The 144,179-nt window shown below is 42.3% G+C and overlaps 1 protein-coding gene across 12 annotated transcripts; it reads left to right on the top strand.

Annotated features, from left to right (window-relative positions):
• The first annotated feature begins 25,248 nt into the window (after nucleotides 1–25,248).
• Nucleotides 25,249–88,006, top strand: LOC138623023 (ephrin type-B receptor 3-like). Of its 12 annotated transcripts, none has more exons than XM_069702247.1 (16): nucleotides 25,249–25,971; nucleotides 56,185–56,249; nucleotides 61,276–61,948; nucleotides 65,345–65,500; nucleotides 66,599–66,934; nucleotides 69,688–69,824; nucleotides 70,439–70,601; nucleotides 71,147–71,255; nucleotides 72,809–72,861; nucleotides 73,087–73,305; nucleotides 75,702–75,949; nucleotides 76,516–76,731; nucleotides 78,017–78,202; nucleotides 78,544–78,743; nucleotides 81,586–81,741; nucleotides 83,631–88,006. In XM_069702247.1, exons 1-16 carry the CDS (start codon nucleotides 25,908–25,910, stop codon nucleotides 83,737–83,739), a joined length of 3,090 nt encoding a protein of 1,029 aa, XP_069558348.1. In that variant the 5' UTR covers nucleotides 25,249–25,907; the 3' UTR covers nucleotides 83,740–88,006. The 12 variants fall into 12 exon arrangements, with proteins under 12 accessions (XP_069558348.1, XP_069558351.1, XP_069558353.1 ...); XM_069702250.1 differs by having other exon boundaries at nucleotides 78,053–78,202; XM_069702252.1 differs by having other exon boundaries at nucleotides 73,087–73,221.
• The last annotated feature ends 56,173 nt before the right edge of the window (nucleotides 88,007–144,179 follow it).

Genomic DNA, 144,179 nt, shown 5'->3' on the forward strand with positions numbered 1-144,179 from the left:
CCAACCTCTGTGCCCTTTTGTATACGTCGGGTGATCTTGACAAAAAGTTAATATCTGTCAAGGAAACATAGCATTTCACATTTTAAGAAATGAACTGGATCTCCAAACTGTTCTACCTTCTTTAGTCTCTTTCAGCAGAGTAACTGTAGATCCTCTGTCATCAGAGCTTGGTTCAGGGTTTGACCGAACACCATCCAAGATGTTTACATGGCAGCTGACACACAAAGAAATGATAAATGTTGATTAAAGTTGATCGAGTTAGTGATCAGAAGAGACAGGTTTTCATCTCCTGTCAAAATGTTATGCAAGTTAAGGTTTGGATAGATAATTTCACTAATAAGCTCTAGTAAATACACCCTGTCAATGTTTTTCTCCAAAACTTTATTTTTGATTGCTGCTCATTTAGGGGAGACACACTTGCTCATCCATCTGCATGTGTGCTTCAAGTGCAGCATCTGAATGCATAATCTGATTTGTCTTTATTACTGGCCTTCATTATACCGATCTTTATTTGCTGTGCAGAAGCTCAGAAAAATCTACCTCCTGAAAAAATATAACATTGTTTTTTTTCCCGCACAATATTCCTTCTCTGTGTGAAAGTATTCATCACAAAAACAAGAGTTTGAAAAAAATATATTGTCGTGCAAATTAATCGCACGAAAAACCACAACCAATATGTAAAGGCCTTTACAGTGGTCACAAAATTTGGTTATTGTGCATATCTTTGCTGACACGGAAAGATGACAACATTTACAACCTTGTGCAGGTGTCAACAATGATTTGGCCTTCGTCAGGAAGTTGTATTAGGTTTAAAAAAAAAAAAAAGTGTACATTTCTGTGTATTTACAGTACAATTAGACTGCATGGGCATACACTGTAACGTCAGTGCAGTCAGATGAGATGGTTATAGCCACTTGTTTTGCCAGAGGTACGCTGCTGGTACTATCTCACAAATATGACTCATTATTGTTGCATCTCGTACTTTACAGCTTTGCAGGTGATGGATTCACAATAATGAGGTTAGTTTATGAAAAATTCATTGAGGCTAAGCATAACAGAATCAAATAAATGTTGTAACAGGCACCCTTTATTAAAGACCTGCCTGCACATAAATGCTCACACATATTCTTCTCTAACCTCCTGGCTTCCTGCAGTCTCTGATGCTCTACTTCATTCCCACGTTCCACCCACGCGACACCCACTCACTATTCCCTTTGCCTCATCGATGGCAATACGTTTTTTTGTGACTTTCGTTGGGTAGTGAACTCCGATACTTTTATGTCACTGACTGAATCGCTTCAATACTATCTGGTATCTTGTCGTTCAGCACCAAATTTTGATACCTAGGCTTTATGGATGCTAACACGTTTTCATTTTAAAACGCATAACTTCCACTATGTTTATGCAGAAGTCATAGACGCGTCAGTGAGTCAGTCATACGTAAGCTCTACCTCAACAGCGCACCCAAGTAGATAAGATCGCTTGCTTTCAAGTCTGGCAAATCTTTTATTTCGAATGTCGTATTTCAACGTTTTTAAACACATTTTTGGCCACACACCTGTCTAAGTTGCATGTGCTGCAATAACCGGAGGCTTCTCTGTGTGCAGCGGTTCGCTAGCTTCTATCGAAAGCTTGCATGTGAAGCATTTAGGGAACATCTGTACACGGTAGCAGCTTTGAATAGCCTGCATGTGAGACATATGATGAGACTAATGATTTCTAATGTGTAATGTATTTTGGTCATTTTATCATGTTTAAGGTTTTTTTTGTTAAAAAGAACCAAAACATTACAAATTACCCCCTCTCCTCATCCCCCCGTTCCTGCTGATTTCATCACTTCCCCACCGTCTAGCTATTGGACATTTAGGAGTCTACTCACAAAGGAGGGCCGTGTGCTTCATCCGTGTCAGGATTAAACTGGTAACTAGGGTGTGACAAGTTAGGGAGGCCGTGCCTTTGAAATGCAAAGTGAACATAAATGGGAGGTAATAACCATGATGTTTTGTTTTTTTTCCCTCTTCTCGGTGTGAATGTTGGCCTGAATTTTGTCAAGGATTAAATTCATTGCTCGCTGTGTATCAACTCAATTCTGGAGACTGTTTGTTCTTAGTCTCGATAGCCCTGAGGTCTGCATTGACTTTGAAGTGGTTTTGTTCCAAAACAAATTTGCTGCATCTTTTTATGCCCCAAGAAATAATAAAATGGCCGTAGTTGGAGAATGAAATTACTGGTCTGTTGCATTCCCGTTCATCATATTAAAGGAATGTAGTCATCCAGAAAAAAAAAGAATGAATAAAAGAACACAGGGGAATCGAGTGGAATAATCCTTTACCTCATTTAAGTTTGAGCCAATTTCTCTCTTTAATCACATGTGAACCAGGTCATTTTTGACAATGCGGTTGAAGGAAAGATGGCAACAACCACATGAGAAAAGGCTTCACTTCTGGTCACTTGCAAACATTTCGATAGTCAGCAAAATTGTGTCTGGTATGTATGGTCTTGTGGAGACGGATGGGCTCAAATGGTCAGGGGTTAGTTGTATTACAATACCAGACAGCTTGGTGCTTTGAACCAGACTGTCATAATAGAGAGTGGGCCCTAAAACCTGAGGTGACAGATGAGGCAGGAAGTATGAGCCACTTGGCCACCAGGACATCCTGTGTGACTCATTTTCAAAGGGACAGTGGCCAAGCTGCGTTTGGATGGCCGGTCTACCCGCATCAGACAGAGTGCAGGTGTCCCTTGGACTCTCATTACATCTAGAGCAGCTAAATTTCAAGGAGTTAAGCTGTAAGCCATCAAAAGGCCCCTTGCCGAAGCAAGACCTGACTCTGAATAAAGAAATTATGAGGTGCACACATATAAACATGAATAATGAATGACTGCATGCTGAATAAATGCATCGCCGATCCTGGCATGTTGGCTGGAAAAGGTCTGGTTTTATGTGTTGAAAATCAAAATTTATGTTAATTTTTATTCCTCAGTATACAGCACTGCAAGCAAAACGGTTTGCATTTCAATGACAAATCCACACCGAGCCTCCACTCAGACATTTAAATCCAAAGTTGGAATTTCAATTGGAGACTTTTCATTTGAGGTTCCTTCATCTCCTCCACCCTGTTGGCATCTTACTCTCCATCTGATTGACACCCAGTCTTATTGTCTGTGGTCTATTTAATGAGATAGATGTGCATTTTTCTGACAACCACATTAAAGCTGTTTATGTTCAACATGGTATGGCAGTAAAAAGATGCCAGTGCCACTGGGAACCCTTCATAATGTGTTGTGCTGAGATGCAGCCAACACTACAGCTCAGCTGCTGCTGAGACCTGGGCCAAAAGATACTAAACTATAAAACCCCGTTTAGAGAGAGGGATCAAACTCTGATACAGCATCTATATTGTAATGTCTAACTTTAACTAATGCATAAAGTAAATATGGAGAGAGCCCATCTTGTATAACATACAGCATTTTCCACAAAGGCTCCATATACATGTTGTGATAGGAGGCTCAGTAAAACACAGTGTAATGAGCCAGGTCCACTCTTCCAATAAGAGGTCATTGCCAACATCTTTTTCTTGACTCCTCAGAGCACTTCTTTGCATAATGAAATGAAGCCTATTTCTAATTCTTTGCCAGCAAGTTACTTTTTGCATTTACATCAGTGCATTTACAATGTAAATTGTAATTTAATCATGCAATGCATTATTTATTTAAATTTTTCTGGGGCAACATATTGTAGAGTCACTGGAATGAGAGGGAATGGGAGACAGAAAGATGGAGTGAGGCTAATAAGAGCGAGTTCAGTCGAAGGAATGGGATCATGAAGAAACTGCTGATGTCTGCCATAAGGTTTTGGCATGTGACCTTGTGTCCATGTTTGTGTGGTAGCCACTGGCAACTCCACACAGTGGTTTTGTCAAAGATAGATGATACTGTAATCCAGTTAGACATAAACTACTTTTTCATCAGACCTCTGTCTGACCTGAAAAATCATCGAAGAGATGTAGCATTCATTAAATCGTGTGAAAGAGTAAGGAGTTTGTTCGATGGGTTTTTTGCTGGGACTTACTTTCTATTACTTTTGTGACTATGTACGAGTAATGGATGGAGCAACACCTTCAAATGTTAAAATTGTAACTACTCCTCAGACTGTGTGCATAATGATTCTTTGTTCATGTCTTTTTATTAACACAACAATAATAGTTTTCTGCATAAGATGGGAAATATGTATGACACCCCTCCAGACTGTGATGATGTTCTACAGAAGGTTGTCCACTTTTTTGCACTGCATTTGCAATTTCAGTAGAAGAATGGGCTATGACTGACATCTTCTATTAATCCATGAATTATGCCAAAACAAGGTTACACAAATATGCGAACTCTGAACCTGTCAGCACCAAACCACAATGTAAAACACCTTATTGCACCCTGTTCGGCTGTTGGAATTGCTCTCCAGGGGGTTACCATCAGTTGTGTTCTGGCAATAATGTGGCACCATGCACACGTCCATACTTTACTGTTCCAACACTATCTACAGCTGAACAATACCTTGTCATTTGGTACCACGCAGAACTTCTTATGCAGGAGTGAATTTTGTCAGCATCTGTGAGCCACAGCATTCCCAATTTGTAAGAATATCCACTTGGTTTCACTTAATTCCCCGAATTATGTGCACACGATTATGTACACAAGTTGTATGCACTGCAGTAACTGGTGGCTTCTCTGTGTGCACGGAGCTGGCTAAAGTGAACTGATAGCATTTTAGGGAACATCAGTAAATTGTTGCATCTGGAATATCTGTTAATTGTAGCAACACAAAAACAACCTGGGTTACACTTTCCCTGTCTCATAAAAACACATTATGTATACTGTAATCTGTGATGTAATTTTCTTTTTGTTTGAATAGATTTGATAACATTTTATAAAACTGGTATTAAAAAACGTATCATTCAGGAATCTGTATCAAAGTCCAGGTATCGGTACCATAATTAAAAATTTTGAACAATACCCACCTGGAAAGAATGGAAACATCACCTCATCTCGACCCAGCTGTCAAACTGACAAACAAATCCCAGCAATTAAAACTTTTTTTCAAGGTACAAAGGAAAGCCTTCCTCCTAATCTCAAACCCTGCTTCGCAGCAGCTCTTTTATCTCCTTTCTCATCCATTATCTGTCTATTTGACTGGATCCTCATCCATCAGGGAGCCCACAATTAAACCTGTGGATTCAATTTGTCACTCACCCCCTTCATTGTATTGCCACTGAGGCAGAAAATATGTCTAGTTTTGACAACAAGTGGATAATTGTAACTAATTTGACATTGGCCACAGGCAAATTTGAGACAGCCTTTGCTATTTTCACACTGACAGATTTGGCAGAGTGGACACGTCTCTGCGGAAATGTTGATTTTATCAAACAGGTGCTTCATAAAAGAGCTGATCTGGCCTTTAAACAAGATCTGACATGTTGCCTTAATAGGGCAGCCAGATAAGCATTACATAATTTTAAAAGGCAGTTAGGATGCTCAAAGTTACAGATTGGGCTTTTATGTTTTGTTGGAGCACTTCTTGAACGAGCTGCATTTACTGAATCAAAAACCCCAGGAGCGACAAAACGGCTGTTCTAACTTAATTGCTGTAGTTTATGGTTGATGTTTCTATTTTTTGTCATTTCATCATAAAAGATGTTGCTGCACCTGGTTTTTGTCATCACAGTGTTTAAGTAACTGAATTTAAAGGCCAACATTTGTGTATATTAGCTTTAAATCATACCGTTTTGGAGGACAGTGGTGAGCATTCACGCTGTACGAAAACAACATCCTGAATCTGGTCCTCTCTGTGTGAATTTGGGATCCCTGTTTGGATATCTGCTTTGCAGTCCAAAAATCTTTGCCTCACTTGAACTAACTCCATCAATTTCTCTTAACATGAGTTTGTTTGTATCTTTGTTAATTATAAGTAGCATTTCCTACCTTATTAAGTACAATCAATGCAGTTCTACCAGTGACAGTAGTCCAGTACAAATTGTAAGGATGAGTTCCAAGAAGTTAAACCTACTGGGAACCCACCGAGACGTCACCCATTGATTTGTCTACAGCTGTTTGCGAGCCTGGCATTCATGCCTTCAATGTTTTTTTCAGCTGCGTCTGTGTGAGTGAGGCACAGCCCCACTATTCATGAAACACAGACATTCAGCCGAGCAGAGAAACAGACAAATTTGCGCAACTATCATACTGAGTTGAAATGAAACAGTTGCACAGGAAATGAATAAATAAATAGAACACTGGAAAAAAAACTGCAGTTCGACAAGTACATTCGTATTTATTTGTTTCTTCCGGGGGCGGCGGGAGGTCCCATTGGCAGGATGGCCCGCCCTGCCAATACAGTGGTAGGGGAAGCACTGGTCTGTAAGTTAAATCTATATTGGTAGCAACACAAAGTTATCCCATGGTTTTTGAATGTAACAATCCGATTTCATATCTGATCACACAGAAAACAGTCATTTAGACAACACAACTAAGACCGTGGTTCTTATAAAGTTACCTTACAAAGAGTTGGACATAATTTGACCATTACAGCCCTCTCTCCTTCATAAATGTACTCAGAGGCTTGTGCGCGGGGCAGAAATTCAATCAAGAAAACGAGTGTAGGATGGAAGGGGGAGGGTGGGTGCTATTCTGAAGCTACACAAATTTAATTTGTTTTTCTCATTCCAGGGATGGGAGCCCAAGTCCCACTCCCGTACCCACACCCCTCTCTGCGAGCACCTTTCAATTTGCCAGATTAGCACCACTATTGTACCTCTGGCATGTTCCAGAGACACGCAACGGCACAGCAACCCCCCTTCCAAACACCAGCACAACCCCCACTCCTCACCTCCTTTGCTCCGACCACTCCCCATCTCCCCAATCGTATTAAACTAATTAACTCTTTCCCCCTCCACCAATTGCTTTCCATCACATTTAGTTGCGTCTGCCATCCCCGACCCCATCTTTAATCACGTTCAAGGTAAACTAAATGCGCATCAACCACAACCCCTTTCTCTCAGGCGTCATGCGAGCGACAGAGAAGAGCTTGCTATTAAGAATGTGTTCATTCAAACTGACTCCGAAAAGGAAAAAAAAAAAATAATGCTTGTATCAGTCCAAAAATATTCTGTTTCCATGGCAATATGGACTTAGTCAAGCTTCAAGTAGCATACCATATGAGTGTTTTAGGTTAGACTTTTCCTCAAGCAAGGGGAACCAGCAGAACATACTACTGGCTGAACATATTTCAATACAAGTTCTTTTTTCACATTTTTATTTCTCAACCTTTATCTTAAAGTTGACTTGCTGGTGTTGTACATTTATTCCAGAAATGTCCTGCTGTATTTATTCACATGTTTGAAATTATTCACCTTACATTGTATATTTATTTTTGGTCCCAAAAACACCAGCTGCTATTTCAAACTGTGACACAATAATCTAAGAAATGATTCTGGTTAAATGATTCATTTGTGATTCATCCTAATTGTACTAAATTATCTGTCTGTTCTTATCATACCTGTATATCATTTCAGAGGGGAAGCAATCCAATCCTCACAATCAGATGTCATCAACATCTATATCAGAATAATTAGCAGACTGTATGTAGCTGTATGAAAATAATATTTGATCAGGATTTCAGTGTGGTGACAGAATGAAAAGTAGTGAAGTGGCGAAAGAGTCTAAATTATTTTACAGATCCGTTTTGTGATTGAAAATACTTCCATTAAAAAAAAAAACTGACACCTTGAATAAAGCTTACTCTGACATGTCTATGAGTCACACCACATACTATGGATTACTCGTCGAAATTGAATATAAACATATGCATTCCACCTTTAATCTTTCTCCGTCTTCGTTTTTAGACCAACACATAAACACAAAGGGAAAATAAAGCAACAGTCCTATTCCACAAAGCACGCATCTCATTGCAGTGAGAGGATATGACCTATCCCGTTCAGGAAGGAACACTTATGTTTGATGAGAGAACTTTTATGACAGTAATAGCCAGGTGAATCCAGGTTACCCTCTTTAACAATAACCATCAACTAGGATTTTTTTTTTTAGGTATGTCATTTTTGTATGGCCTCCTCAAGCAGATACCACCAGCTTTCAATGAATTCCCTCAACAGAAAACAGATCATATGTGCTGGAAGAAGTCAGGCCTAATGTACATTTACAACACAGTTGTGATCTTTAATTAGCACTTTTTACTGTGACAAAATTAGAAAGCTCTAAATAAACCTCTTCCCCCTGAATTATCAGCTCTTACATTCCCCTGACTATTCATGTTGTCTTTGGAGTGACCTCCACTCACTGGGAATCTATTGGTATTTGTAGCGAGTGGCATTTCCCACAGGCTCCGGAGAACATGCCTATACCACAGCCCTCACCCTATGTGTAGATATATGTGGCTAAAATGCATCTCAAACTGCAAGTCAGTGCATTTTGCAATTTCACCTGAACACAGAGGTGTAAAAAAAAAAAAAAAAAAAAGGACACACAATGCAAATTTAAAAGGCTGAGCTCTACAGGCCAAGTCAAATACATTTGATATTTTGGCATCTGATAAGCCTTCAAACTCATGAATCTATTACTCAAAGGAATTGCATTTTTATTGTCTCATCAGTACCTGAAACAGCACAGCCCCACCAAGGCAGCCCTTGTACTGTTTTAATGTAGGAAGGTGTGCGTGTAGGGAACTCAATCTGGGTTGTACTCGGTCAGAGCTGGTTTGTTGCCAACCTCAAAGAATCTTACAAGCATTTCTGAAGAAGCCTTCCTAATTATCCAGCAGTGCTCAGAGGGGTATCTCTGTTTGACATGTTTGAACTTAAGTGGTTCTGACTGAATGGTTGTCCATTTTGTATTGTGGTTCAAAAGTCTGAACGACAGCAGTATAAAGCATCATTTCCTTCTAAAACAACTATATATTTCTTGAACCTCTGGAAGCCCCCAACAGCCCAGCAAGAAGGAACGCAAACTTGAGCGGTTAACACCTTCGTGAGAATGACTGTTAGTTGTGAATGGGTGGAGGCTGTAATTTACCCAACGTGGATTGGAAGGGTGGTGCTAAGAGCTGTCCAAATGTTTTCCTGGATGGTCACACCATCTTAAACACGAGGTCATGGGACTTAACATTTTGTCAGTTTTCAACACTCCTCCTGCAGCTAAACCAACAGAACACCTCAAAAACAGTGCCACACCGTAGTCACACATCCATTACCAACCATCAACCCTTGATTTTAAAGTCCGGATCCCGACTTTTTTCTCCACAACCTCGAGGGCAGAACCCCCTTGAAGGATTAAAATAAGGCAGGAAGAGACAGAGAGGGAAACAAGGAAGAGATGGAAGGATGAGCCCCTGTTAATGGGTGCTGGAGCGGCAGCTGACAGAAGCCACATTGTCAATAGGGTGTGAAATTCCTGCTTAGATGGGACCTCCGTCTGGGTAAATAGCTGAAGGGACACAGAGGGGGGAGGAAACGCGTCAGCCTGTCTGCCCGCTCTGGTCCCCTGAGCCTTCCCATCATACCCACGGAGAGAGGACGGTTTATCTGTGGTCGCCGATGCCCAACCAATCTCCCCACTGACCTATGTTGGCAAGCAGCAGGGAGGCTGCCATAAAGGCCAACAAAGTACTAGGTGAGGAGGCCCCCGCTGCAGCGGTGTGTGGCCTGAGCCATTACAGAAATAGCTATCATAAAACAACAACGCCAGTTGGGACCAAAGGGCAAGAAATGAAAAAAAATGCCTCATGCACTTCACCGGATTCCAACAGATTTATTGCCTCAGCATATCACTGTAATTTCTAAGTTGATGTAATATGAGGAAACGCATCCTTTGATGAAAAAGGAAGGGTATAATAGACTCAGCTGTCAACCCAAATGCACAGCTGTCACCACAATATGGCTTCAAAGCAGCCTGAATACTTTACATACTGTCACAATAATAAAAAGCAATGACAATGTAAGGCTTTTGACTAGTAAAACTAGCAGGGCTCCAATCCACCCTGTCTGTCTGAATGTGACTAAAGTAGACTGATAGAAAACTTTGAAACTTTCAAGAAATGACCCGGTTCCATCCTATTATCAAGGACCTCGACCTTTATTGGACTGGGGTCACATCACTCCACATTGTCTCACCTCAAACTCTGTGACACATTTCTCCAATAACAATCCTATTAATTAGTTGAGCGCATTACGCTGTTCAGAGGTGGGACAGCTCTTAGCCTGGAGCTGGCCACCTCGTCTCAGGCGGATAGACGCATGCAAATCTGTTTGTTTCATCAAGTGTGAATTCAATTTGCAAAGTTCTTTTTAATCTAGAGCACCTTTGCCCCCAGCGCATAGGAGACCACAGAGCTCCCGTTTGGTGAAGTTTTGATGAGAAAGGGCACAAGGAGAGGAAGACAAAGAGAGGCGATGAAAGGCAAAGGTGGGCCTCTGTTAGGGAGGGAGCAAGACTCAAGGTCCCATAACCTTGGATTGGCTATATGAAATGTTGCCAGGATCTTTTTTCCAATCAGCACCCATGGGAAACCTCTGAACATTCACACAGAACAGCTGATAATGCATAAGACAAAATGATAAACAATGACAGATAGTGCTGGATGGAGACAAGGGAAAAGACACACACAAAAAAAGACTGACGTTATCAGCATTTCTGTACCCGTGCGTGCTGTTTGTAGTCTGTTTTGTCAGGGTGTTTCTCATGCTTGTTCTGGAGAAAGTGTTCTGTTTCCCCAGTGGATGCAGTCAGTTGAGAAAACATGGATTTGCTACAAAGGAAGAACATCACTTTTTTTGCTTGCGTGGGTAAAAGAGGCTATCACAGTCTCTGGTGAAAAGTTTTTCTGAAAGCATGAGAAGAGAAGTGGGCTTGAGTTGTTCTCTGAGACGTAAAAAAAAAAAGCTCACATACATCCAGACACACATACAGGAATGCAACAACACACACACTGAGACTTAAAAACATACTTTGACCTATATTCTGACAAACCAAACACTTGTACACTTGTACCACTAAACAGATGCTTACACACACACACACACACACACACACACACACACACACACACACACACACACACACACACACACACACACACACACACACACACACACACACTCTTTCACACCCAAATTTTGTACTCATTCAGTAAACACAAACCACTGACACCTCATGTGCACACGTGCATAAACAATATGTATAACTCAGATCCTCACTCATCCTCTGAGCCAGTGATTTGGGTAATTAAGTGCCCTGGAATGTGTTTGGGAGGCCAAAAATGAGACACCGTGTGTCCTACCCACTTTGCCTCACTCAGGTCTGTGTGGGTGTAGGCCAGGATGTGTCAGTGTGCACCGATGACAGACAGCCAGTGTTGGCCCGACTACTGTCACTGTTGAGGCATGCAGTGGCATGACATAGTCTGTTATCACATGAATGTGAATCAGCCCCAAAAGCAACACACCACAAATCACATCAGCGAAAGCAACAAGACAACATTTTCCATTTTAGGAAGAGGCCAGGAGGACGGATGAGCAGACAGCCCCGCCGGCCAAATGAAGATGTTGTCTGTGTGCTGTTTTCTTTTTCTTTTTGTGGCTGACCTTAGTTTTGTCACAACAATGATTGTGTTTTGTAAGGCATTGTAAGCGTGTGAAATTATATCATGGCTTTTCATTTGTATTGTTTAAACAGTTTTATGGCTGTTTGTGGCTATTCTCATTTGCGGTCTTTATTCAGTTGATTTTAGCTAAAATAAAAGCAATACAAAAAAAAAAATCTTCAGACATGCTATTTAATTCACATTAAAATCCAATTTGGCAACTCTCACTTCGTATGACTCAATGAGCACTTAACACCTTTACGGTGCAGGGAACTGAGTCCCCCAAAATTATAAAGCAACTGCACCCATTTTATTTTTTCCTCACATCCTCTCCTTTTGCCAATTTGAAGAAGTCGGTGTAAAGAGGAAGCGCGGGGGGATGGAGGGGTGTAAGCTTGTTAGCAGTATTAGAACAGCAGGGGTGTGCATCAAACTGTACAAAAAAGATGCAGTTTAATTAAAAAGCGGCACAGACAGATTTGAAACGGCACAAGCAGCCATGAAAAACAAACTAATACTGATGACTTTCAAGATCATGTTAGGAATTTGATTAATTATAAACTGATTATTTTGATTATTCTGACCACTTCCTCTTGTTTGTGGTGAAAATGATTGTGTTGCAGTCTGCTGTGGATTTTATCATGTCTGACTTGATCATATGAATCTTCTCAAGCGTATAAGCTAATTAGTTGCATTTTTAAATTCCAATTTAGTTCACTGTGGTTTTGGCTTCTATTGTTGCACTCTGATGAAGGTGAAAATATACTCGTTACAGTTTCTTGTAAACAGTTTAGTGTGTTTTTTATTCTGTAAATTAGCCAAGAAAATGAAGGTTTTATTTTGGATACAGTGTGGTTTGTGGACACCTTATCCTCCAGTGAGCAGTTATTTACTTTGAAGCTGAGGCTCCATCATTTCTTTGGGCTTCTCAGTGAGAAGAAACGTAAACTGGTTGTAAATTGTTTTGTCCATTGAACAGGAAACTGAAAAGACAAAATAGTGTGGGGGAAAAAAAAAATCCAGTGAATATTCTGTGTGATGACCCCAATTATTTTTTTCCTCAGATTAACAGTGTGAAGGCTGGAGATCTGGCTTTGCTCTGCATGGCTAACTGTTGCGAAAACAAATCCTCTCAGTCCGCAGGGACGAGGACAGACAGTCTTGACACACACCACACCGCTGTACTGCGCACCTCAGAGGGTCGCAGTAATCCTACTGTATACCATTACATTATAGACTAAACACCAGGCCAGGTGAGAGAATGACAGAGTTGTGTGTGTGTGTGTGTGTGTGTGTGTGTGTGTGTGTGTGTGTGTGTGTGTGTGTGTGTGTGTGTGTGTGTGTGTGTGTGTGTGTGTGTGTGTGTGTGTGTGTGTGTTCACAGTGTGCATGTAGCAAAGCATTTTTCTGCTAGAGCAGTCATGTTTGTAGATGTGCGTGTGTGGGCTGCTGGTGTCTCCACTAACACTATACGCTTGTGGTGAACAACAGCGGGTGTGTGTGCGAGCCTGATCGTGTGTAGGTCTACATAATGCAGAACAGTCTTACCTCCCACCCCAACTTGAAAAAAAAAAAAAGTCACAGCCAGGAGGCCACTTTGAAATACCAGGTGCTCATTTGGCAAATCCAGGCAACTGGGGTGTTTACATTTCAGCGACTGAGAGGGGAAAAAGACCAGATGCCCTCTTGAGCTGCTCAGCAGCGTCCATACAGAGATCACTCACATCGCCATGGGTGACAGACCTGTGTGTGTGTGTGTGTGTGTGTGTGTGTGTGTGGGGGGGGGGGGGTACGCGTGGGTGTCATGCAGGGGTAGAGGGATATAGAGAGCACTGTGCAAAGTCATTAAACACCCTGTAATGACCTGCAGCAGGGAGACATGAAATAATGCAACAATGCTGAAAATTAGCCACAAGTTTTGTTTGTTTGAACAGCAACAATTCTCTGACCCCACAAACCACACACACACACACACACACACACACACACACACACACACACACACACACACACACACACACACACACACACACACACACACACACACACACACACACACACACACACACACACACACACACACACTTGCTCCTCTCTCTGTTTCTCTTCCCTGCTATTGCCCCGTTCTCATTCTCCCTGGCTTTTGAATAGCTCCATTGTGCTCTCCCATTGTTGACACACTGTTTGCAAACAGCTCAAGTACTTCCTTATCACTTAAGAAAACAATGGGGCATGCTATGTGGAGGTTTGGTGATCTGCAAGGCAATTGATCTCTTTTGACATACATGCACACACGTGCACACACACACACACACACACGCCAGGTGCACATGCAAAGACTGTATGTACACATAACGTGCAGCTGCCTTGCCTCGGCCTGCGCTGCAGACACTTTTATTGTTTCATTATGTCTACTATCAATTTAGCGGCAGTAAATTCACTCTGTCTTGATAAAACTTTGCCTGTCAATTTTCTTCACAGCACCTGCTCATAACAAATCACTGAGGCACTCTTCCTGACTGATTGCTTCTTGGCAGAGCGTTTTGTGTTATCTGTTGACATCAACGGTGGGCATGAGGCGGCTGAGTTGGTGTCTGAGTACGTGCTGGAAGTTCAACTGCTCCTTTGTTCATTTATATTTGTGCCATAAAGACAGGTGGGCTGCTTCAGGATAGAAGAAGAGTTTGGATGTCCATAACTTTTCTCTGTGTTTGTACTTGTGCAAGCATGCATACCTTTGCATTTTAACACAGGTTATATATTTGTATGAAGGACTGCACCTATTCAGATACAGCACCAACGCTTTAGTGACATGTTTTCCAGTCTCTGCTGAATAAATTAGTTTGTAAAGTCGGTAACCAGATACCATTATGAAATCAGCTTCAAACACTTTCCAAAACGGCTTTCATGTTTTCTTCGAGAGTCCTACTATCATATTGTGAAAAAATGTGTGCTTGTTTGGGTTAATGTCAAACCGTGTGTCATGTAAATGTCACTGGGGATTGGAAAGTGGTTGAACTTGGCCACCTCCTGTGTGTTGCTGTCTGTCAAAAGCTTGCTGGGTACAGTCATGTGTTTGTGTGTGTGTGTGTGTGTGTGTGTGTGTGTGTGTGTGTGTGTGTGTGTGTGTGTGTGTGTGTGTGTGTGTGTGTGTGTGTGTGTGTGTGTGTGTGTGTGTGTGTGTGTGTGTGTGTGTGTGTGTGTGTGTGTGTGTGTGCGCGCGCGCGTGCGTGTGTGTGTGTGTGTGTGTGTGTGCCAGCACAACTGCATGCATTCATCTCTACTGCTATGTGCATACTCTGCAGGCTTGTCTGTGCATGGGTGCACGTTCTTGAATTACATATCCGCTTTACCAAATTACTTTCTCTGGCAGGGATTTTTGCTTTTTTCTTGGTCTGCTCGTTGGTCGTCACAGCATGCATCTTTCACTCAAAGGTTTACACATTACACAGTCTTTTGAGAAGCGTCCACTTTTTAGAAATAAAATGTAGGATAATTTGAATTATATATAGTTGAAATTAACAATAGAAACTACGCAAGTTTACTGAACGTCATCTGCCACCCATTCATGATTATTGGTTGTAAAGACAGCTTCCTCCGATACCAGACAGATAAGATGATAATTATGCGTGAAATGATACACTCGTCTCCAAACCAGCGTGACTTGTTGTGACTCATAGGGGAGATTTTATGAGTTGCAGCGTAACAGCGCTTGTTTCACTTGTTGCCCCAAATATTGATGATGTAATCGCGTGTAAGTGCATTGACAAGTCAGCGCCCCGAGGCAAACAATAACGTTGCCCTGTTTCGTCCGCTTCAAGTTTAGAGGAGACAACTGTGAAACTGCAGGGTGATTGTAAGTGTTTATTTCATCAGCGGGATTGGAACTGTTAGGGTCCTTATCATTGAAGTCATACTTACTCAAAAGTAACTTCAAAGTTTTGGCATCCGTATGTTTAAATCCAGAACATTAAAATATCCACATACCATACTGACTTTTGAATGGGCTTGGAGGGGGGGGGGGGTTGTTTCTCATCATGTGAACTTTCTAAGACATACAATCCGACATTCACACCCTGTGATTTGCCAGCCTTTAAAAGCTGAAGAGGAGCTACTGCTTCTGTCACTTTTCAGGTGAACAATCAAATGCAACACTACGCATGGGTTGAGCAGAGATTTTCTGAACATGTGCTGCATTGTCTTCATACAAAAACAATACTGCATCTCCCTCTCCTCATGCTGGGCAGTTTTTCCACTCCTTCTTTCTGTAAAATACTTTGCGAGAACAACTCAACCCTAAATGAAAAAAGCTTCTGCAAAGACAAGCTGCTGTTGAAAGTCATTTTTCAGTGCAGTGAAAGCAATGAACAAATCCCATACAACCCCATTGTATTGGGACGGAAATGATCAATTTTGGACAAATAAATGTGTTCTTTTGTGTGGAGACAACTTTGCAGTTTAAGTTTTAGGCTTAGCAAATATTATTTAGCAAAAACTGCCATGAACTGTGTGTTTCTAGATTTAATAAACCCCTTTATACATAAGAAATCTCTTGGTCCTTTGTGAGTATACTGCCAGTTACTGACCTGTATCTGGGTAATTAATGGTAATAATTTTGCTGGTTGTCAATGTTTGTGGCACTCGTGGCAGTGTTCTGCTGTGTTTTCTTACTTAGCATGCTAACTAGCGCTCAGGGAGTATCATCTGGTACAGAGGAAGAAGCTAATAGAGACAAATGCACAATGCCATGCCAGCGTAATAAGGGCTTTGGTTACATTACGCATATGCTAAGGTAATAAGGACTTAGCACGCACACACACACACACACACACACACACACACACACACACACACACACACACACACACACACACACACACACACACACACACACACACACACACACACACACACACACACATCGACCACCTCACACCCACTCACACTGAGGTAATAAGGGCTTGGCTCACACACAAACACGCACACAGACATAGACACCAAATTACTCCAGACCAGAACCATCTTGCCAGGTGCTCTCTCACCACATGCCCAACAGCCAGCCAAGACCAAGCAAGCTGACCAGCTGACTTCCTTTACCACCGCCACCTTTGCAAAATAATTTAGATGTCTTTATTCTTCTTTCAGATCAGTCAGCAGGACCCCATTTACCCATACAGGCAAAGTCATTAGTATTTACCCAGTATTAAGTATTTACCCAGGGATGTGGCTGACATTTCCTATCGGGTGCCCAGATGCCTGGTGGTGGTTAAGGCGCTCTGCTTTCCATTATGCATCTTTTTGGTTATGGTGTGTCATATACAAGTGGTGAGATCGTGCAGAGAGAGAGAGAGAGAGTACAACCGGATGGGAGCCTTGTTGAATGGTAGCGAGGGCTAAACTGAAACCATGTGCTTTCGTGGTTAGAAACTTTGTCATGACTAAATACCTCTCGGAGAGCCGGCGAGGAGCTGGACACCGAGGGGGAACAAAATCCTTTTTCTCCTGACTGACAGTAACTAGACAGGGACGATTTGTTGTCATTTGATGCTCATAAAAATGTGACACCAAAGCTATTGACCTTTGTTTCAGTCAGCGGCCTAAAGTACGTCTTCTGTATGAGATATGAGTGCAGCAGTAACTATACCATCACAGATTTTGATGTACTTTCAAATAGCAGAGAATTCCTTCAGGCCTGTTTGATAAGTTAATTTCCAACCTGGTTTCTGGGGGATGTTGACAGTGACCTTCAGTAACCTACAGTAGGGAGCATCTGCCACCACTTGCCACTGTTGCCAACCCTCCGGGTCACAGACTGCATGGAAGATTGCACTCTGCAGCTGGACATGCTGAAATGTCAAGGGTCAACGGAGGGATTCTGGGTATGGAGGAAGAATGGCGCCCACGAGGGAGACACTGTGTTGACATTGTGTTTTGGACACTTTGAACAATGTTATCTTAGACTGCGTGGGGCAACGGGCCAATCAATCATTCTGTTATTGGACCAGCTCAAGTGATTATTCATCCTGAACCTCTGATATTAGCTGATGTCAAATGGATTCCTCCCTACTTGCTCACAGTCTGAATTTTATCCTTGGGAATTTGTCACGGCTATATTTCTTCAAAACATTTAGTTATTAAAGTAAATTGAGTGTTCTGTCTCAAACATGAAAGTAATCCACAGCTACGATGGAAAGGTTCGGGATATTTATGAATCCAAAGCGATTGTGTTGGCACAAGTTCCGCATAAAATATTTCAAGCTCAGCCATGGATGTAAGAAGACAGCATATAAATCTAAACGTAGCTCGGTGTAGAGAGAGAGTAGATCACACATTGGGAAGAATACGCATTTACAGTGTCAGCGGTAGTGGTGGCGACATTCAGCACACAGGAGTTTTCCATTGCATTAATGGGAAAAGCTTGTGAAGCACAGACTTTCTGCTAGCCATTGTACCTGCCTTGACCTCCCTCCACCTTCAGTGCCACTCGGGCCTGAAAACGACTTTAATACAGAGAGCAGAGGAATGGTGGCAAAATAGCAGGCAGAGAAAGTGTTTGGGAAATGAAGGGGTCAGTGAGGTGTGTGTGTGTGTGTGTGGATGGAGGTATGTTTACATTTATTAATGACTGAAGTTTCTGTTAAGATTACAGTATGCTGATTTTGCCAAGTTAATAGACATATGATTGTATTTTAAGATATATTCCTTTGATTAAATGTCAACTTTCCTGCATTCTACAAGGTGCAATTAAAAAGTTCCTATTCCTGTTGCAAATATCTCCTGATCGTCATCAGCACCTGTGTCACTCATGTTTATGTGACCACTGGTATTTGCGCATTTGTGATTAAACCATGGACCTGAAACTTGAGCAGAGCATGCACATCAAATTTAACATAAAACGGCAATGAAGCAATGAGCCGGGCGAGTGGGATTTGTGTTTCAAGAGGGGTAGAACATCACCGTCCAAGACGGCACAACACCGGGTTCACCTGAGATGTTCTGAAGCGTCTTACGGAAGACATTCAGTGCGGACAATCTCAACTGTGCTGCAATGGCAGTTGGGTTCTCCACCATGGCAACATGCCTGCTCACAGCTTGTTAATAACTTGCAACTTTATCGCCTGCAACAGCACAATCTTCGCTCCCCACTAGCTTCACTCACTGGATTTGGCTCCCCGTTATTTTTTTCTTTTCCCCAAAAATTTGACACCAAATTTATGTGTATGTTTTGGGTCCATAGTGACATTGCCAAGGCACACTCACTAGTGGTCACAAAAACGTGTCCAGCTCATGCGCTGATGTTGATCAAGCAACTAACTGCCAAAAAAAAAAGTTTCTTAAGAGAATAATGTTATGATAAAGTAGTGCAACTTGTTTGGCATCCAACAGCTTCTCAAAACTTTTTGGAATGTAACTACAATATGACTGTGGGCACAAATAGTCGGAAGATATTTTTACTCCATCGTAACAGCAGTATATGATAAATTGGACGTGTTATTAAAACATAAAATAATGTCTCAGCTTAAGCCAGTTGAGCAATTTCAGTTAAAGATAGCGTCTGAACTTTGGTTGAGATTTGGACAGGGATTTTGTTTGGCTGAATATCTTCCTTTACAGTTAAAAGCCTCATGAAAAGGCAGGAAGTGAACTGGAAGCAAATGTAATCACTTATCCACCACTTCAAACTCAGTGCATGAATTTCTCACTCTCTCTCTCTCTCATAGCGTGCCTTGTCAAACTGCTGCATTTTCTCTACGTAATCCTGGTGAAAGGTCCTTTCTCGCCCCCTTTTTGTCTGCACACCGTGTAATTTGCATGCTCGGTCTGCTTGTCAACTCTGCATGTGTGTGGCTGCGTGACACAGTGATCCTCATACGTGTATCAGACTGCGTCTGTGTGTGACTGCCTGTCTGCCTAAATGCCTTCCTGTCGGTCCGTCTGTCGGCACACAGACAGCAGGGTCAGGGTGATGGGAGTTTGAGTCATAAATCTGCAGTCAGCTGAGACAGTGAGGTATATCTTTTCTCGGTTTAGGTAGAGAAAGTGCTGAGAGGTGATAGATACTCACCAGAGAGAGACAGTAGCTGGTTGTGGCAGAAGTTGGGGGTGGGGAGTGGAGGGGGAGGGGTGTTGGTGATGGTAAGGGAAGAGCAGAGTGGGGAGGTGACAAGGAGGTGCTGATTTACAGCGTCAGGACGGGGAGCTGGAGGCGAGACGTCGGAGATGGCGTTTGTGCTGGTGTGTGCAGGGGAGAGTGGATGATGGTGGTCTTGAGGGGATTCGGTCGGGACTGCATTTGTGATCCTGTGTTAAGTGCTCGGTCAGTGGTGAAGACCTGGAGGATTAGACCCCCACCCTCAAAACTCTTCTGAACAGCCCCGTTTGCTCTCTCACACACACACACACACACACACACACACACACACACACACACACACACACACACACACACACACACACACACACACACACACACACACACACACACACACACACACACACACACACACACACACACGCAACTCCTCTCTTCCTGGATTCCAGCTTTGAGCTTTTGTGAGATTCTCCAGAGCCACCCACCACCAACTCCTCCTCCACCAGTACTACCAGCACACTTTGCATGTTCACTCACACACACACACACACACACACACACACACACACACACACACACACACACACACACACACACACACACACACACACACACACACACATCAAAAGACACTCTAACATAACCAACAGCTCACCATTCCCTTAATATTGCTGGGGTAAAGCGATCCTCTCACACTCACATCACATTAGTGCTGCTATTAGACCAGACCCAGACATGAGAGCTACAGGGTGTGTGTGTGTGTGTGTGTGTGTGTGTGTGTGTGTGTGTGTGTGTGTGTGTGTGTGTGTGTGTGTGTGTGTGTGTGTGTGTGTGTGTGTGTGTGTGTGTGTGTGTGTGTGTGTGTGTGAAGTCTGCAAGAGTTTTATAGAAGCTAGAGGCGGTTGACTGTGTGTGTTTGTGTTTGCGTCCGGGCATGTGATTTGTGAGGGAGGAAGAGAGCGAGAAGTTCAGTACGTGTCAGAAAAGGTCTTTTGTGTGTCTTTGTGTGTGTGTGTGTGTGTGTGTGTGTGTGTGTGTGTGTGTGTGTGTGTGTGTGTGTGTGTGTGTGTGTGTGTGTGTGTGTGTGTGTGTGTGTGTGCGTGCTGTGTTTTAAGAGAGAAAGTAGAGACACTGATATCCTGGCACGAGATGACTGGGAGGAAGGATGAATGAGGTTAGCGAGGGTCTGGCGAGGGCGCAGTAGGTGTAAGCTTGAGAAATTTCCATATGGCAGTAAAATGTCTGCCACTTTACTTATTGAGTTTCTAATGTGTGCCAGGTGCTGTTGGGACGCTCTCAGGAGCACTTAGTGGACCATTTCCTTGTGTCTGTGTACAGCATGTGTTTATATGTGTTGGTTTTAGGTCGCATTTGGAACAAATCGTGGCCTTCAAACCAGATCAGACACAGCCTCAGGACAGAATCGATGTCCACAATTTGATTTCAGGGAAACAGCTAAAATGTCTTACCCTCATTGGGGTTAGATTATAGAGTAAGAGCAATGTTTTGGCTATGGGTAGTGGCTATGGTAGGTGCCCTTGCAGGCAAAACAAATATCAATGCAATGTCTCCAAAAATAAGCTATCGGTGTGTATCGCTGGGTGTTTCCAGCACCATTTTGACCCATTCCAATCATTATATAACAACATGGCTGCATGTACAGTTTCACTCCTACCATTCATAGATGGGACAACTCTCAATCATCAAAATGGACCCAAATGACACACACTATAAAACATAGAAAAACAAATTTGCTCCATAAATTTTGTAAAAAACCCAACCATAGCACCGAAGTACAGAACTTGGATTTATTAATGTGGACGTTCCAGTCATTGGAAAATGTCCTCCCTCCACTTCCTCCCAGTGTGTTAGTTTATGCCAAGCCCATATTTATGGTTTGACACATTTATTTTTTACATTGGCAATTGGAGGTTCAGGAATTCTCCAACTTACCCGTGGCAATCTTTTGTTTACCATAGCCCGAGATTTTTGCTCTGTGATCTTCTGTAAGAAACCTTCAAAGGTGAAACACACCCCAAGTAAATATCTGTAAAAAGAAAGTAAATAAAAGCCTGTATTTTAAGGTTGTTATTATGATTTCTTTTCTTCGAAACGTTGCTCTTCTTTTCCTTTTAAAAGCAGTCGTAGGCATATTGCAGTAACAAAGGTGGCAGTCATGAACTTCATGTGCTTCTGGTTGCCCTTTAATAGCGAGCAGGCAGGAGAGCCTGGGCTTCAGTGGTTTTGGCAACAAATGAGAAAGTCTTCTTTGAAGCCGCCACAGATCTTCTTACCCACGTCGCTTCACTCATAAAATGATTTTCCTTTCAAATGGACTATGTCGCTTTGAGGTACACAGAAATTCTTATGGGAAACTGACAAATTTTGTGTCAGTGAGACTGAACCCCCAAACACGAGGGAGCCTTTAATGGCTGCTTTTTTTTCTCTGCTTCTGGTCTCAGTGTTTCACCCAGCTTGGCCAAATCGCTAAGATTAATCATCAGAGAAAATATAATGAGAACGAGTAGGAAATGGTCATTTTTTTAATCGATTTTTTTTCTGACAAGGACAAAAATATATTATATTTTACATTTATCGCGATTCATTGCATTGCGAAATCTATAAACGGAAATGTAGATTATTTTTTTAATATTTTCTCGGTCTACAGAAAGTAAATACGTTTTTTTTCACTTATTCTAGCTATGATATTTTGAGGAAGACATTTTACCAAACAACAACCTCAATAATCAAAAGAGGCAGAACAGATACACAAAAATGTAATCAGATGTTGTAAATGCATCATTTATAGTGCCAGCAGAGTTTGTTAATTCTTTTCATTCTGTAATTTGGGTGATTTTACTCCCTTAACTGATCACCAATCACAATTACAAAAGTGTAGATCAATACTTTGCTTCTCAAAAACATCTTTATCTTCATCTTTATTCATTATCATTCTACAAAATACAACATATCATAAAAACATAAAATTAGTCTTTAGACATAAAGGTGCACAAAATAAAAAACATCCCTTAGCTAAAGTTAGTTTGCAGAGCTGAATAACTTTCAAAGATTTATTTTTACATCTAAACATCCAATCTCTTTTTTGTTTTTCTTCACAGATATCAGCCAGAGGGTCATTTAAAATGTCTAAATAATAACAGAAAAGGTAAGTAAGGAATTTAATGTAGTTTTACAAATGTCTGAATATTTCATGAAACTAAATCCAAACACTGGAAAAAAAAATTACACTGCAGAAACAACAGCAAAAGTAAAAGTCTGTTTGGTCGGCAATTGTGAGCCAATACAATTTGTATATTGGGTGTGTTTTATACTTCCACTTCAAAAAATAAATGATCCGCCAATAGATATTTATTTTTACTAAATCAAATCTAAGCAGTGGCAAAACTTATCATGTCAGTAAACTGCTTTTGCCCCTTGACATATAAAAGAGACACCAAAAATACCCTTCAAATAATTAGAACAAATGTAGTGAAAGTTTTTAATAATTTGGTGATGACAAAATCAGCAAATTAAAGTTACACAAATTGCCCAAATGGCAGAAGAAAAACTTTTAAAACTATTTACTACCAGCCAACCCACTGACAGTGGCAACACTGACACAGAGACGGCGTGGTTACAGCCTGAAATCCTCAGGATATGGCTTTTTAACTTTACACCGGTCATTTGGCTTCACTTCCACACTTCACAGTTTCCTCATAAGACACCTAAAACACTTTGTTATATACAGACAAAAAAAAAAAAAAACTCCTGTTTTAACATGCTATTACTGTAATGCAAAATAAAGTCAATTGTGAATTACATTGTTAATATAAACACTATTTGAAAACTGCTCAGCTCTTAATTTCGTTCTGATCTCCAAACCCAGCGGAGATCACATCAGTATTCAACACAAGCTGTAGTCGACATCTGCTAGTATTAATGCTGAGTGTTCAAAGTTCAGCCTCACATCCTGCAGAACTCCGTCTGTCAGCTCTGCCTCTCTTATATGCTTCTAACTTCATTAAATGCATCACCTGCTTGTTGAATGAAACTAAACAAATGTGACAAATTATTACTCTGTATTAAAGTCAGTGGTGATCCAGCAAAATATTTGTTTTGTCAGGAGTGCCGTAATTATAACCCACAGAGCTGCAGCGTTTTGTGAGTGACCAAGTGGTTATTTCCGGTCATTTAAAGAACTACAATGACAATTAACACTGACAAAATGTGCATCAAGCAGACTATTTGTATTTGTTTCAAGAAAATATAATATTATAGTGACGGTCGGACTTCTGTTATACAGCCTATTTAAACTTTGTTTCCTGCTGGTTCGAGAATAGACTGAAGCACTTAATGATACATAAAACGACTGTAAACGGAGAGAGACTGCTGAGGAGAGGGGATGTAAAAGCCTGGTCGTGACAGATGCCCCCAAACTTATCCAACGAAGAGGAAAAGTAAAGTGTAGGTCAGTTCTAGAAGAAATAAAACACCACCGACAACATTTTGCCCGATCGATTGAGTCAAATGTCTCACCGGAATTAAAGTAAAGGATCCACTAGTGTGTAGTTTTATGTTTGGCTTAATAAGGATGTCGCTTTTAAGAGAGTTTCTCTAGTTTTGTTTGTAAAAAAAAAATTAAAAGTAAAAAAAAAAGTTCGGTGCCATGTCTCCTCAATCAAAATTAGAGGAAAACATCAGCAGCTCTTTCAAATTATATGTTTAAAAATAGCATTTCATTGAACCATATATTTTCGTGAAACGGAATCTAAAATGTAAACGCACTGCATGTGATGATGTCACTATCATACTCACAGGAAATCTCAAAACGGACGAGGTCCTTGTTTTTCGACTGGAGGAAAAGGAATGTCCAGAGGATCCACTGGAGCTTTTTTTTAAGGAGCTCCAGTGGAGGATGTTTAAAAGCTCTGAAGTGATTTAAAACGAGGAGAAATCTGTTTAAAGAAAAGCAAAAACTCAAAAAGAAAATAGCTTTCTCTTTTTTTCCCATGGAAACGGAAGCTACCCGCAGGGGGGCGCTGTGTGTCCATGCCTTTACATGCACTGGAGAGGAGAGGAGAGGAAGAGCGACACAATAAATACATAATAGTGATTTCAAAAGAGCAACTTAACAATTCTGGCATTAATTAAGATTTTCAATGCCTGAATAAAAACACATGTGAAGTTACATTCATAAAAAAAAAAATAATTACTTATTTTACTTTTATCTCTAAAATGTTCTACTCTGGAAGAGAGAAGTCTGCTGCTGCATTCATTGGAGGAGATGGAGACAAAGGCTGCGCTGGGAACAAGAATTTTTTTTTTTTTTCCTAACGCGCCCTACTTTTTAACAAACAGCGGTTTTATTTTGATAATAAATGTGAGACTAAATGATTGTCAAGGTAGACATTTTTTCGGTACAGCTGCTTCAACCGTAACCCCTCCTCCCGTTGCCCCCTTGGTCTCTCCCTCCCTCTCTCTCTCCATTCTCCCCTTATTCCTTCAGCCGTGCGCTTCATTCCAGTGCACAAGCCGAGCGAAGCAGACGGTTTACGCAGCAGCCAAAGCCGAGAAATTCGCTCAGGGAATAAATATCTATAAACCGCGGCTGTTTCTTTAGAGGAATACCACTTGGTCGTGGACTCACGTGAGCCGTGCACATGCCTACATGGGACTATACACTCTGGTTGTGACACCAGTGCGCCTATCTATGCCTCTCCTGCTCTGACCACACAGAGGAACTCTTTGGGAGGCTCGTATTTGCATCTTTTTTTTATTTTTTATACTGAATATCAACGAAATGCTGCTGGAAATATCCTCCGAATGCTGACCACTGTCTGGACTACCTGTTTTCAGTTTATTCGCTCAATGCGAGGGGAAAGGACTGGAAGACTTGCGCCCGTTGCCTTCTCTCTGGTTTAATAAGGCACTTTGGAGATCACTGAAAAGGGGAGAAGGGCTGCTATTTTCCACACATTTTTTATACCAAGGCTGTTATTTCCTCCCACCTGTACGTGTTTTGGTGAATGGGGGTAACTCTGGTCCGGGAAGCTTGACACAGCTGGGACCGGGACGGGACTGGGTGCGTGGAACTGTCGGATCCCCCAGGATTGTATTCCCTCCTCACTCTCTCTCTCGTGGGTCTATTTACATGTCCGACCTGACCGCTTTATGACAATGGATTACTTTCTGCTTTTATGCAGCCTCTTGCTGCCCGTGGTGTCCGCCGTTGAAGGTAAGAAATGTCATCTTCACATGCTTTTTCGTTGCGCACAGCAGTCTGCCCGAAGCGTATTCTTTATACCAGGCGAGCCAGCACCCATGCCTCTCTCAGGGTACCCCCAGCCTGACGCTCCTGCGCTCCCAAATTCTTCATTTTCTGTCAGCACCGAATTAAAACTAACGTTTCATCTTCAAAGTGGCCATCTGGCTTGATTTAAGGATCGCTAATGGTATTATTGGCTTTAGGCGGCGAGGCGTTGTGGCCGGCACAGGATTCAACACACAACTGTTATGCGTCAACTAAAGCTCATCCATTTCAATGATAGTTGTGTATTCTTTTTTTTTTGAAAAGTCAGGCATTGCCTGAAAGCTGCTCGCTTTCTTTGTCACTTAAAGGAAATTAGCTCCTCACTGTATCTCGTTGGGGAGTCGCGGCTCCCCCCGGCTCTCTCCCTCAGGTCGGCTGCGTGTATTTTAGGCTTGTTCGAGTGTGGCCTTTTGACATCTGGACTACGTATCGGTTTAAGTGCACTTTTGAAAATAAAATACGATAATAGTCTATATTTTGATAGTGAATTCATTTTAAAAGACGAATCTACACATTATCTATAATTATTCATAAATGCCTGAAAGCACAAAATGTTATTTTTGGTAAATAAAACCTCTCACTGATGAGCTGTTATTTATTTATCTCTGATCATTTGATTTTTTTTTCTTTTATTTATTTATTTATTTATTTTTTCTTTACATGGTATCGATTGATTATTATATGTTTAACAGTTGCTTCCAGTGACAGGCCATCTGTTTAGATTCAGTATGAATGTTTGCAGTGCGTAAAATCAATGATAGATTCTGTGTGCAGTTTCTCTGGTGTCCCACTCTTCTGTTATTTCTGACCTACAGTCTGGGATTTCTCTCTCTCTCTCTGTCGTGTTTGGGAAATATGAAGAAGGAAGAGTGAAATAAGGTTGAGAGAGGCCTAAAGCTTGAACCGTGAATGCGGGAGCCCATCAGGCGAGGCTCCCGGTTGGCTTGTGATGCCAGTAGGAAACTAGGACAGTGGGCCACTGGCTCAGTGAACGCAATTCTCTCTCAGCTCATTTCTCGACCTGTCCGCACAATGCCTGGATAGGTTTATTCTTTGTTTCTTACTGGGGAAATAAACTTCTCATGGGTTTGAAAAAAAAAAAATCTGCCTCTTTTTACTTTTTGATGATTTTCTACTTTTTTTTGTATATATATATCTGCCAGAATCAAACTGAAACAGCAGCTATGAACAGCTCTCTGTCGCTGAAAAAGACAACTCTGCAGTGAAACGACACGTTTATTTGCTTCGCTGCAAGCGAAAGTTCTCGTAAAACTAATTCATTATAAATGAATATTGAGACTTGCATATCAGGCGCAGCACCGCTCCGCGTGCGTCTGATTCAGCTCTCCGCGTATCTTGACCTTAATTTGGGAAAAACTCCGTGAAGTCGGTGCTGAGAAAAGATCACGCTGCTTCTTGAACTCAACGTGAAATCATCAATGTGACTGTAAATTGCTTTCCACGCTGCTGCTTCACCTGCTTTGGTGGAGTGCTGAGGGGGACAATAGTGTAAAGCTTATCTGATAAGGTTTGTTGTTTTGTTAGTACCTCCATATAACAGGCGGCAGGAGTGGGCTGCAATGAGAATTGCAGTCCAGAAGTGACTTGTTCGCTCATCAAACTTCTGCTGAGCAAAATGGTAGTTTTTTTTTTTTTTTTTTTTTGTATTTTCTTTGGGACCCCCTGGATCCATCTCAGTCACCCCCGGAGGTCACCGGACTTGGGGGCCGCTGACTTAAAACACATGCCTTGAATGTATGAGTGGGTTCTTGTGCAGGAGTTGGGGGCTCCAGAGGTGTACAGAGGGAAAAAATGGAAAGAGAAGCAGAGAGAGAGAGGGAGAGGTTGGTGACAATAGTAGCGACTTGGCTGCGCGCAGGCTGGAAGTTGATGTATTTTATTAGAACAATCTCTTCCCTACATAAGTGATGCCGTAAATTGCAGTCGACTGACCTGACTGGGGGGCTTACCTAAGCTTTTAATACAGCGCGCTGATTTATGGCCGCGGCTGGGACTTCTTTCTGGGATATCTGGCTTTATGGCGGAGAAACAAGCGGTCTGGCGGGGGCACGTTTACCCAGGTCCACCGTGCGTCTGTCCGCGTCCCGGGGTCACACACAACCCACTGAAAAAGCTCTCAAAGAATTCATGTTTTATTTTTTATTTTACTCCCTCTTTTTTCTCCCTGACCTTTTTTTTTCTGTTCACATCCGACCCCTGAGTGGATGCGTAGTTAAAGTAAATGTCTTCAATCTTGTGAATTGAGTTTACTTTTAAATATGTCATTATGTGCCAGTTACACTCAGAGCTTCTGAGCTCTCTGTGGTTGCAAACATCAGAACTAAGCAATAATCGGAATCCTCTTTTACCTCATTTAACTGATTGGGTGCTTTAACGTGGTTCAAATGAGTCCTATAAAAGACTGACAGTGGTTTTGTGTAGAATTACAATGGCTGTTTTGTGACTGTAAAATAATTAAATAATCAAGTCACATTTTTTTATTTCGTGGAATCATGTTTTTACGAGTTTGGATAGTCAAATGTGTTAATTGTCGTCTGCTCAAGACTTGTAATTCCACTTCTGTTCTTTTCTGTTTTTATTAGATGATGGAACTACGGTTATTTTTTGTGTTTTTTTTTTTTGTCTAAGTGCGAAGTTGGGTGTTGCAGTGATATTCCTCGACGGGTGTAAAGAGAGGCCTTGGCTGTTGAACTTTCAGCTGCTATCGGTGCTCTGAGGAGACAAATTGCTCTGATGACAGTCCTCTGTAGCGCGCAGGCGTTTTGCTTACCCCTGGGTGTAAATTACTCGTGATGGAGGGAGGAAGCACAAAAAAAAAAACCGGGTCTGAGCAGTGCAGAGCGACCTCCTGATATTCAGGACAGGGCAGCGAGCAGTACATTTCGAACCCGTTTGTCTGAGTTTATTGCCTTAATGCAATCCCTCGTGTCGCCATTAAAGCAATCGAACGTGTCCTGCTTTTATATATATAAAAAAAAAAATCATCCTGCATTGCGATGGTTTCAGGTGAGCAAAGGTTTAGGCGCAACTTCTATTTATTAACATCTAAAAATACATCAACCTCACTTAGATAAAAACAAATAAATAAATAAAAAAAACCGTATACTTTCTTTTCTATGTAAACTAAAACAAGTGGACTTTGTAGACTCAGCTCAGGGTTCCCCTCCGTGATTTGTGTTTTTTCTATTTATGGCTGTGTATTTGGTGGCGTGATTACGCACAAGCAGGGCTTTTGTAGAGCACATGTTTATGTTTTTATGTGGGTGAGATCACACCTCCACAGGAGCTTTCCTGTGCCTGTTTTCAGTTGGCACGTTTCTCATCAAACTCTCATGATTTATTCTCGCTTTCTAAGCAGGGGAGGTCCCTGCGCCGCCGTCATCATTATTTTATTATGATTTCCACCTGGAGATGATGAGACTTAGTAACAGCTGTACAGAAACAGATCATAAAAAAAATAGAGATATAAACTAAATATTTATTTTACTAGGATACATGGCGGATAGTCAAGTTTCCACCAGAAGTGAATCTCTACATATCTAAGATGTGTTTAAGTTAAACATTAACCTCCCGTGGCGATTTCATTGATTCACTTTCATAGAAAAAAAAAAAAAAAAAAAACTACAGGATGAAATTTAGATGCACTTACAGCTTTTGGACGGTCGCATCTGCTAAACCGTAATTAACCCTCGTGATGAAGAGAGTAATGGGGCCATTTTGTCCGGACACTGCTGTCCGGAGGCCTCCGTTCACCGGGCTGTATTTCAGAGCGCAGCGTCGGTCCGTGCGGACCTGAACGGGACTCTGAGCTGAGCTGCTCTGTCAAACTTTACTTCAGCAGCTCGTCTGCAGAACATTCAAAGGCTAATCACTGAGCAAATGTATTTAGGATCACCATTGAAGTAACAAAAGGACGTATTAGTGATTCTATGGTGGCCATCACACAAACAGACCATTCAAGGTCCGAGTGGAAACGGGCTAAAGAGGCGTGAAAGTGAATTAGCAAAATAAAAGCAAAGTCATCTGGCAGTTCTGCTAATGAATCATTATCTATCTATCTATCTATCTATCTATCTATCTATCTATCTATCTATCTATCTATCTATCTATCTATCTATCTATCTATCTATCTATCTATCTATCTATCTATCTATCTATCTATCTATCTATCTATCTATATTTTTCTGATTAATTATTTACAAGTAAACTCGACAAACCCATGATCTTCATATAATGAAACAACAACGCTAAGAGATGCGCACCCACAACACAGTGAATGTTGAAAGTCTCAATTAATGCGATGTTATTGATCAGCGCCTCTCAGCTTTTTGAAACCGCAGAATCAGGTTAGAATCGAGAGACTAGCTGTCTTCTGCTAGAAGCAATTACCAATTGATAAGGCTATTTATCAATTTCGAATCAATTGGACGGGTGAAGGACGACTTAGCCGCTTGTGCATTCTAGCCACGAATTCACATTTTCTATTAAAAACAATATAATAATCATAATCATACTTTAAAATGTAAACACGATTTTTTTTTAAAATACAAAAATGTGTTGCTCATATTTTAAAACCAAAATTAAAGATTCTGTAAATAAAAAATAAAAAAAATAATGAAGTATCATGAAATCATGAATATTATTGGTATTATTATCATCACTGTTGTTGTTGGTTGTGGTGGTCATCTCACTACAAAGTGCATATACACTTTAAATTGAAAGCGTTATTTTTACCCATCATTTTTATTGCATTTTTAAACTCTACCTCAAATAATACATTTCTAATACTTCCTTTAGAGTCACATATTGGCACATTAATGCAGACTGATCGTAGATTTTCACTTGTCTCAGAGAAATAATGAAGGAAATAAAGGCATGATACACAACAACTGTGCCAGTCCATCAGACCTGTCTGTTCGCTGGTATACTGACCTCCACAGGGATCCCAGCCAGTCGGTAGGTCATATGCTAGGCTGCAGCCATGTTGAACAGATGTACTCTGTCTGACTTGGGTTCAGATAGGCGTAAGGCGCTCAGGAAGAAGAGGGGGAGTGGATGACGGCATGTTGGGAGTTGGGGTGGGACGGTATGGGGGGGCCGGTTGGGATATATGGGGCGGATTTGGATCAGAAACCCAGAGAGCAACAGAGTTGACAGACTTTACAGATGCAACAGGCCTGCGGGAGCACTCGCTGCTCACCGGCTGATGGGTCATGGCTCAAATGGCGGCATGGAAAGATTCACCGAGCTGGAATTTCACATGTAGAGAGGCAGCAGCCGTGTCAGGGCTTCCTGGCACCTTCGTACACCAGGAAGTGGACGAAGCAGGTGGACAAGTAAAAGGTGAACCAGTGAACATAAGTAAACATGGACGAAAAGAGGGAAGTTGTCAAAGCAGCATTCTTCTGTGGACTCTCTCTTGAAGATGAGTCAGTTTTCATGTATTTGTTTAGGGCTTTACATATAAAGACAGTTAGTAGCTCAACTTCTGAAGGGAGAATATCCAGCAGCAACAAAACCAGTATGAGGGTAATTATTCCAGTAATACAGTAGTCTTTGTACAGTAGGATGTGACTAGTTTGTGGTTAAATCCTACCTATTAGTAGACATTTTTTTAATTTACAGAACGAGTCGATGTCTCCGTCGATACCCACGGCAACTATAGGCAACTACTAATACTAAAATAGTAAAAGCCAGTCATTTACATTACATTTTTGTGATTGACTTTTCTATCTATTAAAGCGAAAAAAAATAATAATATGACATGCTATATTTTACGACATTTAAGCCCTGACAAATTAATCAATACTATTCAAGTTATGTATGAGTTTTATCTTACTCACATTAATGCTGTAATGGTTCTCCCGCTATATATTTATATTTATGTAAACAAACCACTGTTTGTCTAAACTTACATCAGCTTTATGAGAAGAGTCTCCAAGTAGGGCATGTTATGGACCAAAATTTGTATGAGTGTGTGTACGGCATACAGGTTTTCGTGCTGTTTTGTAAATGGCGTTTGTGCGCACGGTCTGTCCTGGCATCCAACAGAGGGGCCTTGTGGGATGGCAGGTCTTTGACACCCACTGTCGAGAGCAAGAAGGGGAGGGTGAATGTGTCTGGGCCTGCCTGCCCACCACACAGACACACTGCTGCTGTCTGCAGTTAGCCGAGCAGAACAGGAGAGAAAAAGAGAGAGAGACGCACACACACAAGCAGACACGCACGCGCGCGCGCGCACACACACACACACACACACACAGGGAGTGAAAGAGAAAAAGAAGGAAAGGTTTTGCACTCACAGGGAGGGCAAGATGGGTGGTACATCTACGAGGTAGGAGTGTATGTGTGTGTGTGTGTGTTTGGGAGGTTACAGGGTTGGAGAGTATTTTTGTGTTGTTGCTGCAGGTACGGCATTTTAGGATGTCCCCCGCTCCACTGAGGTGAAATAAAAGTAAAATAATGTTGTGGCTGCATAGAGAGATGGAGACACTATTTCATCCATTAATAAGACGAAGTGAGGTTCGACTCAAAGTCCGATAAAAATGATGTTTTTTGATCGCCACTGCAGAAACTCCATTTCGATTTTAGACGGGAAAACAAAATCCTGTCACACCAATTGATCCTCTCTGAAAAAGAAAAGAAAGTTAGTTGCCTGTTCTTGCGTGTATATTATCCCAAACATTTGTTATTCGTCATGGAGAAGCCCAGCAAGTGTAAAAATGTATTTCCCTGTTCGTTTGCGCGCGTGTGTGTGTGTGTGTGTGTGTGTGTGTGTGTGTGTGTGTGTGTGTGTGTGTGTGTGTGTGTGTGTGTGTGTGTGTGTGTGTGTGTGTGTGTGTGTGTGTGTGTGTGTGTGTGTGTGTGTGTGAAGGGATGATGGGTGTTTTACATTGATAAGCTCACTCAGACCGGAATCATCCTCCTCCAGGTCCTTACTAAGCTTTATTAATGACTTTGAAAATTCTGATGAAATGTTTGACATAATATTAATGACCATCAGAGTTGGTGTTTTATAGGATCTGTCTGCACCGGACGTCTATAAAGTGCAGCTGAAATTACCATGTGTCAAAATGTCCAGATTTGTAAGTGATTTAGTACCTGCTGTGCTCTTCACCCACGCTCAACCCACGTCCCGTCACCCCTATCCAAAGGTCATGAAGGGGTTCTTTGGATGATTTTGAGGCGGGTCCCCCCCACCCCTCTCAAAAAAAAAAAGGTTAGTCTTGTTCCTTCTCAACAATAGTTGTCCGAACACAATCAAGCTCCAGGGGTTATCCTATTCCAGTGGCAAATAAAAATACATTGAAAGAGGATGTGTATATTTAGAAAGACTGACTGTGCAGCTTTCCACGGCTCATTGAAACACATAAATACTCCCAGAAACAGAGCAGGTCAAAAGCACAGCCTGGGTCAGTGATGTGCGCTTGACTTCTTTTTGTCATCACCGACCTGGACTGTTTATGAGAGACGGCTGAGAGCGTGTACTTGTCACTTAGCGAGTAGGAAAAGGCAGGGACAGTTTGAAGGAGTGCAAGAGTTTTGAAGGGTGGAGTTTCTCCTCGCAGCGGTTTGATCTACCTCAGGGCCTCCTCTTACCATTTCTTTACGAGCTACAGACTCTTGTAACAAATTTTGGCCAACGGAGCAGAAAGAGATCTTTGATATTTGTCTTTAAAAAATGGCCAGTTACATCTGTCTGGAGAGTGGACACAGCTGTAAAACAGTGTGCCTTGAGGGTTAGGGGAAGAAAGGCCACATTACCTGGTTTAGGCCTTAGCCGGTCTTGTTAAATATAAGAGGAAAAGAGAGATGCAGGAAATGGGGAAGGAGATTTCTTTGTTGAGTTTCACCATATAGCTGGGTGGTTAATGGTAGGGCATTTGGAGGCAGACGGCCAAGCTCCAGGCCTTGTTCCTTTAAAGAGGAGGGGGAAACAGCTTTTGCTAATTTTCAAACAGCCACCCTGAGTCGGCCTATGTGTGATGATAGGCACTGCTTCAAAGGAGAAGCTGAAGTCATGACTGATGTGATGGGCTCAAATGTCCACTGTAATTAACCATAATGCATGTGTGCGAACAGGGGTGCTTGAATGGTGTATATTTTAGTTGGTGAGGGGTCTGTGCTTGAGTGTCCCCGTTCACATCGAGTACAGTGTTGCGGCAGGCTGCTTTTACACCTTATTCTGTCCCACTTCTTATCCTTGGTGTCAAAAACACTCACCACCTGCACTTCATCTACACTTCAAAAGGCCCGCAGGCAAGAAGAGGGCTCCCCGCTTCTATTAAATATTTCTCCCTTTCTCTTCTTGTCTTCTCGAGAAAAGCGGCTGCTTCAACCAGACCCCTGCTCTCTTATCAACAGTTCACCAAACTTACTCTGAACATCTTAAACACGCTCTTCTGTACAGGGTGAATCCAACTCATTTCAGTGGCAGCAGCACCAATCACATGTGACCTTTTGTCAGGATATTTACATAATCTCCATGGTTCCACTCTGCGGCCGCCTTCAGACGTTGCCAGCTATAAGGGAGCATTTATTTAACCCCAGCTAGCGGTGAAATGGAGTCTCAGTAACACAATAAGTTTAACGGTTAAGTGAGTGCAATATTTAGAGGGCAATGAAAGGAAGGTCAAAAAGCCTAAATGGTTGTTATTAAGGCAAGCGATTCATGAGGGCAATCTAGCAAATGTGGAGGTGTTGTTTTTGGTGTGGTGTTACTCAGTGGGCCCTACCACCTGTCCATTTGGTAGAAGTGTAGATGGCAAAGAGCTATAAAGTGGTGTGACACAGATGTCACTGTGGTGTGTTCTCAGCAGTAGACAAAGAAAAGGAGGCGAGGCCACCCTGTTGGTTTACCATAAGTTTAAGCCATTTCACAGAGCTGCTGTTCCACTGTAAGTATCTGAGTGTCTCCCTGCTGATAATAGCCACTTCATTTTCTATGATTGCACTCAGAATTGTTTCCATTACATCCCCTAAAATATGTTCACAAACACTCCAAGTTTACTCTACCCCTAACTCACCAGCAGATCAAAAGTATTTCGTATACATCGTAAATTTCAAATACATGCCTGTGTGTTTCCAGGTCTGTTTGACATGGTGGTCATTAGCTGTGATTTTAACAGGGATTTGACATTGAGTGCTGTGAATGACTAATTACAACAAGTCAGATGAAAGCACCGGACAATATAGGTTGACCCCCTCCCTCTGTGCCAAGTCAGGCCATAAACAGCTTCCCTTTCCCCCCTCACACCCTTTGGAAATCCCATCTGACCTCCCTCACACACACACACACACACACACACACACACACACACACACACACACACACACACACACACACACACACACACACACACACACACACACACACACACACACACACACACACATGTGCGAGCATTACCTCCACTCAGTACACATCCACCAGCCCCCCACGAGAACTTCACCCCTTGCGCCCGCTTCTGAGGGTCAGAGCCCACATCCACATTCATTCGCTCCTCTGCTAATGAATCAATCAGCTGGTTCCATTCATTTCATTTCTGTCAGAGCCAATCGATCAGCCTCTTTCTCCCTGTCCTGACAGAGCAGCAGGGGAGCTCCAAGATGGAGGGGAAAAGAAGGGGCTTGAAACATCCATACAGTTCAAAGGCTCCTCATTTCTTGTCAACCGTGGTTCCACAGAAGTGTGGCATTTTTTCACCGTTTGCAGCAGTGTGTATGTGTGTGAAATGAAAGACAGAGACAGGATTAAAAAAGATCAAGCGGGCAAGACTTCTCCCCAAAAATGTATCTGACCTTTCTTTTACCTTTTGCAAGACTCACATGACACCACTCTGGATTCCAACGACACTGGAGGGCAATAACAGATAGAAGGAAGCGGATTTCAATTCTTTGGACGCCCCCTCTTTGCTATGATGCATAAACTACCTCACGCTCCTTTGGAGTTTGAGCCTCTAACTTGGCTAGGTGAGCGATGTGTATGGTGAGTCCAACTCTCGCTATGCTCCACTCCCCCACCTACCAAGTCAAAGTCAGAAAGGTTATCATTTATTAAAGCCCCTTAAAGCTGGAGCGATGAGTATGTGTGAGGCCATGCAGAGTGAGAAAGAGAGGGAGGCAAGAGGACAGGGTTCAGAGGGTTCTTATTTTCAAACGCCACTTAGTTCTGTTCATTGGCCTGCCAGTTCATTTCAAAAGGTGTTGAGTGAAGCAACTATGCAGGCCAGAGGTTGTGGGGAGCCAAGGTCAACTGAGTTAGGTTTAGCGGAGAAAGGATGGAGGGGGACAGGTAGGCAGCGGAAGAACAGAAGGAAGGAGTGCGGAGAGGTGAGAAACAGAGCAGCAGTAGGTTCTGAGATTGTGGGATCCATCCGAGCAGAGAAACTGTAATCTCCTGACTTGGAATATTGCCACCAATCCATCGTCCAAGTCCTTACTTTCACACCAGGCAGCTTCCTCCCAGATGCAGGAATGCACCTGAGAAGGGAGAGCCATTGCTTTCCATTACCCTCAGTCTCTGTATCCTGGTCCCACATGGAGGGTCCAGGCTTTGATGTAGTCTGGAAAGAGTCTGCCGGCGGCTTTTTCTTTTCATTTTACAAGCCAACCAGAGCCAATCAATGGAAACAATGAGTGACAATTTCAAGATGCAATCTCCAATATTGTCTGAATATGCGAGTCAATGGCAGATGGAACAACATAATTAGAGTTGAACAGGAGGCAGAGGGAGCAAATGAGTCAACACAAATCTCAGAGTTGTAATTGCAAGCTTACCAAGAGCCTAGCATAGTTGTTTTATTACCTGCGCATAGTTAAAGGTGCAAGAAATTCAAAGCTTTGTAAAATTAAGGTTATCATTGGGAACATAGCACGGTGTCATTTTCAAGCATCTGTTTTTTAGAGTCTTAATGGTTAATGTGTATAAACCAATATATTGTATTATCATTTGATTAGAGGAAGTCTGAGGTTGTATAACTGGGGTTGTGGTTTGAAACAAGTTAATCAGGTACCAACATCTTCAAGGTTCCCACCGCATGTATTGTGCCAGCCAGACAGGTTGGCCTGTCTGGCAGGCTTTTCCCAAGAAGACAAAACCTTAAGGCTTTCCACCTTGTCCCTTTCCCTGCCCTGCTCGAAGTCTGTGATCTCTCCGCACCCTCTGTTAAACTGTTGTTCTAGTCCTTTGTTCCCTCATGTCAACCTTTACAGCCACGGTTCTACCCTCTACTCCTCTTCAGTTCCCTCTTCTGTAACTGCAGCTTATCACAGTTACAGTCAGTACTAATTGCGGTATTATTTCCCCCCACCGGTTATCTCATGGCCTTCTGATATCAAAATCCCAAAAGTGACAGACAGCAGCAGGGAGACAGATGTCATTTACTGTTAGGAGACCCATTATTGTTGTCCAGGACTTGATAAGGATTTGATTGTCACAATGACTTCCCCTGTTGTGCTTGGGGACAGGAGAGTGTGCAGTCACAAGGCATGGCAAATACATCTTTGCTCATTCTGAAATTGTTCCTTGTATCTCACAAAAGCCAGATGGTGTAAAGGGAAAAAGGAAACAAAAATAAATCAGGTTCAAAGACTATCACCTATATGACAGGTCTGACGCGCACTTCTCTTTCAACACGTCATTGTCGCCTTCGGCTTTTTTTTTTTTTCACATAACATGTTCTTTGCCTGTCAGCTTGGACAAAATGAAAGATTAACGCAGAAGAAACGGCTCCAAAAAAGAAAGGCGAGGGTGCCTCAGTGGGCTGTAACTTAATATGCTGCTTTAGGTGGCAGAGGGTGTCTAAGTGTGAGTTGCAGGAGGTGTCTGGGATTTAAATACCGAGCCAAACAGCTTAGAGTGTGAAAACAATGGGCAGAGACATGAAAGTGGGAGCTAGAACACACGCAGGGGTCAGATAACCCCTGGCCAGATGGGGATGGTCAAGTGAACACGGGGGAAAGGATGTGAGGGGGGGGGGTTTGCAATGTTTATGCCACCAGTGTCAGAAGAGGGACACAAAAGCATGGCCCTCTGTGCCACTTTGGCCTCTGTAAATCCCCAAGAGTGCAGGAACTAAAAGGGTGGTGATGATTAGAGATTCAATTTGGCTTGCTATCAATCAATGCCACCACGATAGACAGGAACGCTGTCGATAGCCCATCCTTGCAACCAGATTGGGTTTGTGCCTCTTGGGATTCACGCCCTTTTTTCACGCTTTGTTAATTAAGCGACCAAGCTGCCCCTGCACTTACTTATTTATGAATCTTGGCTTCGACGGGTACTGGAGACCACTCGGTCTCCCCTAATTAGTCTCTCGCTAATGGCCCTGCTTCCAGGCAATTCAAGACCACCGACCCTCATTTCGTCTATGCATACAGAAAACGATAACACCCACATGACCTTGGCGTTACACAATCCACATTGTCTGGTGTTGTGTTTCTGTGGCACTGGATAAAGTGCCCCACATGGGATAATGAGGCAACACTTAAAAAAATCAATTTCCATCTCCATCTGTCTAACTAATTCCTCACCTGTTCATTAACCCACGGATAGAGCAGTCTGAATGTGTTGAGCCTTGACAGGCATTAGATATAGAAGAGAACCGAAAAAAACACAACTAGAGGTTTCATTTGGGTGAAATGGTTCCCACAGCAGCGTGGGCTTTGCAGATTTAACTCTGCCATTATTTATTTATATATGTATTGCCTTTGTAAAAGTGGCTAGTTGCAAACATGGAAAAACAACAGCTGCATTCTGTTGACTTCGTAACACCTATGTGATTAAAGTATGCCAGCAACATGACATCACTCCTATCCAGTCTTATAATTACTGGAACTACCAATCAGTCCAGCAAACGCATGCCCGAAAGCATGTTTCCCCTTCCTTTAAACAGTGAAGTCACTGCTCAGGATCAGTAAGCCCATCCGCTGCGGCCTTGTGTGGTGCGGTTTAAATCCCATAAACACTGCTCGCAAGTCAGATTTACTGGCCAGTAGCCCTGGCGATTCATTTGTATTCTTCCCACTTTGGCTGGTTCAGGGTCAGATCCGATGACTAATCAGGTCAGTGCTGATCCACACCCTGCGGTTGGAGCAACCCCACCTAGCTCACGTGGACCACCAAGTAGACCGGCTTGTGTATTTGCACTGAAGGTAGACAGAACACATGCGAGCTGGATGGAAACAAGCTGATATTTTTTTTACACATCTCATTTCCCATGTCTCCTTTTGTGGAGAAAAACAAACTTGCACCTCGTTCTTGTTTATTCCCTTCTGATTTTATCGCCACAGGCCACAACAGAGCTGAACCCAGCAGAACACATGTGCTAATGGGTGAGTTTAGGCATAAACATTGGGATTGTTATTTTTTAACTAGGTAAGTTTGCCACAGGCCGTCTTATAAGTATCACAATAAGGCAGGTGGGAACTTCTGGGTTAGTGATGAAAAAAGTTAACCATTGCCTGGCTCGGACAACCTTTAGTGCAAAAACAAGATTCCTGCTGTTTGTGTGCATCAGAATGCACAAATAAAACCTGTTGCTCCTCTGGTTGCTGCTTCCTTCGGAGTGGCTTCACCTCCAAACACTTCAGTCCACATAAAATCATTTCAAAACTGTCGTCGAAACAGCAAAAGTTAATATATGGACTAACTATTGATTGTCTTAAAAGCCTGACCTTTTTATCCTATGACTCGTGCAAATGTTTGAACAAAACTTTTTGATTCATGTGTATATAATTTTCCCGTAATACCAATTGTCTCCCAAGGCTCCACACCCTGTTTTGTACACACACACATACACCGCTACTGGTGCTCCCAGTGATAATGTGGCATTTCTATAATATTTCTGTGCTCCTGTTAACGTTCCCAAATGAACCTTCTGTGTCCCTTGAGAGACACACACACACACACACACACACACACACACACACACACACACACACACACACACACACACACACACACACACACACACACACACACACACACACACACACACACACACACACACACACACACACACATCCATGTAAGGTGGAAACGTTTTAGATACAGGAAAATGTGTGTGCGCAAACATGCACTGTGTCAGCACATTAATCAATGGGTGCCTGGCGGCCTTGTGGCTGGACTACTGTGTGTGTGTGTGTCTGTGTGTAGGTCGTGGTGGTGAGGGGTAATTGGTGACACCCCGCTCCCTCCAAACTGCCAGCTTTAGTTACACATCAATGAAGAGTGAATAATACATTAGCCAGGGTAGCCCATGTCCCAAGAGAAGGAGAGACGGTGAGTTAAACAGATGACAAAATGAAAAATATCTACACTGTATGTCTTCTAAAATGAAAAAAAACAAGAAAAGACATTTAACCCAAAGCTCCTTGTTCCCTCCTTGATCTCATTTGTCCTCCACGTCACTCAGCCAAACCGGCGAAACTCGTCCCTCCTCACTTTTGACAGCGTCCCTCTCCTGCCTCCTGTCCTGATGTACGACCAGCTTCTTTGTCTTAGATTTACGCTGCACACAGGACATCGTCAGACAAAACAGCAGACAAGGCATACACTTTAGGCCACTCCACTGGCTTTGGATTAGTAGACCTGCTGGAGTGTGTGAGGGTCCTTGAGTATGGAAGGGTGATGCAAGTCTTAAAGAGAAATAGAAAGCTAATTTTGTCTGTGTTGACCAATGCTGTGTGTGTGTGAAGCCTCTGCATTTTGGGACCAGTGTGTCTGTTACTGTGCCTGTGTCAGTGTGTGTGTGTGTTGCTAACTGCTGTATGATTTATTCCCTCTTACTCTGCTGGTGCTGTCTGGGGGCCTCTGTGTGTCATGCCAATGCACAGAGGTCTTTATGTAATTGAAGTGGGCCTCTGAAAGCCCCCTGCCATATGGACTCCAGCAGCCTTGGATGTCTGTCTGTCCATCCGTCAATTTCTTTTAATTGCCCAGAGCCCGGATTCTCTGCAGTGACCATCTATTGAGCCTTTCTCCATTGGTTAAATATATTAATATGTAATAAGGTTTGGGACCTCACCAATCCCTGACCATGGGATTGACCAGATAATGCTGAGCTGGGCTGAGAACAGGTAGTGCAGATGCTGAAGGCTCTAGTGTGGGTGTAATTTTCCACATCCTGCCACTGTCAGCTTTATTTAATGAACTTCCTCTTTTCCTAAATCTTCTTCCTTTTTTATTCTAATAAATCCAAATGAAGCCCTACCCCTAAACTTTTGAGAAAAAAAGGATGTGTTTTTAAGCCCTTCATTGTACTGAAATCATGTTGTTGACTTGGATACAGTTTTGTGATGTTTGTACAGCAAATGCTGTTATTGTCTTGTGCCATAAAGTGGGTCTCCCAGTGAACTCTAAAATATAGTTTGGAGGTGAAAGGTTGGCAAGCAATACAGCAGTGATTTTGTTTATTGTGGTAATTATGCTAAGGACTTAAAATACATATAATACAATTTTTTTTAGTAGCTTTGAAAGCGAGGAGCTTATTCTCCTTCTTCCTCTTATTTTATTTCCATCACATGGCATCAGACCTTCAGAGTCACATGAGGATTTTGTCTGAATGTTTGTCTGCTTCTTGCAACGCTGCCATTTTGGGAACTCAATTTTTTTCTCCTGTACTGTTACACTTACAGGAAGCCACTTTGCAGGAACATGAGCTAAATGGCTAAAATGTAAATGTAATGTACATGTAAGGTTGAGTAGATATAAGCATTGACACTGCCATGTTTTAAGATTTTTTTTTTATGGACGCCTCCGAGGCTTTCTCTCTCTGCGTGCCTTTCTCCTGGTCCGTTCATTACTGCTGCTTTTAGCAGCTAAAGAGGCAAAGTCCATTTGCACAGAGGAGGTCTAAAAAGTCAAGTTATTACAGCAGCAAAGTGTGAGATTAATTAACTCAGTGGCAATTAGGCAATACGGGTCCAACAAGAGTCTTGGTGGCAGCGAGGGGAGGGAGAGCGACAGAGATAGTGTGTGAAGGAGAGCTTCCACTCCAAAACAGATCAGCGTGATTAATCTATGCGAGCCATTTGTGGTTATGTGGCATCGAAAAACAAAATAGCCATAAATAATTATGATCTCTCCTCTGCCCCTTTTACTCTAAGTTAATGATGCCAAATAACAAATAAACACATTTATCTGCCACCAGCCGCTTCACAAATAAAATGAAGCCCGGTCCACGAAATAAATATATAAAGCCCTTCCAGTAATCAGTCTGCAGCTGTTTGTCATCATAGACCATTAACCGTTGTTCACATCGCAAAGGATGGAAAAAGGCGGACAGAAATTAAGCTGTATCCTGCTATCTCATGCACAAGAGCAATGCTGGCGTCAAGGTTTTATTGGGGTGGAAACACCAAAGACTTCACTCCAAAGTCTCAAAGGTGCTTAAGTTAGTTATAACAAACCCACACCTGGGGTGGAGGAAAACATGGAGGTAAACAGGAGTGGTAGCCATATGTGTGAAGGAGAGAGAAACAGAAGAGAAAGGAAGAAAGGATTTGTGAGTGGAAGAGAAAGGACAACATCTCACAGCTGACCTGCCCAGTTTACCTTTCCCAGTGTTTTATACAAACAGCATCTGGTGTGTGAGTGCATCTGGGTCATTGTTCCTGTCCCTGTTTGTATTTGTAATGTCGCATGCGACATTAAGGTTTAATATAATTATTTTTTTTACATAAGGCACCACTCCCCCGACTTGTATGTGAGGGTACAAAGAGAAAGAGAGAGGAGGAATAGCTTGCTTTCCTGTGGTCTTTGTGTGTGCATTTGCGTGGCTGGTGCAGACAGGGTGTGTTCGTGCGTGAGAGTGTGTCAGTCACTCAAACCACACAGCCCTGACCTGGCAGGATGCATTCCTCACTTTAACTGCCCTAACCTCCCTTTTGTTCTTTCTATCTTTGACCTGAATGGTTAATGGCTGGGCCAGCAGGTAAACGCTAACAAGCCCTCTGCCTGCTTAACAAGCTGATGTGAGAAGCAGCAGCCCGCCAGGGTTTGCACGTCATCCGGTCCTCCTCATCACTCCTTTTGAAAAGACAGGATGAGGGAGCGGGGGTGCCATTATGTGTGCTGGTGGGGCAGGGTAGAGTATAATTACTCATCCAGTAAAATTCCCCATCTGCCATTTTCTTTTTTTCTTCTTCTTCACAGGTAAATGAGGGCATACCTGGGAAATTAACATGACTGGCGGTGATAATTGACGTGATAATTACTCTGCAACATCTTCATAAATCACGAGCGGTTGCTCGATGAGCCAAAAGACGGCTTTTACTACATCTAGCTGGAGTCCATGCTAATAGGGTAGTCCCCTGTTCCCATTTTGGTTCTGTTATTTTGTTTATCCTGTCTGTGCGAGTTTCCGAGGAGAAGTAGAAAAGAAACAAGCAAACCTCAAGCCTTTTGGTTTCTACCACCACAGTGTCTTTTAAACTGTTTTAAAGTAATTGGAGGCCACTGGCATGTGGAAAATGTGGACCGCATTGGGGCTTTGCCCCTCACTGCAGAAGCACAAGCAGCTGTTCCGGGTGGAACAGGAAGTTGCCATCTTTAATTAGATGCAACACAATCATTACATGATGCACTGGAAGTGCATTGAAAGGTGATCTGATATGTTGGCAGATGGCTATATTAGCAGCGGCTGTATTAAGAGCAACAATAGCAGGGGCAGAGAGAGAGAAAGTTGGAGCGAGTCGGAGAGAGAGGGAGGCCATGTGTTTGTGAGAGACTGTTGAAACAGAATGCAGAGCTTGGTGCTAAGCCCTTTTCTTGTGGTGCTCAGCCATTCAAAAAGCCACGGCTTTTATTCAATGCCCGGTTCCAGCTCTTTCGAGGCTACACCCGCGGTGACCAAACAGGATTTGTGTGTGTGTGTGTGTGTGTGTGTGTGTGTGTGTGTGTGTGTGTGTGTGTGTGTGTGTGTGTGTGTGTGTGTGTGTGTGTGTGTGTGTGTGTGTGTGTGTGGGAGTCTTAATAATATGTCTCATTTTCTGTTTGTATGCATTATAAATGATGTGTGTGCATTAGCATTATGTGAGTGTACAGTAGGAATCTGTACTCCCCTGTGTTTCAGCTCTGTTTGTTGAGTCAGCCATTGCTGACACACAAAATTGTCTGAAACCTGCTATTAGTGAGCTAACTGCTCACACACGATCTGACTACGTAGGCAGCACAATAGCTCCTCTCCTATTAAACAAAAGCGTGTGTGTGTGTGTGTGTGTGTGTGTGTGTGTGTGTGTGTGTGTGTGTGTGTGTGTGTGTGTGTGTGTGTGTGTGTGTGTGTGTGTGTGTGTGTGTGTGTGTGTGTGCTTCCAGGTCCTGTGAGACACCCAGATAATCAGCAGCTTCCACCCATACAATCATTGTATGAGTGTGTATACGCACATGCAAACACTAGTCCCCCGAGCCAATGAAATGTTTCCATTGAATTGTTTCCATTGAAATGTTTCCATTGAAATTCACACATAGGTCCCCAAGGAAACGTTGCTGCTATCACAGCTTCATATATTTGGCCTGGGAATGTGTGCTGCTATCTTCTACACAGTCTGTTGCTATCGAGCTGTTATGAATGGTTGCCTTCGCTGGCAAAGAGGCAGGAGAGTGAGAGGAGAGGAGAGGAGAGGAGAGGAGAGGAGAGGAGAGGAGAGAGAGAGAGAGAGGAGAGGAGAGGAGAGGAGAGGAGAGGAGAGGAGAGGAGAGGAGAGGAGAGGAGAGAGAGAGAGAGGAGAGGAGAGGAGAGAGAGAGAGGAGAGGAGAGGAGAGGAGAGGAGAGGAGAGGAGAGGAGAGGAGAGGAGAGGAGAGGAGAGGAGAGGAGAGGAGAGGAGAGGAGAGGAGAGGGGAAAAAAAGACTAGAGTAGAAAAACAGAGAAAAGGACAGCAGTGAAGTCGACAATGGCTCCCTGGGCTGCAGTAAGGCAATGAGCAAAAACAGTTCCCATCAGGCTGCATGTTAAACACAGACACTTCAGGCAGACACACAAACATACAGAGGACACTGTAGACATCTACACACACACACACACACACACACACACACACACACACACACACACACACACACACACACACACACACACACACACACACACACACACACACACACACACACACACACACACACACACACACACACACACACACACACACACACACACACACACACACACACACACACCAAGTCTCTGAAGGCCTCTGTATGTCAGCATGCCAAAAACACAGAGGCAGTGAAAGAAGTGCAGGGGCTGTGGGGAATACAAGAGAGCATGTACCGGCTCTCCATCCTCTCCTCTCCCTCCTTTTCTCTCCTCTGTGTTCTCTCCTCCCTTCTGCTCCCCCCCTTTGTTACCTTACCGGCCCCTCTTGCCTTGCATTCCCATCTTTTTCTCTGCCCCCCCTCCCCCCCCCACACACACACACCCCAAATACACACACACACACACACACACACACACACACACACACACACACACACACACACACACACACACACACACACACACACACACACACACACACACACACACACACACACACACACACACACCTCCTCTCTCTTTGTCTCTGTTTTGAATATCTCTTCTTTTCTTCTGCATTCACATCTCTTACTCCCTATTCCCTCCTCCCGTTTTTTTTCCTTGACTCCTACTCTCTGCTTAATTCTATGGGGACTTACAAGCAGTGTTGCTATGAATGAGTTGTGCACTGAATTACTTCTTTTTTTTAAAATCACAAGCAGCCACACCCAAAGTTGGGACTCGTTTCCTCTCTCTCTTTTTCCTTCTCCGTTCACACGCCTCCCTCTAGCTTATCTCGACAAATAAAGCCACATTCAGTAGTTCTTTCCTCTGTACCTTGGCTGTATCAGGCTGGAGAAAATGCAGGTACATATCCTGCCACTGTTTTCACATGGCTCATCCCTCGTTCACTACCTTTCATTTCTGACGTAGATGTTCCAACATTTTTAATTTGACTGCAAACAGTTTTTTTTTCTTGGTGCACTGATCCAGACTGACTCACTGAACAAATACAGGTGCATTTTATTTTAATTTAGCAATCTATTAATGGACACACACTCACCTTAGTGATCACAGCTGTGGTCCCTGTAATCACTCTCACAAAAGAACACGGGATCTGTAGAAATGTGACTGGGGATGGATTAAGGTTAAGCATACAGGCACACGGAAGGCAGACTTGATATGCTAAATGTGCCTGGGACGGAGTTAGCGTGGAGTCCTGACACTCACCTGTCACATTGTTAGCCTGCACCACTAATACCCAAAATCCCTCTGAGAGGCAAAGGCGCCAGGTGAATATCTGCTCACAGACAGACACACAAAGACAGAGAGCGTGGAACCATGGATGTCTAGCTTTCGTACCTGTGCGCCTCCCTTTGTTTCAATGTAATTAGAACTTTCTGAGGATTCGAACATTTAATTGAAGCGAGACTGTTGTGTAAGAACAAGACTCGCTTCAGGACTAATTAAATCACAATCCATCTCTCCCTCTTCTCATTTGACCTTTGAGGCACCTAATATTTATCAACTCACATGATTATTATCAAGGTTGCGAGCCGTAGAGTACCGTTTGTTCATTATCTACACCCACTGAGGAGCTGGTGGAACAGTCTGCAGGCTTTGGCCGCACAAAGCAGCAAATCAAAAGAAAATCGTCGATGCTTTATCTCATCAGGTAAATGACTCCACCGCCCCTCTTTTATTTTTCTCTGTTTGCAGACGAACATGTAATGAGGCGGTTCTTGAACATCAGTAACAAGCTTCAAATAAAAAACAAAGTACATGGACATTTGTCTGTTTAAAAAAATAAAAATCACGTGTTTGTTTTTTTTATCATGTGCTACTTCCAGATGAAATGCAAAAGAGTCTGTTAAATCATTTGTAAAATAATCTCCTTTTCTTCTATAGCTTTTGTTCTATACAGCAAACTGCACTGTCTGCAGAACAGCACAGCACGCCCCCTCCCCCTCTCCCGCCACCCCCCCACCTGCTTTCTGCTGAGGTGCCCTTGAGCCAGACTTTGAACACGCGCTTACAAAGGGATTCTTTGGTGAAAAAGTATATTACACAGTGTATGTTATAAATAGGTGTGATTGAAAGATAATAGTGGAGCAGATGCAGGGAGGTGTGTTGGCAGCTTGTTATTTTGGTGAAGTCTTTTTATAGAAGTTTTCACCTACATGTGTACATGTGTGGGAGTGTGTCGTGTGTTTGTTTGTGTGTGGCAGACGGGTAAATCAATCGCTGCGGTGACTTACACTATATTGTGTTTTAAGTATGAAACATATTCCAGGTGTGGGTGCCCCCTCCAGGGAGTGTGAGGGGAAACGAAATGTGATCAACAGCTGTAGTGACACACGCACTCCCTGTGTCACTTTGACTAATAGAAACACAAACACAAATACCCGCAAAACTTGACATGAAGATTGGTATTTCCATATGCAGAACCTCGAGGTAAAAGCGAACCTGCTGCTCACTTGCTTGTTTGCATTTTTCAGTCGCAGTTGGCTGAGTCATTTGCCAGGAAATCGGATGATGCCGTCTCGGCGTCTCACGCAGAGGCGCACACTGCACGAGTCACCCCGTGCTTGGATTCAGCAATTTGATTCAGTGTTATATTTAAACAGTGTCTGCTGTCAGTATTTGATGTTTAATTGTATTAAAGGGGGAATAAAAAAAAATCTACAATGCAGACTGGATTATAAAATGTTGTAAAACCAACAGGGAGAGGTGTGCAGAATTTCCAGGAAGGGCTGGGAGTGAAAGATTACTTCATTTGTGGTCAAGTATTGAGGCAATAGTTTCCATGTTGGGTGATGTAAACATCCCACGGCCCCTCAGAAATCTGGTCTGGTGCCCGTTTCCTGGTGGTGGTTAAGCACAGGCAGACCTGATGCTCGGCAAATAATCTTTTGCAAATGCAAACCTTTCCAATATGACATGTAATACCAAACTTTCAAAAAATCCTAGCAACAAAAACAACACTTGGTGGATTGTTACTCAAGTCCAATTCATGTTATGATAGTTTTTATCAACTGGTTAAAAATACGAAAAAAGGAAGTGCAACAATAATCGGCTCATTTACTGACAGTGCAGGAATTATGTTTCCATTTCAGGTGATCTCAGCATTAAACATTTTCAGTAAGAAAACTTAAGACCATACATCCCGTGTCGTAAATCCACAGGCTCTGGGATGACTCGTCCACACTGATGTCTCAGTAGGGAATGAACAAAACCCAGTAAACTTTATGTCACACAGGAAGCCATGACTAAAAAAAAACAACACAAAGGTGGTTAGGTCTTCTCAGGCAAAGGCCCAGAGCTGTGCTAGTAAGTCACCACAGTCAGCATCAGCAGTCTTGTGGGAGCAGCACACACACGTGAAGGTAACTCGTCAGTGAGGGGGCGGAGAAAGACGGGAAGATAAATGGTGAATGTTGAACAAAAACCTTGACGATGAATTGGTAACTGCAAGGTTCAACGTGTTCAGCTGAGATCACCGAGTTAGTTACAGTGTAAGTTAATGTCTTGAGCATTGATCATTATTTTAATTTACAAGTGAACAAAGGCAAAAAATAATTTGCAGATCAGATCGAATCACAGAAACTAAACAAAGATAGCCCCCCCTGATGAAATGCATACACACACAACACACACACACACAGAACTCACACTAAACCTTCCCGGAATTGGATTTTCAAGGCGATCTGAAGTGCTTATGTCAGCCAATAAAACAAGTGCTAATGGCTAACCCCCAACTGTGAGCGTGCATGTTTGAGTGTGTACGTGTTATGCTGTCAGTACTGCTGATGAAGGGACTGCCACTTCTTCAATAGCAGCCCAACACTGAGCCTTTCAATGAAACCATGAGACAATGCAGGCTGCTGTGAATGCTGGGTCTCAGGCTGGGTCGGGATATTAACTTGGAAGTCAAGGCAAAGAAGGGAGAGAGTGTGTACGTTCACACAAGCACATGCACACACACACACACACACACACACACACACACACACACACACACACACACACACACACACACACACACACACACACACACACACACACACACACACACACACACACACACAATGAGAGGGAGGGCAGGGGAAAGCACTGTGGGGGGGAAACTGTAGTTTGTGAGTGTCTACTGAGCTCCCACTGGTCGTGGAATTTCTGGAATATCATGGAATTATAAAAAGTATATTCCAGACATGGAAAGTCAGGGTATTTTTTTTTTTGAGCCATGTCCTAAATATCAGGGAATTTTGTTTGTAGCATGCTAACATTTTTCCAAAGGTATTTTTCTATGTAGTGTTATTTAACCTGTAAGTGGTTTTATCTCCTTCCCACTCCTCAACAGTCACTTCAGTCAATACGTGTTTTTTTTTTTTTTTGTGTAGCTGCTAACGAAGGAAAACATGCAGGAAAATAAACATTTCAAGAGCTTTGGCTACAAAACAACTTAGAAGATCGAATGAGTAGACGACAGAAAAGCCAGATGTAAAGTTTGTGAAAACTACCATCGATCTATTAAAATGTGGGAGAGGGAGAACTTCACAGCCAACAATAAGAAGCATGCTGCCCCCATCACTGCTCGGAGAAACTTTAGTTGTTACTTCATTTTGTTCCCATTTAAGGAGTTTGAGTTAATTCAGAAGTTGCTAGAAAATAAAATACTGATGCCGGATTTTGTCTGATCAGCACAAAGTGGACTGTTTTAGATTATAGGTAATGGAAATTCAACTTTTAGTAAGTGAAAGTCTAGAAAATTGACATCTGACTTAGAGTGAAAACCCTTTGTCCATCTTTTACACACCTTTTATACACCCAGTATAGTTATAGAGTTAAACAATAAAAGGCTAGTTTCTTTTCTGTTCAACATTATAAGGGATATAAAGGTAAAAGTAAACAGAAGCAGAAACAACTTCCAATGACACAAACATCTGTGACTCAAACAGCCACAGGATAATCATACTTATTCTAGCGAAAAGGTGGCTTCTGGAGCCTTACACACATATGTTCATGCACTTATTCAGACACACACATGGTGACTCACATGTAATCACACACACACACACACAGAGGCACACCTGGTTTTGTAGACAGCTGCCCTGAGGGCTACCTGTTCATCAGAACCTCTGTGCTTTGTGATTAGGAGAGTAGAGGGGGGATTGGAGGAGGGGGGTGAAGAGAGAGAGAGAGAGAGATGATAGAAAGACGAGAGAGGGGGGGGGGGGTTAAACACAGAGAGAAGAAGGAGGGGGTAAAGACAAGGAAGCCCATTCCATCAGCAGTACAGGAACTAGACTAGACTTCATGAGCCCTTGAAAGAGGTAATACCCCTCCTTGGTCACAGCAGACACACACACACACACACACACACACACACACACACACACACACACACACACACACACACACACACACACACACACACACACACACACACACACACACACACACACACACACACACACACACACACAAATAAAAGGGTCACACTGTCCAAAATCCGCTGTTCAAAATCCAAAAAGTATTCGATACCCATAGGTATCTTTTGATGAGGGGGAAATAACAGAGGGCACTCCCAGTGACAAATTCAGAGGGCAAAGACTTGATTTAATTAGACTTCTCCAGTGGGAGAGATGATACAAGAGTAAGAGTCGGGAGGAAGAAATTATGAATTATTAAATAAATAAGAGGAAATCAGAGACAGGAAAGGGAGACAGAAAGTTAGAAGGAGAGCTTATTTACTACATAACTACGGCGTTACCCTGTTGGCACACACACACACACACACACACACACACACACACACACACACACACACACACACACACACACACACACACACACACACACACACACACACACACACACACACACACTCAGGGCCAAACCTCTTGTGTGACAGGCATTGTCGGATGACTGACAGTGAGTGGTAGCGAGATGAAGTGTGTGTGTGTGTGTGTGTGTGTGTGTGTGTGTGTGTGTGTGTGTGTGTGTGTGTGTGTGTGTGTGTGTGTGTGTGTGTGTGTGTGTGTGTGTGTGTGTGTGTGTGTGTGTGTGTGTGTGTGCTAATGGGGAGGGGTTGTCATGGGAGGGGAGTCCGTTCAGGAATTCCACAGAGGAATCAACTCCTTGGCTTGTCCATGTCGCAGCAGCCAATTACTGTGACTGTGAGTGTGTGGGTGTGAGCGTGTGTGTGTGTGTGTGTGTGTGGGGGGAGGGGGGAGTGATGGGGAGGTGTTACAATAAAATGGAGGGGACTTCTCCTAATCATCGCCCTCTGGCCCAGCACAAAGGCAAAAAGACTGCTCGGACAATTTGAATTTGAATAGGATCTCTCCTCCTGCTCTCTTTTATTTATTTTGATTTTTTTTCCCCTCTTCCTCCGCCTCACACTGGATGACAAAAGTGGAGCCAACAAAGATAGCTCACAAAGCAATCAGGCTAATAGCGCTAATAAGTTGAGCGTGGGGTCCTCTCTCTCAGTGTTGACACATTTCACTGTTTCTGTGGCTAAACAGAGGCTCAAGTGTTTGGCAAGCAGGCGGCATAGTATTTTAATGGAGTGGCTGCCCCATGCCAGGTTGCCATGTGCTTGGTCTGTTTGACCGTGGAAGAGCACAACAAAAGCGACTCACAGAAGAGGTGGGGAGAAGATAATTAACTAGTGGAGAAGCCTGAAGGGAAAGGTTTTAGAGAAGGAGTCATTAGGGGATTTGAAGTTAGTATTATTTTTTCCTCATTACTTTTTTTTTTTTGGCAGGACAAAAAAATAAATAAATAAATCCTGCTTTCATCATGTTTCATTAATACATGCCTGAGGAAAAGACATTTTGTGTTGCACTTACAGCAGAAAACCTGGCAAACAGGAAGCTATCAGATCAAGAAGAAAACATTTGTTTAACATTTCAAACATTACTCTGCATGTTTTTAACACTCATATCGCAGAGGATGCCGAGACACACAGTATCTTCAGTTGTCGTGCTAACAAAGCTTAAATCCCTCACCTGTCTTCTCCCTGCGACCATGAAATGACTGAACATTCCTCTCTCTCAATAATAGCCTTTCCTCCCCTTTTCCTCCTTCGGCCATTCTCTTTTTTTCTTTCTTTTAAGAAGTCTGCTTGTTTGAACAAAGAAATATTTTAAGAGCCTCATAAAGCTGTGTGTGTGTGTGTGTGTGTGTGTGTGTGTGTGTGTGTGTGTGTGTGTGTGTGTGTGTGTGTGTGTGTGTGTGTGTGTGTGTGTGTGTGTGTGTGTGTGTGTGTTGGATGCGGCCATTGGGACGAATGCTTCAGTGCCCTCCCCTGTTATTAGGCTTGCCCTGTCATTACAGGATTAGAGTGTGGGGGTTGGCTTTACATGCGTGTGTGTGTGTGTGTGTGTGTGTGTGTGTGTGTGTGTGTGTGTGTGTGTGTGTGTGTGTGTGTGTGTGTGTGTGTGTGTGTGTGTGTGTGTGTGTGCGTGTGTGTGTGTGTGTATACTGTGTATGTAAGCATTTTTTTTGCCAGTGTATGATCTCTCCAAGTCTGTTTGTGTTTCTGCGATTTTTCTCACACAATCAGAGCACGCAGAGAAAACAAATGTCACTTCCATTCTCCTCCCCGCCAACAGTTGTTATGATAATCCAGAGTGCATTTGACCTCTATGATAAATAACAATTTACGAAAACGATCCTCAGGTTACTAGAACAGTGACTCGCTAATTGAATAGTTTTCGTATGCCGTAGGAGGTTGAAAAACAGTCCCGCGTACGCTGCATGTCACATCCATCACAATGTGAAAACAAGAGCGCAGATATAAAGATCAGCCAGACGTTTCTGGTGGAAAGAAGAGAGAAAGAACTTTGTGAAAGTGTGGGATAAACAGAGGATAAATGAAAATAAGGAGATTAGCAACTAGGTCCATCCTTTCACAGGGATGATGAGAAAGAAAAGAGAGCGTGATTAAACAGTGTCCTGATCCTTCCACATCAGCACCCTTCATGCTCAACCTGTGACTGTGTTTTACGGCAACAAATTTGCACATTTATTTGCCTGATTTATCCAACATCCAATCTTTCCCTCTCTCCTTTTCCTCTTCCAGGATAGGAATGGGTGAAGCGACACGTGTTGAGCTAAAAACACAAACAAACGAGAACACTTTCTGTGTACAGGGGAGGGTCTGTTTCTCACCAAACTTGTCCTTCTGGTTTTCTTTCCATTTATTTTTTTCTCTCTCACCCTGGCCCATTAGGCAAGCTGCCAATTGTCTTAAAGGCTATCAGCAGCCATTTGCTTAAAAAACAAAAACAAAAAACCCTTTCTCTCTTTAATCTGTCTAACTCTTGTCCTCTCTAGAGCATAGGTCTGTTGGTTTGCAGTTGAAAACAGTTGCTTCGTGTGCGGACATACCACACTTTGTTCTCTGGGTTGTCTTGTTTTGTGTTTTCTATTCAGTTTTGAATATTGCAATATACTTGTATTACCTGGTGTGTTATTGACACAGATGCCTCACTGTACACATATCTACAGTACATGTGCACACAAACACACTGACAGAGGGAGCGGCTGGGTTAGGTTGGGGTCATCCAGTGCTTTTGCTTTGGCCCATTGACTCAGGATTGGTGCTCCACTTTGGGCACAATACAGGGCTTTGCACCAAATACACACGCACAAACACACACACACACACACACACACACACACACACACACACACACACACACACACACACACACACACACACACACACACACACACACACACACACACACACACACAAAAACACAGAGTCATGCACACACACAGTCCCGGTAAGGTTAAACAATGCAGATGCATTGAGAAAGGAGGGGTCACTGATGCGCATGCACTCCCGAATGATCCACTGTTTAAATCACTGACTCAGACTACACAGGTGCGTGTGTGTGTGTGTGTGTGTGTTTTGTGCTTTGCATATCACCTCTTTCTGCTCGGCGGTTCTCGATCTTTCCTCTCCTGCTCTCTCCCCGTCTGTCATTGTGTTTCGCTGCGTTGTCATTTTACGCCAGCTCAGCTCTAATGGCAAGCCGGCGCGGCATACACACGGCCTAGTTGTAATAATAAAGACCAGACAGCGGAGGTGTATCATTTCCACCACACCAGCTCACCTGCCTTGCGTAAGCTGTCAGTAACAAGTCCCAAATGGCACACTGTCACAGTATGAGTCAGGGGAAGTCCTGCAGCTCATACGCACTGACACACTTTCTGAAACGAGAACACTAGCAGGCTCGTGTTTGCTCGAGTGACAAACATGGCGGCTCCTGGTTGCAAACAGAGCTCTCGGCAAAAACAGATTCTATTCATGATTGGTTTTAAAGCATTAACACTTTCGTCACGGAGAGAATACTGGAGACAGACGGGGGAGGAAGAACTTTGTGACAAAGGCTGCGAGTACACGATATTCACTTCATCCCAGAGCCACTCCCAGGCAGACAGTCCTCTCAGCAGGCTCGCAGTGACACTTTCAGACCATTTTCCTCGAGGGCAACAAGCCTCAGTTACATCTGAAATTTGATTGTACGTGTTTTTCGGTTGGGAAGATATCCCCCTTTGGCTGGTACTCTCTTGGACGTGATGTTTTTGTTTTTTTACTAGTGTAACAGGCGCGTGCACATGTCAGAGACAGTGTCACTCAGTACAGCGGGAATCCCCAGCTGCAGGAGCGTGTCATCTCCACAGAGATAGATACAATTCTCAAGTGGGCTGGAGGTTGGTTGCATTCATCACTCCTGACTGTAGCAGTGGGGACAGCAGGTATTTGGAGAAGGGATGGTAAAATCTTTGGGTTAACTCATTTGTTTTGTACCCTAGCCTTAAGAGAAAGACAGAGGCAGGCAGAGACAAACTGAGAGTTGCTAGGGAAGCAGTGAACTGGACTGCAACATCTTGGGCTTCCTTCAATGACCAGGGACAGAGCGATCTCTTCGTCTGGTTGCGCTGTTTTCTTTCATCATCTTTTACTATCTTGTCGAACAGCACAGCGGTTGAGATAATAATGGTGGCTGCATGCTACGCCTTGAGCGCCAGGTAGTAAAACGACTCAACATTTATAGTCTTCCTTTCCTGCTCTCAGAGCTGGCATAGAAACAAGAGAGAGGAACGTGCAGGGGAGAATAAAGGGTGTCGCAAGAGAGATCCCTGCCCACCATTTTGTGTTTGAGTCTTTTGAGTGTGTGTTCCTCTCCGTGTGCCAGGGGATAGGTGTAACATAGAGGTGGACTTAGTGTGTGTACGCATTCAAGTATTGACACAAAGTGAATCCAATTGAAGCGTACTGACCTCTGTTCAGCTCAAGAGCTCCTCTTTTGTGACACCTAACTTTATTACCCCCCCTCTCCATTCAGGCCTTCTGTTGGGTTTTATATCTTGTGGAGTTGAACATGTTGCTCACTCTGTGTGTGTGTGTGTGTGTGTGTGTGTGTGTGTGTGTGTGTGTGTGTGTGTGTGTGTGTGTGTGTGTGTGTGTGTGTGTGTGTGTGTGTGTGTGTGTGTGTGTGTGTGTGTGTGTGTGTGTGTGTGTGTGTGTGTGTGTGTGTGTGTGTGTCTCGCGGTGCCCTATGGGAAATGGAACTGCTTCTCAGCTAAACTTGCCGTTGGTTCCTTTCCCTTGTTAAAGCTGGTGACTAATTGAGACCAATTAGACAAATGAGGAGCCACAATAAAATGTCACACAAACTGTCACCGATCGCCCACCTTGATCTCGGCCTCACTCACCCGCTATCTCACACACACACACACACACACACACACACACACACACACACACACACACACACACACACACACACACACACACACACACACACACACACACACACACACACACACACACACGTACGTACAGTACTTTTTTGTCTGAATGAACAGACCGGCGGTCTGAGCACGTCCTTTCTGTTGAGTTATTCACCCAGTTATCTGAGAGCAGCTTTGGTCAAAGCCTCTTATCGCTTCCTCGGATCCTTTTACAAGTTTTTTGACATTGTTGTAAAACTATTGAAAGTTCAATTGATGTCCTCTGTCACCCTGTTCCTCTCTGTCTGACCTACTTGTTTTCTCTCTGCCTCCGTTTACAGAGACGTTGATGGACACAAAGTGGGCCACGACGGAATTAGCTTGGACTGCGCACCCAGAGACCGGGGTGAGTTTATTGGCCATTGTGTGTGTGTGTGTGTGTGTGTGTGTGATTGTGTGCCTGCGTGTGTGATTATTATAAGCAAGACAGATTCATGAATTGAGACACAGGTGTCAAAAAAGAGGAAAACAAAAAAGGTTGCTGAGCTCCGCTGTGCTCATATGTGAGCCGGCAGCAAATCACCCTTCAGGATGTGTTTTAACATTCATCAGGATGCGCTTTTTAGTGAGCAGAAAAAGATCCACTGCAAAACAATTTCACCGCCACACCCAGTCACAGATGTTCCTCTCCCCTCCTGCCTCACTGCACTTAAAACATGTGAAAAGTGTCAGTTTCCTCGTGAAGTAACCTTTTAAACGCTGAAATATTTCTCGGCGTTGACCCGCTGCACGTCGGGACACCCAAATCTACCTCACACAAAGCGCCAGTGACAGCCTCATCGTGCTTTCCCGTGTGGCCTCCACAATGGGCTAAAGAAGAGCAGAAAGAGCCAGGACCCCTCCTCAGCTATACTTCAAAGACCGCAAGCACTCCTCCCCTCGCCTTTGTGTGGTCCTCTGACTTGGCCCTTGTGTTTTCAAAGATGGGACCCCATTTTTTTTTTATATTTTTTTTTATCCCGACGCACTTGCAGGGAGATTTCCTCCCCAGCTGTTCGAAGTCGCCCGCCCTCCTTTACTTCCTTGTAACAAAAAACTAATGGAAGCAGACACAGTAGCCACCTCAGCTGTAAACAATCAGCAGGACAAACCCCCTCACAGCCTGGCATGCCCTCTTTCTGCTCTTTCCCCATTCCCTCCTCCCATCCGTCCATCTTCCCTGCCTCCCTCTGCCTCCCCTCCCTCTTGTTAAGTGACAATACAGAAGAGATGCTCCCACCAGCTCCAGGCAGACATGGCACAGGAACATAAAAACGCCCCCGAACCTGCAACAGATGCTCCTTTTCAAGCGACGTACATACAGTGGCGAGCCTTTTGCACTCACGATTTCCCACATTACCCAGCAAAAGAGTGGAGTTTCTCCCCGGGCTTTTTTGTTCTGCAGCAGAATGTGCCACAAACGGTGCTTGTCCTCCCTCAGTTATCTTTCCACCTTTTGTGTTTTCTTTCCCTTTATTTTTCTCTTCCTGCACAAAAACGGAAAAACAATCAGTGGTCGTTGTTATCTTGTTTCTGTCTTTATGCGCACTATATTGTTTGTGTTTCTATTTGTATGTTTTTGTCACCCTGCAATAGGAGCAACGCAGTCTGATTTTGTTGGGGGAGGGTGTTTAAGACGAACCGAAACAGCGTCTGAGAGGACCAACAAAGCAGCACACTGAGCAAGCTTGAAGGGAGGGAAAGAGTAGTAAAAATCCAGAGAAATGTCCGTGCAGCCAGGACACGGTGTAAAAGAGAGAGAGAGAGAGAGAAAAAAAAAAAAATTCTAAGAGAAGAAATTAGAAATAGACCGACTCCAAAGATTCTCCCTGGGATGCTGTCCGGCCAAGTCTGAATAACAGCATCTCTGTCTTGTCTCAGCGTTGCACAACACATCACGATACAGACATAAAGCTACATAGAGGATGCGTATTTAAGTCCTGAGGCCTCTTCACATACCATATGACATGGTTCTGTTATGTGTATGTATGTGTACATGTATCTTTCTGTCTGCACTCAGACACAGAGGTGATTTCTCAGTCCCACTGTCTGCGCCTGCCTGTGTAGCCTGTGGCATCACTTTATGATGCAGGTTTGTGTGTGTGTGTGTGTGTGTGTGTGTGTGTGTGTGTGTGTGTGTGTGTGTGTGTGTGTGTGTGTGTGTGTGTGTGTGTGTGTGTGTGTGTGTGTGTGTGTGTGTGTGCGTGTGTGTCGACACCTCGAAGTGAACCTGCTATTTGGATTTCCAATTTTCACAATGTGTCCCTGCATTGTGTGTGTATTTGTGCATAAAGCGTATCATTTATGTTCCAAACCAGATGGGAGACGAAGGGGGAATTCCAGCTTATAGCAGGTTTCTCCTCAGACCTGGAATGACAGCCACAGGGCTTTCCACAACCAAACACTGATAACAATACACCGAGTTAGTTATCTTGTGGAGATAATAACTATTGTTATTGTCTACTATACAGACCCCCAGCATGCTGAAACATGTCACAAACAAGCTAAAATATCCTTAAAATTAGCCTGGGTGAGCTTATTTGTACTAACAACAAACAAACTAATTGGTAGCACTGAGCTTGTTGGAACTTCAGTATTTCAGTTAAATCCTAAATAATAGTTTATCTAAGTTGCTATCAAGCTGGCTAACAGTTAATGTTCACTTTTAGTTTTTCTCTGGTTGAAGAAAAAGGCATCAAAACATCCATTAAAATGTATTTAAGCTGCAGTGAGGGGCTTTTCCATATAAATAAACATCCATTACATTCAATCCAAACAAGTTCACACAATGCTGATTAAACCTACTGTATCATTACCACATAAAACTCTGTATTTCACATTTCTTTTGACATATTTTATGGGAGGAGCATGCACACACCAGCCGTGAAACTTCTAGTTGAGCTAAATGCTAACTTGAATGGTGATAGAATAGTTCAATCATACAGCATTTCTAGACTTAACAAATCTAATTGTGAAAATGGCAGGATTTTTCCATGTAAATAAACATCCATTACACTCAAGCCAAATGGGTTCACACTGCTGAATTAGCCTGTCATCACTAGAGGGAACTCTAACTGTTTACAGAGTTTTTAAATCTGGTGTATGAGAAGAGATGTACACCAGAGACTTGCTCCGACCGAGACGGCTAACTTCTGGTTTAGCCAAATTATAGTTTGAATGGCCATAGAATAATTCAACCAAGCAGCTTTTCTGAACTTTATAAATGTTATCGCACCGAATTGCTCAAATTCAAATAGAAAACTACTCACATTTTTGGTCACTGTGACATTTTTATTCTATTTATCCACCGTGTTACAGTCTCAGCAGCAGTTTATCAGCTACTGCGGAGCCTCCCGTGTGAGCTTGCACTGACAGGGTTTTTGTAGTTTCTCTCACTGGCTGAAGGGGGAGACAAAGGTTCCACTGCTGGTTTAAAGAACTCCTGCCTACGATCTTTAGTTTGTTCTGAAGATTAAGAGCTTTGCCAACATATTGCAAAACATGCTTTTCCAGTGGAGCTTTGGACCTTCAGGGTGAGTGATAGTGCATCACAGACGCATTGGTCATTGTCATCTGAAAGTACAATCTGAAGCTTTGATTGGAAAGGACACAAAGAAAACGGAGTGGATCGGCAATCTTGCATAATGATTCATCTTGTTGGAAATCGATGCCAAGAAACTTGACCCTTTTTCACACGACCTACTTAATTCATTCGGGCTTGGTAAGCAGGCACTCAGACTGTTTGCCCACTGGTGCATGTCTCGGGGGGGTGACCTTTCTCTAAATGCACACGCACACAAACAGACACACACCTACACATATGTACACTCCAACAAACACACAAGAGCTTGTGCAAACTCAGGCAGACAGGCTCACACAGGCGCATTTAAACAAAAACACACCCACAAACACTTGGCTTCATCCCTCTTTTGCAGAGGGTGATTTATTACACTGAACTAAATACCCATTGACACTTCATGCTTTTAGCCATCCCATTGACCTGGCTGGTGATTATCGATTCCCTCTGGTTGCTTCCTCCTTCGGCCTCGCTCCTGTTGGGCCATCATTTTAGTGCCACAGCCAGGCTGCACCCATTCTCCCTCGCTCTCCCTCGTGGCCTCCAGGGTCTTGGATAAATAGCCTTGTCTCAACCACATCCATATCACCGCCTTAATTAAGATGCTCAGAGCTCAGAAGGAAACAACTGGCTCCCAAGAGCAAATTGGTGCCTATTTACCAGAGTTTGGAGAAAGTCAAATCTTCTGAGGCAAACTTTAGTCCCAGGAGTATATAGACATTTAATTTTGTTCTAGATATGCAGGAGGTGAGTGATTACAGAGACCGTCCTTTAGTCAAAAGGTCACAGGTTGAATCTCATGGATCGAGCACATGTTGGGTACAAAAGGTTTTAGGTAAAACTTCACTGCAACTGTTATTCCTTTGTCCCCATTGCTCTTTAAACATTGCCATGCCTTTTGCAAAACACTTTGAGTCACTGTTGTATCTGAAAGGTGCTATGCAAATACACGTCAGGTCTTGGCTTACGTGCACTCAAATGTTTGTCTGATAGAAAGGGAAAGCGGAGCAGATCCCTCAGCGCAAACACACACACTTAGACAGATATATTATACACACAGGAATTGCTGTTTGAAGTGAAATGATTTAATTGTGGTGTCCTCATTCGAGATTGAAAAATACATTAGATTACAGTGTCTCGCAGCAAAGCTTTTACAGTCTAGTTTGCTTGCACTCATTTAATGAAGCTGGTAATCAAAGTTTAGAAAATTTAATCCCATTTTATCCCGAGTAATTCACCCCCTGGGTACTGTAGTAGCACTGAAAGATGTGGAGGAGTGTAAAACAGAAAAGCATGAAGGTTAACCGGCTCCATTTTCCCCCTGCCTTTATTAGAGGACGTTGCAGTCATTGCTCTATAATTGAAGCGTAATTGGTTGTGAAGCAATGTGGCTGCTACTTCCAAACAGATATGAGGTAAACATGCTGTGGTGGCTCTGTGGCGAGGAGGTGACAGGTGGCTGTAATTGTGATGAATCTGCAGTCCTTGTCCCTGGCTTTTCGCTACACTAATCAGAGATGAAAGGCGCATCATGGCAAAAGCGAGGGAATGGAAGTGTAAATTCCACCAAAAAAAAAAAAAATCCCAGTTTCGCTTCGCTGCTTTTTCTCTAGGTCCGAACCTCTGCCCTGTTGCTTTTATTCCTTCATTTTTAAGCAACGTTACCTGATGTAGATTATCAAGGTTCGGTACGAGGTGTGCAGAGATTGGTGAGCGTACTGTATATTGCACAAATCTAACTGACACAAAGACACTGCAACAGATATCAACAAATACTTACAGCCTCTAATTGCTTCCTTATCTACTCTATTTTCAGTGGGAAGAGGTGAGCGGCTACGATGATGCCATGAACCCCATCCGGACATACCAAGTCTGCAATGTACGAGAGCTCAACCAGAACAACTGGCTACGTAGTGACTTCATCCCACGAAAAGATGTACTGCGGGTATATGTGGAGATGAAATTCACAGTGCGTGACTGCAACAGCATTCCCAACATACCCGGTTCCTGCAAAGAGACCTTCAACCTCTTCTACTACGAGTCTGACTCGGACTCAGCCACAGCCACCAGCCCCTTCTGGATGGAGAACCCGTATGTGAAGGTGGACACCATCGCCCCAGATGAGAGCTTCTCCATGCTCGAGTCTGGACGGGTGAACACTAAAGTCCGAAGTTTCGGACCTCTGTCCAAGGCTGGGTTCTATTTGGCCTTCCAGGACCTTGGTGCTTGCATGTCGCTCATCTCAGTGAGGGTGTTTTACAAAAAGTGCTCCACCACTATCGCCAACTTTGCCGTTTTCCCAGAGACGGCAACAGGGGCCGAGGCGACATCCTTGGTCATTGCACCGGGAACTTGCGTCCCCAATGCCTTGGAGGTGTCTGTGCCGCTGAAGCTTTACTGCAACGGAGACGGGGAGTGGATGGTTCCTGTCGGAGCCTGCACCTGCTCAGCTGGTTTTGAATCAGCCATGAAGGATACCCAGTGTCAAGGTGAGTGTTTCCACAACAGATATTTTAGGTCAGTCCTGGATTTTATTACTTAACGTCTGTGCTGGTAGATTAAGAGGTTTCACATTCTTCAGCAGGGTGCACACGGTTCAGGCGCTCTCTACAGAACGGTGTGCTGTTTTGAGTCTTATTCCACAGTCCTACCGTCCTTGGAGGGGGATTTCCTCAAGACGATCAATAATGTATCACATTATAACTGCTGACAAAAACGTACATTTGTAGTTTAAGCACATAGGATCTGATGCTTCTCTGCAGAGTGAATTACAATGAGTGTGTCGGGTAAGGGGTCAAAGTCTGGCTGAAGGACACTTCATCTGGACACATAACTGTTGTGGACACACACTGATCGCTGCAGAGATTGAGTCTGGATTGTTTTGGCTGCAGGTCACAGCCTCTATCGCTCAACTGTTCAGCTGCCACATTAGTATGAGCCATTTATTGGCCTTGTTTTCTTTGACACATTAATCCAATGATTACAAGGCGAAATAATACGCACTAGATGACACGGTCAGCGGGTGGCCATTCACTCCTCTGACCTCAGCTGTGCCTTGCAGCTGGTTGCTAAATAAATGGAAACGCAGGCGAGGCTGTCTGTTTATGAACGCTGGACAGATGATGGTTTCAGGTCTGATGGAAAACATGACACGTTCGCAGGGGTTGAGAGAAAGGTGAATTTAAACAGCAAGGTCTTGACTAAAATGGAGTGCAGGTGACAGTGGGGAGAAGTATAAATGGAAAAGTGTGTGTGTGTGTGTGTGTGTGTGTGTGTGTGTGTGTGTGTGTGTGTGTGTGTGTGTGTGTGTGTGTGTGTGTGTGTGTGTGTGTGTGTGTGTGTGTGTGTGTGTGTGTGTGGAGAGGTATGGGGGCGTATAATTAGGGTTAGGTTGTGCAGGTCAAATGAAGACAGCAGGATGAGAGTCAGCAGAGTTATTGATCAGCCGGGTTGATTGCGAGTTGTCTGTGCATGTTCTGTCCGTGTGTTGCTCGCTCGGGTTCAGAGGGCTCATTCTTCTTATAGCAGGAAGAGATGAGACCTTTTCTTCAACAGCCATACTGGTGATGAGGCATAGAGTGGGTGGATACTTTATACTAGCAGCTTATGGCAGACCCTGGATATTGAATACGCGCTCACCTTTAGAAGGAGAGTGTGTGTGTGTGTGTGTGTGTGTGTGTGTGAGAGAGAGAGAGAGAGAAGGAGCGTAAATCTAAAGCATGGTGTATGTGGTTAAAAACTCATTTGTTTGTTCCTGGCAGCTCAAGGTTAAAGCCCTGGCGACTGGGCCCTGATAAAATGTTCTCTAATCACTAGAAACCACAAGGGATAAATCTTCTCCCCTTCTTTTCTCACATCACCTCTCCTCAGGTCCGCTCTCCTCTTTCCTCGTCTCCCACTATTTTACTCCATAGTCATTTTTCTTCATCCTCTCCTGTCGTCGTTCCAACATGCAGCATCTCCTCCAGCGCTGCCTCTCCCTGCATTAGTCCTTACTCCTCCAATTCCTTCCTAATCTGAAGGCCGTTGCTCTCATTAATAAGCCAGCAGAGTTACAGTAAAGATGTCAGCATTAATATTAATCGATGAGCCTTTTTTTTTTTTTTTTTTTGCCTTTCCACTCCTTCGCTGCACATTTTTCTCCCCCCCAATATTCCTCACTTCCTTCATGCATCACACTTTCAGAATACATTCTAATCAGTTCCTTAAGCGCTGTGTTCTGCATGAGAGGATAAGACACAGGGGAGTGAGGAAGAGCAGGGGGAGAAAAAAAAGCTCCTCCAGGATTAGCATTTTCTATGCCTCCACCTCTTCCACCTCGCCCTCCCTTTTCTCTCTACCCCCTTGTCTCTCTTTCTTCCTCATTCTTTTAATGGTTCCTCCAAGGGAGAAATGGATGAAAGGAAAAGGGTGACCCCTTTACTCACTGGAAGTGATTGATCAGCACTTTCAACCTTTCCCTGAAAAAGAAAGAAGCTGCTTTTAATGGGAGTGCTCCCTCAACATCTTTGGTCAGGCTAAAATGTTCAAAAACCAACACTCTCTTCCCCTGTGAGTTGAGACATTTCTTGTAGTTTACTCGGTGTTGGGTGAACTGAAGTGAACTTTCATGGGTCAAAATATCAAATCGAAGGAGCTGTTCCACCACCTGGCAAAACTCGAGGTCATTTCTTATCTGTTTTTCAGGCAGCACTTCCTGTTAGCCAGTGGTGTGGATGGCTCTGATTAATGGCGAAAGAACAAATACACTCAGTGCTAATGTACACGCTGCAGCCTTCTGGTGGTTTTGTGCTAATATTGAACTTTGAAAACGGGGAAAACAGCAGGAGCTGTAAGTGGTCTGCCGGACAGATTTGGCCTTCAACCTCGGATATTTTGAACGGGGATTGTAAATCCAACACAGACGGGATGGTGATAATTATCATTCACACAGACAAACATGGCCGTGTGTCCTTGACATTGACGATCTAATGTGCGAGTGGGTCAGCTAATCAACTGGCCCCTGTAAACTTTGCCAGTCTTACCTGGTCCCGTCTTTTTTTATGAAGCACCGCGGCAAACTCATTCATCTTTTAACGAGGCGGTTTATGAAAGATATGGAGCCTGGATCTCAATGCTGCTGTCACTGTCTGCCTGCACGTCTGTAGCTTATCACTTGAGTTATAAACTTCCAAACAGCTGCTATAAATGGAGGTAGGGCCTCTTCAAAGGCAAGCAGTCTTTTCATCTGATTAACTAGACTTCACTTAATCAAAAAGTAGTTTAGGTAAAACTGTGTTGAGAATAATGATCTCAAACACTAGAAGGATGCAGAAATGCATCGAGATGCATTGAGGTTACTGTGTCTGTGCAGTCATCTATTGTTTGCAGATCCATATTTACACATTGGCATGTGACATGTGTGCCTCTCTGTTCATATATGTTTATATGTGTTTTTAAAGAGGGCTGAATTCAGTTGAAAGCAGCCAGCGTTTTGCTATAAAGGTCGTGTTTGTAGGTTGGGTTTAGAGCCTCCTCATCTGAGCATTGGTTTACGCAGTCAAACCAAACACTTTAATTTTAATTTTAATTTTCTGCTCAAAAAACTCACGTCTTTTTCCGGTACAGTTTACGGAAGATGCGCTCAGCATAAGCAAGAAAAAGGAGGTCACGTGGGGACAAAAACAAATCATGTACATGCACACGTGCACATACAAGTGTTTTAAATGTAGGTTTTTCTGCCATAAAATAATCCAGTGCTCCATCCCTCTGTGAATGCTTGCATCCTACAGCTGCGGATTAGTTAGTCAAATTTAGTATTTTCCCTCCAGAGTGAGAGTGAAAAAAACATTTTAAGTTGTTATTCACACTTTAATTTTTCCACCTGTCTCTCTTTTGCCAACCAGCTTGCAGCCCTGGCACCTTCAAGTCCAAACAAGGGGACAGCTTCTGCCTGCCCTGCCCAGCCAACAGCCGTGCCAGCTCGGGAGCGGCCAGTGTTTGTTCCTGTCGAAACGGTTATTACCGCTCAGACACAGATTCTCCTGACTCCCCCTGCACAAGTAAGTGAACACTTTCTTCAGCTGACTATGTTGCACTAGTATGTTTTAAAGTTTCTTATTGCAATGCTTTAGGAAATCAGACATCCACTTTGTTTTATTTCCCAAGGATCAAAATCAGAGCGAGATCAAATGTGTCGCTAGCCATAAAACAAAATACTTGATTGTGTTGTAAATGTTCCCATCAGTGTTCCCATGTGCCATCAGTGGCCGATAAGAGCCATCAGGACAACGTTCCTACAATGGCACACGGATAGCAAACAAGTCTGCTTGCTTTTCCAACAATATCCACAACTTTATCATCCGACCCCTCCCCACACCTTACATGTTCTCAGTGCCGCTGCCCCTCTACAAGCTGAAAGTGGAGCAATTACTCTCGTAGTGGTGCCTTCGTTAAGAGGAAACTTGCACACATAGGAGTGGATTCATTCAATAGTGAAGAGAGAAGGAGATTCGTTTTTCTGTTGCTGGGGTGTGGGGTTGATTCTCCCACAGCACAGTGAGAGATAAGGCTCTGGTAATTGGATAAGAATTGCCAAGGCTCCGCCAATAGTTTGTCTTGCTCGTTCCCCCCAGCCCTTTATACACACACACACACACACACACACACACACACACACACACACACACACACACACACACACACACACACACACACACACACACACACACACACACACACACACACACACACACACACACACACACACACAAAGACTCACAGTGGAAATAAGCTTGCAATTCAAATTTGAACTCCTGTCCTCTTTCTTTTTTCAGAAGAACTGCTGTAACAGTCTCTTGTAATGTGGAAGAAGAAAAAAAACTCTAGTTAATGCAAGAGAAATGTACTAATGCTACAGCACAAGGCAAATTCTTGGGTCGTGAATTGTGTTGATAGCAGCTATGGAAGAATGAATGTATGTGTGTATAATGATATGTAAACTGTGTTTTCTAATATGAATCTTTGTCTATTGTCAGGATGTCACTGTGCTGACACCAAGACACATTTCTTTACACCTATTGTGCACGGAGATTAAATTCATTCTCATTCCAAACCTATTTTCCTCATCTCATCCACTCTCTTTCTCCCTCTTTTTGCAGCTGTTCCGTCTGCCCCACGCAGCGTCATTTCCAGCGTGAACGAAACCTCGCTCGTGCTGGAGTGGAGCGACCCACGTGACCTGGGCGGCCGCGACGACATCTTCTACAACGTCATCTGTAAGAAGTGCCTGCCCGAGCGGGGAATGTGCTCGCGGTGCGATGACAACGTCGACATCTCGCCGCGCCACCTGGGCCTGACGCAGCGCCGCGTGGCCGTCCGTAACCTGCAAGCCCACACGCAGTACAGCTTCGAGATCCAGGCGGCCAACGGCGTTTCTAACAAGAGCCCCTACAGTTCTCAGTTCTCTGCAGTGAACATCACCACAAACCAGGCCGGTAGGTATTTCTGCAGCCTAGTGGCCAACTGTCAAAGATCAATACTGAACTTGTGGGCAATGCCGACTTTTAAAGGCTGGAAAAAAGATACAAAGAAACGTCAGAGAATACATTCTCAGCTTAAAAGCAGAGATCAATTTATTGTGTGCATGTAGGAGTATGTTACATATTTTCCCTTTGAACAAGGATTGAGAAGGAAGACATTCTTCTGAATGAGCTTAGAAAGGGACCTTTTTCACACGCCCACAGCATGCTCTGTACTAACACTGCTGCAAATAGCAATAGCGAGGCAGTGTGTATTGAAAGTGTTGAACCTTCAGTATTCAAGCTGCCCACTGGTTCCAACCCACCACTCCTCCATCTCACTGCAACAACAGTAACTAGGCCAGTGTAGCAATCGGTGCTGGGATTACTAGCTAATATACACACAGAATTACTCCAGGTAGTAGTGATGGGCTACTGCATGTGTTCCTTTAAGATGTCAAAAGGGTTCATGGTTTTTGGATCATAATACATGTCGGAGGAATGTAGGTATATCGCCTGGTTGTTTATGTGGGTCCAGTGTACCTTAAATGACCTCAATAAGTTTCAGTGCAGTTAAGCTGACTCTACACTTTTGTTCTGCAGAGTTGGTCTCTTTATTGAGGATCTCACAGGGTTGGATGTGTTTAGTCGCTATGTTAAATTTGCTCTTTCCGCAGGCTTAGACAACACCATGGATTATCCATTGCTCCTCCCCCTTCATCTCTCTTGTCTCTCCATGGCCTTGTCCTCCTCACCTCTAACCTTGTGTGCCTGCTCCCAAATGATGCTTTAGGAATGCCTTCTCTTTGTGGGTCTAGGACCCAAGGGCCCCAAAGGGCCCCCATGTAAGGGCCTCATTGTTTTATGAGGGCTCTGGCGGCGCTGGGCTGACAGGGCCCACTGTCCACCCTTGGGTGCCTGGGGTCAGTTGGGTGCAGAGAGAGCGGTGAAGGGAAAGGACAGGGCAAGAGAGCATCAACTGGGATCAGATTATCCGTTTGTGTCGTCCCAAGACCGTCCCTGTGTGTACATTCACCTTTTAAGAACCAAAATAAATACGGAGGCGGTGATAAGCCCCAGGGGCCACCTCCATGGTTACTGCAACGTCTTCTCCCGGAGGAGGGCCCCTAATCCCTTGGCTAGAGTAACCAGGGGATCTGTCTAGGAAGTATTGTCTTCTTGGGGAGAAAGAGAGACATGGAGAGATGGAATGGACGGGGCTGGCAGGGGAGGGAGAGACTCAGGGAGGTTTGAGCACCAAAGAAAGAGACAGAAACAGAACGTTGTCTGGTCACAAACGCCGGCAGCTGGGGGAGAAAGGAAATGCAAGGGGGAGGATCAAAGAACGAAAAACTGGGGATGTAAGAGCTTTTAACAAAAACAGGGAGAGTTGGGGTGTGGAGGAAAGCAGAGATATTGAAGCAGGATTTGTGTTCAGCCCGGACTAAATGTGGGATGATCATATAGCTTTGAAAACTCCACCCACACACGTACACCTTTCCAACATCGGATTGTGGGTGTCTGTGTCTACCATTGTCTGTAATTTTCCGAAACAGACAATCTGATTTTCCCACCCACATCGCGCAGTGATAAGCTGGCTGTGCAGAGGTGGGAGAGGAGCTGTCCTTAAGTCATCATACAACTGTCTGTAACAGTTTTCACATCTACAACCAAATACAACACTGTCAATGTCTCCTTGGATAGACTGTTAAAAAAACGTGTATCCCAGAATTCAAACAATACTGGCCTCTTTTTCTCTCTCTGCAATGGCCGAGTTTTCACTCCACAGTTCTCTCTGGTCGTTCGGAAAACCGACTATTAACACGTCCAGCTCGGTTGGACGGCGCGTCGTCAGAACAAATTCTGTGGCACCATAACGGGGCCCTGAGACAGAGATGAGGTCGAGGTGTGTAGAGGTAAAAAAGAAAAGTAAAGAGTGGAGGAGGACTGTGAAAAAGGGAAATTAGAGAAGGCTGATTGTGTGCGAGCACTGGGGAAAAGCGAGGAACTTTGTTTTCGAAGAGAAGGTACCACACTGGAACGTGAACGTTATGAAACAAAAGCAGCAGACCGAGAGGAGGGAGTGAGTCAGAGGTACAGAACAAGCCTGAACTTAGAACAGAGGAAAGAGACACAGGGAGGCAGACAGCACTTGGCCGTTAATAGGCACATGTGAACAAAGCATGGAAAGCTCAAGTGGGTGGAGTGCCAATGTGCTTCATACACACTGTGATTGTGTATGCACAAACCAATGCATGCATGTATATTTCTGCGCATATTATATGCAGTTTGTAGTCTTTGTAATAACTTTAAAAAGAGGGAAACTGTTTCCAACACTTGCTCGACACTGTAAGCACGCAGTCACGTGTGAAAAGTCTGCAGCTGTATGTGTGTGTTTGTTCTCATACAGTCTGCAGTCGCTGTATGACAGAGGAAACTGCATGTACCACAGACTTATCCATCAGTTTTGCACTTCGATTCTCTTGTCACCGGAGAATTTAACATCCCCTCTGCTTCCCCTCGGGACTCTGGGAGGGAGAATTTGAGCATTAGTGGGGAATGGCTCTGCATACTAACTATTGCCCAAAGCTTCTTGCAAAGCTCGCAGCCTTTGAGACTTTGTATTTGGCCTTCCGCGGACACACAAAGGGCAGAGAACTTCAAAAGACATAACAGAGAAAAACGATAAATAAAGCGGATTTTCCTTTTGTTTGTTCTGCCCTGTGTAGCTCCGTCTGCAGTGCCCACGGTTCACCTGATGGCGGCCACAGCGAGCACCATGAGCCTATCCTGGCTGCCTCCAGAGAAACCCAACGGAATCATTCTGGATTATGAGATTAAGTACCATGAGAAGGTAAGCGGCAATGTAAGTGAACGCCTCTAATTCAATCCAATTTCATTCACTAGCATGGTCTCTGTTTCATCTGTGTTTCTGTACACATGTGGGAAACAATGCCACTGCTGATAAACACATGGTTGCTGTGAGGCAATTCATTTCCATTCTTGTGTGATCATCCTCCTCGATTTATTCTCTCTCTTTCCATCCCTTCTTCATGTTTCTCTCCTCTCAATCTGTTCCCACATTTCTATTATGCTCTGCCCTTTTCTGAACCCCGCCTGCCCTCATTCTTACCCCCCATTGTCTCTCTCAGTCCATGCATTATAAAGTTTCTGTATTTTCTTGCAGAGTCGGGACTGGATTTGCCTTGGGGAGAGAACAAAGGCACTCAGTGTATATCTGATCTGTTTGTTGTCCTCTTTCGTCAGATTAACATACCAGCTCCACTCTCTCCACTCTGCTCTCCCCATATCTCCCTCTTGCTCCCATCTTCATATGTTGTTGTTTTTTTTCCCTCCCCCTGCATGGTCAGATGGGTAAACTGTTTTCAGGGAGGGTAGAGGATCAGGGAAGGGATAACGATGAATGGGACAGCACCTGGGGCTGCTGTATTGTTTACCTCACTGTCTTTGTGTGCGCAGGATCAGGGTGAGGCCATTGCCCACACCATGACAGCGCAACGCAGCAATGCCCGCATTGAAGGTCTCAAGGCCGGTACGCCTTACGTGGTGCAGGTCAGAGCCCGGACGGTGGCTGGTTATGGCCGTTACAGCAGCCCGGCTGACTTCAGCACCAACCTGCAGAGTATGTTACTCCCATACCTACTTCATTACCCAGGGATATGTGGGGATACTTGTGGCTTAGTGGCAGTGCCTCTGTAAAAGTGTTATGCATAACGGGAGGCTCAAAAGCTTACAGCGTTAGAAGCTCTCTCCATGGAGACAGAAGTGAAATTATTATAGAGAAAATGACTTATGATTTGATGATTTCTGTGCAGCCAGTCAAGCTATCATTCTCACTCTTTCTCTGCAGTGAACTCATCACTTAGCAGACAATGTAAAAGGACTGAAAAGTCTATTTTGCTGTCTTTATAAATACATTTATTAGTCCCAGGTCACTCTTCATTCTGCTCAATACAGCCGGAGGAAAATAAGGGCACGATTTTACTTATGTAAGCATATGATTCTGAATGAGGCCTCAGAGGCACATGAGTCTACAGGAAGACTACCGGCACACAGAGTGTGGCACACTCTTCTGGCTCTTACATTAGATTGCATTCAGATTGCAGCTACTGTGAGTGTATGTGTGGCACGTCTCAGTAACCCCCGTTCTCTCTCTGACACTTACAGCGGACCCTCCAAAGTCGTTGCAGGAGCAGCTGCCACTCATCGTTGGATCAGCCACTGCCACCTTGGTCTTCATCATCGCAGTTGTGGTCATCGCTATCGTCTGCCTCAGGTCAGAATATAACTTCTAAAAGAGTAAGACATGAATAGATAATAGTGCGGCAAAACACTTCTACATAATGTGCTCAAACAACAAGGACTTACAGTAATATTTTTCCCTCAAGCTGAAAAAAAAGAAAAGAAAAATTAGATAGCTTGAAATGTCAACTTTGTTTGCATGTCCTCCAAACCACCCCAGAACAGTCTCAGTGGATTGCTGCGCCACCTGTGAGGCCACTGAATGCCAGATTAGCCTTCTGAATCTGTGAATAGTAAACAGCTTTGGCCAAAATGCTACTTTGCTCACTGGACACAGCATGGTGGAGCAGCTGTTGGGCCTGATAGGCCTGCCCTCATGGCCCAGCACTTCGAATCAACTGTGCGGCTGCCCGACCACAAAGAAACCAGATGCGCCCCTGTCTTCTGAGCCCAATTGATGAGGAAGATGCGAGCAAACCTTTCAAAAAGTCTGAGACTGCATCAGCTGGGTGTAACCACACTCGTTTATCCTTATACAACTCATTTGTCAAGCGGCAAAAATGGTGCATGTGTGTAAATACTGTATGTGTGAAAGGCTGGCACCCACTGCTGACTGGCGCCCACCGGGTTCCCTCCACTAGCCAGTTCAGGCAGCGGCTGACAAGCGTGGGCATCGGTCACGCTAGACTGAATAATAATCTCCCCGGATCCCCCTACTTTGCTTCTCCCTCCTGCCGCTTCACTCTCCTCTATTTTCACACCGCTACATCGTGTCTCTCTCAGGGTCTTGGCTTAGCCGCCGCTCTGACTGCCACCGAAGGAGACGGAGAAAATAGCAATAATACAAAAACGCAGCGCTTCGGTATATACAAGAACAGAATTAGAATTTGAAATCGGATGTAAATCACCAGCGGGTATTTTGGCCCCGGTTACTGGTGAGACAACAAAGGAAGCATATTAACATGTAATTTCAACAACCCAGCCCCCCCCCCCCCCTCTCCCGATCCGCCGTGCCTCCCACCCCTCCCTCCCAACCCATCCCCACCACTGAGCGGAAGGGACATACGCAGGAAGATGAGGATGTAGAAAAGGAGAGACGTGGGTGAACGAGAAAAAGAGAGTAGATAGATGAATAAAAAAGGAAGCGAAAGAAGGACAGCACTGTTTTCATGAGGAGAAAATAAGATTCCGGCTGAATTGATATGAACAGTGGGATGTCTGTAGGGCGAAGAAAGCGAGACAGCTGAGCTTGCTGTTTGAGTCTGCTTTTGTCTCGGCTGCTCATTTTCGGGGCACCTAGAGTGAATGGCTTTCACTTGCTGCTGCAGACAATGGCATGATATCCTTTTGTTTAGACTTCCAGTCTCCAAGTATGAATCATCTCACCAGCAAGCATTGATACAGTCTGTATCGGTGCATCCCTCGCCTCCAGTGTGAACACACTAAACATCTTCACCGAACCTGCGACTCCATCTAATGCTACACCCAGACATTATTAGGGATCTGTTTTCTCCTCGTGCCTTTGTTCTTTTCCACTGTCATGTGCAGTCCAAGTCACTCACTTGGTGTTCTCATCTCTCTCAACAGAAAGCAGAGAAATGGCTCTGAGTCGGAGTACACAGAGAAACTGCAGCAGTACAGTAAGTCTCTTTGCTAAGATCTCCTCTTTCCAGCAGCAGGGTTCCTTTACTTCAACACAGCAACGATTGAGTTTCCGTAGCCACTGAAGAATAGCTCCCATATAAAAAAGATAAAGCGATACGAGGGGTCTTGCTTACTTGATTGTTTTCACAGCATCACGTAGTATTATCAGTTGTTCAGGTTTTGTTTGGCAGCACATATTCACTTTCCCGTTCTTGCCACTGAATCCCCGATAGTAACGCCGGGAATGAAGGTCTACATTGACCCCTTCACCTACGAGGACCCCAACGAGGCAGTGCGCGAGTTTGCCAAGGAGATCGACGTGTCCTGCGTGAAGATCGAGGAGGTCATTGGCGCAGGTAACCCACCAAAGCTCCTGAGCTACAGGGGGAAGACTGCTAGTCACCTCCAGGCCATACCGTTAGAGGACTTCACACCAAGCGGTACTTTCACTCAATTCATCGCTTGCCCTTCTTCTTGCTCCCCTCCCCCTCTACCACACTCGTCACCTCTTAGAATCCTTTTTTTTCCCAGTCTTACAGATGCTTTCCTGTGTTTAAAGCCTGACTAGCTGTGTCCTTTTTTTCCCCCTTCTTCTTAAGTTAGCAGGACTCACAGTCCTACCACCCTTACGTTTGCCATGTGCGTTTAGAGTAGCTGTAATTCCTTTTGTACAGTTCATCATTTCACCTGTGTCCTAGAAAGAAAAAAAAGGAGCCCAATCCTAGAACGAGAGCAATACAGTGGATGGAAATTGATTCAGTTTAAGTGTGACACAACAGTCATTTCTAACTATTTAAAAATCTTTAATGGAACCAGATTTTGGACAATGCAAAACGGCAGCCCCATACAGACAGGATTCATTTCCATTTTAGAGATTTTAATCCTGTCAGAGCGCATGTGTGTGTGTGAGTCTTCTCTCATGTCCTCCAGAGCTAATTACAGCCCCGATGTTTTATAACACACTTGTTGGCCTGACATGTTTTAAAGTATTGCACAGATAAACACATGGAAGTCCCTGTTTCCAAGTTTTGAATTTCAGCAGTTCTGTCGACTGTAGTACAAGAATGTATTCATCGTTTAGTTGGTCATTGACATACAGTTGTGACTGAAAGCCCATGTCGAGCTGCTACAGGCTTATCAAATGGGTGATGGCTATCTATGGCTGTGTTGGACTGTGGGATGTGTTGAGTAACACAAAGCAAGATACTATAATATGTATCTGCAGCATCTCTCTAAAAGAGAGGTGTCCAAATTCTTACCCATGAAGGGCCAAAAATGTATCTGAATCTCCGTGGGCCAAAACATACGGTTATGTGAAGTTATATTTCATTAAAATATAAAATATTTGACAGAAAATTAACAACCAAATATAAAATTAAGTTTCAGAATGATTAAAACACTATGTTTTAATCTGCATAATAGTAATTATTCTGTTAACAGCACTCTGCTGTACATTGCTGTGAAACTTATTGTATGTACTTTTTAGCTACACAAAATGTACAGTTCGTAGTTGATACGTTTTGGATTTTACAGCACTTAAGAATAAGGAGAATAAGCAGGAGCTTGTCAAATGCCAGTGTGGGCCAAAACAAAGAAGGTTTGGATGTAGTCCCCAATTTGACTCTAAAATATGAAATCCGTCTGGATGGGGCAAAAGATATTGAATTGTTTCTAGTCCAGGATTGGCTGTCTCTGACACTGCCCACTTTTCAGTGTCTTGAGAACCTCTTAATTAAAAAAGAGGGCTTCTAGTGGATCACTATATCTGACCCATGTTCCTGGCACCTACACCTCGTCCACTATGTGGTTGTATTCCTTTTTTCTAGATGTTGTAGACCATGAAGTATTTTATGTATTTGATATATTTGAAAGTAATATCTCTGCTTAAAAGCTGCAGGACTGTACCATGTGAGCTTGAGTTTATCTAGCATATATTTCTGAGCCAAAATGGAGGACCTTGTGATTGCAGAGATGGGATTCCCCTACTACTGCTTCTGCTACTACCATTACTACTGCTGCTACTACTACTGCTACTACGACAGCTCTTCTGCTGCTGAGGCTACTACTTGAAACCCGTCGCTTCCCAGCATTCGCCTTTAAAGTGACACACCCTCAACCCCTGTCTTCCCTGTCTCCTTCCTCCCCTTTCCCCCTTCCTCGATCCATCCCTCCATCCCTCGCCCTCTCTCCCCCCTCATTTGTCACCTTTGACACCATGTCAACCCATGTCACGCTCATCGCCTACTTGTTCTTGCATTCTTGCACACGCTTGGTGTAGACTCTAAACGTAAAGCGTCCACAACTCCGAAGACCCCCAAGCTTCTTTCTCCACCCATCTCCTCCTCCTGTGCCCGCTACTCCAGCCCCTCCAACGCTTAGCACCGCCCTCCCGATCCTTGACCCCTTCCTCCATTTTCCCCCATCAGCTTCACCCATCCTGTCTCCCTACTTTACCCCTTTTCTTAATTTCAACCTCAGTATTTTCAGTCCTACATCTTCTCACATTCTACCGTCATGCCTCTCACTCACCATGTTGTTTTGTTAATCTGTAGTTTAACAGTACAAAATCACTGTATGCTCCCCCTCCCACCACCATCCCCTGAGACTGGCCTAGAGTCATGGCTTCTCTTGCAGCCCCCCCTGTCCCACTCCTCCTGCTACCCTTCCCTGGCTCCTTGGTTCTAACCAGTTAACTGTCCCCTCTCCCTCTTTTCCCCCACTCTCCTCCACTCTTCCGTCATGCCTCTCTTCCCTCCCTCTTTCTCTCTCTGTCCCTCCATCTCTCTCCTCTTCCTCTTTTGCTGTTTCTCTGGCTGTCTCGCCTGGGCTCTCGCAGGAGAGTTCGGGGAGGTGTGCCGCGGTCGTCTCAAGCTTCCCGGGCGCCGTGAGATCATCGTAGCCATCAAGACTCTCAAGGTGGGGTACACTGACCGGCAGAGGCGAGACTTCCTGTCTGAAGCGTCCATCATGGGCCAATTCGACCACCCCAACATCATCCGTCTGGAAGGCGTGGTCACCAAGAGTCGGCCGGTGATGATTGTGACCGAGTTCATGGAGAACGGGGCGCTGGACTCTTTTTTAAGGGTGAGAAAGAACACAAACAAAAACATTACACACACGAATCACTCTAATATAAGCTACTCCCAATAAAACATGGATCTGATTTGATCAATAATGCAACACTACCCAGTAAATAAGCCCATCCAAATCTGCTTGATCTTTCTTTTTAGTTATTTCACTTGCTTTGGAGATTTAAAAGGTCTCCTTAAGCTCAGCAGCACAATAGATATCTGACGAATGCCGCATTCAGGCTGTTGGTGACATTTACAAAGAGCTCAGTCTCCAATGAATCTCTGCCTCAAAGTCACATCATACATTGTCTGCCAGCGAAAAGGGAGTAATATAAGGAGATATAGAGAGAAAGGGAGGATGAGCAGGTAAAAAAGAAGACATTACAGTGTGGTATGATGGGAGATGAAAGATGCAGGTGAGATGATGCGTTGTAGAAAGTAAGAAACACTGAAAATAGACAGACAGGTATAGGATCAAAAAGGTAAATAAGAGACAAACATCCAGTATTTTCCTTTGAAACATACAACCTTGATCTACAATCCTATTTATCCTTGTCACTCTCTCTTTTCCTCTGCCAGCTCAATGACGGGCAGTTCACAGTGATCCAGCTGGTTGGCATGCTGCGCGGCATCGCAGCAGGCATGAAGTACCTGTCAGACATGAACTACGTGCACAGAGACTTGGCTGCCCGAAACATCTTGGTTAACAGTAATCTGGTGTGTAAGGTGTCGGACTTCGGCCTGTCGCGTTTCCTCGAGGACGATCCTACAGATCCCACCTACACCAGCTCACTGGTGAGTTACTGTATACATTTCATTTGTATGTTTTTTGTGTGTGCATTCATTGAAATAGATGTTTAAAGGTGCTACATGTGACATTGTTACATCAATACATCACGATTGTTATAATTTTAGCTCTTCACGAATCAATTCACAGTCTGTTCCCACATGACGTGATCATTCAGGGTAGAGAGAGTTTGTTTTATTGTCACTGCGGCACAGGCGAGTGAAATAAGAAGAACAGTTGAAACAAATATCAATCAGTGTTTTCCCACTCATAGACTTCAGCTCCACCCTTTGTGAAACATATGAGAGGACATAAACGCATTTGAAACTCTCATACTGAGCTGAAAAGAAACGGGTGCTCATAAATTAGGTAAATAACATATATGGACAGCGGGCCAGAGCTATAAAGCAGATGTCTGTTACTAAGTGAGCCAAAGATAAAAGTTACACCAGCGGAACACCACGACTTTTCAAATTATATGGGAATGCTTCGCACAATTTTACACTTAACCTTAACATGCTGCTCTGTGTTTCTAATGAAGCAAAAATGTTCTCAAATTTTCAGCCAACAAATGACAGAAAAATTTGATGTGAAAGATTGATTCTGGCTCCTATCGTCACATGATACAACATGTAAAATTGGCAAAAGCAAGTTAAGATTCATGATGGAAAGACTCCACTGAGTTGTATATGAACATGAGCTCTGGTATAAAGACATCCAGCCTCGTCTAACCCAGAAACAGAAGTTGAGTTTGTCGGCTTCATGGACCGATCTTTTGGAAAGAGGAAAAAATGTGTCTCTCTTCTTCTCCAACTCATCTATGATTTAGGCTGATTGAAAAGTCACTTCCAACATGTACGTCTTGTTTAGTAAAGCAAAAGAAAAAACACCCAGAGAAATGTCAGGATGAGTGAGGGATGACGAGTGTTGTGGTGACGGGAAGCAGTCGAGTCAATTTGTAAATGTGATTTTTACTGAGAGGCACACCGCTGGTAGAAGATAGCAATCTCCCGCCCAACAGTTCGGTTTGTCTTGTAGTTCATATGAAAGGACTGAAATGATGGTGATGTATTGATGTTAAAGAATGCAGTATGCAGCACATTAAATATTCTTCTAGCGTCATGTGTTTGTACGTCATTTTCCTGCGTTCACCTCCCGTGTTGGTGTTTTGTGTTTGGGTTCTGCAGCATGCGCCCATGTGTTGTTCACCCATGTTTCCCTCAGACTGTTTTTCTCACCCTCTCTCTCCCTCTTGTATGTGTGTGACTCTGTGTTTGTGCTCCATCCCTCCAGTATTTCATGCTCACCTACTCATTCGCATATCCACAGGGTGGAAAGATCCCCATTCGCTGGACGGCTCCTGAGGCCATTGCCTACAGGAAGTTCACCTCAGCCAGCGACGTGTGGAGCTATGGCATCGTCATGTGGGAAGTGATGTCGTACGGCGAGCGGCCGTACTGGGACATGAGCAATCAAGATGTAAGCTCATATGGGAATGTTTTTCTGCACACACACAGTATATAAAGTCTAAATCCTTCAATTGTAGCAATTTTCAACCACTTTTTCTCTCCATTTCTAAAAGCCATTCTCCTCCACTGTAGACCCACCCACCTACACTCACTCTGGACATTATTTCTATGCACAATTTAAAGCCTTTTTTCATATTTATTGCTGACTTTTCCATCATTTCCCCCATTCAGCCTCTCCTGTCCTCTATCTCTTACACTTTTCATCAACCCATCTCTATTCCACCCTCCACTACAAATCACCACGGGCGATTAGGAGTGATTGTGATTTCTCTGCTGTCCATTCTTGCTCAGGTGATAAATGCTGTGGAACAGGACTACCGCCTGCCCCCGCCCATGGACTGTCCCACAGCCCTACATCAGCTCATGTTGGACTGCTGGGTGAAAGAGAGGAACCTGCGACCCAAATTCACCCAGATTGTGGCCACGCTGGATAAACTCATTCGCAACGCTGCCAGCCTCAAGGTGGTCACCAACAGCGCACAGTCCACTGGGTAAGTCTTAGTCATCGCCTTATGTAAAAGTTGAGTTGGCCACATTAACTTCAGTAAAGCTTCACTGTGAGTTTCCCTCGGGCTCCTCGCTGAGCTTTATAAAGTAAATTAATATTGTCTGATTACGGTCATCTCTTATTGAGTATGAGTGCTTATTGCTCTTTAACAGTCCTTTCTGCTTTTCTTAAGTCATATGTTGAAGGAGGTCTTTAACATATAATGCATTTATTGAATGAAGTCACTTGACTTTTCAGTAATGAGAGGACTGGCCGAGTCATTTCATTTGTACCTGAGCCAAAGCGACAGCGATAATGATTTCCACTGTGCAAATATTCCCTATCCCAGTTGATGCAGTGGATGTGAGTCGCTCTGACTCAGCTGTGAGAATCTCTTCACTGCTATAAAGTGCAGATTTCCTCCCATACAACTCTTTAGCTCTCACAAATGCAGGCTGAGCCATTATGCAAATCCAAATTACCATCGCTCGATACGGCCCTTGAAGCAGCTCCTCCACCAACTGGGAGCTCAATCAATGATGTCACATCTACATTTAGCTGAACTATCTTTCTTTGCAACCTGTTTCTTAGAAAGAATTTGGAGGAGAGGAAGGTGGCGGAGTTGGAGTGTAGAGAAGGGTGACCTACCTATCTGTCCCTGCATCAGGGTCTTTTTGTCTTGAGGGAGGGCCACAGACAATCCTGGGTTGGGCTCATGGGGGAAGCCAGGGTCTCGGTTGGCCACCGGAGTGACGTTCTTAGAAGATTAGGCTTGCGGTTAATTAGCTCGATTAAGACGATGAAAAAAAAGAGATGGGAGCGGCTTTTAATTAGCCACTAACGAGATTTTAAACGGGCCAGCGGAGAGGTGGCCTCCTGCCGACAGACCTAACAAGGGAGGAGTGAGAGATGACACAGTCGTCCTGGTCGGCACTGAAGGGTGGCACTAGGTTAGCTAACACTGTCTGGCAGATAAGTCCTGTGGTTGTGTGTATCATATAGCCCTGACTTTACATTGTGATGCATGTGCGAAGATAATTGTCCAAAGGAGCTTTAGTGAAGTGATGTTTTTTTATTTTTCTACTGTTGAGTCTCTGGTGTAAATAGACAAATTCACACTTCAGAATTGAACTGCCTCCTATCAAACAGTGACTTAACTCTTTGGAGAAACTCTGTGACAGTCCCAACCGGTCTTCATGAATCTAGGCTTGGCTCGTTGCAGTCTCACTTGCTAGTTCCCAGTATTATCTAGCTCTCCTGCTGTGTTTGTGCTTGTGGCTCACATGACCAGCAATAGCCTGGACCCTTTTGAAGGTAACTTTATAGAAGGAGGACCAACAATACTCCATTAAGAGAAGCCAGAGTCTGGCGCTAACGACCGCCTGAGGCCGTGGGCTCCAAAGAACAGGCCTTATTAAACATCACTCCATCTACACCACTCAATGGAGCCTCTGTATCACTGTTATTAACTCCCCCGCCATGCCTTTTCCCTTTTCTCCCTCATTCTCTCTCCATTCCTCTTTTAATTGTTAATGAATCTAATGCCATCAAAAAGGATGACAGGGATCAACAGAGCAGAGAGGAGGGGAGACAGTGCTGCTCTTTCTCTCTGCCTGCTCCCTCATCAGTTTCTTCTCCTCTACCTCCCCGTCATCCTCTCCACCTCCACCTCCTCTCCTGTTCATCAGCTCTACTTCACTCTGAGTTGTTGCACAGTTTTATTAAAACTCCCAAGGTGGCCTCTCTATCTGCAGCATCGATCAGGGCGGGAGGTTAGGTTGGGGCTGTCAACAGGTGTGCAGGAACGTGCAAAATGCGCTCAAACACAGCTTCAGACGGGAGCTGTCACGCAACTGTACACATGCACTGCCAGACACACATGTACGTTCGTGAGTCACTTCTTCCACAGAATCATGAGTCAGTCCGAATGTGCAACCACACGCACACGTGAACAGCATCTGTGTTTACATTCCTCAGATATTCCTCCCTTTTCATAAACATTTTACAAAAATGCCTTTCTACCTCTGTGTCGCATGCATCCTCAAGAGATCCGGGGAGAATGCTGAAAACATTTAAACGCACCCTGGGAGAACGCGCTGTAAATGCATTAATTATGTAGGAAAACAAGCATGGCTTGTTGGTTCAGCTCGTCTTCATACCAACTGGCCAAATTTGATTTGAACTGACCAGTGAAACTGCACTGGAATTCAATCTGTCCAGATCAAATTCAAACCACATTTGTCGGTGGTTTGAAAGTGCAACTCAGTACAACCACACAGATTGAATTTCAAGTTGTTTTTTTCTGTGTTGTCGCTCCCAATGCAACACAGTGACATGTCACTGTAACAAGAAGAACAGGAACCAGCAGACGAGCAGAGAGTTATCCAGATATTTCCTGGGCACATGTTGGAAACCTTCTTAAATCACTGATGCCGCATTCGGCACTAAAAAGTGTTCACTTCTTACACCTGTTTTTGTAATGATATCAAATGAAAAAAATCTGATCCTGTGATTTCTTGTAAATCCCAATGTGGGTGGTCATCACTCAGGACCAGATTTCACCACCTCGCCTCACCAGCTGCAGCGCCAACATCCACCACCCAAAACTCCAGCCAGTCTCTCCACAATCATAAACGTGCCCCCACCTGCACACAACTCCTTACATATTGAGGAGAGGAGAGGAGAGGGGGAGAAATGAGGAGGAGATGCAGAGAAATGGGAGAGGTGGCGCTCAGCGGGGGGCGTTTGGGGGTGAGGCTGGCCGGTAGAGGCAGCAGAGTGACGACCTTAACCCTCTCTCTCTGTTTCTCTTTCTCTCTCCCCCTCTCCCCTCCTCCCCATTGCAGGGTATCCCAGCCCTTGCTTGACCGCTGTGTGCCAGACTATACCACTTTCACCACTGTGGGGGACTGGCTGGACGCTATCAAGATGAGCCGCTACCGTGACAACTTCGTCAACGCCGGATTCGCTTCCTTTGACCTGGTGGCCCAGATGACAGCAGAGTGAGTGGAGCTAATCGGGCCTGAAGTGATTGACTGAGCCGAGTTTGAGAGTCAAATTAGTGCTATGCAGATTGACCTTGAGGGACTAAAAATAGTCTCATGGCTGAATTAAACATGATAAGATGTGGAAAAGTGGACTGTGAGCAGCCTCAGATGTCAAATGAATAACAAACATGAAGCACATTTTATCAGATGTGGACATTATGCTGACATTTCAGTTCAAAGTACATTTGTTGTGCTGTGAAGATAAATCACACGTTGAAGACATACAGTACCATGCATGTTAATGTTGTTTACCACTAGTTTTAAAAGGGAAAATGTAACATTTACTGGCAGCACAACTTGCCAAGAGAGATGAGAAAGATCATGTTGGAAAATGAAATTAGAAAACAAAATATTCTGTGCTTTCCCCATTATTCAGTATGTAATTGGCCAATCAGGATCGGTTTGCTGCAGAATGGAGAGGATTATTTAATCATGACGGCGCTACAATCACAATTTTACAATCAAAATTCAAAATTTCTCCTTGTCGTACATTTTTTCAGCGATCTTTTGTTGCTGCTTCCTTAACCATGATATCGACGACTCGCCCGGCTTTTGTTGTGATTACAAACAGGAAATGATGTAATGGAAGTCATAAGAACAGGAGGCTAGTGATGATCAAATAAATGAATTAGGATTATTATGATAAATAAATTATTCTCATTAGCTGCATAATAGGCAGTGGAGGTGGGGGTAATTTGTTTCAATTTGGCTGAGGCTGACAGGTGTGCTGTATTGGGCCTCTCTGTTGCCCTTAATGGCCAGTAATTCCTCTAATGGTGCCCATTTATTATCATTTCATCCTCCGTTGCTGTACTGATGGGAATGGCAAAATAGGAAAAGAAAAAAAAATACACCATTTATTTGTGTGATGTTGAGGTGATGACCCCTGATTTAGCTTTAGAGAGGACGCATGTGCGCTGTGGATGTGTGTGTGTGTGTGTGTGTGTGTGTGTGTGTGTGTGTGTGTGTGTGTGTGTGTGTGTGTGTGTGTGTGTGTGTGTGTGTGTGTGTGTGTGTGTGTGTGTGTGTGTGTGTGTGTGAAGGGAGAGGACCCAGACAGTGGCGCAGCCCCAGCAGTCTGCTAATCGCTGCCCCGACACGGCATCCAGTCTCTGCTCAGCTATCGACTGGGAAATTAAACAAGCGAGCGGAAAAGAGAGTTTCTCCTGATATTACTGTACAGTATTAAACCCACATGGCCACAGCGAATAATGACTAATGACGGCCGAAGCAGGTGTGCTCTCCCAGGCCTTCTTAAGAGTGTAGTAATGTCAACCGTATGTCAGCAGTTTCCTATTTGTGTGACCCCTTGGCTAAAGGCTAATTTACATTTTGTAGTCTCCGAGTGCTGAAAAATGTCGTACAACAGTGGGCAACTTAAAGCTGATTTACTGACACACAGACAGAAGATGAACGACAGGCTACTAGCTGAATAATCTGTCTAATATTTTACAAAAAATAATCTCTCTTGCTTCCCTTTTTTTCTGTGGCCTCTGTGAAGTCCACCAGCTGCCCAACAGTAGCTAAGTTTGCTCTTTAATCATTAACTATCGTTATGGCCCTGTGACTACCGTCCTCTCGCCCACCTGCTGAGTAACAGAAGTATGTTGCATTAAGGCCAACGCTCGCTGGAGCTGGATGAGTGCCCCCATTTTGTTAGCACACTCTCAGGAAGCCATTTTATGGGTGATTGCCAAGGTGACGTTCCCACCTGGCAGAGTGTGTGTTCACTCGCAGTGAAAAGTGAAACATGCACTTCAACTTGGGACATGTGATGTTTGTCGTCTTTTATTTTTTATGACTGAGCCACCTGTTCTTTTTTTTTTTTTTTTTCCCCTCCTCAGGGACTTGCTGCGGATAGGGGTGACGTTGGCCGGCCATCAGAAGAAGATTCTCGGTAGCATTCAGGACATGAGACTACAGATGAACCAAACACTTCCTGTCCAGGTGTGAGCGACAGGAACACACAGACCGATGCAGTCGAAGGACAGCCAGACAAGGAAAAGGGGGGAGGAACTGTGCCAGAGAGGGCCACTGGAAAACCCGAGCTGCCTGACCCATCTCTGCCAATTAGACTCTATGAAACTGGCTTGCAGTGCCTCTGAATATATTTTCTTTTCTTTATTTCATTACCACTTACATTTCCTGTTCCTGCTTTTTTGTTATCCGTCATTGTTTCTTCTTCCATCCAAACAGAATTTGTGTGTTTTTGAAAGAGGAGAAAGAGTTAGCCCCCTTGTGTCCCATGCGTGCCTCACCAGCTCTGGAGTGGGTTGATGTTTGCATGCATGTGTGTTTTTAGTGAGGTTGGCCCGAGTCCTGTAACCCAAACGTCACGCTGTGATCCTCACACAAGCGCCCCTCCCCTTGACCCGTCATCCCAGCTCTCAGTAAAGAGTGGTCACCCTGGTTAAAAAAAAAAGAAAAGTGAAAAAGTTTTCACGCATCGAAAAAACAAACCAGAGAGCAGACGACGTGACCACAGTAGAGAGAGGGCCGTTCTTTCCCTGATAGTTGTTTTATTGTGCACGTGTGTAGTTCTCCATCTTCATATTGAAGGTGCGTTATCTCAAAGGGCACTTGCTGGAGGAGGCTGAGGTGCTATAAGAGGAAATATGATGGGCTGAGGTCATAGGTCAAGAGGATAGACGGAGGTTGAAAAGGTCAAATGAAGGCAGCCCCATTCTCGGACACCTGTTTTGGCTGCAGGCTCCTCAGTAGGTCACCAGACGACCTCTTCACTCTGACCTACAGTGACTCAGGATGCTTCCACAGCTGGGGAACACCTGCCCATCAATTGTGGTTTTTACTCATAAAAACTTTTTTATTTTTTTGTTTGTCCACACTACTTTTTTCGGGTTTTTTTGTTTTTGTTTTTTTTGCTTTCTTACACATATTCTGGGAGATTTGTGGTTTCAAAATGGCCGGTCAAACTGAAGTACACCCCCCCCCCTCCCCACTCCCTCCTCCCCTACTGGACACTTGCGGTGATTGGGGGAGACGAGGACTCTGGCGACACCATAGAAAGACCCCTTGGCCTTTTGTGTGCATTTTTGTATGCGTGTGTGCGTGTATGTGTGATTAAGTGTGCCTGGATGTGCGGTTGTGTCGAGTTGCACACGAGTATACTGTACAATACAGCTTCCGCTATTTGCCACCATGGAGAATTAACGCATGAACTGAACTGTGATAAGGAGCAAATATATCTGAAACAATTACGCTATATTCTGTGGACAACTGTTAAACATTCTTTTTTTATTGAATCCAAAAAAATGGACTTTGGACATAAACATATATATATATATAAAAGTATATATATATGTATCATGCAGAAACTGAGAGAGACCATGATGGACACCTTAATTTCTACTTACTATAATCTGGATTTAGAAATAATCAAAATCCTTGTTTAAATTTCTTGACATCCTGCCCTATGTATTTATTTGTACCTCACCCGCCGACCCACACCCCCCCATCACCAACACCCAGATGGACTTTAGGCCGTTTGGGACCATGGACTTGGAACAATCAGAAGGAAGAGAAACTCCAAGAGGATTCGCCTGATGAATTGATGATTATTAAACAAAAATAAATTGCATATAAATTGGATATTGTATTTTTGTTGTTGTTCTAAACAGCCTGTACATGTTTTGTAACAAAAATAAGATAAATCACAAAAGAAAAAAATGGTGTTTTTGACAAAAAAAAAATTGAAGTGTTGTTGTGACATGATTAAGAGTGAAATTACCAGAAAGTAAAAGAAGAATGGAAAGAGGAGGGGAAAGAGTTGAAGAGATAAACAGCCCCATGGTTTCGACCACTGCTAACGTGCCACCCTTTTGCTGTGCATATATTGTTGTTTGAGTGTTGACTGCGTGTTGGTGTGTTCAAGTTTGTGTGCACAACCTGAAGTATCCCCGATCCATCCTCATTCGCAGCATATTGAGCATCTGTGAGGCAGAGCTGTTACTAATCGTCTTCCAGGCACACAATTTTCAACTCCTGCAAACCAACTCAAATGTAGTCCGACCCATCATTTGTTAAGAGATTATCAGGGTGAGGGTTTAGAGATAATGTTGTGTCAAACTAGTCGGCCCACCTGCCAAACATTTCGGTTGCCTCCAGAGGCGGAGCTCCGTCGCAGGACCTGCAACAGGTTCTCATCAGAGAATCGCGAGCTGTCAGAAGAGAAACCCGCTGCTCCTCGTCTGTTAGGTTGATTGATGCGCCAGCGAATAAGGCATCACGAGGATATGAACATCCAGCGAGCGCAGACACAGGGCATGCTGACCTATTATTATCTCTCTTCATTTCCTGTCTGGCCTGCAATCATCCTGTCTCAGCTCGGCCTGCTGCATGATTAGTACAGTGCAGGATCAACAGCGTTGGCATGCAGACAGCCACAATCTGCAGCCCCCCTCATCTTAAATGATAGCAGCTGCATCACCGAGACCACGCTATTTACGCTTCTCACCAAGGGGTGTTTGAAGGTATCGGCTTAAGGCGTGGGGCTGCATCGCTGGTGTGATCTTCTAGATGGCCTCCATATTGTTTGAGTTGGAGCTGATCGATGCAATATGTGAATATGATTACTTAGGTGTGTAACGATAACGTGATGTCAGTGCCCATGCAGTGTGTCTTCCCAGTTTGTCAGCCTGTCTTTAAGTTCCTTCAGAAGTCATGGAGGATATTATGCAAATCAATAATGTGTTCCTTATTTTTTTTTTTTCATCTTATTCCACATGCAGATGTTTTCACCACTGCTAGTACACTCTATTAAGGGCTTACTAACCTGCAACAGTTGTAGTGCGCAGTCAAGTAGTTGTGTACAGTAAATAAGTCTCAATGTTTTAAATTGTTTTTATCCAAGTGGTCAGTTCATGTTTCTGATGTGATGGCTCAGAAGTGCCAGTATTGGCTAACATGATGAGAACGGGTTGAACATGCCTGTTTGATGAGCTATTTCTTTGATATCATTCTACACAATTATTTTGTTTCCCGCTGAAGCAAAACACCATTTTGACTGAAAAAGAGTGACAGAGTCCACATTTGTAAAGGACAGAAGAAATAATGTAATCAGAATCTCACTTTTACTCAAAGGGATTTTCCAACATTACTCCCTCTCTTTCTCCTCTCAGCTCAATCATTCAATCTGCTGATACCCCGCTGTTGCAAACAAGACACAGTTGATGGGTATAAAAATTCAGAAAGGGAGGTGGTGGGGGAATATATGGGCTAAACACAATCAGATGGCAGTCATGAAAAATAGCAGTTTGGAGCTTCCATGAAGTATTGATGAGGTGCACATGGTGTGCTGGGGTTTGGAGCTGTGCTCACCAAAGTCAACCGGCCCTGAGTGATGATCTCCACTGGCAGTGTTGCACACATTTAAAGGATTACACCGTGACCACTTCAACTGCAAACAATTCGTCTTTGAGTGGATTTTCACACATTCATGAGAGTGTTTCATATTTAACACTGACAGAGAGAGGGAAGAAACGTGCTTCTCTGTGTGTTTTTTTTTGTTTATCCATCCGACTACATGTTACTGAAATTAAGATGGACCGTTACGTTTGTGTGTTTGTGTGTGTGTGTGTGTGTGTGTGTGTGTGTGTGTGTGTGTGTGTGTGTGTGTGTGTGTGTGTGTGTGTGTGTGTGTGTGTGTGTAAGAGAGTAAAATGAAAGAGTTTCCATTTTATACAGAAACAGTTTGATCAGCAGAGTTTAGGCTTCGTCAGTTGTGGTTATCTCTTTGTGTGCCAATAGGATTCAAACTATCCGAACATTCCCTACACCTTTCTTTCCCTGTTTTACATCTTCCACAGATCACACACATCCACCCTCCCTGAAATCCCCTCATCTACAACTCTCAAGCTATCTTTTTTTCAGTTGTCTGTTTTAAAATAAACACACGCAGCACTGTGTTTTCTTCTGTCTTCTAACAAGCTCATTACACGTATGTCTTTTGGTCACTTTTAAAAACCCTCTTCATAAAAGTAAGTGACATGTTTCAGAGAGTACTGTACATGTTTAGTGAAATTGGGGCGGGGGGAAGGGGGATAACGAACTGAGAAATGCAATTGTTGATTCCTCTTTGAAAAGCATTGAGATGTATTTAATGGTGCAGACATACACAACAAATTACTAAAACATGATGATGCATTCTTGTAGAAATATTTTTAAAAGACCCTTTTGCAATTAAATTATTTAAGAAATGTGACCTGATCTCCTGACTGAGTCTTTGTGTTGTGTTTTCAACTGACATTTCATCCACATGGACTTGAAGTAAACCGTTTTTTGTTTAGGAGGTACCATAACCAAATAATCGCACACATGTTCTGCAGTTAAGACAAAAACATTCAATCTTACCACGTCATCATTTATGGCCGTCTCCTACTCTCATGATCATTACCAGAATTTTAAGAAGTCTTTTAATACTTATACTAAGAATGTTTCTGATTTGATGAAGTGGCACCAAAGCCTTAATTCAGATAACGATCGGCTTCAGATAAACATCCCATTACTGTCAGATTTATCTCTGTTCAGTGTACCTGTAAGCCAAAACTGTTAATTTGTCATCCAAAGCTCTCTGATTTGACGTTTGTTTCAGGCAGGCTTATGCTGTATTTTTGGCCTTGCAAACAAAAAGCCTGAGAACATCTGTTTATTAAAAGAAAATATATATAAATATATTTGTTAGGCTGTTTTTTATGGTCATAAAAATATGTTACTAAAAACTAAAATTGAATTGCTAAATTTGAAAAACTATATTGAAAAACAGAACCTGAAGATCAAAATAAGTAAAATATTTACCAATGATTAACTGATACGGGGGTCTAAAATCAAAGGTCAAGGCTATTGTCACCCCACGTTGAACCCTGCTCGTGAACACGATATTTCAGGAAAGCCCTCAGTGAATTTCTTCAAATATGGCACAATCCATCACTTGGCTTTCAGGATGAACTGATTATAGTTTGGAGGTCAAAGGTCAAGGTCACTGTCACCTCACAATAAGCTATGCTCGTGAATGCGATACTTCCGGAACGCCTGGAAGGAATTTCTTCAAATGTGTCACAAAGGTTCACTTGGCATAAAGGATGAACTGATCAGAGTTTTATGGTCAAAGGTCAAAGTTTAAGGTCACTGCCACCTCACGTCAATCTCATCCGCTCATCACGTTCTTGTGAACGCAATATCTCAAGAACGCCATGAGAGAATTTCTTCAAACTTGGCAAAAACATTCACTTGGTAGCAACAATGAACTAATACGATTTTGGTGGTTAAAGGTCAAAGGTCATCCCAGGAACACTTTGAGGAAGTCTCTTCAAATGTGACATTCATTTGGATTCAAGAATGAATCAAAGATTGTATATAAAAGTGGACGGCTTTTAAAAGTGGACGGCTTCCAGGTCTGAAAAATTAGGTAAGTGCAGAAGTTTCAAATTTGGCACAAATGTTCACTTGGCCACAAAGATCACGTGATTAGGTTTGGGTGGTTAAAGGTCAGAGGTCACAGTCATTGTGACCTCACATCTATCCTGTCCTTCAGTCCTATTCTTGTGAATGTGATATCTCAGGAACTTGATGGAATTTCTTCAAATTTGGCACTAACATTTACTTGGACTCAAGGATTAACTGGCAACAATTTAGTGGTTAAAGGCAACTGTTATCTAAAAAAATATGTTCGTGGCCATAACTCAATAATTCAAACATTAATTATGATAGCATTTCATACAAATATCTAATTGAATAAAAATTTTATTTTTCCTTTCTGTCCATTATTCAACACAACTGAGGAGCAGAAGGGGAGATTGTGACCATATTTGTACAGATTCTCTGTGATGTCAGGATTGACGTTGTGTGTGAGCCAAACACGTTTTAGAATTTACAGCTTCAGTGGTTAGGCATACAAACACGGGGGTAATTATAGTTTCTCCTGAAATTATTCAAGTTAAATAGTACAAATTCAAATTATCTGACTCATTCAATTTTTTTATATGATTACTCAAGTTGTCCACGTCATATTTAAATATAAAGAATTCAAATTGAGTTTCGAGCTACAAATATTTTTTGCCCACGGTCAACTACAGGCGCAAATGAATGCATATTGATCCTCGGAGAAGGCAACACTAATGCTAATTAGTTCCTTGTTTTATTTAAGTAGTTGCTACGAGTTAAAGACCAATAGCAAATTTAGCTGTGAAAAAAATTGAGTCGAACTGCGCACCTGTCCAGAGAAATACCAAAAATTAAGCTACATAATTCAACAGATAGAACTTTTTCAAAAGTTATCATCACAAAAGCTGTAGATTTGCTCTCAGCCTTGCAAATCTGCAAGACATGTCACAATCAAATCAAAAAGTTTACAGTCCGCAGTAGAGCTCCCCATATTGTCTTTCAAACCCACTAATTAATATGAGCTCCACTCATCTCTGCAAGCACTGAGCCAATAGTCTTGTTTTCCAGCAGAATGGAAAAGATGCTCAGATCATAGATTCTACCTCATCTGCCCCTCGCCTTGTCCCCTGGCTCCCTTTTCTCCCTCTCCCTGTCCAATTAAATATGGAGCCTTGGATCGGTCTTTCTTGGTGTCTGGGTAGAGCAGATATTTTTGAAATGCTCCCCCACTGGATACACTCAGAGAAGTTTCAACAGAAGATGATGTGGGTTATTTTTGTGTTGCAGCAAGCAGAATACATTTTAGCACTTTTACATCTTGTTTTCAACTGTTGTTGTCAGATGATAGACTCACTGGACACTTCTTGAAGAATATTTCATGGACACAGGATTTTATTTCATCTCGTCATTTGTCCTTTTAATAAACTTTTGTTTTTCCATTGTGGCACTACTTTGGCAGAGAAAACTTAAAATCACAATATAAAGAAATAAAATTAACCACAAGTACTGTCTCCATCCTGAGACAGATTGGGGACCATATCATTAGTTCTGAGTTTATTTTTGATTAGCCCAGATATCTGGTGCTGATTCAGTGCTCAATATGCAGTATACTATGTCAGTTTGAAGTAAATATGGACCAATTCCAACATGAACTGGAGCACTGTATACTTTACAAGGGCTATTGACGTAGTGTCACATTACTCCAAGCTAGGGAATATCGATTGTCTGCAGACCAGTTTCATCAAAATATGTCATATAATGCGAGGGAGAATTATTAAGATGTCAATAAAGATTAATATCTTATCCCTACTCAGTCAGTGAGGCAGCATTAGCATAAATATTCCTGTGCATTAACATGTCTTAGCCACATGTCGGTCAGGAAGGGGATCAATGAAAAACATGATCATACAGCAATAGAAAAAAGAAGAAATCAGCTTCCTTACAACCTCCTTACCCTCTCCTTCCCCTCATTTCCAAAGCCTCTGTCTGCCTTTATTCTCTCTTGGTCCCTACAGACTATCCCTCACTCTCCCCCCTCTTCTGAGCTCCCCACTAACACCCGCACACCCGCTCTCTGTCTACTTTTTCATCCTCTCCCATCTCTTCTGCCATAATCCCTCTCTTTCACTTCAGCTTGGCACAGCTAATTGGTCACGTCTGTACGATGACATGGGGACCTGACATAATTGCTGGACAAATAGCGAGGCGTTTAGCTTCAGACCTGTCTCAGCTAAGCTGTACACAGACACCAGCCGACTGGAAAGCCTAATTACCACTCCAGCCCCACAACTTGCTAATTGGCAAATACTTCCAACAAAGAAATATGTGTATGCTTGTGTGCATGTGTTTGTCTGCACCTTCGTTTCAGTAGTTGAATTAAGGGCCTTGTCGAATAGAATAAAATAAAATAAAACTACAAAACCTGAAGTCATCAAATGGTCATCTTTAGAGTGTGACAGTTACAGTCTATCATAAATTACGTCTTGTTGCTGTCACAACAATGCGAATTACATATATTTTATATATATTAATTTATTCTTGATACTTTAACAATACATTAATTCCTGTTATTTTCAGGATGTTTTACTTGTCATGACTACAAATGAATAAATAACCAAATAGAAAACACATTTCTGAAATATGTTTATGTCATAAAGCGGGAATGCTCAATGTTTAACACCGATGCAAAATAAATACATCTTTTAACCTGTAAGGTAAGTTTTGCACTTCATCCAATGTTCTTGAAACCTGCGGACGATCGCTTCCATTCAAAGAAACATCACAAAGGATTATCCTATTTCAAAACCCCTGAAATATTTGACCACCCGCTCACATCGCCCCCTTCCCCAAAAAGGGGACCTGGCCTTTTCTGCCCCAGAACAAGCATCCTATTGTTGAGTGTTTGGGTGCAGCTGCATGCTCTTTCTGTCTGATGGGTTGAGTATGTCTGCCAGAGAAACAATATTCAACAGGACTGCGCCTGGGGACCGTGGGGTGACCTGGAGTTCACGGTCAAAGCCGGACAATTGGTGGGAATCTGTCACATGTGAGAGGTATGGCAGCCTTCAGGTACAGCAAGGCCATTGAACAAGCACATCAAAATGCCGCTCCGAGGAGATAAAATGTCCTCATGGCTGCAGTTATCAAGATAGAGCCCTAATTTACTGTAAATAGAGCGTAATGCCAGTACCATGATGCATGAATCGCACGGCTTAGTGCCAAACCGCACTGACGTGGGCCTGATACTCGGAGGGATGAACCTCACACATACAACAATGCAGACATGATGCTTGATGAGATAATTAATTTACTTGCTTCTGCTGTCTTTGTGCCCTCATCATAGACATCCAGCATGCATGTATTTGCATGCCTTTCTGAGAGTTTAATGCAGTGCAGTGTTTGCAAAAGGCCTCACTTATTTTGTTGATTTTAATTTCAAACTCAAAATAAACTCTAAGCTTGATTATGGTAGTCAGCTTGTATGAGGAGAGAGACATCTAAGACAGGCTTTTAATTTGTGACCTGCCTGCTGAAGCCTTTTGTTTTTTACATGTCTGTCTCAACCTGTTAACAGAAAGAAAAATCTCAATTGAATGGAAATTAACAATAATCATTCTCTGTTTAGCTGCTGTAATTATGAATAATACTATTTCAACAAACATCTGCTGCCACGATGTCTTTGATGTGAATAATCCAGTGGCACCATCGATAATCGTGCACACCAACTAAAGATAATTAATTGCTTGTGCTATGCACTTATGAAAGACGGTCATGACATTGCCAAGTCGAGGTCATTTTTCCTCTCCATTGGTGTCATCGGTAGGCATGAAGGGAAGGGCCTTGTTCCCGCCTGACATCTCATTAACTCCTCGTCGATATTTATCAGTCTTAATCAGAGCTGTGGCAGGTCCGGTGTGATTACTTCCTGGGTGTGAAAGCAATCACACCTCGTCCTCCCACTGTCCCTGATTTATGGAGGGAAAAACAGTCTAGCATGGTTGAGGAAGTTTGAGAGGGGTGCGTTTTAAAAGGAGATGGAATTGCAAAGAGCCGATTTCCAGCTTATCTCTCAGTATTGCAAACACACAGCACAAGATAGAATACATCAGCATCCAAGCTTGGCAATAATGACAGACTATTTGTTTTCTCTCTTGAAAATTCAGAAGAGTGTTGTTTGTGTGTTCAAAGCATAAAAAACAAGGGTTTAGATAAGAAGATTTTACAGCAAAAATTATTTATTTAGTACTTTCAGAAATATTTTTATTGATCATCTTCCATCCATCAAAACATATGTTTTTTTTTCTCTGTAAAATCAATATTTTGTTCACCTTGAGTTATATAAAAAAATGATTGCATTTTTGACGCATTTCAAGGATACAAAAAATAGCAGGGAAAATATTCTCATGTAAAAACCACAAATATTAATAAGTCTAAAAATTATTAAATTAAATTACCCGATGAAATAAAAATTATGGACTGAACCTTGCCGTTGAATTTTGTTCTTTTAAGTTATTAATTATTCAGGTTTGTGGGGGGTGGGGGGGGGGGGTTCCAGATTTGTTGAAGCTGATGAATGGCTGATTCTTTAGTGTGCATTCTGCAATGAAAGAACTGAACCGTTTCAAAGAACACCCGGATACGCAGCCAGAAGCATTGCGCAGACAGCAGGAGGGGAGAATAATCCCCCAACACAAAATACAGCATCAACAAATTACAAACACAAGCAGGCAGATTAAAGAGAAAGAATAAAAAGGATCTGTTTTTAAATAAAATCTTGGGGAAAAAAAAAAAAAATCTGTTTCATATGTGTATTATGATTTGGTTGAAACAAAATGTAGTAAACAGTTTTTAAATTAGAAAAACTACATATTTACGAAAAAGGCCAATAAAAATCAAATCAAGTGTGTAAAATGAATTTCTTGTTCACACAAACACTGTGGTCATTCTTGTCTGCCATAAGGTGTCCAGTCTTACTCCTTGACCTCACTGAGGACCTCAAACAAGGCCAACGTGGAGCAGTTTAATGTCAGGTGGCAGGCAGACAAAGGTGAGGCAGTGGGGGGTGTTGGGTAATGTGCTAACATTCTTGCAGCTGTGTGGGTTCGAAGGCTGGTGAGGTGTTTTTATGAGAAACCAAGTGTCAACTCATTACGAACTCGGCTTCACCTCCCTGGACTGCCAGTGACCTGTAAACAGTGCGAGTTGCACAGAGTTGTCACGAAACAAAGGCGGAGAGTAAAAAAAGTGCTCGTTGAGTTTAAGGCAAACGCAGCGGGAAGGCCGGAGTGCTCTCGGTCCAGGAAAATAAGATGAACCCTGAAAAGTGGGACATTGTCCCATTTCACAGATTAAGAGACCGCCAATAATATGTCTTTTTTTTCGTTATGTTGTGTTTGCTCGGCGACGCCACTGTAGTCGCGTCACTGCGCTCGGTCTCAGGTCCAGTCAGAGCTGCTCAGCCACAGCGGAGGATTCTGATTGGACAGGAACAACTTATACGTGAAGCCGCCCGCAGCCAGACACTCTCATCATGGCGGACGGGGTCATACAAAGGCCAGATCGTGATGCATATTGGGTAAAATGTGTCCTCTTTTTTTTCCCCCAGAAGAAGGAGGACAGTTGTGAGAGCAAAAATGTAGGACAGCTGGTAAACAGAGGAACCATCACTCTGTTTAATGAGACACACATTTAAATAAACTAATCAGACATTGGCGGTTTAAGGATAGTTGTTGCCGTCATGCTACACCAGCGAGCGCTGTGTTTAATAGCTGTATTGAGACAAGCCTAAACACACAGTGCTCACATATCGCTCATTAACAAAGATTTGCATCAAGCCTAATTTAGCAGAGTGCACTATCAGGGTGGAAATGGTGTCCAATAAAGAACAATAAAGGCTTTCGATAGAGGCATAGTTAGTGCTGGCAATTACCTCTCATTACAGTCTAGATCGTTAGAGCCGTCATATTAAACACATGGAAAATGTGAAATAAAAGCTATGCTCCACACATCAAAGGCAGCCCATAAACTCAGCTTCTATAATAAGATTTGAATGTGCTAATTTGTGAAGAAGTATTATCTGGTTCTATGTAGCAAGTGTTGATAGAAGAGGAGAAGATTCACATATTAATCACAGAGTTTTGAATTTTTGACATCATCTGCTGGCAGCTCGAGCATCTCTGCTGATTTCAGACGGATGCACCTAAACCTGACTGGTGACCGCTGTGTGTGTCTGTGACTGTGTGTGGTTCGACCGCTGGCTCTTCATATTTGCTTTCATGTTTTCATACTTGGCTGCAAAAGTGTGCGTATCTTCAGAGGAGGTACTTTTGCCATATGTTGACATATGAACACCATCCTTGCCTGACGGGAGCAGAAAAAAGGATTAGCAGCAGGTTAAAAAAAAAAAAAGAAAAAAAGAAGCTCAACATGCTTGACAACAACAATACAAGCACACCTCCTACCACACATGCTCCAGTGGTCCCGGGTGATGTGATAAAAAACATCATAGGCCGAGAGGCATGGTAGACAGTTGGAAGACATGCACAGGCACAGCACAATCCAATAGCTATCACTTGTGCTGGCACATTATGTTCTGCTGAGTTGAAAAGAAGCTGCACCTGCACCTTACAAAACGGTTTCGGAACCACAAATATAAATCTAACACGACACGTCATTTAATTCACTGCTTTTTTTTTTTCTGTAGTCTAACCCTTGACTACATCACATTGACAGAACTGCCTTGGCAGAAACAGCACAGAAATGAAAAGAAAACATCCATCTTTAGAATCACAATTTATTTTATGTAGCAACTGATTAAGTTAATGATTCATTTAATTTAATTGTATTTGACTGGTGTACCCACATATCCTGTACCTGTTAATTCAGGTAGAGACTCAGCGCACAGGTTATGGACCAAGTTCTTCTTTTTCAGTAAATACATTCATAGCATTCATTTTGAGTTTATGCCTCAATCAATGCCTGCTTTGATTCTGAAGGGCTGATACCAACACATAACTGACAGAAATGAGGCTTTAATTTGAAACTATGAATAATGTCGGGACATCTTTAATGAATTAACTGTAGACTAAAATTACACGTGCAATATTTTTGTGCCACAGCAACACTTCAGTTGTCGCATCTCTTTGCTCAATGGTGGATGAAGAGGGGATTTTTTTTTTTTTTTGTGACAAAAAGTCATCATGTACACCTTCCTGTTTAGATGTTCTGAATTAGTTTGAACTGCCAGCTCTGGTCAAAAGCTCAATTCTCTCCCTGTTAACTTGCTGCCATGTGCGGCCGAGATAATGTGGCTGTAGTTACTGATTGAGCCGATTTTACCGCAGGACATACACCTTCCCCCTGTACTGGTGATTATTGCCAGACTTTATTTCCTCTGCCAGAGAACATCCGTGCATGCTCAAACACAAACAACGCTCACCTTCTCTCCCTTGAGCTCTCTCATGCACACACACACACACACACACACACACACACACACACACACACACACACACACACACACACACACACACACACACACACACACACACACACACACACACACACACACACACACACACACACACACACTACACGCATGCACAAACATGCATTCCTGCACACGAGAGCCCACATGGCTCACCTTGAACACAAAGATACGGATGTTTCTCCCAGAGGACTTTGAGATCAGTGGAGGGGAATTGAATCGATTTGATGATAGCGGAGTAGTGTTGATTATGGTAATACGTCTTTGTTATGGCATATAGAAAAGAAAAAAGAAAAAAAAAAACAAGACAGCTACACTCTAAAAGGGGACGTTAATTTCTCACTGCTCTTCTCCTTTGTTGCCTCCTCTTTGATCCGCCACGCCTTCGCCCCATCTGATGCCTCCGTTTTAATCCTCATCACCATCTGCCCCCTGCTCCGCGAGTCAAACAGAGGTCATGTTTGTCAAATTGGGCTCAGCTCTAAAAGTATGACGTACTGCAGGTTTAATACAATGCCGAGCTGTTTCTTCCACACTTTCCTCCTGCACAGGCTCTCTCCTTCTTTGTCCTCCCTGTAAAAGCTAACTGATGATTGAGGAAATTAAGCGTGAGTGCTATCAGTGTGGCCTATGGCCGGTCATGTTGACTCTAATACTGCACATCTCTGCCGCCCACCACTTCAATGCAGCGGGACAACACGCTCACCTGAATGCTTCATGCATTTCCTTTCCCATCGGTGCTTATTTCCATGTATAATACAGTATTTGCCAGTTTAACTGGCTTGTTGAAGCTACTACAAAAAAAGGAAGGTTTTAGGGTTTTATTTTGACATCATACTTCTGCCATGTGTTATCAAATATGTTCAATGCTAGCTGCAATTTGATGTGTAGTGCACAGAGTTAGGTAAATCCAAATATTTTCACAGTCAACATATCCACAGTAAAATGATGCAGTTTGTATTATTCCCAGAGTGCTGAGTGTTTACCAAATGAGAGCCAAAAGACCTTTATCTTGCCTTGAGCAGTAAACACAGCCATCAAAACTTTGTGCTCTGTTCTGAAATGTAAGACGCTTTTCCGCGGAGGACTGAGATGTGGTACACATGCATGGTGAGGAGACTGCCAACTGTGATGAATAGCTTTCAATCAGGCCTCAAAATGGGTTCACACACCTCTTGGAGGGAGTTTAGTCCGATAATTGCTGCTCAGAAGAAAACGGCTATTCGGATTACTTTGTAGGAAATTCATTACAATCTGATGAGGTTCATCAGTGGTAAGCATTAAAAAAAAAAAAAAAAAAAATGTAACCTTGTGAAAGATGAAATTACTTGTAAAGCACATTTTGTATTCACCTAAGATTAGTGAAAGTTAAAATGTATTTGGTTTGAAAGTTGTTGAGGTGATTGAGTCCTTTGCTGGCTAAGGATCTGACAAATTGAACCCGTGTCATCAATCTGTAGTTTTAATTGAGCTGAAGAGATGTTATACAGTCATTTATTCTATTACACCTCTGCATAATGCAATTTTATCCTTTATTACTCATTATTCTCATTTTCTAACCAGATAACAGTGAATTAAAGAAAACAAATCAGTGAGCAGCGATTTAGCAAAATATCCATGTCAGCGGTGAACTTAATCTTTCCTAATGATGCGTAGCTGCTCCGGCTTGTTTAGCATGAAATGTCAGCCTTCCATCCTGTCAAAAAATACTCCCTGATACAGATGATTACACTTTTAATTATCTTAATACAACATAAACTCAAAAGTGTGCCTGCACCATCCACATGTCCAACGATCACTGCTGAGGGATCTTCCGGATCTCTGGAGAGTGTGAGACAACAAATGATTTGCTGGCATCATAAAACACACGGTTACGGATAGTGTCTACGAGTGTAAAGCCAGGCTTCTACATGTAGCTGCATCTCTTAACTTTGTAGTCATGGTTGTATTTGGAAGCAAACCTAAGCGTGACATAAGCTTTATGTTTCCCTCGTCACTCATGTATATTACATTGATTTGATGAGCTGAAAATAGATTTAAAATAGGCCAAAAAATTATAACAAAAACAAAATGTCCAGAAAACTACAAGAATAAACTTCTCTCTAGAAGGAACTGCCACTTTCTCCACATTTAGTCATTGAGTGAGAACAATTTAACCTGTCCCAACCTAATTTACATGATAAGGACAGGTGTGCCAGATGGAGGGAAGCAATCCCTCTCCTTCTACAGTTAGTGCTTAATGCCTGCTCAGCCGTGCCACACGGTGTCAGCTCGCAGGCATGCTTTTCCCTGTCCTCAGACTGACAGGAAGGATGGAGCCATGTTCTCTTTGTGCCTCCAGACAGGAATCAAAAAGACACACACACTGCAAAGCTATTACAATATACGTTGTACATGCATTGCAAAAAACATGTATGATTGGAGGAACTACAAAGTTTGTCTAGTGGTCATAAAAAAAAATAATAATAATAAAAAAAAAACATTCAACAACTACTGTTGTATATGTGTCTGTTAATATCCAGATACAATCACTGACTTTAGAGTTGTTCACTTAAAACCTGACATCTACTGTAGAAAGTAACTGACTTGTTAAGCCAAATGTTCACATAGAGCCCTGGTTACAATACACCATATAACCTTCAAAACGTCTCTACTTATCGAGCACTGTAAGATTCTCTATGTGGTCTAATGCAAGCTGCTAGTTAAAACAAACAAAGCAAATGGAAAAGGGGTCTTCATCTGTATGACTCCTGAGCTGATGCTGCAGAATTAAACAGAGTCCTATCAGTCCTAAAAAGGCAAGAGGAGTGAGTTGGACACACCTTTGCCACAAGAGAGTCATTGGAAAATGACAGAGTCATGCAAAAATGCATGAAAGAAATGAACCCGTAATTAATATGTAGTGGAACAACCTGTGCTATTCATAACATCCGCTTACCTTCCTATCACAGGCATGTCATTGAGCCAGCATGGCCTGTGGGGGTTACAGTAAGTCAGCTGTTCACACATAGCATGTCAGAGAAGCTATAAACACAGTATTGTGTTTGGGCTGGGCTTGTAGAGTTTAGATAGGGACACATTGAGCCCACAAAATCACCAGAGAGGATTACCAGTAACTCAGGCTGCCTGCCACTTTAGTGAGTTCCAAAAACTCCAGATACCTGCCAAGTAAGCAGCTGAGAGACAACAGCTAGTCAGCGCAACAGACTGCTGGAAGTAGAGCTGGGCTGTAGCAAAGGACACTGATGAGTTCTTCCAGGAAAATCTCATCAGATGAGGACCGGAGAGAGAGCAGCAAGCTGGGACTAAAACTGCAGAGCCAGAAGTGGGAGCTGTCACAATGCTAACCCAGGCTCTATGAGAGCAGCTTGAACACTGCCCAGACACACATTAGAACCGGCAGTGCAGCAACTTATTTGATCAAGACGGCAATAAAGAGTGGATCTGCTTGAGTAGTTAGGCTGACCACCATTGCATCACTCTGCTCTGCAGTATGTAGGTCAAAGCTCGAGGCCAAGTTGACAATGAACACATCCTAACCTGGTAATGATAATCTCCTCTATGCATATTGTCATCATCCATATTGTTAATGAAATAACTAGACCTTCATTTGTCTCTCTCTCACACAAGAGTATTATTTAGATAATAATACATTTATTTCAAAGTCATTTACTGGCTTTATTAAATTGATCTCATCCATACTACCTGCTGCTGAACATGGTTCCAAACTGAAAGAGCATCCTTTGAGCTTTAAAGATGAGGGAACCAGGACTGTACCAAATTGGTTGGAGTAAAATATATTTTTATAAATACACAAAAAATATACTGCAGACATATGGCGGTGGTTCCCATAGACTGCATGATAGTAGGAGCTTCCGGGTCTGAAAAGTGAGGCCAATGCTAAGTGCCATAAAGTGGAGTACCACCGAAGGCCACTAGGGTTTGTGTACAAAAAGGCTCTAACTCCACAGACTCCCATTCAACTTCTGTCATGAAGTACAAAGTCAATATTTTTTTTCCAACAGTCATAATGGGGTCGTTCAATGAAGTCACTCTTTCTTTTTTGTTTTCTAGAGATCCATCTGAAAATGATTCAGTCGTTAATTCGATATTTGGCCTGAAAAAGCGGTATGTTTGGGGGCGTGTCTGTTTGATTAACAGGCCTGTGCTGAAGTCATGTTTACGCTATAGGTGGGCAGGAAAAAGTGTCCTCAGAGATTGAGTCAGATCCACAGCTAACTCCTCTCAGCTTGTCCAAATGTGGGAACTGCTGGCTCCAGAATAACAAGATGGCAATGGGTAAAATACCAAACTCAAAGCTTCTGAACGGCAGTTCACAAACAAATTGGTTACGTCAACATTGTGGACTTCTAGAAAAGGACCCGCTCTCAATGTAGATATGAAGAGCTCTTTGTAAGGTAAAGAAAACACAATCATGAAAATAATATTACATTTCTGACAATAGATCCCCCTAAATCCTACCCACTGAACATATAAGGCTACATAAAGGTGCATTTTATGTCTTCATGGTTTTAATTTAATGCAATAAATTAATACAGTATGAGGTTAATTCCAAAAAATAAATCTACGATTTTACTATGACAGCATAATAATACATGATCTACTAGTATTACACCTTTGAAACTCAATAGTATATGCAACTCAATATTGTTTCATTCGCCTCCCTCAAAGAAGGGTACATTATCCAAAGCCATTACCTACCTCTTTTCAATTCAAGCTTACTTTGCCCCAAAGTGGAATAAAACACGATTAATGATTTCAATTACTCTGACCCTGCTTGCCGTTTACAGTGCCTGAAGTCTGGGTGAGGGAGCTGTGCTGCATAAAAGCTGATGGTGAAGGACATTTACTAGGGGAGTGATTCAGTGAGGGGGCTGGCAGTTTGTGCTGGCTCATCAGAGGGGGAACAGAGTTTCTCTTTGTGTTGGAGTCGTCCTAGTGCTCAGCATGGAAACCACATTGTTGGTTCTTGCTGCTGATGCTGATGCTCGCCTGTTATTCTCTTTTTCAGATCTTAGGATGGGAGACCTATGTATAAGCTGAGTGGTCTCATTAGATTTCCTCATGTCTCAAAATCGAAATAATGAGAAAAAGCACAACTCATATCTAAAAAAAAAAAAAGAGAGTATTTGTTTTATAACGAAGTATGATAGAAGTGAGGAAGGACAATGGTTATATATACAGTATATATTGTCAACTCTGATAACTTGATTTGATGCTTATGGAGAGCAGTTTTAATGTTAGACTTAATACTGTAGCATTAATACAAGTATTATTTAACTTGTGTGGAAGCAGTAACTTGGCGATGTAACCCAAGTTACTGCTTCAACAAGATGGGAAAAATCTAATAATAAAATCTGAATTATCTGAATTATTAGATATCCACTTTGCTTTCTTATTCCATGGGGTAGTACTTTGTTTCTTATATAAGTTATATATCTGAAATTTTGATGAAATATGTTTTTCAAATATTTTTTATACAACAACCAACTGAAGTAAAACTTGTTTGTAGCTGAAACGCTCTGATAAACCCACAGTACACTACCTGGAATGAATGTTGGACTTGAATGCATCAGGTGACCATGAAATCTATAAAATTCTAATGCTGCTTTGCATTTATACGGTCTGAAAGCAGAAAAAAGGTTTGATAGCACATCTGGCATGACAAATGTGTGAATACAAAGTCGATTTAGGTATAAGTATTTTATAAGGCCGTGTTAAAGGTCTCATCAATTTAAGGTTTGCAAAAAAATAAATAAAATGAACAGAAAAGAGGAAGTTTTACTCCTGCAGGTTTTCAAACATGTGCCGTCCATACTGAAAATGCATGCACTCGTGAGTTCTGTAAGATTTTTTGGATAAAGACATACACCGTATGAAAAGAAGATGAGGCAAGGTGACAGAGGAAGGTATGTGAGAAATGCTTTGAGAGTTTTCAATTGAGAAGGGACAGATTGTAAGGGGGTGTCTTATGCTTGGCTTGAGGTCAGAAACATAATACCTTTTTATTTTCATCTCAACAGGAAAGGCTAAGATGTCACAGATATGGCTGCAGATTAATTGAGGCAGACCCACTCTGCTGGGTCCACCCCGCAGTCAAGAGCTTCCCCATCACCTTCACACAGAAAAGCCTTTAACTACAAGGTTGCCTCAGGATCTATTGAATATTTCAGAGTGAAAAGAGTACATGCACACACAGCACTAGACCGATAGCATACTGTCTTAATCACCAAAACTGCTCCTCAGGTTTTCAGGGAAAATGATGAGTCACGATAGGAGAAGGGTGCTGATGACGCAGCATCAATGAATTAAACAACTGAAACAACTGGGTTCCAGTGAATCAATTAAACTTGAAAGCAAGCTTACCGAGGCACTTGAAGTACAACTAATTAAGATGAAACCAGCACTTCTCTTAGCTTCTGCAGGGAAATCATTTCACCGTTATCTGCTGTTCAACTGCAGTAACCATTTTAACTTGGTTCCTACTGTTTCAACCCTTGTGAAGCTCATTGCTGTTCCATGGAACAACTACCTTAAGCTCAACAAGGTAACACAGATGAACCAATTTTTCCATGTGAGAGACATTCTTTTGTTTGTAAAACGGCACTGTCAATTTCAGTAAGGGCTGGAAGAAGGTGACACAAAAGATCTGACAAGCTTAACTTAGCTATAGTATTCAACAAAGAGAAATAAAAGAAAGACAAAAACATTTAAGCCAACAGTTGAATTGTTTAGAACGCCATTTATTTATATTTAACCCATTTCTTTCTGGCTGGGTTACAGATGCATAGACAATAACATTCAACACACTGTGACTTGTCTTCAAAGCCCATGAATCATGTAAGAAAGCAGATGCAATTGGCAAGGTCTGCCTGCCTACACAGATTTCTGAAGAGACACGAGATACCAAGACTAATCAGGCGACTCGGACACAAATTGAGATACTGGACTTCGGGGTCAAACCAACTCAGGAATGGTGCAGTAGCAAGTGAGTAAGTCCCCTAAAATCACCAAAGTAAGGTATCATTTGTTGCTGCTTGTGTTCATCATTCTGTCACGTCACTGAATGAGAGTGGATTTTGTGACCCAGCTCAACTGTCGGGTTCATAGAATCCAAGCTTATCATTTGGCACGGTGTTAAGTATCAGTGTGTTAAACAATTATTACAAGAAAAAGAAAAGCAGGTGTCTCTCTTCAAGCTACACTTCAAAGCACGCCATTAGCCTTTGAAGTCACCGTGTGCCAATATCTAGGTGCAACAGATAGACAGCAATCCCATTTGTGTATAATTCCTCCTTTTCATATGCCCACTGCAGAGCAAATAGGAGAAGAAAAGATAGAAATACAAAACAAAACGTCTTAAGTGGATTCTTTCGTCGCCTGTAATCTGCACGCTGTTGAAACGCCTCTGCAAATCAGCGGTGAGGTCGGACAGTAACAATGTCCTTTTCAGCGGGTGATGAAAGACTTTCAAGTCATTCCCCATTCTCTGTGGGTCTTTGTGCCCCTTATCCACTTATTCAAATCAGTATAAACTGCAGTGTGTCATATTAGCAGGCTGAGCAAAAGAACTGAAAAATGCTTTGATATGTATGAAAACAAAAGTGAAAAACTGCAGAGAGGGCAATGTGAACACACAGGCCCAATCCACTGATCCTCTCTGGGCTGCTTTTTGACATTCCTGCTTTGGTAGAGGTTGCAGCCTGTGTATGTGTAAACGTATGTGTACGTGTCCTTGTCTAGTCATGGATTTAAAAGTGAGACCTTTTCATGTGTCACAAACAGTGCTCTCCTCACACACAGACACCTCCCTTCAGATACGAGGAAAGGAATCCTGGGAGTATCAGTCAGCCAGCTTGGGGCCCAGATTGACGCAGTCAACTTGGAATGACAGACGATGTGGGGAAAGAGGGAGGGCTATGGCGGGAGCAGCATCAGGAGGCTGCAAATGTCAACACCATATCCATCATCCCTGCATATTAGTGAATGCAAGAACTATGCAGAAAAATTGTTAATTAGCTGGGGCATGAACTCGCCTTGAAAGAAACCCCGAGCATTCCAAGGTCTTCCCACCCTGTCTTGCGCTTTCATTCTTTCCCCCACTTCCCCAGTGGCAGTATCTCTCCTTCTACAGAAGTGAGGATAACCGTGACCCTTCTTCACCCAGCCCTCCCGTTTTATCATTTGAAAAGACAAAAGAAGAGGGGGGATGGAACGGAGAGAGGAGAGGGTAGGGGAAAGGCCATTCAGAGTTCTGAGAATGTTGCTAAACAGGATTAGAATTAGTTGGAATAGGGGTAAACAGTAGCATGCTGCATGGGGGGCCTGTGGGATGGGAGTTTGCTCGAAGGGCCTGGGTGGGGAAGACAATGGTTAGATTAGCCATCTGTGGGGCTTCTGGTGCCCGGCGTCATTAACCGGCTTAGGGCCCCACAGTAACACCAGACACCCTCCTTCCCCCATGCATTAAGTATCAAGCCTTGTGAGACCTGTGTGTGTGTGTGTGTGTGGGGACGGCTGGGTGACAAGGGTAGATAGTTGTGACAAGGTACTGTCTGATGAAGCTGATAATTGCATATACAAACACGCATACGCACATGCACACACGCATAAGTACACTAATGTGTGTTTACGCACATCTGCTTGCACACTTAAGCCCTTGCCAGCACACAGACACACACATTCACAAACTGCACCACCCACCCCCACCCCTGCACCCCCGGTCCCAGTTCAGGGGAACAGAGTTTGACATTTGCTTTGTCTCCTTTTTTTGTCTCCTGAGTAGATTGGTGCCATTTTGCATATCACTGCGCATCAGTTGGAGGAGACACATGACTAACACTGGGACCCCATTCAAGTGTTTTCCACAGAGAAGGAGGAGGAAGGGGGTGGGGGGTTGTGAAGCAAAAAAAAATCGAGTCTGTTCACAGGGTATTTATGTTCTTTTAATTCCCAAACGTGGAAATTAAATGAGCACCCGTTGCTTTAAGATAAGATAAGATCGCCATGTTCTTTTCACCCCATACTGTGCATTTTTTCTGCTGTCATGATCATTTTGATCATTGACATTTGTTTTCTGCTTTTTTTTAAATGTATTTATCCACTTGTTTATTTGAGAAGAGTTGTGTATAGGCTCATTGTGAGGTGGAAAATTAGAGCATGCAGAGACAAAATATGTAGGTAACAACAAACAAACAAAAAACCATGACAACCCAACAAAACTTGATTATATTAGAATTAGAGTTATAAGTTAACAGGTCATGATCTTTACAATGACTGTAAATCATTAATGACGGCACAGGGGACAGCTCTCCATGCTGACTCATTAGGGCGTACCCCCTGTCAAGTGCTTATTTTAGGGCACTGACATAAATGTATGGTTGACTGTATGGGGTGGAAATGCATGTGGTGCACAATGACTGTGGTGCAATTACAAGGATAATTTGCAAAGCTTAATGGAAGGTCATGTCATTTTGTTTTAATCTGTTGTCATCAATTTTCTACTCAGCACCTCTGATTTTCTATAATCATTTGGAATTATTTCATTGTTTATTTCACTAACACGGGAACCTGGTTGGAGTTTAACCATTGTAAAAATCGACTGCTGAACTTAATAAAAAATAGGATTTCCATTGCATTTGAGACACTATAATGGTTATTGTGGTATGTGGGTTCACTACGGTGGTTGCTAAATTAAATGTGATAATGTCATCCTGATAATGATGCATGAGACATACTGTACAGTACAGCCGCTCTCATACAGCCCATGCACAGCAGGAAATGTTGTGCCATTATTCTACCTTGACCTTCTTTATAAATGGTACGAACACAGAATGGGTGAAATTGTTGTTCTACCATTAAGCTGTCAGCTGGATCGAAGTCTGTGTACACAGAGGGATAATATTTATGAAGTGTTCTGTTTCATACGATATATGTTGTACATGATGAACAGCAACTTTACTAGTGTTTAAAGAGTGATATAAATGAATACGATTAACTGAGTTTACCAGCTATTTTTGTTTATGTCACTGCCTTACGCATGCATTACAAGTCTTCTTTACAGCAATACCACAGAAACTGTTTAAAATAGACTATACATTCTGCAGAGATGGAGTGTCTTTTATTTTAGTCAGTTAGCTGCGCAGAAGGACATTGCATCACTCTTCCAATCAAAATGTAATTTCCATCCATTTGATTTACCACACAGTAAAGTGCTTCCAACAAATTACTTCTGTTAAGCATAACTTGTCATCATCTTTTTCACCTTCTGCCATCTGGCTCTTGACTAGAGGTTACCTAATAAGGTCAAGGCTGGGCCAACATGTCTCTGCTCTCTCCTTTTATGTTTAGCAACAAGATACCTAGGTGTGTGTCTCCTGCTTTGTATGTGCCATTGTCAGCTCACCTTGTAATCCTCCCTGACATCTCAATTCTCAATACTAGTTAAAAGGTGGCCTACATAGCAGGCAGAGAATAGATACTGTTTGGTCTAATTGTCAGAGTGCCGTCCCAGAAGCAGAGGGGGAACGAGGAGCACTGGCACTGAGGAACTGGTATATTATGTAAGTTAGGAAGAATGTCATGTGCTGCATTGGGTTACATATGATTGATGAGAATAGAGGAGGTGTAGTGCACTCAGGTTTGGAAGAAAAAAAACAACAACTAGAATTACCGCCTCGCAGTTGTATGTCTCCGATAACCACTCAAGCTGTAGTTTACATCCATATATGTCCAAACTCATATAACACATATAGTGAAGACTTTGAAGGAATTCTAAATGTGCTCACATGCTTGACCAATAAAGCTGACAGTAGACAATGCTTAACCCTCGTGTTGTCCTTGGGTCAAAATGACCCGCAGCTATATTCAACCAAGTTCTATTTTATTTCTATATTTTTATATTTTTTTCAGATCATTGGTCATCATTCTTTAAAGAAACCCTCACAGCCTCCTTGTCACCAATGATCCCAAAAAATATGAAAATAAAATAGAACTTGGCAGAAACTTGCAGCTTGCATTTTGACCCAAGGACAACACGAGGGTTAAGCATCGACATTGCTGCAAAAGAAGCTACAAATTCTTAAATGTGGATCCTTCACAGATATCTTCAATCCTGACGCACAAAAGCTCTATACAATCACCACAGTTTAAAGGTGGACATCCAAGATGTGTGTCACCAATTCAGTATCTGACTAAATGTGATATATCGTCACAATTTATTTCTCAGATATGGCATTGAATAATGACCAGAAAAGCGCTTTTGCAGACCATTATATTGGATTTGACCTTTGAATACACAGTCATCACTTTATCATTTTATCCAATTACATATATAAATTGTGTTATAATTATCAAATTAATTCCTGAGTTAAGAACACAAACATATTTTGTGAGATCACAGTGACGTTTGACCATCCAATTCTAATCAATTCTTCTTTGAGTCGAAGTGAATGTTTGTATCAAATTTAAAGAAAGTCCCTTCAGGCGTTCCTGTGACCTTTGAACGCCAAACTCTATTTCAATCATCCTTGACGCCAAGTGAACATTTCTGACAAATTTGTAAAAAATTCCCTGCAGGTTGCTTTTGAGATATCGCATTCATAAGAATGGGACAGACGGACAACACGAAAACGTAAAGGCGGAGGCATAAAAAGTACAATGTAACAAAACAAATCATAGCTAAGTTTAGGGAATGTAATTGAAAAACTCATATGGATGTCCACCCTTAAGAATATGGCACCCATAATCACAACCGCATATGCAATTTTATTGAATAGTTAACATCCAAAAATACCAGCTCTTGCCAAAAATCCTACCTATCTTGCAGAAACTACTGGCATTGGCCCCTTACTTTTAGTCCCTTTGTGCCTATCAAGCATTTTGTATGAAACTGATGCACAACGATACATTTAAACTAGGTCCCCCAGTAGGCCATGACCACCTGATTCACTGCTGTTGAAATTAAACTGGAGGAGTGCTGTTTGCTTTGGACTGATTAGTACCATTGTCTGCATTAGCCCTTCTGATGGAGCCACACAAACTCAAGTGCCACTCTGTGATGACGGCCATGTGCAAACGAGATCCCGATTAATGGATCATAGAATTGTTCATTAGCACTCCACCTGCCAGAGCAGTGCTTGAAAAATGCAAATTGGTTGTTGTTTTTTCTCACCTCCCCCAATCACCTTTCAAGGGCTATTTGAAGTGTGGTTGCACTATTAGTAACATTTGGGTGTGAGTAACTGGGTTAAGGTGGAGGTTCAGCTCAGACCCACTTCCAGAGAAAGTGCTTGTTCCTGGTAAAAACCAGAGCTCTCCACTCTTTGTTTTTGGACAGTTATTTCAACAAACGGTCAAGCCAGACGAATGTATTTAGATGTCCTTCAGTAGCACTGAACTGAATTGTTAAATGTCTGTCCTTGTAGACCAGATCTGATTCTATGTGTTGGAGTTAATGACTGTACAAGGATCAGATTCAGTGGAATTTATTATTTATTGGTTCCGACACTACCTCCTACTCTTTCTCCTACAGTTCTTTTACTTAAGTAAAAGGATATTCATCAAGGATCTTTGAAAGAGTAAGTAACACGAAACTACTCAGTCCTCTATAGGTCTTTACAAAAGTAAGTGGTGCCTTCCATATAGGATACTATCCATTTCCATATATACAGCATATAAAACACATCCTTAACTTAATTTGAACACAATCTACAATACAAATAGAAGAAGAAGAAGAAGAAGAAGAAGAAGAAGAAGAAGAAGAAGAAGAAGAAGAAGAAGAAGAAGAAGAAGAAGAAGAAGAAGAAGAAGAAACCTTCCAGGCTAATTCTTCTTTATCACTTCAGATAATTAGACGTCATAAATTCTCCCACCATTGAAAACAATTCATAAGCAGGGGAAGAAACTGTATCATTACACAGTACATTTGCTGTCAAGATGAGTCCAGAGCACTGATAATGGAGCAACATCCTGTTATTACAAACGTGTATTTTCTTTCACCTCCGATGTGCTGGAACGTATGAAGTGGTGAAGATTATGACTGAATTGATTTGGTTCAACAGCGTAAGGTCATTTCCTTTTTTAGCAAGACAAGTAATACAACCGCATTTGTAGCCCTTCAGCATCACTAGTCAATGTCACTCCTTAATATCAACACTTATCATGTAATCCAAAGCGTACGCTCACTGAGTTCTTGATGAATCTACAGATCTTTGCAGCCTACACTATTTTCTGGATTTCTCTGCAGTGATACTGTCTCCGCGTTCTTTCAGGTATATTCCTATGCATCTGGGAGTGATGGGAAAGGCTCTATGGGGGATTGTGGAGATTAGGTGTCTTCCTATATTAGGGCTGACGGGGCACCACAGCTCATCCCTGCTCTCCCCTGGGTATTTACACAACATTTGGCTTGCCCACAGGTGGCTAATATGCCATAAGCAGGGCTTCCTTCACCCCCTGTATGGTTTGTGTACATATGTGTGTGAAGAAAAAAACTGAGTGAAGATAGGGAAGGTTAGAGGTGTTGAGAGGCTGCTGGATAATCAATCAATCAAACAAACAAACAGATAAAGAAGTGTGTATACACAGGTGTGTTCACACTGCAGTGCAATGTACATTCACAAATACACTACCAGACACACTTTCACACAAAGGCAGCTCCTTACTGCTCGTATGCACCGTGACTAAAGGCTTCATGTGTTTGCCTTTTCTGAGTGACTGCAGGTGGTGAGAAACTGAACTGAAACAGCTGCAGTGTGACAGTTCACAGATACATTTTAACCGGTCAAGGTCAAAGTCACATGTCAAATTGGTTTGATAAGTTAGTATTACAAACTAGGATTCACTCATCATTTGATCAAAGATCAAGAGCACTGTAACAAAAATGGAATGGAAATCTATTTCCAAACAAAAATGGATCACTAGTTCACTTCTAGGAAGTTTCTGAGTTTGACACCATAAAACTACAAAAACACAGGAGTTAGAATCACCACTGTCAGCTTATTTAATTTTTACATTTCTATATTTTATATTTTATGATATGCTTTCTATATGATGAAAAGATGAACAGCCAAGTGCAAAGGCTGTGCGTAAATAGTGACTAAAGGTATGACTGAACAATGCCTGCTTATGGATTTGTTTCCCAGAGGTGGAAATGCTATGATTGATTGTAAATAAATGTATTGTCAATACATTATAGCAGCTTTACAAGCCTCATTGAGAGGAGGTAGTGAGATATTGCACAAGATTTTATTAACAGCATGTTTGTCAAAATGGTTTTATAATTGGGTTGGAAGATGCAGAAACCAGGTTTTATTAAGGACTTACATTATATGTTTGGTATTCCTCTTAATGATCGGACTTTCTGTTGAAGCACACAATCTGCAGTTGTTTTTTTCTCCTTTGTGAATGTGCAGAGCGTTTGTTTTGTTTGATTTTGGACCTGAGCTGGCAGGCATCATACCTACACTTTAAGTTGACCTCTCTGACAAAATGTGGGCTCTTACTTAGCATCCAAACAGAGTGTTGGTTAGTCCTACAGGTGGTTATTATCTTTGCTTTCAGTGTTTATTACTTTTCGTATGAGTATAGAAAAAAATAGAGTCAGGCAGAATGGTGAAGTTGCATCAGCACATCAGCCACCAACTTTTTCATACAGGTGTCAGCATCAGTAACATGCTGACTATCATTTAAACATATTAGTTTTTTTATACAGGCTTTTATAACTTTACGTTTTTATCACTACTGATGCCTGCATGCCAAAGTTCCACCAGCCTAATACCCTTGTTATGGATTCAAGTTTTTGTTCATGTTGACCAAAAGCAAATTGTTACATTTGAATACTGTATGTATCCTTTGGTGCATCTGCTTTCTGAGTAAGTATGTGTGCGAGTGCATTGCATGTGTCTGTGCACATGTAAATGTGTAATTCTTCAACAGACATGCATGTACTTGTATGTGTGTTTATGTATCTCATTTGGCAGAAACAAACAGAGCACGTGGTCTGTGTTGCCACTGTTGTCCAGTAATTGCTTTTTGGTGTTTCTCTTCCTCTTGGGGGCTTATTCATACATGCAATTAATTTTATCTTGTGCATTTATGTCAAGTAGGAAATATTGTTATTCATCATCTTGAGTAAGTGTAGCTTCTGGTTCATTTGGCATTTTAATCCATTATAAAGTGAGCCTGCTATGTCTGAAGAGAGGATGAAAGCAAAGATGAGGAGAAAGCTATAATGCTTGTGTACATTGTGGTACAAAGAGGGAAACATGTGACTGAGAATTTCATCACGTATCTCAAGCTTAAACACCTCTAAACTCGGTTTCTTTCAAAGGGGAGAGTGAGATTAGATTGGTGTGGGGAGCAAGGTGTGTACAAGAAGAACGCTATGCCCAGTTTCCAGGAAGATTTTCACTTGTTGAGATTATATTTTTTAACTGCGAGTAGAATGAAACATGTTGTTAATGTAAGAAAGTGAAAAAAACTGTCTCAGGGCAACAATACCTTTGGATAAGTAGTCATCCATTATTAAAACAAAGTATCAAACCAACAAACATTTGAGACACAGTTTGGTAACGTTGATAAAATGTTTTACATGTTAACAGATAAACACAGCAGCATGTAAGGATGGGATCTACAAATACTGTCACAGCATTGAAAGCAATGATTTTTGAATAATAAATACATCCTTGCCTCCATCAGGTTCACTCTGTGGGAGGAAATTTCTAAAGCATAATCAAATGTGTGCAGTCCTCTGTCCACTATTCCTCAGAGAGAGAACAAGACATCAGAAGTGTCCAGGAAAATATAGAATACTTGCATTTTAAATGGTAAAAATTCTGTGGCTGAGCAAGGCAGAGTGGTTCAGTGAGTGGGAGTTCATAGCGTGGGTTTGTATTGTTGTGGGATCAAGTCCAGTTTATAGCCGTTGTTGAGTTAGCATGAGCTCCCCTGTTTCGTTTGTTGCTTTCCACTAACTTCGATGGAAGAAGGTGAAACAGAAGAACCACACAAGGTGCCAAAGATTGCCAGGCACCAACTCCATTGAAGTGTCCATGAGCTGGAATCCCTCCCAGCACAGGAACATTTATATAATTGGTCTTGACTCCCCAGCAGAAGCAAAATATTCTCTTAAAGTCAACAAAAAGAGAGTAACAAGTGCTGCAACAAACATACAAATGCATATCGGGTATACACAGATCAGTCTCAATATTATAACCTGCCTATTATTGTGTAGGTCCCTCTCATGCTGCCAAAACTCCGCTGACCCTTCGAGGCCGTTCACAAGACCTCTAACGGTGTGCTGTGCTATCAGGCACCTACAAGTTGTGAGGTGGGGCCTCCCTGGATTAGACTCTTTTTTTTCCAGGACATCCCACAGATGATCAACTGGATTGAGATCTGGAGAATTGGGAGACCAAGTCAACACCTTGTTGTGCGCCTCAAACTATTCTGGAACAAGTTTTGCAACGTGGCAGGGCACATTATCCTGCTGAAATAGGCCACTGTTGACATTAAGAGGTAAGCGTGGTCTGCAACAATATTCAGGTTGTTGGTAGATGACAAACTGATTTTGACATAAAATTGGATGTGCACCCTGGGCTCATGTCCATGGGAAAATTGCCATGTGCCCGGATCGGCACTCACAAATGGTGTGTAACTCAGGTGCTGATCATGATCGCGTGATAAAACTTGAAATACTTACTTATAAAGGTGATAGCTTCCCCTTAATCCGTGCACGTCATGGTGCGGCATAGCCTACCCCTTGACAGGTGTCATTGTAAAGAGATAATCCATGTTATTCACTTACCTGTCAGAGGTTTTAATGTTGTGCCTGATCGGTGTGAAAAGGCAAAGCTTTGCAGGATTAGCCTACTATATAAGGGCTGTTATGTATGCATGCAGCATTGTCCATAATTATTTCCATAAACTGTCTACTGTTGTGGCTGTTAATTAATTTGCAGTGAATGAGTTTATCATCTGTACTTCTGTGACCAAAGGGCCCTTAATTTCCAAAGCAGGAAACCTTGGACCCAAGCTGCAACAAAGATGAAGGTGTTTCAACAAAGCGTGATAAGGTTCCAGTTGTGGTTATGCCTGCTGTAGGACAAATCATGAGGACAGCTTGTTTCTTTCATACGGAGTGTTCTTTTTTATTTATTTTTTTTAAGTGTCTGTGTACTTGTAGCTCCATTAAACCTGACCTTAAAGTACAGACTGCAGAGCAGCCTCTCCATTTTCCATGAACAGCTAATATGAAAGTGCCCTGATGAAAAATCTACTTGCTTAAATCCACTGTGTGCTGTTTTACGATCCTTTAAAAAAGTTCATTTTAAATTGCTCGAATTTTACTGAAAATGTAATGCTCGAAGCACGTATCCATCCAGAGAGAGCGTGTTACAAACCTCTGCCTTTACAGAGCAGAACATAAATACTGAGATAACTTATCTGCTACCACTTTACGCAAAGGGCTGTGCATAATCCTGACATACTACTGTCCATGACATGACACCTGTCAGTAACATTTATGACGAATGTCATTATGTGGCATTTGGTCACTTGTGTCACTTTCAATGCACAGTTGACATTGTGTAAGATTTTGTTTTCGTTGTGACAACTTGACATCAACCAAAACAACACAACCTGTCATAAACACTTAACCTTAACTGGTACCACCAGGTAAAGGACCTTATTCATGACACTGAGACATATTTCAGTTTGGGATTATTTAAATTCTCATGACAAAGATATCCAAAACAATGCTCACCTCGCATTAAAAGTGACATGACAAATTAAAATAGTTCCTGTCTATGGCAGGTGCTGTGTCAGTCTTATGTACATCCCTTCAAGTAAAATGTTACCACTTATCCTCATATATCTCAAGCATGCTCCAAAAAACACATTTTTAATGAAAACAGCCTTCAACAAGCATTGAAAAGCTTCTCGTTTCTTAGACCTGACCTTGGCAGTGGCATTTTATCATTGAGTTTCACCCCGAATAATTTCCTATAAATTAATTCCATTATAAACTGTGTCAATATCTCCATTAGGAGTATACACTGATAAAACTGTGGCTAAAGTTCAAAATTGCAGCAATAAACCCACAGTTGTACCAATACAATTATACATTTAAACTGGACATCTAATTACAACATCAAGACGGATAATTACAGCAAATATCCAGCGCTTTACATCTCTTGGAATGATTTTATAAATGTTTTTAATGATTTATTGTTGGATTATGAAAATGTTTGACAGCGTAGTGCATGTGAGAATGAAGAAAACCACACCAATATACTTCTGAACACAAACAGCATATTGATCGGGCTAGGTAGAGCAGGAACATTACTGCAATGAGTGATGAATGAATGAAATAAAATGCACCCTCCAAGTCCAAGAACACCATTCAACCCAAGATTGTGAATAACAACTTTAAACACTAAATGATCACCTGTCTCTGATTCCCGGGGTGACATATTTGCCGAAGAAAAAAGATAAATCGTCTTTTCCTCCTCCCTCTGACCTACACCTCTCCCAGTTTGAATAAGTGCAAAGTAAAACGGCAAAAATCTTTAAAAAATCTTTGAAGACCTAAAAAAGATTGTTTTTATGTAGGCAGATAAAAACATGTAACAATTGAAAGGAGCTGTGCACTCACATACACACAAACACCCGTCATATGCAGACTGTGTGTCTTATTGAAGACAGATTTCAGCCCTCGTTCAATCTCAAAATAAGGTACATCAGCCGCCACGCAGAGTTTCACAGTAGATTCTGGCATTTACTACCCACAAGCCCTTGCTCCCCATGTGATTATTGTACGCTCAGCTTGCACAGTTTGCCACCACTGTGCCATACAACACGTCAACAGATGGGACCATTGCAGTCTTGTCGAGCAAGTCGCTGCTTGTTACAGATACGTCAAACCAAGCATTAGGTTCTTTTTCTTTTGGTCTTTGACAGAAGATCAGCTTGAAACCTTTAACGCAGCTTGCATGGAACTGACACCTTGTGAGCAGATGTGCTCAGGGTGTAAATAAGTGAAGCAGGGAGGGATCTAGTGTAGTTCTGCATTGCCAGTGGTACATTTGGCTGCGAGCGATGTTCTGGCTATCTAGCAGGCCTAGATAATCATAGGAAGAATGATGATGGTAATAACCATTACTGGGCTGTGTGATAGGCCCCATGGTGATACTTGTTTACAGTTATTAGTCAGTGCACTACCCCGTGCTGCATGACGCACATTAATAATGTACGTGCATCTGCTAGAGAGTCAGTGAGATGAAGTATTATGGGTTAAACGTCTACCCCTGAATGCCACTTCTGGATTTGAGTGTCTGACTGGTTATGTGCTATTGTGATTGTTTTCCCATGGGTATGTGTGCTTCAATTTGTGACTCTTTTAATAACTTTAATGTGCGCACGATTGCATTGATATGTGTCTGCGTGCGTGCGCTTAAGTGTGTTTTTGCAGCTCTGTTTCTGCTCAGTATCCATCTGCACCGAAGCCATCCATCAATCTGTCGACTCCCCGGCCCACCATATCACCTTTCCTCTTCCCTCTTGCATTCCTCCCATCCTTCCCTTTTATCTCACACCTCGCTCTCTCTCTCACCAAGCCCCCCCCCCACCCCCCCACTCCCCATTATCCCACTTCATCCCTGTCACCTACTCATAGTCCCACTTTAGGTTAGACAAAAAACATGCATGTGTGCTCAGCACATTCATCTGGCTTGACGAAAAGAATAATTCTTATCATTCTGCTTGTACGTCGACCTTTTTTATGTTTTAACTGACAAAACCGCATGAAACTTGTTTTGCACATCAAAATTAATGAAAACTTTGAATTCAAGCACAGAAAAGGAAAGGAAACCACAGTGGCACGTGCAAAACTGTCCCCACTTAACACACACAAACACATACATCACTTTTCATCCGGCTGAGGCCATTTCCTCCACTCCTGGGGGCACCTCCTGGAAGGAACTAGCTGAGGTCAGTGTAATTGTAGCGCCCTTGATCAATGCTCATTTGCCTCTATGGCTGCTGTCTCTCACTCCATCTCTCTCTCCCCACACCGTACCAAACTCCAGCTAGCCATGCATCATTCATACAGAGTGTAAAGAGAAGCTCAGCAACTCTGGAGCCTTCTAACCTCCAGGCCAAGGCTGGCCCCTCGGTGCCCTTTGGGAGTTACCTTCTCTCCTGCCTGTCTGCGAACGTACAAGGTGTTCAGTTGCTGGGTAGAGGAGTCATCCAGGTGACCAGGATTTGACCGCCAACAGATAAGTATGGTGTGACTCAAGGTGGACTGTGTCTGAGGTGGTGGATCATCTCATATGACACAGATAATGTATGTTACAGTTGCTATTTTAACACTTGCTTTATTTATATCCACTGGCAATTCCCTTCTTAACTCGGTTACTCGGGTGATGTAGGGGGTTGTGTGTACTGTAAATATCATTAGTGGTTTACAACCCGATTAGGTTAATTGTGTAATCATTGGAAACCTGGTTAAAGAGCTAGTTCAAACTAAATACAATAAAGTTACTCATATAAGCTTAAAGCAGAAGTAAACAACATGCATGGATAACATGGGTGCTCTGGAGTTCACACAGAAGTGGTTGTAAACAGTCTCAACATTAAGCTATAATGCAGTGGGGCTTGGTGAACTACTGTAGTGGTGTTATTTAGCTAATCTCTAAGTCACCACACATGTCTGCAAAGCTGAGTTTTGCTTATTAACTGTGTAGTCATGAACCAGAACGTATACTCATCCGTGACTGCTATTGCAATTTGATGTTCTAAGAGTTATAAGTGAAACTACTGACAACAAATCCTGCCATTACATCTATGCCCAGCTTTTCAGAAGGAACATGTTACAGCTTTTTATTGACACAACACAAATGCTCCCACGCTTTTTGTACAACCATATATTTGTAAAGTTAGAAGAAAGTTATTGAGACAAGCAAACAATTACTTAAACTTGTCTTTTTAGTATGCTTATGCTACCAGGTCAAACTCGAGCTCAAAGCATTACGGTTCATTTGGGGTAAGACACACACTGACCAGCACCGCAGAGTTGCCAGCACAGCAAAATCAAGAGAATATATTTTGAAACGGATCACTACTGTACGTTTGTAACTTGAGTGCACGGAATGCATAATTTTCAATTTAAAGCAATGCACTGACAGCCATGATTCCCTTGCAGCGATGCTGTGCATTTTGATGTAGAGGGGAAAAAAAAAAGTACAAAGAAATATAAAAGCGTGTTTCTGTTTGGATAAGCAGTTCTTTACTCTGCATGAGAAGGTCCTGACATTTCCGTCAAAAAAAGTAGAAAATCGCATCTTTTTTATCCAACTTTGTCTGTTGACAGGACAATACAGGTAGAGAGAGATACTCTGGTTTATTCATGGAAACAGGGGGATAAAACTGAGATACCACAGGTACATTTCAATAGCTTAACTCAGATAGGGACATAACAATAAAGCTCTGCGCATGTACTGTTTAATGTGGCCCGTTTATTGTCAACGTAAATGCGTGGGTTGTTCTTTTTACTGCTGTGACTCATTCATCGCTATACCTTTGTACCTTTTGTTCTGCATGCAAATTTAAACAATATATGGCATTTAATATAGAAAATGGATGTTACCCTGAATGTAAGGAAATTAGGTTCATCCTACACCTTCTGCCTCAACAGAAATTCCCACTTCTCCCTCTGATCTGTACACCACAAATCCATGAAAGCCAAGGTTGCAAATTAATATCTTATTAGCTATCAGACCGCTACACAAGAAATCACAATCTTGGCCATATTTCCTTTTTCTTTCTTTCTTTCTCGCCTCACCCACAAGCCCAACACATAAAAGTGCAAGCTGGCAGGGAGGCGGGTAATCAGAGAGGTATTATGTAAATAACTTCCTCTGCTGCTGCGCAGGAGCCATGTGTATTTAAACTTTCCTGCTGTTCCCTCGTTTTGGCCTCCACTAGTCTTATTCATTAGTTCGGTGAGCCCGGCAGACGAGGCAGTGCAGGAAGGTGGTTTAGCATCTGCAACATCAGTTGACAGTTTTTTTTTTTTAATGTGGATGTTCTGTGGACAGGATAACAAGGATAAGCTGTGAGGCACAGTGTGGCCACATCTTTCATGGCTGCGGAGCTTCCCCTGCCCCACAGATGCAAAACTGGAATGAAAGTTGGTGACAGTCTGTTTGTGTGGGTGGATGGGTGGGTGTGTGCGTGCATCTGCCAGGCGAAACGAGGGAAGATGATCATGAAAGGAAAAACATTCGCATAAAGATAGTGCACAAAACAATAAAGTTGCTGTGCACACAGGTCCTGTGGGTTCTGACTGCACCTCCCACTCCTCCCTCCATCTCCCCTTTGCCTCCGCCATCGCCTCATCTCTCCTTTGATCACTGCCCTTTCCTTTCGCAGGCCTCACTCCTTCTGCGGCTCCACACACACCAACACTGTCTGCATGTGTGCGTTTCTCCTCCTTTCTCTCTTTCCTGTCTTCCCTGGGTATCACCTAGACTTTGATCTGCATCAGAGACGTGCGCAACCCTTTCCCTTTCTTTTTTTCCATCTTTGTCTGTCTTCCTCATCCCATGCATCTTATGAACCTAAACCTTTGTTCCTCTGGGTCGCATCCATTGTTTACTTCCCTATGCTTCCTCGTTTCAATTTCAATGCTTTAGCCAACCAGGATCACCTGGTATTGTCTTGCTCGTTATAACTGTACTGTCAAAACAGAGGCTTGAAAGCAAATACGAATCTCAAATGATCCACAAATGCTCACTGACAACAGACATGCCTGTCATAAATAACTTCCACTTTTAAACACTGGTGACTTTTTCAAGTCTTTGATCTGCGGTAAACACGGACAAACTGGATTGCGAGAAAGCACAGATCTGGCAATTGTTCAGCATGACTTTCCTCTGGCAGCGGTTAATTGAAGACTGGAAAGAGATAAAGATTTAAGAAGAGAGAGGGAAGGACAATGATGAATGGCAAGAGCATCATCGGCCCCTGTATCTTCCATCAGTCCCTCTGCCTCCCCACCTCATCTGAAGAAGGCAGTAGCCATGGTAACAAGGACAAAGAAGGGCAGAGTGAGAGGTAAGTATAAAAGAGAAGAGCGTGCAAGAGAAATAAGGCAGTGGAAGAGGCAGAGGATTATAGAAAGATAGGAGGAAAGAAAGAGGACAAAATGAGAGAGACAAATGGGGGAGACGTGAAGAAGCAGAGGCAGGACACACACAGGTCATCTCCGCCTGGGTCTGACCCAAAGCCAGCGGCAGTCCCTTTCTGCTGCATGAAGCCGTGAGCTCCGAGAGGACAGTGACATTTGAAGGCATCACGTCTCAAGGGAAGCAATTTCACAGACACCGTGTACAGCTGCGAGTACTTCAATTTAGCAAATTTGGTCCTCTGGGATCGTAAAACTTCAGGGCCATTTACTAGCTTACTGACCTCGGTTTTTCCTTAGATTTCGATCTGTGTTCATCACAATGACATGTTCTTGTTAGATCAGTTCTTTCTCTTTGCTTGCATTAATGTCTTACAAATTTGTCGTACAAAGTCTTATGAATTTTCTTACATCAAGTATTGTACTACTTGAGTCCTAAGAGCAACACAGTTGTGATGTTGCCAGATGCCAAGTTGTCTGCTTGGCAGTCTCAGTGGGATTGTCTTCTCTAAGGGTTTCCCCATAGGCACAACCTTGTGAGGTACAATCTGCTAGGAAGCTTACAACACTTACAAGCAGACACAAGCTGGGTCTGACAGTGGCAGGCAAATACTACTGTGTACTAAACGCTGCTTGGACAATGCAGCAAAGTTGAGAAAACAATGTGATACAAGCCACGTGGCAGCTTGCTGTAGCTGGAATAGTCAGAAGCAGACCCGTAATACTCTGGTTGCTGGTTCAGCTGTAGTCAAGAGAAGGTCTACTGACAATTTGAGAGCTGATAATAAGTGTTTGTACAGTAAACATGTTTTTGAACTAGAAGAGCATGGCATTTATAAACAGACAATCAAAAGTTGTTGTGGTGACGAACATGTGTCACAGAATTCTTTAATATGTCCTATCCTTCAACAAAATCAGATTCTGTGTCAGAACATTTGTAAGATGTGCAGACAGTTCCCAGCTATGACACACAACTCTTGTGTAAGCAAGAGTTTTTTTTATTTATATTTATGTTTTAGGGCAATCTGTTAACCAGCAGTCCCTCAGCATGTTCCGGAAGAACTGGTCAGTAGCATGGTTGGTAGCAGGTTACACAGGTAATGGTGAGTACTTCCAATGCAGGTTCTGCTGTATGTGCACATGTAGTGCATCAGTACATTTTTATTCAGTTTTGTTTCATAACTTTATTTGGCTGCTGCAGCAAACACTGTTGATTTCAGCCTTTGTCAACAAACAAAATACTTTCTTTTTAAACTTGCAGTTGCTTTCAGCCCGGTTGTGCAAGCCTATGACTCACAGCTTCAGGTTTAGTTGTGATTACAGACTGGAAACCCTGTTCTCATAGCGACTAGTGGGAGTGGCTAAGTAGGATGACATTGAAGTTAAGCGTTTGCTTCGAAATGTAGGTCCAACAATAGTAGCAGACCAGGTTGCTCTTGGTAAAAGCCTAAAACTGTGTGGACAGAGATCTGTATTCATCATCTTTTTAGTATGGGAAAATGCTGTTTCAATCATCTCTGCAGTCAGGTTTTTAAAACAGTGTTTATATACAGTATGCAATTTATTGTATCAGTCTATATTTGCATTATAATACTAAACTACACACAACGAAATGTACATTTTCCTTTGTGGAGAAAAAACAAAACTAAATCACTGTCACACTAATCGGAGACAATTATCACATTGCTTCTCATTGTGTGACTAACTTTTTTGGGGGTTTGCATCCAAACAGTAAGTTGAAACATTAAAAACTAGTCTATGTCAAGATTGGGAAACAGCTGTGCTCAGACAATGAAACACTAAAGAGTGTGAAATCTGGTCCAGATCACTTCCACTATTTATCTTTTACTAATTTGAGATGCAGGTGTACCTTGACCCCTCCCGATGACCACTCACGCCAATCTTGAAGTTTCAATCAAGACTTTTCTCCCTGGTTCAACTCACAACAAACTACATTAATTTCACTTCCTGTTTCAAGGTAATCTTAAACGTTTAAAAGTATAGGGGAAGCTCACACAAGGTGAAGTGTGCAGGACGAATTTTAACAAGCTATTGTCTCTCCGATCCGAGAGGCCAAATTTAAGTTTTAACTCTCATTCGGGAGAGGAAGAACAACACTGGACTGTCATTAGCCTACCTGCCAAACAGCGAGTCTACCCTGATGTTGGAATACGCAGCTGGATCCTCGCCTGAGGTTTGACTATAATCTAAACTGTCTCTTTGACGGCCAGAACAAACTGTACAAACTCCTTCACTCCAACACATAAATCTCTCCTCCTCCTGACCTTTGTGTTCTTTTCACTTCAATTCGGCAAGCTTATTTCAAAATGCTGTTTTGTCAACATTTGGTAATAAATTGATATCCAACATCTCTCAAGAGGCACGTTTAAAAACTAAATTGATAATCAAAGTGAAACAAATACAAACTTTAGAGGTAAATGATACTGTGATCATGCATCTGGTTTATTTTCTCCACAGTTAACAAAATGTTTTCTGTGTAGCTAACAGTCAAGGAATGTGTACTGAACAGCCAATTGTGGAAAATAAGTCACTAAGCAAGTTCTGGGAGTTAGTTTGAATCTGCCACGACACACATGCAGGGCACACTCTTCTCACTACACATCCAAAACATTATTATCACTGACAGATGAAGCAAAGAACATTGATTATCTTGTAACAATGACACACGTCAAGATCTAGGATATGTGAGACAGTGAGTGAACAGTCAACTCTCATAATGAATGTGTTGAATGCAGGAGAAATGGACCAATGTAAAAAATGTGAGTGACTTTGACAAGGACCAAATCATTATGGCCGGATGACTGGGTCTGAGAATCCCTAAAATAACAAGGATTGTGAGGTGGTCGTGGTCTGTAGCAGCAAACTTCTACAGGATTTAAAGGTCCCATATTATATAAATTCAGTTTTCCATTTATTGTTTAGCATAAAGCAGGTCTAGGGGCTATACAACTACTGTGAAAGAGTCAAAATATTTAGTCCACAGAAAAATGAATGCTGTTCAAATTCCGTGACTTTGCCGTTTGCACTTTTGTAAGTTTGTGATGTCACAAACTAACAATGTCATAACACTGTCCAACCTGTTGGGTGGGAAGAAAACACTGAGTGCCCATTCTGTTGTTAAGCTGGCAAGCTACATGATTAAAGGAAACTTGAGGTAGGCCTGAATGTGCAGGATACATAAGACAGTCAGCCAATCAGAAAAGAGGTTCACTAATATCAATGTGACTTGACAAGACAACCGGTTGTTGATAGAGCTCCAGAGAGAAGCAAAAGAGAAGGGATATAATGCTATGTCAAGATGTTTTTTGGTACTTAAAACTACAAATATATCTGCGGATGCATATCAAGACTGCAAATAAAAAACTGTGATACTCTAAAATATGGCACCTTTAAAGGAACCCTTTTGGCACCAGACACCACAGGGGACCTTCAGAAGTCTACAGTTGAATCCTCTGCAGGTCGTTGCAGTTTTGGAAACAACGTATTTGGCAGGAGTAGTCATAATGATTCAGCTCACCAGTGGACATCCAATCTACCCTTTGATTACAGCAGTGTAAAGCAGTGAGTGCTCTGCTTGCTCTCCTGCTATCATGCCTGCTGCCAGTCCGCTCACCTGGAATCCATGCTGCTGCTGCTGCTGCTGTTGCATTGGCTGCAAACTATTATTTTCCGAAGCAACCTTGCAACCCTATGATCCAACTGCAGGCCCCGAGTCGACATGTTCAATTTTGGTGGAAGTCATGTGTCACTCCCTCCTGCTGTGCTGGGTTTGGTGCTTCCATTTTAGAAAAAAATTACATCGGATCCCTAATGGCAGACATTGACACATAGTCTACATTCACATAATTATTTCAAGTGACTTAACTGTATGAATGTGAAACAATGTGTTGCTGAATGTGTCAAATTTAGATTAGGAATAGACAGTGTTCATTCAGAGACTATGAGCTGAGTGCAAAGCAGAGCGACACAATCTGATTTGCTTGTGGTTTTGTCCACTACCTTTATAAGCTTCCTCCCTCTCACGTTCTCCCACCTTTTCTTTGCCCCATAAAACGGTTTGATTGACCCAACCCAGGAGTTCACAAACATGCCTGTGAAACTGGCCATCTGTTTCAGCCACAGCTTGTAAGAAAAATAAATAAATAAACTCCATGTGTGTGTGTGTGTGTGTGTGTGTGTGTGTGTGTGTGTGTGTGTGTGTGTGTGTGTGTGTGTGTGTGTGTGTGTGTGTGTGTGTGCGCTGGCTTGTGTTGGAGAATATGTGATTGAAGAGGGGGGGAAAAAAGCGATAGCCTTTGCATCCCTCGCATGCATGTGAGCATGTTTAAAATGCAGCAGACGTAATGTAGTTTGCTCTCTAAGAAATTGGTTTGGTTGAACTCAGACAGCAGGGCGTGGACCCGTTTTCAATCAAGATTACTCGTACCTAGAACTTCAGACGCTATAAATCAATCCATGTAAATAATCCCTGTCAAATATATGTGTATTATTTAAATAGTGCACATTGTGACAGGACCAAAAAACTAAAAGCTCAAATCAGTCCGTCTTTCCTCATATCATTCACCGACAAGGCTCAATGTTTGACAGCCATTCTGCTTCACAATGGCTGACATAGTGACAGCTTCCTTCCTTTGTGACAGAGAAAGGCCAAATAAATGCAGGCCTGGCAGCGGACAGTACAGGAAGCAGATTATGACAAGTGGAGTCCACGATGAGGCACCAGCAGCCACACAGACGGAGACAGGCTGTGCTGGTACATGCCAGGCAGACAGTGCAAGCTGATGCCTGAAGGGCCTGTCAGCCACTCGCTTCCCAGTTCACTACTGCCCTCCCTCCTTCCCGGGTCTTAATCCTCTCCTCCTCAATTTTGATGAAGCAGGACTTTGGACTCTTGCTATAATTGGACCGCACTGGCTCTGGGCAAGGTGTGTGTCCACGCATGAATCTGTGTGTGTGTGTGTGTGTGTGTGTGTGTGTGTGTGTGTGTGTGTGTGTGTGTGTGTGTGTGTGTGTGTGTGTGTGTGTGTGTGTGTGTGTGTGTGTGTGTGTGTGTTTACTTAAAAAAATATTGTGTATGTGCCTGGATGCACACATTCACAGATCACCTTGGGAGGCTACAAGCTACTGCAAGACAAGTCAAAACACTTTGCAAATAATTAGTCAAATACGATTTTGGATTCCATCATCATATTTTGATGTTTATTTGTTATTTACTTTTTTAGTAAATTGCACTTTGCCATACATCATAAAATGAGGATGTAGGGATATAAGATGATGGGTGCACTGCATAAGTACTGCAAAGTTTTACATAATTTATTGTAATCACAATACAAACGTTTTAATATGCATCCACAGCTACCTTAACAGTTTATACTGCTCAGTCACCTCTGCACTGGTCAGCTCACAGGTCTCTGTCCACCCTGTTAAACAGCCACACAACCGCTCATTCACTCTCGCTTGCCATCTCATTGTCTCCGCTAGCCTATCATTAGCCAGTTAGCCTGCACACTGCAGCTAAAACACTCATGTGGCCTAAAAGTATCAACACCGTCCATTTGGCACAGTCATTGTGTTTCATCACAAATGCTAACGAAAACATTCCCTCCTTAAATTATAGTATCCACAGTTGCTAATGTTGATCCTATTATCCGTGCTATAAACACAAGTATAGCTTTCTTGTTGATTATGATCATGAACACATTATTGTATGAACTCGTGTCAAATCTTAAATTTAATCTAAAATGTGATTTTCTTGATCAGAATTGCTTTCTAAAATTTGTGTGTAGCGGTTTCACCACCATTATTCTTCACTTTGTATACTATCACATTAACTAATGTGTGTGGAGCAGCCATTATAACCTGACAGGCCTCACATTACTCTGCTGATATGCTTTAATGGTGCTTGTTGATGCAGCTCACTCCTCCATCCCAACATTGTCCTCATGCACTGGTATTTATGTATTGTTGACTATGAAGGTTAAATGTTCATATGTGTGTTTGTTAAGTGCACATTAATTTCCTTGCGGTTTCCTGATTGCTACTTGACTCCTTCTTGAGCCTCTCCCACCATCTCTATCTCCAGATACACTTTCTATAAATGGTCAATTCCTTCACACAAAGTAGATGTGTCTGACTGTAATATATTTTGCATATTCACACAGTTCATGCCTTTTTAAGTCTGCGATTGCCAAACTAGTTCTCTTGAATTGATGATCTTCCTCAAACGGCTGTGCCTCTGATCTGTGTCTGTGTCGCCGTATTGTCTTGTGTCTGTGTTTGTATTCGTGTCTGCATCGTTCAAAGTCTGTTTATGTCTGCGTGTGTGTGCATAGTTACTGGAGTGATTTGGCTCAGGAACAAAGCTGCGCTTCCTTACTGCGGTCGTCTGTACGGACTAACATGTCAAGGTGCTAGAAGTTTTTTTTTAATCACAACTCAGACCACATTAAAGTCCTGGGTGTCTCTCAGCAATCTGTAATGTTTTTACTTGTTTGATGAGCCACTTGAAACAACAGAGCTAAACTGTGGATGACACAGGCCTCTGCACGGCTAAACAAAACTGAAATAAGACTTACATTACAATACCAAGCACTGCTCTGCTATGAATGCAAAACACAAGTGATAACTCTGCCGTCACTGTAGTGACACCGTGGATTTGAAGAAAATTGTAAAGAGACCTTTATGGTTATGATAACAAATCTGAGGTATGAGTTGACCTATGTATATATCTATCTATATATATCCAGTTTCACAATACATACTGTATGATTGAAGGTCATTGATCTTTTCAATTTCCCGCAGAATATGAACTCTCAGGAGTTAACATTATGTAACCCAAACAGGAAATCAGCTGTGACAGCCTTTCAGAGACAGATAACCAAACGTCTTCATGTACAAGAATGCTCTGTCAATCTGACGCACATCTGGGCTTTTGTCACGACACAGACGCATGCTCAGACAGATACAGTCACACACAGACACTCACAGGTTCACACCCTTTGGTTGTCTCGAAGAGGCACAGTCAGTCAGCGTCAATCTGCAAGTGTCAACTCAGAACGTGCAGAGAAATCCAAATCAGCTGCTTGCATTCCTCAGATGCTGTTGCTCTCTCAAAAGCTCATAATGACACATTTAAGAGCGAAGCCTCTCTGTAGAGCCTTATTGAATTTTTCATAAATGTAGATGACAAGTAAAGAGCCAGTTTGAAGAATTAGACAGCTGAAACATTCTGAGGAATGGACATATACTTAAACAGATATCATTTAGTGAAAGACAATGGAAAGATTCATATGCTTCATTACAACTCAGGTTTTACTTTTGTAGATTTTGGTCATGGATCAAATTGGAAATTTAATTTAGGATATTGTAACTTACTAAATTAAATGTTCAGATCTTACAGTGCCTTGGTGGCATTGCCAAAAAGAAGTCAGATAGGACAAGCGACACCAGCAGTCTGACCGCATTTTCTTTTTAAAACCTCGGGTCAAACGTCTTTGAACAAAAACAAATAAGTAAAAATAATATGCAAACATTCTACAGTAAACATCTGCCACAGTTTAGTTACAGGCTAACCTCCTGGCTCAGCTTTGATCTATTATATTTGTTTTCATGTGTAAGAAGGAATTATAGATTTACTTTCAGTTTTATTGAAAGCGGTGTGAATAATTTGGCGGTTAAACGGTTGGCTTGTGACAGATGAGCCTGTTGACTTTTTTTTTCAGTGTAAGCTCACTTGAGACACAGAAGATGAGTGGTGCAGCACTATTTGGATGGTGCTACATGTAACTAACCTAATAAACTAAGTGAAACCCTTATGTGTCTTATGTGAACTGAACTGTGATGTGTTGCAAGTGTTACTGAAATCCAAACCAAATGTGTAAATACAAATGACACCAAGACATTCTTCAGTGGATAGAAGAGGACTGATATCTGATAGCCATGCGTTGCTGTGTTGAGATCCTGGCATAGCAAAAAGAAGTGTCATGAATCTGAAGAGGAGTTTGGTTACATTCCAATTTATGACCAGCAGAGAAGATACAAAGCAGAGACCATTGACAAGATCACCATTTCAATCTTGAACCTTGGGAAAATGGATGATTTTTAGTTCAAAAACTGACCACTGTGCAAACATGTAACTTTAATGTTGACTTACATTAATTTAGGCCAAATAGACAGAAACAACCCAACCACACAAACAAAGTATAGTTATTCACTGTCCATGTGTAAATGCGGCCATACCCATAACTCATTTAAAATCTAAGAGCAGCTTCCTCCAACAGATGTGAAGGCAGCATTTTCAAAGTTTGCATTAATTTTCCCAGTGAGGGCTCTTTATGAATAATCACGAGTGACCGCCTGGCACGATGTGTTACCTCTGTCATTTTTTTATGCAGCTGATGTTGGTGATTTTGCTCTTACGTGAAGATGAGTGTTTGAGTGATTTGAAATGTCTAAGCACTGCAATGCTCTCATCTCCATACCTCTCATGCCTGTAGCAGGTGATTACCTTTCTCACACTTCCCTCTCTCCTCGTCTCTTTTTCTGTCGCTCTCTCTTTCTATCTTTATGTCTTGTTGTCAGCAGTAACCTCTCCAGGGAGATGTATTGCTTTAGGCGGTACAAGAGACTATGTATTATACTCAAACTCTTTCTTACTCTCCCTACTTCTCCTGCTCCCTTGCTGTCACTTTTTAACTTGATGGGAACAGCTGATACCAGACAGACGGTTGAATATTGAAGAATTGCTATTTTTCTGTAGTTTTGGATATGGCTTTGGTGATAACAACCTTGTGTCAAACTGCACTGAATTGGTAAAATGTTTAAACAAAGTGACATGGCAAAAACAAAGTTATGATGGGGGGGGAGGGTGTCATACTATCTGACAGACTGTAAACAAGCCAAAATTTTGGCCATTTTAGCATATTGAACCATTTTATTTGGAGGTAAAACCAAGGGATGTGACATGATTTTTTTTTAATATTCAAATAGCTGTTAAAATATAACAAACCCATTAGTAAATACGACAATTGTTCTTCCTTATTAGTCGATAATCAAATATTTCAAAGCAAATGTTTGCTTGCAATACCTATGCCTAATAAAACCTAAAGTCACTCCACCCAAAATGTTGTTAAACATATTTTTCTTTCATTTTAAAAAATTACAGCAGGCATAGTCATACAAAGTTAAACTAAAATATAAGTCTGTAAACTGTGGTGAATGTATCACATGGACCATGTAGGTAACAATGTACATGTTTACCATTGTTTTCTCTTCCAGATAAGTTTGGCTCACATGGGAGTTTGTTGAAAATTGGTCTGATTTATTTACAATTTATTAACACAAAATTCAACGTGTGCTCTCTACTCATCTGTATTTAAATCTCAAATGGCCACGTACCTACGGTCACAAAAATGCATGTAACACAGGTGCTAATGTTGATCAAGCAACGCAACTTGGAATACCTACACACAAAAGTCTGTTGACACTCAGTGCAGTGTTTAACATCAGGTTCTTAGCAAATATGCTTATTCACACACATACACACATCAGTAGACTTTTATAGAACCAGTGTAGAATCATTTTTCAGCGTCATCACTGCCTTGTGAGCCTGCTGAATAAGTAATAACAATCATCATGACATGCTTAGGTTGGAAGGCAACTCTTGAATCATTGGGCTCCACTCGAGCCTTTCAATGAAACGGCAAATCAAGAGCTTCTCGCATCTTTAAATCCTCCCTCTAAACAGAAAATGTTGCCATCAGATAAAGACAAATTAACCTCTTGACTGTCGGTGCACTTCTCTCGGCTGCACTACTCAGCAAAATGACACTCATCTTCCATTTTATCTCGCAGTGTACACATTTATCTGGTACACTTGTTCAAACAAAGAGTAAGAGCAGCAGGGAAACAAATCATCAGTTTTTATGTCATTGCCAAAAATGCCATGCTGGGGAGCGAAACAGCGAGGGACACACTTTTCTCAATTATAATAAAAGACAAATGAGCTGAGGGAAAACTTAAATAAGAGCTAAAGGGAAAGGATGTCAATATATGAAGACGCAATCAATATTCTGACAGATCTCCCCCCAAGATTTCTCCACATCATCTAAAGCAGCTGATAGTACATTGTTTTATATTGATGTCTGAGTCTTATTGTTCATGGAGGACTTTATCTGGGAAGACAGACATTAACATTTGAAGTCACACAAGTTCAAACAGAGGTTTAAATCATTCACACTAGAGGAATTTCAAAACAATAAATTCACTATCTGGTTTATTAAAGGTCTTATTTAAACTCAAGCAAAATTACATACAAGAGATAAAACAATATCTCACTCCTCCTTACCTCTCCACCATGAAATAACAGGTGTTTTTTTGCTGAGTAGTGGGCGCATATGACAGGAATGTACATTGATTTAGCTTTCTTAAGCTAGAATGAAGTCAATCATACAGATGAATAACTTGTATGGCTTGTTATCACCCCCAGTTCATCACAGAGACCACCCCCAAACAAAAAGCTGAAGTGGGATGTGCCAGAGCATTTAGAAGAAGACACACTAGTGTTCACCTATGTTTTCGTTTGCTGGTTTCAAGGTGTCTTTTGTTCTGCATTTTTTTGATCCTATTGTTTCCAACTCTCGTTTTTTTCTGCTAACACTGCACTGAACACACAAGGGGTTTCAGTAAACTGCAGCACTTTTAGCCAATTAGTGTGAATCTCTTTCTCTTCTGCAGCATGTGAAACCCTGTTGCTACCATGGTCTGAAAATAGCAGTTAACATGTTGGCCCTCAGAAGATCTGCACCCATGTAATGTTGAAAAAAACAATATTTATAATGTTGCAAGTATATCAAATTATGAAACAAATATATAGAGCAGAGCTGAGGTCCCGCGGGACTTCATGTTCTAGCCTGACAGGCAGCTGCTGGCTAACTCAGTCGAAGTGGTGGATGAGAAAAGGGCAGGTGTGATAGATGTGGCAGTCCCAGCTGACAGAAAAATCTGAAAGAAGAAGCATGAGAAGATCCAGAAATAGCAGGGCCTCGAGGAGCAGATGTGGAAGGTGAACTCCACAGTGGTCGCACTCTTCCCTGTCAAGAAAAGTGCAATGCTAGTAACAGCAAAGACACATATATACGAGGTGTGATCATAAAGCTCCAAGACTCTTTCACGCGAATGGAGAGGGGCACAATATTGTGCATGATGAAGGGGGCAGTGCAAGTATTCCAAGTTATGATGTTTGATCAGCATCAGCACTTGTGTTACACACGTTTTTGTGACTGGTGGTACGTGTGCACTTGCAATTTCAACATGTGACTGAAACTTGGGCAGAAATTGCACATCAAGTTTTGTGTCAAATTTTTGGGGAACAGAAAGAAGTCACAGGAAGATAAATCCAACAAGTTAGAGAGTTAAAGAGGAACCTGCTTGTGATCATGTTGGAGAACCCAAGTGTTAACGTGGCACAGTTCAGGTCATTTGTGCTGAATGTGTTCCCTTGTGTTGTTGATATTGTAACCCGGGGATGACACTGTCAATGCAAAACAAAACTGACCTGACGTGTCTTCTCAAGTCTTGTACAGTGACGTTCTGCCTATCTTGAAATATGAACATCACTCAGAACACCTCGCCTGGCTCATTGCTTCGTTGCTGTAGGCTTTCTGATGCATTTCAAGGGTCTCCGTTACTGATTTCCTGAGTTTGACACGAAATGTTATGTGTGCATTCTGCTCAAGTCAATGGTGAAATGGCAAAGGTGAATGTACATATGGTCAAAGAAAACACGTGTAACACAGGTGCTGATGTTGAACAAGTGAATTGGAATACTTACTGAAGGTTATTGCTCACCCTTGCTCCATGCATGCAACTGTGCTGCACCAGGACCAGTCTTAAAACATTTCAATCGCACCTCATAAATGCTTATCTATGTAGTAGTCCTTTGTTAGAAAGGTAAATTGAGGATACCGTCGGTAGGATTGATGTTGTTTGACATTTCTTTGTTTTGTTTGCTTAGTCCCCGTGGATGACGAATCGACAGACATTACCAGGATGAGACAACCTGAAAAAAGAAGCTACTGTGGGAATTTAGGACATTTCAGTGTGTTTATCAGAAGTGTTCGCAAGTTTGAACAGCAAGTCAAACTGGTTTCCTGTAAACATGACGGCTGTTGTCGTAGAAAGGTGTGGACAGCTGTCACCACTCTTGTGAGACCTCTGAGCTCTCGCTTCATCCAGTCTTCCGGCCCCTCCCATCCCAACCTCTCCCTTCTCCTTTCACATGGCTACTGTACTGCACGGCGATGAAAGATTTACTGACTGATGCGGGTCAAGGAAGAAATGCTCATGGGAAACACAAAAAACTGTTTGTTGATAGGGATCTGAAAGCAGGAAACATGCAGGTATGCACTGTAGCATTTCTGTTGCGATAAGACGAACAGTTTCAAGATGTAAAATGGGGCAGATGAAGGCTACATAGGGGAAGCGATATCACTTCTAACAGACGCATCTGTATGATAACGGTCCATCCATAAAAGCAATATTCCATCCATCATTAAATTATTTACGATACCATTTTGATAGTGTGTTCTACGTAGGCAAAGTAAAATCATTTTCCATTTTGCTCATAAACTATTTGTATGAGCTGCTGCTTGTGTGCCAAACTCTGTGGACACACATCCACTGATGAAGGCATTTTTTTTTCTTTCTTGGCCACAAGTTGAGTCACTGTGAGTTTTTGTGGTGAGATGTCCTTTGTTGTATTTACCTTCTCTGTGCCTGTTGTTGTCTTTGCTGTTCCAGCCCCCTGGCACACACACAAACTGCTATGTTCTTTTTTTATCTGATGTTGCTGATGCATAACTTCCCACCGCCTTTAATCTACTGTCCTTTCATGGCATCTATCCACTCACATCAGGGGCTCTGAGGTTCAAGGTGAGGATATTCTCGGTGAAGTCCACCTCTGGAAGCTGAAAACGCATTGCATAATCTGGGTAGTTCACATATCCAAAATGAACCCGCCCATACACACTGCTTTGGCTCTCCTCAACCTATCGATAAGATACAGACTAACCATTGAGAGTGTGTAAATGGTCCTTCACTTGTGCCTGGGCCTCAGGACAAAAGCATCCTTAACAATGCCTCAGTGTTTGAGGCTCCCTTGTCCTTATCTTTGAATGTCGGTTTGAGCTCATCCTGCTGGATCAACCTTTTCAACCCTTTGACTGTGTCTTGTGATCTTTGACATCCACTTCCATGCTCCTTTCCGTCCAGATACTGACTTAGTATATGCTGAGGGTTTGATATTTTGTCCTGTGATGTAAAGATTAGATAGATGTAATAACAATCCATAAATATGTTTGTTAAAATATGTCTTTGGTTTGTTATTTCCATAACAACAACAGGGTTGTTAAGATTATGTAGCTCAGAGCCATTGAATCCAAGCTGATGTAAGCGGAACTTTGCATGGTGTTACCTTAATAATAAAAAGTTATGTCATCCTGCAATAATTTGGCGTGCACTACCTTCAGCAAAGAACAATATATCAAGATGTTATCTGACTTGATACTGTTGCTGTTTATAAAAAAAAACAAAAAAACATGAGACAACAGCATCAGTAGCAGTGCGAACATGTCGGCATTGTTACTGTAGTTTTAATTTCCTCTCACGAACATCTAGGAAAGTTATGAATTTCAGGTCCAACATCTCACTTCTACTTACAGTATATGGTTCCAAACAAGTTAGTTATATAGTCAGTCATTCAGCAACAACATGTCAGAGGTTTGATATGAGTTTTGTTTTTCAAAATGAATTCAATGCTGTTTGGATTGAGAACTCGTGTCTTCTAATCTTCTTATATTTGAGTTGCAGTGTCTTCTTTTACTGTCACTCCAACATAGTAGTCTGCTGTTTTTGTAGCTATTGGCATGAAACAAATAGAAATGAGAGAGTATTTCTATTTGGACATGTAAAATGAAAAGCAAGAGTGCTCCGTTATAGTCAAACTGTTGCTTGCTTTCTGGAAGCAAACTCACCACTTACCCAGGTTAACCAAGGTAAAGGATATTAAACTAATTTTCTTCCGTGACCTCTATATATTTCCATCCAGTTTTTTCCCAGTAAGTACCTTTCACAACCATGACTCAGTGTGGAAAAATCCTGCTATTACAAAGTGGGGTGTTTTCTTTGGTGAGGACATGAGTGAGTTTGCATAATTACTCTTAAAATTGAGAGTAATTGCTGCCGCAGTCCTGTGTGAATACAAATAGGACTTCAACATGTGCATACCGGGGAAACCGGACTCACTTTCTATCGTTTTCTTTGTTCTTTACTTAGTTTAATATGAACCTTCGAATGTGCTATAATTAACTGTTAAGGCCAAATTTAATAGGATGTTTCATTAATATTTCCATTTACAAACATTAGTATATAATGTCCTGAGGAGGGAGTGGGGGAGTTTGGGACATATTCAAGTGCTCCTGCACTGGATCATGTACTTCCTTGAGTCTTACATAAATAATATATCTGCTGGGTCTTCAAACTTGCCCTGTGGCAGCATTCCAAAATGACTGTCGCCAAAAAAAAGTTAAAAAAAAATAGTGTAGTTCCTGTTAGTAATGCCTGATCCTAGAGATACAGTGCAGAGATCAGAATCTGTGCTTCTCATGACGAAGAAATGAATCACATGATCAACAAGTATAGGATGTATGACATAAGTGCAATACTATCTAACATGCCAACCTTCCACGTTACATATCATAGGAAATATATTTGTACTCTTACAAACGCACACAATATGAAAGTAAGTGAAGTGGAAGAAGTGGAAGAGAAGTGAAAGAAGGAATCGTACAGCAATGTCACATAACCTTGGATGTATATGGGTGCTGCCTGGAAAGACCTCTAAGGCTTATTTAACCGGCGCCAGACCTAGGGGTATCTGCACCAGTAACATGTGATACACAGACTAAACAGCACTGTGTATCTGTGGTTCACTGTGGATAAATGAAGAGACAATACAATGAGGTAACGTCTTCATCAAGTCAGCGCCTTTTTATTCTGACTCGCTATCAAAATATTTTCCCGTACTAAACTCTTACATTAGTATTCAAAACAATGGGAAAATACAGAAAAGTGCAAATAAAATATGTAATTAGAAAACTAAATAAAATGTGTTCTGTTACCCAACTTAAATTTATGACTATTGAAAATACCAGCTTCACAATAAACTCACACTCCGTTGGCAAAAAGTGGTGGCAACTGCTGAACAGCAATATAACATGAAACATCACATGAAAATACATATATGCAAATAAAATAATTTCTCAAAGATACACAGAATTACATTCTACAGTAGTAGCGCCATCTACTGACACAAGTAAGTCCACGATGCATTCAAGTCCACTCGGTTAGCATAGTTCTTCAGAGTGGTATCTCCAAAAAATAAGACGGATGTCTGTTTCATAATAAAAACTTTACTATAGCATTTTCAACCTTTTACACTTACTGTTGTGTAATGTATTTTACATCTTTAAACAGCATCTAAATAAAATATACAATGATTACATTATAACAAAAATTAACAATTAGCATTGAGGTTTTCGACACAAAGCTGAAAAACAGAGCAGGAGGCAGAAATACATGAAGCAATCTGTAGCTAACATCCAGCCATAAATGCAGTCACGGAATCATAAACAGAAATAGAAATGGTTATAAATATGTTATCTGCCTGTGTTGAGCCGTATTCAGTGACCATTAAAATTAATGACCATTTGTCTTTTTTTTAGGATTTCTATAATCACAAAATGTGGTGTAGACACAAGCACAGACACACTGTATTTACTAGAGCCTGACAGCACCAGCCAAAGAGAATACATCATCACAAATATATAATAATAAAACAGCTCTGTGTATGAGTCAGCATTACTGATAACTGCTCTGAAAACAAAAGCCCGTCTTTGTCACGACGCCACATTACAGGTGTATTTCCTATAAAGAGAGGTGGGTTACACAGCCATTAACACACCCACCAGTTTTTTCCACTGGAAGGAAAAGAAGAACAGAATCACAGAGAAAATAGTGCATGTACTGCATGACCAGGCTGAAATAAATTGTCCTTCCAGTAATTCAGCCGGATGACCCAGCGATAAGAAACTGTGGCATGAAGGCCTTGTTTAGTAAACCCTCCAGTGTGACATGTGACAAAGACTGCCTTTATGTTTCTAAAGACACATTACGAAATTGCTTAAGCTTGGACCCATTCCGCCTGCATTTCTGTCAGGACCAGGGACAGGTCTTTAAACTGAAAACACTTTTTCAATGCTTGACAGACAATGTTGCTTTCAGAGAGACTGAGGACACACCAGCTGGTGGTGTTGCCGATTCAAAAGGGAGCAGAATTTAAGCTGCCAGCAGGGACACATAAATTAGCATCCTGAAAGATGCCACCTAGATGTATTTTACATCTGGGAAAGTAAACCTCGACAGGGGTCACTGTTCTCTAGATTAGCAACATCAAATATAGACACTATCATCCACCCACTAACTGTAATATACACACACCACAGGGGCATTATTTTTGGCAGGATATAATTGCTCGATTTGAAGGGCACCCCACTACCACCGTCCTCCCCTGGAAGCCTGTTGTAGGCATGTTTAATGTTCACTGTCAATCAATAGGGTCTGTTGGCCAATGAGGACTTCCTGTGATTTAGCTGAACTGTCTAAATGTGTTGTGCTTTAGTGGCCTAATTTTCTTCTGATTTCCTCTGGGGTTGTGTGATTAGAACTGAACGCTGGAACAAAGAGGCAGAGTGGTCAAAGCATGGACTGTATGTAAAAATGGATGTAGACTGCCGATCTGAAAAGTGAGGCCGATGCTTAAGTGTTTTAATGTGTAATACAACTAAGGGCCACTAGGGGCTTGCTCCAAAACACGTTTGGCTCCAATATATTCCCATTAATAATAATATAATAATAAACTGTATTTGTATTTCACCTTTCATACAAGAAATGCAGCTCAAAGTGCTTCACAGCAAGATCATTACATGCAGTGTTTCACAAAGAAACAAATACAAAAGAACATTTAAAAATATAGAAAGTAAATTAGATAAAACAGATAAAAAAAAAACATAAGAAACCGATAAAAAGCACAAGAATCAGATAAAATGCAGAAAAAGGAATACAAGTCGACTTGATTTGGGTCATTATCTTGGATTCAATTTATGATATGAAGTAGCGGAAAAGGCAGTTGTAGCAGTTATACATCTTGTGCACTTTTCTAGAACTTTACTTCACACAGTCTATAACATTACTGTAATACACTCGATATTAAATCTCCTTTTGTGCTGTGGTCTTAGTAAATTCTTTAAGGTAGACTCGTCAGTGTACCTCCGGGTTTCTGCTAAACCTCGGTTAAAAACTCACACAGGTCCAACCCAGTCGTACACTACCAAAATTCCCTTTTCACTAACATATCAGTCTTTTTAAGTTTTATCCAAAATATATAATTAAAATATAAAATGAGCATTTGCAATATGCATTTCAAAGGTGCGGTAGTTCAAGTGCATGGCAGGTGCAAGAGAGCTTCAAGAGTTGCTAGTTAAGAGATATGTTTTGAGCTTTCTTTTGAAAGTATTAACTGAGCTAGCTTCCCTGATATCTACAGGTAGTTTGTTCCACAGTTTTGGAGCATAGCTGACAAAAGCTGAATCCCCAATTTTCTTTCGGCTGTTGCTGGGAACCTCCAGTTGCCAGTTGGGTCAAAGTTCAAAAGTGTAAAGGCTCAAGTAATTCAAGGTCGAAGGATACCAACACATTAGGATATCTGGCATCACAAGGATATGGAAATGTGTTGTTTTCTTCCTGTGTCATAACAAGTGGGATAAATGTGAGCAAGCAGACATGCTAAATGAGTAAAAGTTAGACATTTTATGACATGCCAAATTAACTTTCAGCACATTTTTGGAACATTATGAGCATGATGCAAAGCAGGGCATGTCTGACCCCAAAACAACATATTTTCAACATGATATTTTGATGGCTTTGTTGTTAGAAGTAGAGGAGATAGTGATAATGTCCAGTAATATAACGTTCTGCAGATTTCTTAATACTCATAATGTTCTCGTCAGCGGGCCAAGTCAAACAGAGGAGGTAGTGAACCTGGACCTTGGCAGACACTCCTCCCTGCATGATTCCTCCCTTCCCTCCCAGCTTGATATATTGCTCTCGTCGTTGGACTCAGAGAGCCTGGGGAGGGTCCTGCAGCTCCTGATAACTCCAGACAATGCAGACATCCTCGCCTCCCCTCGTGTCAGGGAGTCAAAGCCATATCTCTGCCTTATTCTGTGGCCTAAATTTGTGTCTAAACTTAAGCAAGGAGAAGCTGGCAACAGTGACTATCTTTTTTTTGTCGTTTGTTTAAACAAGAATCAATTAATCAAGATCAAACAGAAACTGCTGAGATACAGATGGGTGTTTTAGTCTCTGAGCAAGGAAACAAGCTTACTGTGGCCCTAGAGTAAAACAGTTATGCATTATGCAGCAGCATTTATTTGGAAGCTACTGTGTTTTCTCATGAAGTATAATGAAGTAGCAAAACCTTACCACAATATCAAAACAAATTTATCTCACTTACATCAGCGATGGTTGTCCGTATGCAGCTTATATATAAACGCACCCTGGGCTCTCCTTGTTATCTGTTTCTCTTTCTCACCGTGGTGCTGAAACCTTCGTTATTCTACTGCAACCTTAGTGTTAGAGAAAACACGAACCCATTAGGGTAACAGCCCTTCAGCTTTGGGGCGGCACATACCTTTTCTTCACTCTAAGGTAGCCTGCCGGACAATGTTTGTTCTGTTATGGGATCTTACAGCTGACTGTGCGCATGTGGGTGTTTCTGTATGAGGCCGAGAAGGATACAATGTGTGTGTGTGTGTGTGTGTGTGTGTGTGTGTGTACATGGAAGACTGTATGTGTGTGTGTGTGTGTGTGTGTGTGTGTGTGTGTGTGTGTGTGTGTGTGTGTGTGTGTGTGTGTGTGTGTGTGTGCGCGATAAAGAGAGCCTGCTATTGCTGCATATCTGCACGGATCTAGCGCAAGACCCATGCCACGCCTGAATATGGTGCTTGTTCTGAGGATTTTGACTTAAGTCTCTCTTTAGGCACAGCTGGATTCACAAAACACAGCAGTGTGAATCTGATCCACGCTCCATGTTGAGTTTGGTCTCTTTGTGAGCCTGCTGTGAAAACTATGGTAGTCATACCACGTCCTGGTTTCTACCTGGAGTTGATAATATCAACTTAGAAGTTCCACTGTTCTCTCAGGATGTTCAATAAGCTTTAAATCCTGGGAGACTATCACTGTACTTTACAGAGCAAAAATATTGAAATTTAACTGAAATTCATACTGTATAAGCACACAGTATGTTCTGAATAATAACCGTGACCTAAATTCAGTTTTTTTTTTAACATCGGCATATAACAAAAAGAGAATTGATACTAAATGCATATAGAACATTAGTCGTTTCTATTGTGGTAAAATTTTACTTTAAATTGTAGAAACATGTTATTTATATATCACCAATCAGTTGAGGTCGTGATTGATTTATGACATTTTTATCATGTCTGTGAATTATGGATTTTAACTGGACATATAATTTAACACGTTGCAAAAAAAATACACTGATGCTTCTCTATTAGGGATGCATCATGATTTTCAAATATTAATTTAACAGTTAATGCGACTATCGTCTTATTTCCCTGTTTTTTACTTGGTGGTAATGTACCTAAAACCTATTTGACAATTGCTATTAATCAACATAAAAAAAGATCACTGCTACTAGGCACTGGTAAAACGTGTGTGGTGTTGTGAGATACAAACAGGAGAAACATGCAAAGATGACGACAAGCATGAAAAAAAAAAAAAAAAAAAAAGATACAAAATTTGCGAGGTAAAGCTAGCATATCATGAGTCTAACACAGTTACGCCCAGTCATTTGAAGCACAGCCCATCAACAGATCAACAATCAATTTCTCGCTTTTTTCCCAGACATAGTAAGTTTTATTTTAGACGTGCAGAGCAAACAAAAACCCTCATCACTATCCTGAGGGTTTTCAAAGTCTGATGGTATTTGTTGATTCCAAGTTTACAGCATGAGTGAGTCTCTCTTTCACTCTATGTGCGTGTGCGTGTGTGTGTGTGTACGTGCCCTGAATGAGCAGAGGAGGTGCGGGCCGTCTTTTTACAGGCAGTGGGACTCTGTGCATAAGACCTGGACAAAGTAGGGCACCGTGTCTAGGTTATGTGCTTCCACTTCGAGGCTCACAAGAGCATCCTCATTGGCAGCTTGCCATGGAGGGATAGAAGGGGCCCTACTTGCAGATTGGAGCTTTAGTTACACAAACATATTTTGCAGTCTGGGAGCATAAATAGTCTTCTTGGTTGAGCAACAGGCAGCTTAATGGAAAAGCTGAATATCAGTCTTGTCAAAGTACCGGGATAGGGAGGATAACAACCGAAATTCCTGTTCCCCTTTGCGCCAACGCTGATCCCCTTTACTGACTTTCTCTGTAACTAGTTAAAACCTTGGAGAATAAACCTGTTTTAATAAATTGCAAACAGCTCCACAAACAAGTATTTCAAAAAAAAGGTCTGGTGTTGTTCTGGTGAGTAAAAAGGCACCTTCCTCTTTAGCTAGCCCAAGAAGTATTTCAGTTAAAATGTAAATGTTGTTTACATCATCAAAGCATCATATACCCCCACTGGCAGGACGGCAGGTTTCATTTGTTCCTTCAAAAACTGTTGCAAGTCAGTTTTGAAGACTTAATCAGTTTTATGTGATGAAATTGTGGTTTGGTTTCGGCACAAAAACGCCTTCATGGTTTTAGCTAAGACTATGACTGTGTATGAAAATTGACATAAATGAAGCCAATGCAGAAGTGCCTTATTGTCCCGAGGTTCTCAGTCAGATCCACCCTTCGCGCTTCACCAGCTCATCCAAATATAGTCACATTTGGCTCCAAAAGAAAGATGGCGACGGCCAAAATGCCACTCGAGGCTTTGAAATGGAAACTCACAGCCAGTGGGTGGCATAATGGTGGGTTGCTACTTGGTTAGGATATTTATTTTCTCAAGATTTTCTTAAGGTTAGGGAAACATCTCTCACTAAAGCTGAAACATGTTGCTGGGGAAACTGTTCATATACTAGATAGGTATTAACTTCACTCTGTGGTAACATTATTCAACTGTATAACAATGGTTTTGCTATCTTTTAACAACTAAAAGGGTTTAAAAGTTGATTGCAAAGTTTCAAAGCGAAACATTAGAATTGCTTGACTTAATATCTAATATAATAATGTGGCAGTCTCTTTTAAAGTCTCTTTTCTCACTTTTACCCAATAATGGTATTTTTGTTTCATCAAAACTCAACTCTGAAAATGCTCAGTTAATACGGAGGGCAGAGGATTGGCTGGTTTGATGGTGCATTTATCATTCCTTAATGATATCCACCTGCGAAGACAGTGGGGTGTAGGGGAGCTCGGGGGCTATCGATCACATTCTGAAGCAGGAAGGGGGGAGACACCAGTGAGGCTGTCAGATGTGTGGGCGAGGAGACAGATAGGCCCTCTTGACAAGTTACAGACCATTAAAGCATGCAGATAATGTGAAAAAAGGGGTCCAGAGAGAGAGACAGTCAGAGCCACAGAGAGCGGTATGACACAACACTGCAAAAAAAACTGGAGGATCTGAGAAACTCCAGCTGGTTAATTTAGAGCTTCAATTGTTCTGAGGGAAAAAAAATAAGAAATAAAAAAAAAGGGGTCAGAGTTAATATGCAAATGATTTGTTTTGAGATCTTCTTGGAAGGCCAGATGGGTGTGATTTGTTCTGAAACAGTCAGATCAAGCATGCTGCAATATGAGAAAATGTGACTTTTAGATAGTTTGCTGTAGCTGTCTAAACTTTTTGGTGCTCACTGCTCTCTTTCACGGGGAACACATCTGTGAAGGCAGGTTGAAAGAAAACCTAAGAATAATGCTCTAAACTTTTATCTACCCTTGACAGGTGGGACATACATCATAGAAATTACAGTTAAAAAAAAGTGCATGTAGCCTACTGTGATACAACTGAGATCATTTTGGCACAAAACAGCATACAGCGTAGCGCCAGAGCTCTTAGTTTGAAGACAAATCCAAACGCACACATTGTAGCTTTTAATAAAAACTGCACAAGACCTGAGACAGCAGCCATAAAACAAAAGGAGTGTTGGCAGGAGTCTCGAACCGTTGTCTCAAGGTTACCGAGGTATCTGCTGAGACGCCTGTGAACAGGTGTACCGATGCCCTGTTAGCCATGTTAATGAAATCATTAGTGCCAGGCTTCTAGATGCAAGTGTCTCCATGGGATTCGGGGAAGAAACCCTCAACCGTCTGTTTTGCTCACCTGTCACACTTGAGATGACTCTCATGATCTAATTAAGTAAACAAATGCTACCGCGAGCTCCCCTTTGAGAACATGGCTCAAATCACAGTTGTGTCCATTCATTAAAACAGATGAAGTGCTCCTCATTTAACGTGACGTGTTTTAAAAGGATGCATGAATCACAAACACCCTCCTTTAGCTATATGTAAACTTTACAGGGTCAGTGTACGAGCTTTGTATGTTTCCTGAAACGTTTTCAGGCTCAGGATGATGTGATGTGTGTATTCTTTGTTGGCACTGAAAAATTGTCAACATACTTTCAAACTGTTGTTGGTTAGAAGCGATTCAGAAAAGACTTTGTAGAATATCCTACAACAATTACACGTTTTGTCAAGGTAACTTTTAATTCAGATTGGACTTGAAATACAAAAGCTTTTTCTTCTGCTTAATCAGACATTAAGAAAGATTATGTGGCAGAGTTCCCCCACATGCCTCGGAATTAAATTCACTTCAGCTGCACACCAGAAAAAAATAAGATGGCGGTCTGAAAAGAGCAGCAGACTGGGTCATAAAATGCAGTTTTCTTTATGAGCTTAAGGAAATAAGAGCTAAGAAAGAGATTGATCATTTGTTCCCATTCTCAAATACAATCAACAGGAGTTTTTCCCAATTAATTTGGTGCAGGCACAAAAAACACTTGTTTAGTTTGGATAGTTGGATTAAAATTATGATTGAAAAACTCACATCACAAAGACATCATTTGAACTGCGTCACTTCTCCAGGACACCAGATTGTTGTTATTTATTTGATCACTACAGGGCGTTTCACTTTAAAACATAGCCGTGAATTGTAATAAGCTGCGTACACGCAATAGGTCTCAAAAGCAAGCAATTGTGAATAAAACTGGACAACAAGATCACAACCGACTGACCTGAACCAAAACAACTAATCAATGCACTTAAATGTACAGCGAAACTATTGATTCTCATACTTTATGGATTTCAACAGACATTTAATCAAAGCCCATCATTCCTCAGGCTGGGTGGACTGAGGAATTGTGAGAATGTTTTGACAAACAGAAGCAGATGGATGTGTTGTGTATGATTCAGTGGGGCTTATCTTACATGTGTTTTGACCAGCTGAAATATTTGAAATTATTTATTTTTTAAACTAAGTACCAGGTGGAACACAACTCCAAATCCCAGCTGTGTGGGCGTGTTTACCTTCATGGCACAGGTCAATGCATTTTTTTAACCAACACTATTCTGTGCACGTATCTGAAGAAATAGAAAAAAAATACATTATTTTGATGAAAGAAATACATTTTGGATGTGACTCCAGGAGCAGACTTTAAAGATTGTTACTCGCAGCAATTCCTCATTTACTTCCAGGATTAACACTCATGAGGGCCCACTGATTGCTGTTCAGCTATACAAGTGGCACACATACTGTACACACATTTCATGTGAAACCATAATTATTCTAAGTTGCCTCAGGATTTAGGAAGGGTGTACATACACAGCTGTCACACACACACTGGTGTTTCACTCCAATTCATAAAATGTCCATCTGTAGAAGGGTTTTGACAGCCAGATTCACATGCCCGGTTTATCCCTCTCGTTTTATCGAGCATCTCCTCCAACTGAAGACAGAAAACACTGTGGTGGAATTGATTGGTTGTCAGCCTGCGGAGTAATAGCTCTGCTCATTTTGCATTGAAAATACATATTTTCCCCTCCTTGTGCTGAGAGAGACTGATGCTGTGATGAGATGGAGCAGAGTGATCAATGGACTGCTGCCCTTGTGGGGATGAATACACAGAGGATGTAACATTGATTCTCACACTCAATGATTCAGCGGCTCACC

The sequence above is a fragment of the Brachyistius frenatus genome, unplaced genomic scaffold (genome assembly GCF_029030835.1).
Source record: "Brachyistius frenatus isolate BFR_SWC_R1_liver_20210118 unplaced genomic scaffold, ASM2903083v1 Contig_41, whole genome shotgun sequence".
NCBI classification, from domain to species: domain Eukaryota; kingdom Metazoa; phylum Chordata; class Actinopteri; family Embiotocidae; genus Brachyistius; species Brachyistius frenatus.

What these genes read in the sequence shown, in the direction of transcription:
- LOC138623023 (XM_069702247.1), top strand. Translation starts at nt 25,908, where the DNA reads ATGACAATGGATTACTTTCTGCTTTTATGCAGCCTCTTGCTGCCCGTG. An exon ending in CTTCAGCACCAACCTGCAGA is followed by an intron (nt 70,602 to 71,146) that starts GTATGTTACTCC and finishes TGACACTTACAG; the next exon opens with CGGACCCTCCAAAGTCGTTG. An exon ending in AGAGGACTTCACACCAAGCG is followed by an intron (nt 73,306 to 75,701) that starts GTACTTTCACTC and finishes GGGCTCTCGCAG; the next exon opens with GAGAGTTCGGGGAGGTGTGC.